The 106,298-nt window shown below is 34.1% G+C and overlaps 3 protein-coding genes and 2 long non-coding RNA genes across 7 annotated transcripts; 3 read left to right on the top strand and 2 right to left on the bottom strand.

Moving 5' to 3' along the window:
- Positions 1-2,623: 2,623 nt before the first annotated feature.
- Positions 2,624-7,759, top strand: LOC148600643 (uncharacterized). Of its 2 annotated transcripts, none has more exons than XM_088557706.1 (3): positions 2,624-3,116; positions 4,171-5,017; positions 6,145-7,759. In XM_088557706.1, the coding sequence occupies exons 2-3, from the start codon at positions 4,234-4,236 to the stop codon at positions 6,147-6,149; spliced, it is 789 nt and encodes a 262-aa protein (XP_088413832.1). In that variant the 5' UTR covers positions 2,624-3,116; positions 4,171-4,233; the 3' UTR covers positions 6,150-7,759. The 2 variants fall into 2 exon arrangements, with proteins under 2 accessions (XP_088413832.1, XP_088413833.1); XM_088557707.1 differs by lacking the exon at positions 2,624-3,116 and adding an exon at positions 3,846-3,944.
- A 17,542-nt stretch (positions 7,760-25,301) lies between these two features.
- Positions 25,302-37,410, bottom strand: LOC148600642 (uncharacterized). 2 transcript variants are annotated; one of them, XM_088558675.1, is made up of 2 exons: positions 37,267-37,410; positions 25,302-32,623 (listed from the first exon to the last, which is right to left on the bottom strand). In XM_088558675.1, exon 2 carries the CDS (start codon positions 32,617-32,619, stop codon positions 31,111-31,113), a length of 1,509 nt encoding a protein of 502 aa, XP_088414801.1. In that variant the 5' UTR covers positions 32,620-32,623; positions 37,267-37,410; the 3' UTR covers positions 25,302-31,110. The 2 variants fall into 2 exon arrangements, with proteins under 2 accessions (XP_088414801.1, XP_088414802.1); XM_088558676.1 differs by lacking the exon at positions 37,267-37,410 and adding an exon at positions 33,751-33,857.
- Positions 37,411-37,492: 82 nt separating this feature from the next.
- LOC148600641 (uncharacterized) lies at positions 37,493-41,355 on the top strand. The gene is made up of 2 exons (XR_015918011.1): positions 37,493-38,173; positions 41,097-41,355. It is a non-coding gene; the product is annotated as an uncharacterized LOC148600641 (long non-coding RNA).
- A 12,594-nt stretch (positions 41,356-53,949) lies between these two features.
- On the top strand, positions 53,950-74,101 carry LOC148600640 (uncharacterized). The gene is made up of 12 exons (XR_015917614.1): positions 53,950-54,022; positions 54,868-56,485; positions 57,578-57,917; positions 58,822-58,992; positions 60,303-60,438; positions 61,544-61,883; positions 62,788-64,404; positions 65,459-65,593; positions 70,244-70,375; positions 70,693-70,743; positions 71,692-71,776; positions 73,872-74,101. It is a non-coding gene; the product is annotated as an uncharacterized LOC148600640 (long non-coding RNA).
- Positions 74,102-93,584: 19,483 nt separating this feature from the next.
- Positions 93,585-99,573, bottom strand: LOC148600639 (uncharacterized). The gene is made up of 2 exons (XM_088558959.1): positions 99,418-99,573; positions 93,585-97,400 (listed from the first exon to the last, which is right to left on the bottom strand). The coding sequence occupies exon 2, from the start codon at positions 97,219-97,221 to the stop codon at positions 96,760-96,762; it is 462 nt and encodes a 153-aa protein (XP_088415085.1). The 5' UTR covers positions 97,222-97,400; positions 99,418-99,573; the 3' UTR covers positions 93,585-96,759.
- Positions 99,574-106,298: the final 6,725 nt, after the last annotated feature.

Here is a 106,298-nt window from a genome sequence, read left to right as displayed (position 1 = left end):
GGTAGAGGGTCAGATAGTTTTTGGAGGTTTTTGCCCCACCATTTTTTTTAATCAAGGGCTGAAAGGCAGATATTTTAATCCCTTGATGCGATAAATTATCCCTTCTGCTGCGATATTTTAACCCCCTGCTGCAATAAAGTAACCCCCTGCTGCTATATATGAGCCCCCTGCTGTGATATTTTAACCCCCCTGCTGCGATAAATCAACCCCATGTTATGACATTTTAACCCCCTGATGCGATTAATTAACCCCCTGTTATGATAACTTACCCTCCTGCTGCGATATTTTAACCCCCTTTCTGTGATAGATTAACCTCCCTCTATGGGTGTAAAAATATCATAAGGGGTATGTTAAAATAACCCAGAGAGTCAGTATTTTATACGATATATTGACACCGGGGTTAAAATATCAGATGATATTTTATCCCAGGGGTCAATATTTTGTGGGGGTCAAAATATCATATGACACCGGTTATTACCAATATTGTATTTTGATAGTAACTGTTCATTGATAGAATTAATTGCCTGTGACTTGGAGCAAGTTAGGAAGACCATGTTAGTTTTCAACAAATTTAAACATATGGATTTGCAGTTCCATTGATACATCTGGGTTAGAAACAATATCCGCACAAAGAATTTCTGCTTTTAGGGTGTTTTTCAATACCTTAATCTTGGAACCTTATGACTCCGATTCTACTTTTTTTTGGGTGTGACCCTGATATTGGGGTGGGGGGATAGTTTCCATTTCAAACATAGCTCTAACTACGTAGGAAACAAATCAAGGTCCCTTTTTTCCATAAAATGATGAAGTTTTAACCCCTTTTTTGATCTTATAATTGACAAAAGCTTGTAATGATCCCTTCAAAAGGCAGAAAACAGCTTCCCCTAAATAAACTTATCTTAATTTTTTGGAGACCCATTCTGTGGTAACCGAGAATTTTAAGACGGCCTTCTTTTCCTGTCTCCCTTTACCCTCATAAATGGCCGACCCCTTATAACTTGGAAACAATAAGAGATATATGTTTCAGAAAACTGATTGTAAAAATGCAGATTGGCTTTATCATGAGGAATCCTTTGCAAAACTTTTTAAATCATAAAATACTTTAAAATCAATTAGTTTTTTTTTTTTTTGTTTTTTTTTTCAGGCATGGCCTACTTTAGCCCCAGTACTACATTCTGCAGTTCGCCATACCCCCCACCCACCAATTTTAAGAAATAGGTTTGAGATTGGAGATTTTTATGATTTTATTATGCAAATAAAAATAATTAGGGAACCATTAGCTGTATAATAGGATTGAACCGGCTTCACTTAAAAATGTGTCAGCTGTGTATTTCAGGAAACTGAGTTCAAAAAGGGCACAATTCCCACACAATTTCATATTAGTATTTATTCACAACTACAAATTTTCTCTTTAATACAAACAACATTTCTTTTAACTCTGGTCAGTAGTATGACAGGAGTTGTTATGAAAAAGAAAAGAATATATAAGGTACTTCTGTAAACCAAGTTCAAAGTATCATTTCATGTTTGAGAGAACAAATGTTCCTTGTATAAAATGAATTGTGTCCTAACTAGTACCTCTCTTTGAAATATATTTAGTAATTTGCCTGGAATTTCAAAAACAACCTAACTGGGATGAGGAGCTCTAAGAGTGGGACGAGGGGCGCAGTGCTGGACTAGCGCTGTTTATTATTTAGATGATATTGAGCCTATTTTGTTACATTGGTTCATCCTAATCTTGGGTCAGATTGTCCTTTAATGTATTGAGAGGGCATATAGCTCATGACACACAAAGTGAAATAAGTTTCTGTATGTCAGATTTCAATCCTTATAAGTAGAACTATTTCTCGTCATTGTAGGTTGGTTTTTTGTGTACCTTACTTAAGTAAATACTTCTGGACACTGTGATTGTGCTAATGTACGAAATCTTTTAGTTATTCCTGCCAATCCCGGCTTTGACATTAGAATACTACTTTTAAAAAAATGTATTATGTATTAGAAAGCCATAATATTATATTTTTCTTTAAATTTGTGTGCCATTAGTAGAAGGACAGGGAGAGACACTTTACAATATTGGTTAATTTCAATATTTCCCTAAATTAATGGAGTAATATGCAACGAACGTCTTCAAAAACAAAAGCAGACAATTTTTATACATCATTTTCTAATGATGAAAAAAAATCAACTTTTAATATTAAAAATACAATTTCTAATATTGAAAATGCGTACAAGTGACACAGTGATAATGAAATTTAGATTTTTAGTATTAAAAATTTATATTCTAATATTGGAAAATGGTTTTCGAATATTAGAAATTTTTTTTTTTCAAATTAGAAATCGGATTTCTAATATTAGAAAATGATTTTATATATTAAAAGATCATTTTTGAATATTAGAAAATGGATTTTTAATATTAAAAATGATTGTAGAATTTTTTTATATTAAAGATCATATTCTGAAATTAGAAATCGATTTTTTGATATTAGAAATTGATTTTTTAATTTTAGAAATTGGATTTTTAATATTAAAAATTCATTTTCTTCAGTTAAAAAATTAATTTCTCTTGTTAAAAAAAGTTTTTATTTTTGATAATAGTAATTTCATGTTTAATAGAAAATCAGTTTCGACATATACATATCAGATTTTATTTTGATGTCTAAATGTGTCGATAAAATATGCAAACTTATAAAATGTTGTATGACAATTGAAAAAAAAGTGCCAAAAGATAATGATTTGGAAAACAATATTCAGAGGTAAGAGTAAAGGAAAAGGGTTTTGTTCTCTATTGATAGATCAATGGATACGGCAATATTCGTTTTTTTAGAAGAACTAAATTATTTTTTTTTATAATCAAACAAAATACTATCAGTATCTGATGAAAAAATATGAAAAATTGAATAAGTTGAAAATATTCTGTATTATTTAGAAAAAAAGTTATATAGTGAATATATGACAGTGTGTGTTCCATTTTTTGCCAGGTCATTGATACAAGAAAGGTGTGTAACTCGACCACTCCACGTGAATGAACACAGATTGTACTTGCCAGGTCATTGATATAAGGAAGGTGTATAACTCGACCACTCAAGGTGAATGAACACAGATTGTACTTACATAAGGTAATATATCATCTGTATTGATGTGGCACGTGGATGGAATTAGGGTAATACATTTTTTGTAAATAGTTGGTTGTCACGCAACAATCTTTGGATCATCTTGTAAATAGCAATGAAATTTAATTGTTCATACAAACAGGTTTGTTATTTATTATTCTCATGTTGATAACAAGCTTGCATTTAGTTTAATACAAATAATATCCTGCCATTTTTTTCAATTATGCCTGTTTGAAATAACTTTTAACTCTTAAACTATGTTTACTTCAGTCATTATATAAAAAAATATCGTTTGGTTGACAGAAATTTAGGAAGTTTTTGACTAAAGAGAAAAAGGCCAAATTTTGGGTCAGTTGTCGATGAGACAGACATTTTGGAAGTTGTTGATTTATGTAGGAGTAAGTGTCAAATTTAGGTTTCTGTCAGATATGTTGGAAATCTATATGGTAAAGACTGTTGCCTTATTCAATTTATCATTTTTTTTTCTATTATTTTTTTTAATTAAAAAAAATGTCCCTGGTACTTTTATCTATTGAAAAAAAAAATTCAAACAACCTATTTACCATTCCATTTTTTTTTGTTGAAATATTTTATTCAACTGTCATACTTTTATCGATATTGATGTTTTTTTTTCTCTCTCCTTTTAATGAAAAAAAAATGAACTTCTATTTCACTGCTTCTTGTCGCGTTTCCTATTTTTTTTTATACTTTTCTTGTCACCTCTTGTCTCTAATTAGTGAGACCTGAGAGCACCCATCGTTGACAGACCGATTGCGTCAATCTGACAGGTCTGGGACCCCCGCTAACTTGTATCCCTGACTACGGTTCATGTCTGTAAGTTAATATTAATACAATGATTTGTCACACACAGACTGTTAATTTCAAAACTTTTTTTAAGACCTACGATTTTTATATATAATTTAGGGCCATCATTAAGAATTAGTTTTATAAGGTCTAAACTCGTTCGAAAGTTATTAAAACTCAAATCTGTGAAACTGACGTTTTAGAGTTTTCTCCTTGAGTATTAATCTAAATATCTAATTCTCTGTTTATATTACAGAATTATGACATCTGAAAGCTGCAGCTTCTGTCTGTTACTAGAAAAGACCAGCACTCCTGAAGTATGGGTCCACAATGTGAGGAATCCCTCTGTTCAACATGTAGTGAGCACCACAGAGTACGAAAAGCAATCAGGGACCACAGCACCATACCTTATGAAGATTACCTAAAATTACCATCTTTTATCCACAAAATTCAACTCGACTGCAAAGAACACAAACAAAAATATCAATTTTACTGTAGGTCTCATGATTGTGCTATCTGTCATAAATGTTTGCTGGAATCTCATAAAAAATGTGAAGAAACTTTACACATAGATGATGTGATCCACAATGTAAAATCATCAGCAGTTTTTGAAGATTTATGGACAAATATAATGACAACTCATCAAGCTGTCTTGAATGCAATCATTGATAGGGAAGAAAATGTGAAAAAACTACAGAAAAAGAAGGAAAAACTATCAACAGAGGTGAAAAAAAGAACACAAAGTCTTATTGATCAAATTAAGAAACTAGAAAACAAAACACTATCAGAGTTAGAGTCAGTTGTAAATGAAAATATAAATGAAATCAAAGCCACCAGAAAAATCCTGGAATCAAATAAAAGAAAACTTGGTGAATTATTGGAACAGGAAGAACTCATTAAGAACCATGCATCAAATTTCGAAACATTCATTGCAACAAAACAAATAGAGAGAGAAGTTCAAGAATCAGAAGAAATCTTACACAAATTATCTGAAAAAGGAGCCATGGATAATACAGACATAGAAATGAATAAAAACATCACAGCAGACGACACAATTTTTGGAATAAAAACTCTGTGTGACATAAACAAATTCAGATTTAAAGGTAAATAAAATATGTTTAATTTATAATGATTTAATTTATCAGAAATCTTTAATAACAATATCAGAAATTTTTCTTTTTTTTTTGTAAGAAGTTTTTGTCACAAACATGTTTTAATTTACTGACTTAGTTAATAATCTTTAATAACAGAACTTTTTACTTTTTTATTCACATAAATGTAATAATTAACTTGATTAAAATCTTTTAAAAATTATACAAAATTTGTTTATTTAGTATAATGAATGATTGTTTGGAAATTATTATATATTATTATATTATATTATATTATATTATATTATATATTATGTACATGTAAATTACTTCAATACATACATGTACATGTCATGTTCACGTGGAATTATTTACATTATTTGTTTATCTTTTTTGTCACTTGTAAATATAAGTATGTGTGTATTGTTTTCTGTTATGTCATGTTCATGTACTTGCAAAATGGGATAGATAAATTATGAAATGGGGGAAAGGGGGGTGGGGGGGGGGTTCCCATTGTGATTTTGGCTAGTATTTGCTCATTGAAGCCCAAATATAGAAATTAGAAATTTCAATCAAATGAGGGGAGGGGCGGGGCCCAATCCCCTGAATCTGCCACTGTGCTTAGGCCAAAATGAAAGTATGTGTGTTTACTGTCACATGTTTATTTTGTTTTGTTTTTGTTTTTGTTTTTGTTTTTTTTTTTTTTGGGGGGGGGGGGTGTACAATTGCTGACAGTGCTGGCACTGGAGGCCACCATTGTTGTTTAACACGATAAATACCAGTACCAGTGACGGAAAAGAATTTCCAGAATTTCAGAAAATTGCCAATAAAAAAGTTAGGGTCACAGCAATAAAATGATGGTCGATTGGATGACTGTAAACATACATTTTTTGGCCTTAGGTTAACACTTAAATTTTATAATTATCTTAAATTAGTTCAGATCTAATGAAGGTTAATTTAATAGGAAAACTCAAGTGAAATGATGAACAAGGCCGGTGAAGCTTTTTACTGTGATGAATACACCTAGTTAGTATTTTTCTACCGGTAGTAACACTTTTTAAGGCCTTGCCATTTCAAATTACATTGTACATGTACATGTATTTTAATGGTTGAATGATTTGGAATTTTTCTCATGATAGACTAAGACAATGTTAATTTATCAAGAAGAACAAGGCTCAGTGGAAGTGGATTTTAAACACTTGGTGAATTTGGATTTTTCAATGTGGACGAGGCCATCATGATTGATCATGATCGATGTGGATATTAACATGATCAACGACAAACCTTCTATTTAGAAGTTGTGACACATTTCAATATAGCCTGTGGAATATGAATGCATCATAAGGACGCAGTCAACATGGACATTTTAAACATTGGATATTTTCTAGAGACTTTAACAATTCATGGAGTCTTCTATTATGTGCTCAGCCAATATTTTTTTTTTTGATGAACAATGTCTAGTGAGAATTTATTTATATATATGTTGAACTTACATGTAGCTATCTAAGGTTTTTTCATATGTACATGTATAATCCATTGTGTCTTCAGCTGTCCACATATCTTGAAAAGCTGTAGATACAAGTACAGTACAGGTGTTTAGTGATCATGGTGTTTGTTCGTCCTTCAACTCCCCTGAAACCCCTGAATGGAATTTAATGGAACTTTCACATATTCTTTATACATGTATTATGATGCCATTGTGCATTTCCTATTTTTTTTCCTAACTGAATGACGTTTGGGGTTACCTGATGCGAAATTTATCTGGATAAGTGGTGGGGGAGAAGGGCTTTCCTAATCTGCAACTTCTATGATATCGCTGAATTGAATTTGATGTTACTTCCGCAGATTATTCATTACTTGATATTATTTTGAATCTCATATTTAGTTTTTGCATCTGAATTGTTTAATCATTGAAGGGGTATCCTAGATGTATATGGTTTTTTGGGTAGGAAAGCGGCAGGAGGATATCACCAAGTGAGGTTTGCTTACAGGTTTTTTTTTAGTACATGTAAAGAATTGTTATTTTTATTATTGAGATATCTCTCTTAGAATTATGCAATGTATGTAATGAGTGTCAGTCTCTGTAAGAATTTGGCAGTTGTTGAACCATGGTATGAAAAAACCAACAGTTTTGCTAGTGTAATTTGACTACATGTATTTGCTCTAAATTCAAAGAAAAAAAGTAAAAATTTTTCATATCATTTTGATAACACGAGGTATAATCACATTGAAATGCACATAAAATGAAGAATTCAAGGGCAGCAAATTCTGTCAAAAATTTCATTTTTCTAACATTCTCTTGAAAAAATTTCTGGACAAATCCAGAGATGCAAAGATCAAATTATGGTATGATATAGAGAAAGTATCCTAGCATAAATTAAATTGTCAGATTGGTGGGGTTTTTACAACCATTTTGCCTGATTCTTACAAAAACTTACACTTATATATTAAGTTCAAAAAGAGATACAATCCATTAATTTAAATTCTACATGTAAGTAATTTTTAAGTACATTGTAATGGACATTGTAGTTCTAAGGGAGACAATCCATTTTGCCTCCAAACCATGTCAATGCTATCCATCAGTCATCATTAGTAGGAGTTGATGATTGTAACAAACAAAACTTTTAATCAAGATTTTATCATTTTGGGGACTTACATGTAGTTGTTTTATTTTTTATTGTTTTTTTTTATTTGATTTTTTTGTTTTGTTTTTGTAGACTTTATTACAATATTATAACAACATTTACCACTTAATTTTTTGTAAGTAATTTTAGTGCAAAAGAAATTTAAGTTTTAAAGTCGATATGACAATTACTTAATTATACCTCTATTTTGGTATGATGCCACATTATCTCTGCTTGGCTTTCACACAGATAATTAACTGTTATCAATCAGTAAATAAATCAATCAGTCAATCTCTTCCCACTGACACCATAAATAAAGCATTCACAAAATTTATACAAATTACAGAAATGAACAAACAAAAAACATATTAAGATTCTAACAGGTGTGGATCCAGATAGGTTAAAACAAATCTGCAGTCCTATAATGGTGTCACTCTGTCGTCAGTTTCGTCACTGTCGTCGTAGATATTTCATGTTGATGACTTGAGTATAAGTATATAGACCTTAAGGAAATTAAATCACAAATGAAAGTCCAGTATTGATTTTGGGGTTTTTAACTTGAACTGATTGTGAATGAGGGGCCAGAAACAAATCTTTTCCTGTTTTGCAGATAATAGCTTGAGTAAAGATGAATGGATCTTACAAATTGTACATCAAGGTGGCATACCCCATCTCAAAAGAAAGGCTTGGATTGCCCACATGCAAAAATAATTTATTTTTTCAGCAACAGCCGGAGTTAAAAGTCTTATTTGAATTATAACTCACATTGTTTAGGGATGGTGGCAATATTGAATCATATTTTTTAATCGTATGACGGAGAACAAAATTTTGGCATAAATTTGGAATAAACTTATTTTTTTGATAACAAACCAAGCCAGACTCCCCCAACTTTCTCATTTTGCAGTCCCCTGATTGTAACCTTATTCCTGCATGCACGTTTATATATAATGCCTTACTTTCCTATGAAGTTTTATCAAAATCAGTCAGGCGGTTTAGGAGGAGTTGCCCTTCTGAGATTTTATTATTGCAGCACTTGAGTTCAATTATCTCCCCTTGGCAGTAATTATATTACTTCATGCACATCTAAACATGTTGCAAACCTTTCTATAAAGGTTGCAAACCTTTCTATAAAGTTTCATCAAAATCCCTTTCATTGTTAGAGAAGATGCACTTATGATTTATAAACATGAAACATACTCGATTTGGATTATCTCCCTTTGTAGTCTCCCTGACAGTAACCATATTTCTTCATGTACATCTTCATATGATGCCAGCTTCCTACAAAGTAGGGTGGTTTGATTTTATAACGAGTTAAAAATAAAAAATAATTCCAGAGTTGTAGTCATATACGACTATCCACCGGGAGGCGCTGAAAATTTTGGTTATATATCACCAGAAATTAATACACAATAACTCTCAATAATTTTGGGGTGAAGCGAGGAGCTAGTGCCTCTGAGGTTTGTAAGTAGAAAAGCTGAGGACCTCTGATTGCCCTTGCGATCAACCCTTGATTGAAATGGTACCTTATAACTCACCGATACCAATATCTCAGGCTGATAACAAAGGCAATATTAAAAATTGGGGTGCATTAGTAAAAACATTTTTTGTGGTGGATTTTGATTTTCATTCTCCAAATTATTAATTTCAGCCCCCCATCCCCTCCTTCCTCCTTTCAGTAAAATATGGTCAGTGCTGCCTCAACTGGATATTGTGTGGGACTTCACTTTACATTGGCTTGTAATGTAAAGCCTCAAATAACAATCTGATAAAAAATAAAATTAAAGAGAAGCTAAAAAATATTGGTCTGAGGGAGATAATCAAAAAAATAATTAAAAACTTGATTTGAAACAAAAAGCGCAGCTCAAAATTTAGATATTTGATAAAGTGAATTCTGTCTAAATCAGACACTTTGTTGAAGATTTTTATATCAGTGTAAATGTAGATTTTGGAACCTTAGAAAACCAACAACCTATACAAGTCTTAGAGGAGCCAATTTAAATTTGAAGGATGTAGGTTTAGACAAGTTTCACAGTATGTAATTCATACAAAAAAACATACATAGATAAATAAATATAGTGACTTTCCTTTGTTAGTTCAGTCTGTGCTTTTCCTCATTTGCCCAAAACCTGAGGCTAGTAAAAATTGATTCGGGTTAGTGAAAAGTCTGAGAATTTAAGTTGCATTCTTATAAAACAATTACTGCAATTGACTGTTTGGACCAACAGCTGAAAGTTTTGATGATACAGACAGTAACAGTTAGTAAATAACACAGTTTTTGTGTAAAACGTGGATTAAAATGTCAATTTTCATATCAAATAGCATAAACCCTACAAATCTGGAGAGCATAAATCACCTTCAATTTACTCTGATAAAAAAGATAGTTGAACATCAGAAGTTTATCATGATGATCCCAACTGGTTATACTCCACCCAAAAAGAGGGTCAGGGTAGTTAGTAGAAAGGAAGGGTCTAGATACATTCTGGAGCACTCAAGAAGTCAGGCTGGTTTGTACAAATGAGAGTCTAAATCCATTCTCCAAGATGAAGGCAAAAAATATTTGTGGTAGGTCCTCAGTTGCTGAATCCATAGATGATGATGAAATGCCATCATCTCAAACAGCCCCAAGTACATAGTACTGGAAGATGATATTTACTCAGTCAAGATGAACATGGAACAATTGAGATGAAAGCAGACAATTTCTTCCGACACATACTTCTATGCCACTGGAGAGACACCAGACCTGAAAATAGAACCGAAAAAAATGTTGTACTTACAAGCACAAAATATGCAACTATTTATCTCATGGATTTTATTTTTAAACCAAACCTGTCCTAACAGACAGAAAGACTGATACCCAGACCACTTTATACACTTGACTAATTAACCTGAGGTTAATAAACTACCTCCAACCTAACACGTAACAGACAGACATGAAACCACAATATACATGTAAACTTTAGGCTTGACTAATCAAACAGTTAGACTGGCACCTTGACAACGTTATACACTTGACTAATTAATCAGAGGTATATAAAAACTACATCCCAAGCAAACATGATACAGACAGACAGACAGACAGACAGACATGAAATCACTATATACACTTCAGGCTATACTAATCAGACAGTTAGACTGACACCTTGACCACTTTATACACTTGACTAAGTAACCAGAGGTATAAAAACTACCTACAAGCCTAACATACTACAGACAGACCAACAGACAAGAGATCACTTTATACACTTGACTAATTTACCACATATATATAGAAAATACCCAAAAACCTAACAGACAAACAGACTGACATGACATCACTTTATACACCTGACTAATTTACCAGAGGTAGAACAAAAAACTACCTCCAAACCAATAAAGCTACAGACAGACTGACATGACATCAATATATACACCTGGCTAATTTACAAGAGGTAAAAAAAAACTACCTCCAAATCAACATGCTACAGACAGACAGACACGAGATCACTTAATACACTTGACTAATTTACCAGAAGTATAAAAAACTAGCTCCAAACCCAATATGCTCCAGACAGCCAGACAAAAGGTTACTTTATACACTTGACTAATTTACCACAGGTATATAAAATACCTAAAAACCTAACAGACTGACAGACAGACAGACAGACAGACAGACATGAGATCACTTAATACACTTGACTAATTTACCAGAAGTATAAAATACCTACCACCAAACCTAACATGCTACAGACAGACAGACAGAGAGACAGAAAGGAGATCACTTAATACACTTGACTTATTTACCAGAAGTATAAAAAAACTACCTCCAAACCTAACATGCTACAGACAGACACGAGATCACTTAATACACTTAACTAATTTACCAGAGGTATAAAATAACTAGCTCCAAACATAACATGCTACAGACAGACAGATACAAGATCACTTTATACACTTGACTAATTTACCACAGGTATATAAAATACCTAAAATAAAAACCTAACTGACAGACAGACAGACAGACTGACACTTTATACACCTGGCTAATTTACCAGAGGTATAAGAAAACTACCTTCAAATCAACATGCTACAGACAGACAGACACAAGATCACTTAATACACTTGACTAATTTACCAGAGGTATAAAAAACTAGCTCAAAACCTAATATGCTACAGACAGCCAGACAAGAGATCACTTTATACACTTGACTAATTTACCACAGGTATATAAAATACCTAAAAACCTAACAGACAGACAGACAGACTGACATGACATCACTTTATTTACTTAACTAAGTTACTAGAGGTATGAAAAACTACCTCAAAACCTATCAAGGTACAGACAGACAGACACGAGATCACTTTAAACACTTGACTAATTTACCAGAGGTATAAAAAAACTAGTTTCAAACCTAACATGCTAAAGACAGACTGACATGAAATCATTTTATACACTTGACTAATTTACCACAAGTATACAAAATATCTAAAAACCTAACAGACAGACAAGACTAACATGACATCACTACATTCACTTGACTATCAAGTAGAGGTAAACAAACACTGCCAAAACTAATGTGTGACAGACAGACAGACATGAGATCACTATATACACTTTACTAATCAACCCAAGATATAACAGCTACCTCCAAACCTAACGTGTGACAAACAGACTGAATCACTAATCTGTTCAGTATTGAAATTATTGCCATATTCAACTCAGGGGATACCAATCCATAAAAAATAAACACATTTTTCTGAAATTTGCACCAAAAATAGATCTTATTTACTGAACATTTTCACCAGAAGTTTCACTCCATAATTTGTTTTGCCTAGCTTTGCACGACATTAAATTCAATTAATGCCCACCCCCTTAAACTCAAATCCTGGATCCGCCCCTGATTAATGACATTTTCAGAGGCATAAATCCAAGGAGAGTCAAAAATCCCTTCTAAATACAATTTTCTTACAGCAAAAGGTAATAAAATACATAGAAAACTGATTTCAACAAAAATAAGTTAAGATATTATAGCAAATACCTCAAAAATCAGAAAATTAAATTTATACTGTAAAGGGAGGTAATTCTGCAGTACATGTACAGTTTATTCAAGATGACTCTTTATGATTGCATGTTTTATTGATTTTTTCATAAAATAAAAAAGAAATTCATGTATTTTCTTAATTTCAGAGCTGACCAAACAACATAAAGGCTTGTGTACTTTAAAAAATCCTCCAAAAAGTTGAATCAGAATAGAGGTTTTTTTTTAGTGTGTTTCTTCCAATGTTTTTTGCTGTCCTGAACTTTACATCTTTAATAGTATTTGCAACAGATATGTGGGGCAAGGATCAAATATACATGTACAAGGGATTTTTTTTTCATTCTGTAATTTCATGTGAAAATTTTTATTTGGTCCTGTGGAACAAAGTCAAAATTTAGGACATATGTTTTGGGGGGTTATTTCTGAGAATTAACGGAATAAAATTGAAATGTGGCTAAAAACAAAAAAAAAAATATTTTCATTTTGTCCATATCTAAATGGGTTTCTATGGAATTTTCAATGTAAATCTCTTAATTGCTTATGGCATCATGGTAAAATTGGGCAAATGAGCTAATTATTGTCTCATTATGAGTTTCTGCACACACAGTGTCATAATAACAGCAAATAAACACCATTCATAATCAGTGGAAAGGGTATAGGTAACAATTTGAACATTTAGAACTTGTTTTTGATGGGAAAGGTCATTTGGTAAAATAACAGTTTTTGTCAGTTGTTGCAACCTCTTGTAATACATGCACAACTCTGTACTGCATTGGTCTGCAATTCTGAAAACAAATTTGATAGAGAAATGTCTTGAAAATGTAAAAAAAGCATGATTTCCCATTCTTTTACATATATTTTGGATAAATATGCCACTTAAGCCCCTACCAAGTTGACAAAAAAACAGTTATTTTGGAGCCGGTCTTACAATAAAGAGCCTCAAAGTAGAACAAAACCTGACCTGATATGAAAAAGAAAAATCCAGTTGAGTTCACATGTACCACATAAGCATCAAAAAATGCATTTTAAAATATCTGTTCACTATTTTTTTTGGCTGTAGGGATGAAATCTGAGTATAAATATCATATTTGCCAAAACTCGCAATTTAACAGCCCTGGTCTTGGATTGATTTAAATTACATCATCTGATAGTTTAACCTAAAAGACAGCCTCTGTTATTTTTAAAGTACATTTAATGTGTCTGGAGCACTTCAGAAGCAAGTTTGGGTTCATTCATTTACTTTTAGCTTCTAACAATGAGTTTTTATATATGTACACCTGTACTAAGTGAAAATGCTCTAATACTGCAGTATCATGTATTAAAACACATATTTTTGTCTTAAATCAGATGGAAACCTGACTAGCTGGTGTTTTGTACTTCAGAAACATGCGATGCAATGGAAATAAAGAAAAAAAAAACGACAGAGTAAATCTTCAAATATTTGAATTGAGGCCATTTAGAGGACACTTCTTTATCCAATCTGCACAAAGTTGAAGTCACAACATACATGTACACCATGGATATAAAATTTGCATAAATCTTTTTTTTTTTAAACAAATTTCCGTAAAACTTTGCAGTTAGACTAAAAAATTGATGAGCTTTACACAAATGAAGTATTTATTTGAGTTTCTGAACAAGCCGATCTAAAAGGTAAGGGATCACACTTAATTCCCCCAAGACTTTTCGTTGTATACGAATATAGTGTGTTTCTTCCTAATTTTGTCATAAATGCACTACGAATAAACTGTGTTATCATACCTGTACTGGCAAACTTTATCGCTCACCTAGTCAAACTTGGTCATTTAGTTTCTAGAGCTGGACTCTTGACCTTACTGTACTATTTTCACAAGAATCATTTAATTAATAGAGTAAAAGTATCGAAAATGGTCATACGTGCGAACTTACACGATTTAATCATATTTATTTGTCCCGCAAACCACAGATACGTGAGGACAGGTCCCTATATGAGTGCCCCAGAGGCTCTGATATACAAAAAAAAATGTACATGTAGGGACCTGCCGATACATCGGTAACTAGATGTGCATTGTATTGACCCATATTGTATAGAAAAAGGGAAAAAGCCAAAAAATATGTGAAAAGTCTGTCAGAAAAAAAAGGGGATACACACCAAGAGGGACATGTCCTCAAATACCTGTGTCATCAACACGATTAAGCAGGTCAAATTTCTCCCAAAACCCAAACTTAAGAAACTTCGAATTTAAACCCATAAATTTGTGTTTCAATCTCATTTCTTTGATAAGATGCATCATGAATCTGACAAAGAGCCCAAAAAGTGTGACTTACGGTGAGTTTTGTGAGACTATTTAAAACTGGACCAAAGCGTTTTAGTATATTTAGCTGATCCTGAGATGCCTTCTTACACAACTTACCAATATTATGAATATCAAAATTATGCTTTAATATAATCAACTTCTATAATATTTTTTTTACAAAATAGCGGAAGTCAAATGTCTCAATTAAAGCCCGCTCTGGTTACGGGAACAACAAACATATCATGGAACCGGAGTATTCTGGTTTTTGACTTAAACTGGAGTGAACCAGCCCATTTATTGGTATAAATAAATTATCACATTATTCAATATTTCAATATTCTGTCTTCAGTGTAGACACGTCTTGAAAAAAAATGGACTTAGAACAGACACTCCTTGCCTGGAGAGTTTAGCCAATCTCCAGATGCAATAATCCCTTTAAGATTCAGTGCTGGAGATACTTTTTTTTTTATTTTAACCACAATTGGTGGTGGTTAAAACAAAAACATATCTTCAGCACTGAATCCCTAAAGGGATAACAGATGCAAGAATTACAGGACAAAAATCATGTTAGGAAACTTATTCAATTTGGCAGATACATGTAAGTCATTTTTAATATTATGTTATGTTATTTGAAATACAATTTAAAGTAACAATGGTTTCCGCAATAGACAACTATTTCTCGAAATATTTGGAACTTGATTAAACCCAAGTGGGTCCAGTATTGTATTAAGATTAAACAAGTACACAGGAAAAAATTGTTCTTTTTACTTATAACTTTCATCAGGAAATAACGCATGGCACGCAATTTCAATTTTCTTTTCGAACCCCACTAAGTTAACAGTATTTGGCCAATTTGGGAAAAAGAACTGCGATCAGGTGACTTGCGTTTCCATAGAAGAGCGTCCTTAAGCTCAAAGGGTAAAAAGCACAGCAACACCGACTGCGTTGGAAAATCCCCCCCAAACAAAACAAAACAAAACAAACCAAACCGAAAAATAGTTAAGAACAAGGAGTGGCATGTATACATATGGACCATCCATTGTTTACAAAAGGACCGTTCATTGTATACACAGGGACTGTTCAATGACACACTGCCTACAAAAATGATGATACTATATAATTTTCAATCTGCCCACTGACTGTCTTAGAATTTGAACTCCCAATGCCCTGCCTTATTTCAGCATTTTACCCCCACCTCCACACACACAAACCCAGATTTCGGCTTTAAAGGAGAGATGTTTATACATGTATGTACATTGTAAATATGCATGGGTGGTACACACATTCACTACCTGTAATATTGGTAATACCATTTCACTATTAATGTAAAAGAAAACTTCTGAACGCTATTAGTGGATTCAGTGGGAGAACATGTATATTACGTCCCAGAAGTTTATCCTGGGGGTGGGGGGATATTCCAATACCATATACTTGAATGAGTTGATCGTGTTAGATTTAGTGGATATTTATTTAAATTATTATTTATTTCATTAATCCTTATACAAGTACATGGAAATAATATACTAGTAATAATTTATTCCTTTAACTGTCTCTTCCTTAACTGTAACCCCCAAAAACACTCAATGGGTGTGCTTAGTTGTACTTAGACAGGCTTTTCAGGTTACACACAGGGCGTGTTTGTGCTACTGTTTTAAAGAATTACACTCAGCAATTATCGAAATATTAGTTGCTCTCACTCATGCAGAATAAGGATATGATTATTTATCAAAGAATCAGCTTTGGCCTTTGTCAAACAAACAAAAAAAAATATTGTATGATTTCATGAGCGGATCCAGAGATTTCGAAAAACTGGTTCCAGAATAATGGGTACAAGGCTAAGAATTGCTGATCTGAGGTACAAAACATAATAAAAAATGTCATTAACAACTGTCTATACAATATTATATAATTAGTCGTGAAGGACAGTATCCAATTCCAAAATGAGATATATATATAGTTGACTCGCTGATTAATCTTTATTCTTTTTTTTTATTTTTGCAAAAAAAAATTTAAAAATCTTCCAACAAAAATGGGATTTAAACTTCTGACCCCTACATTCCAAATCTGCCAGAGGTTCAAATATGTACTAATAGTGGTTTTAATAATCATCAAAACAAGTGCTGTCCCTTTGGCAGTTACTGTGCTATGAGTTTGTCCGCTGTATAAATAATGACTGGTAATTATCTTAATGCTATAAAAGGATATGTTAATTAATCAGCGTACATTCTAATTGACACACTGTTCAAGTCTTGGTTGGTTGACATTTTTTGGGCGTGTAAATTTCGGGCAGACAAGGAGAGCAATTGGAACTAATTTGCCATTTCCGCTACACTAAAAAATAACCTCAGATGCAAAACGGATAATTTCTTCTTGAAAAAAAAAATGCCGGAATTGTAGTCATACACGAAAATAATGCTACCCACCAGGTGGTGCTAACAAATTTGGCTAGATATTACAAGAAATAAAGAACAATAACTAAGTGAAGAATGTTGGTCTCAGTATCGTATTAATTTTCCCATAGACTTCTATAGTGAAGTGCATATTTTTAGGATTTTTTAAAAAATATGTAAATTGATTCAATAAAACTTTCACTTATGTAGCATTTCTAAGGACATGTGAAAAAATAATTTCCCGCAAAGAAAATAGGGTGAGTCCACGAAGATTGGACAGAAAAGTGGTCTTGAACTATAAATAGCCATTTTCCCTACTTTCACTTTCGTTTTGCACTCACCAAACCAACCTTTTCAGTGGAACATTTTTATGATATTATGTTAGATTTTCTTTTAAAAAAGTTCTTCATCTTACAGTGTGATGTTTGCTCTAGTTTTTAAGTCATTGTTCATGTCTTTTGACAAAACATTAGTTTGTAGAGAGGCAAAAAGAAAATGCACTATATTTTTATGGCATCCATGTTTTGACGCACACCCGCTCAGGGATATGCAATACGATACTGGTACCTGTTGGGGCGAAGCGAGGAGCTAGGCAAAAACAGTAATGGTAAAAAATATTTTCAGATGTCATATTAATCAAATATAATACACTATAACACCATAAATCATTTGCTTTAAATCTATAAATGGATCCTACTAGACATTAGCATCAAAATTAACTTTTGGCGTCTCAAGTGGAGACAACTCTTCAACTAAATTAAAATAAATATAAGTTCCTATGAAAGGTAGCAAAGAAGGTCAAAAGTAACGAAATTGAACCCGTGAACAAAACATTATTTACAAAATACAGTAAATTATGCGTAGTAATAATATGAAATGGGGAAAAGTTAGAATATAACATTTGGAGATTTAGGAAAACAACAAATTATCTGTTGGTGCTTTGTTACTTAGCAAACATGAAAACTGTGCGTTAAAGGCTTTCAATAATAAAGTTCTAACACTTACCTTCCTAATAAATTGTCTAAACTTAGGAAAGCGTTGCAAACAAAACTATAAGTTCATGTTGCGTTATGAGTAAATATGAGTTATCTCCCTTGCTAACCATTTTAAAAGACGCTAATCTATTGTAAAGGTACTCAACAAATGACTCGAATTAAATAACAAAACTTAAAGATTACAAATGAATTCTACATTACCAAAATTCATCACTTTAAACAAAAATAAAATACTTCACAAAAAAGTTGAGGGGCAACTGCCTTTACGACCCTTTTAATTTGCTTCCGAGAATAAGTTACCCAATTGCAAACAAAATAACAAAAATATAATTGAGTTGCACGCATTGCAAAAATGCAACCGAGAAGCCTCTTTAATTAAGTCTTGCACTTAAAAAGGAAAATAAAATTTACTAACCTGAAAATATGCAAAGGTCTGTGAATGAAAATACTTTATTACAACTGGCTGGTTAAACTCCAAATCAGGAATGAAGGGTAACTACACCAAAAGGGGCATTCACAGATTTACCATAGTTGATTATGGTATATGGAAGATAATCCTCGAGGCGCAGCTGAGAGCATTTCTTTTTCATATGCAACTATCGTATAACCAATTTAGCTCATACTTTATTTGCCGAGATATCAATGAAGTTCAATCATAAACATCATCATTAGACCAATTGAAGACTAATTAGAACTCGTGGAAGAAACTGCAAACGGAACTTAGGACAAACCCTATAATTGGTATTCACATGAATGTCAACTCACCAACAATATACAAGACACCAAAAAAAAAAAATATCTGTCATATGAAAGATGTCAGACAACGTACATGTAAGCTTCGGAAACATTCCTCTGCTTGAACCAGATAGTGACGAATCTACGAATTTTCGTTATATGATATTCCAACCCAAGACTTGTACTTTCAACAGGAAAATTGAAGGAAAAAAATCAAGTTACATATACAAATGTACTTTCAACCGACATAAACCATTTTTGACGGTAGGCCCGGTTCAGCACCACATTATAAAAAAAATTATACAAGGATTTTATAGTTACGTGATACATACACTTAATGTGCAATGCTATTAAAAACAAGTACTTTTTTTCAAACTAGAGGCTCTAGAATGCCTGAATCGCTCACCTGGTCAAAACTAGTCTTTATAACTTTCTAAAGCTGGACGCATGACCTAACCGTACTAATTTCACAAGAATCATTTAATCAACACAGAGCAACTTAGTTAACCGCCCGGTTTTCATATTACAACATAAATCTCTAATTGTCATTTGTTTTCTAGGGCAATAACTCATAAATTGAGCAACAGATCTTTATGACAATTTCAGAAGAGGTCGGTTTTACCATGCTGATCAATTTCCCCCCTAGAAAATTAGACTAAACCCTTTGGTTTTCAAGTTATTTCAACATGTCCTCATTTTTGTTAGTGGCGGCATTTATTTCGGCAGATATTGTTAAGGATATCCTAACAAAGATTCATGCAATGTTTGGTTACAATCTATCCTATGGCTTGAAGTTGTCTAAGAGAAGATTTTTAAAAAATCCATTTCAGTACCCATAACTGATTCATTTTTCAACGGATCTTGCTGAAAATTTCGGCATTCACGTACATGTAGGTAATTCCATCATGCTGAACAATTTTAATCACTGCCAGATTTTAAAATTGAAATGTAAAATTCAGGGAAAAAATCCATTTCAGGACCCATTACTCATTCATTTGTCAACGGATCTTTCTGAATATTTCGGCATAGGTCCACCCCATCATGCTGAACAAGTTATTCCCTACCAGATTTAGCTAAACAAAACTGTTTTTGCGTTTTGGCGTAATTCTACAATATGACCCCTATAGTGTATTTTTAGTAACGATGGCCATATTTTCGCAAAATCAAAAATCCCCACATACAGATTGTTAAACATGTTCTACATAATATTCATGCAGAGTTTTAGTTTAATACATCCAATAGTTAAGAGGAGAAAATTTTCAAAATTGGAAATGTGTAATTCGGAAACAAGATCTATCTCAGGACCCATAACTCATTCATTCGTCAACGAATCTTTCTAACAAAGTCGGCATAGATCAATCGTGATTAACAATGTTACCCCTATATCAGATTTTAGCTAAACACATCTGTTTTTTAGTTATTTGCATAAGTCTACAATTTGACCCCTGTGGTCAATTTTTAGTAACGGCGGCCATTTGTCTGACTTGGGGATATGGAGGAACGGAATTCCAACCTCTCACGTTGTAGGAGTAACTCAATACTTACCCCAGCAATGCTAGAAATGTCTGCCAAGCTATTTTCTGACTTGGGGATATGGAGTAACGGAATTCCAACCTCTTACGTTGTAGGAGTAACTCAATACCTACTCCAGCAATGCCAGATGTTGTCTACCAAGCTATTTTCTGACTTAGGGATATGGAGGAACGGAATTTCAACCTCTCACGTTGTAGGAGTAACTCAATACCTACTCCAGCAATGCTAGAGTTTGTCTGCCAAGCTATTTTCTGACTTGGGGATATGGAGGAAGAGAATTCGGACCTCTTACACTGAAGGAGCAATTCAATACCTACTTCAGCAATGCTAGAGGTTGTCCGCCAAGCTATATTCTGACATGGGGATATGGAGGAACGGAATTCGGACCTCTTACATTGTAGAGGTAACTAAATACTTACTCCAGCAATGATAGATTTTGTCTGCCAAGCTATTTTTGACATTGGGATATGGAGGAACGGAGTTCGAACCTCTTACGTTGTAGGAGTAACTCAATACCAACTGCGTCGGAACTAGAATTAGTAATTATTCAGCAAAATTACCTTACGTAATGTTCTGAAATATGAGTTATTTTACTGAGGCTTATAGAATTGTCGCACTTTAATTCTTGCTGCAAAATCCTGACATTCTGTTACGCTTATTATAGTATTTGTATGCTGTTTTCTTTTATAACTGCAAGATGCTTGGCTTTAGAGGCATGGACGAACACCGTGATCTATGTACATAACCATTGCTGGAATTCTTTGGACGGGCATCTAAAATCTTTCAGGGTGGTTATAATCAACACAAGGTACAGCCAAAGCATATTACATAATGGGAAGACATGGTCAACCTAACCGTCAATACCAGCCCACATGGAAGGTAGCCGTCAATAATATTCATGAGAGGGTCGCTTTAAATTTGAATTTGAATTAAGTGATTCGTATAATAAAAATATTAATTAGGTATAAGAATAAGTAGATCTTTTTAAATATTGTCATATTTTTTTTTCAAAAGTACAATCAAGGGCGGGAACTTTTGAAAAAGGGAATTCTGGATAGTTCCCGAAAAAAATGGAGTTCCAGGCTATTTGCTAATTTTTGCCAAATTTACAAAATTCTCCAACAACTACATGTACGCAGACTTTTTGTATCGCGCAAGAATTCTTACAAGTAGGCTTCTGGAACATGGTTATGTTGCTACAAGATTGAAGTCATCAATGCAGAAGTTTTGTGGTCGTCATCATGAACTCGTGGATCATTACGGTGTATCCATCTGCGCCATGAAAACTTATTTGTTCAACGTGTCATAGTGTTCCTTTCCTCTTTCGTCTACCCCGAACTTTTTATGAGCAACTCGGTGGGTGTTTCTAGAAAAGTTCTACCCTACCGGTCCATCTGGTCCATGCCCAAGTTTTCAGTGGAGTCCGAGTTTCCCATTTGCTTTAGTTACTTTGTGTGTATGGTTTTAGCTGCTTTATATTCTTTGTTGTGTACGTCTGTTTTCCATGTCTGGTCTTTGTACCTGGATTACATTCTTTTGATTTCCGCTATAACCTTGGTTCCCTCTTCCTGTAGGTACATTATTTCAGCCACGAATTAATTAAAAGTTTGACCCATGGCGGATTCAGAGATTTATTCCTAGAAGGGGTTTCCACATGAGAAGAAGGGGGATTCGAGGCCAATATTTGATCATTTTGTCCTTAACAAAACCTCTTCCTCCCTCCACTGGATCCGTCACTGATCATTACTCTTCCGCAAGGCTGTGAAATTGTCGCTTTTGTAAATTTGCAGGATCGAGGACATCTATTACTGACTGCTCATGGCAATATGTCATAACAAGCGCATCTTACAATGTTACAAATATTCCCAATAAACATACGAAAATCAAGTAAGGAAAAGAGATGAGAAGTGAAGACTAACTTGAAGTGTTAAAACACCGTTGATATCCTGACCTCTGTCCAATGAGCATTCCATTATGTACTGAGCGCTTCGTGAACAAGATCTATGAAGTTGGCTGTTAACGTCTGATCAAGTGGAACTGTACAGTAGTCTTTGGGACTGACCATTTATCTTTTAGGGGCAGATGCTTTGCGTTTTTAAGCAGTTATGATTCCAATTTTGGATAAAAAAAAAACATTGTGACCAAACACACAAATAAATAAACAAACAAAAAATAAAAACTTTAAGGTGAATGCTTTTTAAAATTGCACTCTTCTAAAACTTGATCCTTCCCGCAAGATGTTTAATGGACAGGTCTCTTTAAGATTTCTCAGAGGGAACTATGATTGCCGGATATCTCGACGGAAGAAGGATCTGGATTTATAGTGTTATGAATTGTCTTGTACAATATTTTGGTGGAGTTGTTTATAATTTTGTTTAATAATCCAAGCAACAAGCATTTACGGATGCAGCCCCCCCCCCCTTTAAAAAAAAAAAAAAAAAAAAAACTATGGTAATCTGCTAAATATTGTATTGAATATGGCAATTTTTATCATATTCTTTAGTAAACCTGTCATAATCTGGTTTCCTTTATACTGATTTTGGCAATTATGTCCCATTCATGAAATCCTGGATCCGCCCCTGAGAAGATACAGTAAATCTAATTTACATTCAAAGTCGATCTTGGCGAAAAGTGAACATGTCTAGACAATGTCGCCCAATGGAAAGAAAAATGGAGTATTGTTGGTACAAATGAGCAGCCAGAGTAATTACTGGAAACTATAACTGCAACTAACAAATATTCTACCCTAAAGTGCATGCAATTTTTACCGTGTTATTGACAATGCGTGCATTCTCCGCTACTAGCAAAAGTTCGTTCTGCAATGCGCATGATCAAAAGATATTTGCGAGCTACATTGGGAGACAAGAGACTGTCAAACATTGCAATAATTAATGCATATTCATAGAGACATATCTGTGTGCATATCAGATGTTATTCACAATTTTGCCACCAAAAAAAAAAAAAAACAAAAAAACAAAAAAATAATAATTAAAAAATAAAAGATTTTTCTTTCCTATGATAATTCATTACATTGTGAATGATTCTTTCCCATGCTTTCTTTAGTGGTTTAATTTCATGAAAATCGATACACTCAATGTATACTAACATGAAATGTCTAAAGACAACAATAACAAAACTGACGACAGCATGATACCATTATTCCACCGCAGTCAACAATGATGAAACTGACTATAGCATGATACCATTATTCAACCGCAGACAACAATGACGAAACTAACCACAGCATGATACCATTATTCAACCGCAGACAACAATGACGAAACTAACCACAGCATGATACCATTATTCCACTGCCGACAGCAATGATGAAACTAAGACAGCATGATACCATTAATCCACTACAGACGACAATGATGAACTGACGACAAGATGATACCATAATTCAACCGCAGACGACAATGACGACACTGATGAGAGCGTAGTACCATTATTCCACCACAGACAACAATAACGAAACTGACTGTAGCATGATACCATTATTTCACTGGCTGTACTTGTGTAATTGATACAAAAGCTGGTGTCCGCGATTGTTTAATGGTGAATTAATAGGATGTTACACCATAAAAAACCAATCAATTAATAAAACAACAAATAAAGCCTTTAGATAAGAAACCAGTACAGTAAATACAAAATCCGAAAATGACAGAGTACATCGAAAAGGAAATTGTCGTAGACGACAATGACGAAACTGAAGACATCATGATCCCATTAATCGACGACAGACGACAAGGATGAACTGATGACAAGCATGATACCATTACTCCACCGCAGACGACATTGACGACACTGACCATAGCTTAAACCATTATTCCACCACAGACAACAATGATGAAACTGACGACATCATACCATTATTCCCCCACTGACGACAGCGTAATACCGTTATTCCACCTCAGACAACAGTGACGATACTGACTATAGCATATCATTATTTCACCGCAGACGACAATGACGATAGCATGATACCATTATTCCACTGCAGACGACAAGACAATGACAACAGCATGATACCATTAGTCCATCGTAGGCAACAATGACGAAACTGACGACAGCATGATACCATTATTCCACTGCAGACGACAATGACGACAGCATGATACCATTAGTCCACCGCAGTCAACAATGAAGAAACTGACGATAGCATGATACCATTATTCCACCGCAGACAACAATGACAAAACTGACAAAAGCGAGATACAATTATTTCATCGCAGTCAACAATGATGAAACTGACTGTAGCATGATACCATTATTCCACCACAGACGAAAATAAAGAAACTGACGACATCATGATACTATTATTCGACGGCAGACGACAATGACGAACTGACGACAGCGTGATACCATTATTCCACCACAGTTAATTATCTGTTTCAAACGTTTCCTGTTTAAAATGTTAATTAATACTAGTGAAATCGAAAGGAACCCTCTTAAATAAGGCCTCCAGCATGGAAGGCATGACCTCTTTAGCAGATACAATCAGGAAGACATGAAACATATCATTATCAGATGGTAGCGATAAATTGGACACATCTTGACAAAACATCAACAAGACCACACTTTAACAGCCCTTCCATGGACACTAGAGTTACAGCCAAGCAGAGATAACATGGCGTCATACCATTGTGTTTGAAATGCGCAAAATTAACCCCATCATGGGAATATCTTCTGAAAATGGCCAGAGACAGGCCAGTACAAACAAAAAAGAGATTTTAGTAATATATGTTTTATTTTTTTTACACCAGCAATCTGAATACTATTACAAGACAATTTACACAAAAAATCTCAAATGTGCTTGGATTAGAAGTAAAATTCTGGATACTTGAAACAATTCAGGAACAATAACTCTTCTCTTCTAAAGTTGAATAAAATCAGACTAATTATGGAGGACTGCAATGGCTTGATAATGTTTCACAGTAATTTTGAATTGAAAGCATATTTAATTTACACACGATCAAAATTGACATACATGTATTATTAAGTTATTGCAATAGTAACTTTAGAACTTAAACTTCTATAGCATTAAAAAAATTACCAAAAAGTTAAGTGGTAAATGTTGTTAAAATAGTGTAATAAAGTATACAAAAAAGATCAAAGAAAAAAATAACGAAAAAAAAAAAAAAACAAAAAAAAAAAAAAAAAACATAAGTTCCCACTATGAAAAAAAACTTGATGATTCAAACTCGTTTGTTCTCAGAAACAAAATTTAATTACTGATGACTGATCGACAGGATTGACATGGAAGCAAAATGGATTACAATGTACTTTAGAATTAATATTATTGGACTGGATCTGTATTGAAACTAAATAATTAAATAAGTTTTAAATCAGGTAAAATGCATGTCCATTGCCCACAAATATGAAAAAAACAATTTTACTCAAGGATACTTTCTTTATCTGAAAAGATTATACTTTGATCTCTACATCAATAGATTTGTTTAGAATAATTTTTTAAGAGAATGTAAGAAACAATAAATTTTTGACAGAATTAGCTGCCCTTGAAATGTTAATTTTGTGTGCATTTCATTAAGATTATAAATCACCTTACCAAAATGCTTTGCTTTTCAAGTGCACTGTGGTGTGGTGTTAAAATAAAAAAAAAAACAAGTAATATTGACATATATTTGTTTTGCCTCATAACAATTTTTCCAATTTAGCCAATTACCAATAATGTTTTTAAATTTGGAATTATCTACAACTGAATGAATAATTACAAATGAACACTATATGTACATGTATTTTATACATGTTATTAACTTCACTCTTCAACATGCTGAAGTGCAAGTTCAAACAAATAATCAAGACACAATGTATAATACATGAAAAACCTTTCATAGCTTAGTTCTACATAAATAAAAGTTCTCACTAGAGAAAAAAATTCCATCTTAAAAAAAAAGAATCCAAATAGTCTGCCTTTCATGCGATAATCCATATTGGCAGAGCACATCATTAAAGACTCCGTGAATCGGCAAAGCCTCTTGAACGAGTCCATGTTGACAGCATCCTAAAGATGAATATATATTCCACAGAATGTATTGGAATGTGTCACTTCTTTGATGGACATTAAATATTAGGTTTGTCATTAATATCCATATTGATCATGACATATGTTGGATTCGCCCATTATCGGAAAATCCAAATTCACGAAATGTTTAAAACCAACTTCACCATGCCTTGGCCATCTACATGTAGATACACGAATATTGTCCTTAGTGTTTCAGAAGATAAATTTTAAATCATTCTACCATTCAATGTACATGTACATGTAATTCCATATGGTTAGGCCTCATTAGTTCTAAAATAAAAACTGGGTTTATTCATCTCAGGGAAAATCCTAACTGACCTTTTTAACAAGTCACTTGATATTTCCTATTCAATTGTCAGACTTTGGTTTGGTGGAATTGAACTGTGAATAATTGATGTAAACAAACTTACAGTGGGTATCCAGGGGGTTCATGGGGTGATGGAAAATTTGTGTTACATATATCTTCATTAAAAATATCCAATGAGCAAATAATGACCTGAGTGCCCTTTGGGGACCCCCCTTTTTTAAATTTCTCAATCCAACTCTGTAAGTACATACACACGGAAATGAAACATATATATATATATATATATATACAAAAAAAATAAACAAATATTGTAAATGAATAAATGTGCATTCTACTCATGCCATGTACATTTATATATTGATAAAAATTACATTTAAACATAGATGATGTACTGTACACACGGTAAGTATTGAAGAAATCTCCATGCATTTACAATTAGTGAAAATACATGTGATTTCCAGTTTATTTACTTTAAGTCAAAAATATTTCAAATTTCAAGAAAAAAAAAATGAATATACGTGTAACTTCAGAAGAATTTATAAATGTACAGTACATGAAGAAATGTATTTATTTTTTTTTAAATGAAATTTGAGGTGAATATACATGTACAAGGATATCACAAGTTGTCAAAGCTGAAGGTGAAATGTCTTGTATAACAATTCAAATCCTGTATAAAAATAAAAATAAAGTATAATACATGTTTTTACATACTACTTCTTTTACAGTTTCATTTTAATATTTGAAAGTATTGTTTTTTAAGAGTCATTAAAAGGATGCATACATGTACATGCATTCATAATATTTATAACTACAATAAGTTATATTTGTTTACAGTGCCTAACATGTTCATTGTTTTAAAGAGTCTTTTAAAAGAATATACATGTATATACATATATGATATTCATGACAAATAACAAATAAATATTTTTTAAATCATTTGAGTAGGACTAAATCAAAGATAGAAACATGAAAATGATAAATACAACTATATACATGTACAAAAACAATGAAGTGAACAGATTTTCACTGATGACACATCTAGATACATGTACAGGTATTTGAAAAAAAACAACTTGATGAAGACCAAGACTTATTAATAAAGAAATATAAAATAATTTCCAAAAAATCAATTATTTTACTAAATAAACTGTTCAGGGTTTGACATTAAAGGTTGCCCGATTGCCCGGGGCAAGTAAAAACGACATCAAAGTTGCCCGACTGGGCAAGTGAAAAAAACATGTGCCCAAATTACATTATTTCTGATCATCGCAGCTCTAAAACATCGAAAATTACTTCTGTATAGTTCGCCATTCTTCCCGACCTTGCTGACCTAGATTATCATTGGATAGTTCTCTGATTTTCCCTTTGCCAAAAATAGATTGTATGATATTAATGTCGACCAATCAGATGCGTCCAATTGTACATCTATTTTTGTTATCCAATTGAACATCGCGATTTATTTATGGAATTTCTTACTTTGGAAAACTGTAAGAAATCTGTATCGAAAACTTCGAAAATATGAGAGAAAAAGAGAAATAAAATTCTATAGAAGATAGTTATTGTTGTCCATTTGTTAAACTAAAGATGTGAAATAAAAACTCCTCACATGAATACTTGTAATTTCTTTGCTTCTTGTTTTACCCCTTATTCCCGCAAAAAATATGACGGCTTTTCGATTTATTTGGCTTGCAATTAATCAGTTCTCCCCAAGTGTCGAGGGAGTAAGCATGGCCAAGCAGGGGACACTTGACTGTTTTGGGGTAACTGGGGTCCCCGAAATTCCACAGAAAAAATACAAAAGCTGACTATGAATTAAAACGAAAACGTGGGTTTAATGATGGATGGCTGAAATTTATGTTAAACCACTGTCATCTGCATTATAGTTGAACAGTTTCTTGCCATCCACGTCTTATTAAACAAGGGTTTCTGGTTTAAACACTATATAGTGACACAAAATTCTGGGCAAGTGAATCACATATGTCACTTGCCCGACTGGACAAGTGAATATAAAAGCTAACGTCAAACCCTGAAACTAATTTAGTATCATTTCTTTTAAAGATTTTTTATTATGTTAATTACAAAATGTATTACATTTATGTAAATAAAAAAGTAAAAATGTATTAAAGATAATTAAGTCAGTAAATTAAAACATGTTTCTTAGAAAAAAATTCTGATATTGTTATGAAGATTTCTGATAAATTAAATCATTATAGATTAAACATATTTTATTTATCTTTAGATCTGAATTTGTTTAATAAATTAATATTGTTTTAGTCCATCAAGAGAAGAAAAAAACACTAAATCATAATAAATGCACCATTCAACAAAATATACATGTACATGTTATAATCTTATTAGTCATAAAAATACAAACTGGCATTGTTCCTCACATGAATCATACATTAGATTTGAACCAATTATAAAATACAGGTATAGGTGTTAACATAATTACAGTGGTGGGTTCAGGGTGTAGTCCCCCTTTGAATAATTTTTAATTTTTGCAATCTATGGACCTTAATGAGCAAATAATAACCTGGCACCCCTCCCCTTTTTCATAATTTCTCCATACACCCCTGTTAGTGCTAAATATATAAAATCAAATACACATACATGTACATATATATTTACACAACAACTGACTTAAAAATCAACATTTTATACATGTAGCTGTACATGTACCTAATGTGAATCTATAAATTGAAGATATTTCTATTTATCATTGCATTTGCAAGTACATGTAATCACTGTTGTGGTTAATTTAATGTCCTTAGTAGTATCTTTCAATAATATACATGTAATTAATATTTCAAGAAAAAAACACAATAAAATTTATGAAATAAATAAAACTTTTAACAAAAATATGTTGATTTTAGTTGAAGCAATGAAGACTTATAAGGATATCACATGTTGCCAAAAAAATTCTATGATATTAATTCAAATCATGACTAAAAAAATGCTACATGTACATTACATGACTGTACTTTTTTAATTATTGTTTTAAAGAAATTTATTTTTAAAGGCCTACATGTAAATACTGGGTATGAATAAATCACTAATACATGTACATGTACTTATCTTTTACCACATTCATATCTTGATGTGGTACATGTATGGTGTTAGATATTTACACAAAGTAATACTAGTATTAAAATTTTTGATTTTAATTATTTTCAGTTTTCAAATGAGAAAATTTCATTTATTTAGAAACATGAAAATGCAAATATATACAACAAAAGGCAAACATTATTTTCAATGATGACACATCTACATGTAGATACATGTACATGTATTTGACAATCTTGATGAAGGCCAACTCTGATTGATAAAAAATGTAAATTAAATTTATTTTACACTGTACTCAATATGAATTTTCTGTACTATTTGAAACTTTTAATAAGTTAATAATTATCATATTTTTGTAAATCTTATGCCAAAAATTAAATCATGTATCTTTTCTTTTTATCAAGTTAATTATCATATGAACAAATTTATGTTTATTTATGTCTGACAATTAAGAAAAAGGTGGAAATGTCTGATATTATTAAAATTACTTTAGAAAAACAAACCCTACATGTAAACAAATATTTAATAATTTATTTTTTATGAGAATTTTGCACTGAAGGTATTGTTTATCTGCCATCCATATTATCTCACAATTGCAGAGCTGAAATACCATGATTTCCCGTCATATTTCTGCTATTTACATTTAATGAAAGAAAAACCGAAGTTCCGAATGAAAATGTTACAACTGGTACCTAATATGAAACTCACCACATATAGTATTCAATTGGCAGGGAACCAGAAATATGGCGGGAAATCATGGTATTTCAGCTCTTCAATTGTGAGATTATAGGGAACATTTCAAAACATCCATAGAAAAAAGATGGCGGATAGACAATACGCTGAGTGCAAAATTCTCATAAAAAATAAATATGGAAATATTTCGATCTCGGAGGTAAGAACGAGAAATAATTGTATGAAAGTTGTAGTACAGAACGACATGAATTAAATGCCAACTTTTTTAAAGGAACTTATGAGTAATTTAAAAGATAATTAAAAAACTGCAAACAGACTGAGGTGAATTCGAGTATACATGTAAAACAATAAAACATGTTTTCTTACCTTGAAGTTGAAATTGAATTAATCTCAATAATTTGTTTATCTCAGTGATGGTTCTCCATCAAAAGTCAATATACAGTAAATATCCTGACCACCTTATTGTAATCAACAACAGTGAGGAGATGGTTCACTTTATCATAATGTACACACAGAGGGCCACACAACTTATCATCTCTACTGACTACAACTTCATGTTTATCTCCATCCCTTGAAATCAGTAATAAATTATTTTTCCAATGATTACACACAAAAATATTCTGGTGTTCATCCATTGATATTCCAACAGGAAATGACATTGTATTGTGATCCTTGAATGTGAAGATAACTCTGAGGTCAGAATCTAAGACAGTAACTGTGTGGTTGTTAGGACAGGTATAACATATTCTGTTGCCATCTGTGTCTATATATGAATAAACACTAACAGTCTGGTCATCATGGAGTTTGTCTATTTTTTCTGTATCTATATTAATTTTTCGGATTCCTACCCAAGGTACACAGAAGTATAAATGTCCATCACTATGTGTAATTCCACTGACATCACTCTTTATCTGAAGTGTTTTAATGATTTTACTCCTGTCTACATCTATGATGTAGATTGTTTTATGGAGAGGATTAGAAACAGCAACATGGTTCTCATTGATGACTGTTACATCGTATACTGCTCCTCTTCCTCCATTAAATCTGACTGATGATTTGTGTTGACCATTACTGTGTAGTATGTTTACTACACCATTGTCATAATCAGTCAACACCAGGAGTCCATTAGGCAGCCTACAACAACCATCACACAAACCTTGATCTACTGTAAACTGTTGTTTAAGTGTCAGTTGTCTGGGGAATCTTGTCTTCACCTCTGCCTGACCCATGTTTGGTTTGTTTATGTCTATGGATGTTGTATTTTTTTCTTTTGATACTTTAATGTCACACAGAGTTTTTATTCCAAAAATTGTGTCGTCTGCTGTGATGTTTTCATTCATTTCTATGTCTGTATTATCCATGGCTCCTTTTTCAGATAATTTATGTAAGATTTCTTCTGATTCTTGGACTTCTCTCTCCATTTGTTTTGTTGCAATGAATGTTTCGAAATTTGATACATGGTTCTTAATGAGTTCTTCCTGTTCCAATAATTCACCAAGTTTTCTTTTATTTGATTCCAGGATTTTTGTGGTGGCTTTGATTTCATTTATATTTTCATTTACAACTGACTCTAACTCTGATAGTGTTTTGTTTTCTAGTTTCTTAATTTGATCAATAAGATTTTGTGTTTTTTCTTTTACCTCAGTTGATAGTTTTTCCTTCTTTTTCTGTAGTTTTTTCACATTTTCTTCCCTGTCAATGATTGCATTCAAGACAGCTTCATGATTTGTTTTTATATTGGTCCATAAATCCTCGAAAACTGCAGATGATTTTACTTCACGGATGACATCTTCTATATCTAAAGTGTCTTTACACTTTTTATGGGACTCCAGTCGACATTTTTGACAAATAACAGAGTCATGAGACCTACAGTAATATTGATATCTTTGCTTGTGTTCTTCACAGTCAAGTTGAATTTTTTTGTCGATGAATGATGCCATTTTTCTGCAATATAAAGACAAAACTATGAATTTTAATTTTAGTCCAGGAGACAATTCTCTTAAAATCAATTATATATAGCTTAGTATAATCACTTTTTGGGATTTGGCATTGGTTCTATTTTTTTGTTTTGACGGTGGTGGTCAAAGCAAAAAAATTTCTCCAGGGTCGAATCCAAAAATGGATAAGGCTTGTTACAAAATGTATTTTTATTGACTTTTGAATGAGTTTACACATTTCATACAGGTTAAAATCAGTTACATACAGCTGTGCTGCGAAACGTAGCTTGAACTATTATTTTGTGATTTGGCACTGAGGATATTTTTTTCTTTTGACATTGGTGGATTCAGCTTATTACCATTTTTTTTTTATTGACTTTAGAATAAGTTTATATAAACCTTTCAACTTTCAACTACCCTGGACTTTTTATGAGCAACTCGGTCTGTGTTTCTAGAAAAGCAGAGGACACTTAACCTACTTTGTATGTATTATTTTAGTGACATGTACTTCATGTTCTTTTTTATGTCTGTTTTCTATGTTTTATCTTTCTCACTGGATTACTTTCTTTTGATTTCTGCTAGAACCTTGGTTTCCTTGATTACTATTCATACAGTGGGTTAACCCTCATGGAGCGCAGTGGTCAAAATACTAAGCCTCTTGACCTAACTTAGCAGATACGCTCATCAGTCGTTTGAATTGTAGCGACAAATAGCAATATTTGACTCTTTTTTGCTATTTGTCACTTATATTCAAACGACTGTGCGTACATGTATATTAAGCCCTTGTTTTCCGTTAAAAAAATCCAAAGTTGTAATTTCAAAGGTTAAACCTACTCCAGCAATGCTGGAGTTGGCAAGCTATTTTCTGACTTGGTGCCATCCTAAGAGTTGGGGTATGGGGGAACGGAATTCCAACTTCTAACGTTGTAGGAGTAAGGTTAAACCTCTCTGGAATCTCGAATTTAAGTACTTGCATGTGTCATCCCTTTCGGGATCGGTGGTGGTCAAAACAAAAATATATCTCCTGCACCGAATCACAACAGGAATTACTGTCATGTCTTAACTTGGCACAACCGTATATATCGTTTGAAAATCAACACAGTTATTGAGGGACAATATGTTTGTATGACTTACAGACATGCAACACCGTCAGGGATTTAAATTACCGGTGGTCCTACACCTTTCAGACAGACGCGGAGTTTCTGTTTCAATGATGACGTAAGTCTGCGGGTCTCACTAATTGGCGACAAGAGGTGACAAAAAGCGACAAGAAACAACAAGTGGAATAGCGCAAAGAAATTTTTGTTTTTATTTAAACAGAGACATACAATTGTTTATTTATGTGTTTGATTTAAAGCAAAAAAAATAAATAAATAAATAAATAAATAAATAAATAAAAGAATAAAAAAAATAGGAAAATATTGTCTTTAAAAACCAGGAAAAGAATATTTTTCAGGTAAAAATGTGAAGATAAAAAAGGTTGTTAGAAATATTTCCAAAATGATAGTAGTATAAGGAGGATTTTTTTCATTAAAGAAAAATAATAAAAAAGAAAGAGATAAATCAATAAAGTAACAGGAAAACTGACTTCAAAATATGTTATAAAGATTCAATTGTCTCATTTTTTAGAATAAAACATATTGCTCAACTTGGTATTATTTTTGCAGTTTTCATATCTCTCTAGAGAATAACCCATTTTATCATATATTTTGAACTAGTTTCTTTTATAACAATGCATTTTGCTATGTTTTTCTTCGGTTAAAGAAAAAAATAACCTTTTCTTTTAATCATACCATTGAATATTGTTTCCAAATAATTTCCTGTTTGTTATTTCACATAAAACATGTTTCCATACTTTTATCAATTTGAAAATACATCAAATCAAATCTAACATATAAAGATATAGTTTCTTTATGAATTGTAGTATCTAATTTATTCAAACTGTTCATTGGTCAAATTGAGAAAAGATTTTTTTTATTTTAAATTTGTATCAGTTGACTTCCGTTTTTTTCTAAATTTTCCTAAAAATAATTAACTCATTTTTTTCAATAATTATCTCATTTTTGTCCTATGTTACTTTATTTGGCCTTTAAATGAAAAAAAAACGTCGCTTTAATTTCTCGAATTCTTGACCTTTCTTGTCCCCACTTGACACCTCTTGTCACTAATTAACTATAAATTTCTATAGGAAACATTTTGTTATAGTTTGCTAAACAATGTGACATTGAGTCACGGTAAGATAGCTACTTGTTGCAGTTTGTGTTCAAGCTTCCTGGTTCAATCATAATACAGAGTATCAGAAGTACTTGTAAAGTCCGAAACAAACTCAATATAACATCAAACGAAACGAAGAACGAAATCGAAAGAAATGAAATATAACAGAACTAATCAAAGCAGATCCATTAATTTAATATAGAAATTGAAACATGTCCCAATAATCATTATAATTGATAGGATTTTAGGCTATGCCAATGATGGACGGAGCACTTGTGTAATCGTCTACTTCCGTCAGAATATTTTAGCCAGTCATAGTTCTGGTCTTACATTCTACATACATGTATATAGGTCGCTGACTCTTCGTTAAAACAATTAATTGTGTTTTGGGTTGGAAGGAAAAACTATTTGAAAATAATATACGTTGTGAAGTGGCTCAGTTAAACGTACATAAGAATAATGAATAAGTTAACAATAGCCACATTTAAAGGTAAAAAGGGAACTACATACGAATATATTCAAGTTACCTATTCATTTTTAAACGCATAATAAACCATTTGATGTTTAACTAGAAATGAAAACCCAGCGAGATTGTAAATAGTCTTCAATCATAGAAAAAAGAATAATAAAAAGAATGCCGAGTACTAATTGGGAAAACTGTCTTATGCAGGCCTTGAGGCAGTGGTTCCAGTCAAAAAACATTATAAAGAAAGGAATGCTATGCTTTTATTTGTCGCTCATCGTTTGACCATTTTTGTTACAAAAAGGTACCATAACCCCCAAAACCATCCTGACGTATCATTCACTGTATCATAAATATATTTTTATTACGGTTACCGCCTCATGACAACGGAAGCTACGAGATGGCAAATAAAAATGAAACTTTGCATAGACGATGGCATATGAATTTCGATAATGCACTTCTTGGAAATTGTGCCATATTTTGGTCTAATATTATTGCTTTTTGCAATATTAATCATTCTGTTTTGCTATTTTGGCCATGATTGGTGAAATTATATCACAGGGGCTTGCTCACACTATGAAATATGCAGCCCGACTCTATATATTAAGAAGTATTTGGTGGTGATTTATTAGGTTGTTTGCAGGGCAGTAATAAGTTATAAATATATTTGATTTTATTCGGGGTGGGGGGTGGTTGAGTTGAAGCGAGTTACCCCAAAATCTGGGATTCCCGTTTTCTTGTTATATACTATTCGGACTGCATATTTGGGAGTAGGACCAATCCCCTGTGATAGTATTATAATACTTTATCGTTTATGTTAATGTACGTGTCTCTGTACTAGGTGCCCAGAAACTAAGCGCTTTCACATGACACATAGGTGTCTATGAAACAACTTGTAGCACTTGAGCTATGAACCTTATCAACTGAGAAATGAAGATAGTTGAGTGTAACACGTTTCTAAGGATATGATTTATTTCAATGATTTGTGGCTTAAGGAGGTAGAGCTGGGGTAGGGGACGCCTCTTGAAATCAGTGATATGGTTACATCATATTCGATTTCACCAAAGCATATAACGCTTTCATTTGAAACATAATGAAATCAGTCCAAGTTACTTGATGCTTACATGATATTGATGTCAAATGCTGAATACAAACGTTATAATGATTTGTAAGAGTTATGTCCTTTACCCTATGTCTACCTCCTTAAATTTGAATTATTTAACAGACAGTTTTGACCTGGAGGTCGATAAACTGAATTTCGACCTGAAAATTTAAAATTGGGAATGGTCAACTAGTAGTTTGTAGTTCAATTATGGGCTATATCGGAGTGTTCCATGTAAACATATATCGAACCCGAACATTACGCAAACTGGCACGCTACTATGATGCATTATAATGTATTTTGGTGTGTGTGTTTTTAAATGTCCCTCATAATCAGAATGGTGAATTTAAGAAAAATAAAACGATGAGTTTAATATTAACCATTTATAATAATAAGCTTATAATAAGCTTATGTTAAGATACGTTTGAATTCGATTCCCGTACTTTCCTTTTATTCCATATTTTTGGAATACGACGAATATTTGAGGCGCTAAAACGATTGATATAAATTGATTCAGTACATGAGTACTTTGATTCTACAGCATGAATCACCTCTACCATTGGCAGTGTCTGAATTCTACGTGGATTGGTACTTGAATATACATGTATTAATACTTGTTATATATGGATTTGTGTACATTGTATTGAGGCAGACCTCATTCTGTTTCGATATTTCAAAAAAAAAAAAAAACCAAACAAACAAAACAAACAAAACAAACAAAAAAACAAACAAAAAAAAAACAGACTAGTCTTAGTCTTAAAGTTTGACCCTTGACATATTTATCAACCATTATGAAATAATAAAGCACGGAAAATACAAGAAGATGGTACAATGAACTGAAGTAAAAGCTGAATGGAAAAGTAAATCTTACTCTTTACTGGTCAGTATTCCCAATTAGCACGAAGTTAACTTATTTGAACGTCAGAGAGGAAAACGCCCTGTTGGTTTAGTACGGAATGTTATCTTTTTACTTCCTGGTATAACCACAGATTACACACGATTAGTTATGGAAGCTCATAGGGTACACCCGAGTTGTTTTTTTTTCAAAATAAGTCAGAATAATTGGTTAAAACTTGTCTTGTCGACATTTCAAAGGTCAGAATGTTGTTTTATAAACAAACATGTCGACTTTTATCATCATATATTTCTCGACTTTTTTCCCCTAGTTCGAATGATCGAAGTGTGTGCATTATACATGTATCATGGCGGCTTGTTTTTGTCAACTTTGTAAACCACATGTCCACATATTTTATTTCAATACACAATTACACATGCGCAATCACGAATGTCGAACGCCTGTCAGATTGTTATTTACATCGGCTAGTTCTACATCCCATCAACAAATAATTTGCCGAAAGATAATTTATTTGAACAAAATACATCTTACCAAGCCAATATAATATTATTTCCACAGAAAACACAATGTTAATGCTACAGACGTATGCTGTTCTCCCACAGGCGTATTTTAACCTGACAGGCGTATGCAGTCGTATTTAAGTAGAACCGGGAATATCTGCCAATCAAAATCGAGCTACATAAAGGACTTCGTCGACAATAAAATGACCTCTTTTTTTTTTAATTTTATACTTCACTTGAGAAATAATTTCTTAAAATCACGTTTTTTAATTAAATCATTCAAATACTCTTTTCAAACTATTTAAATTCAGTTTCATTTTAAATTTACGATTTTCGTCGTATCTTGAAACTGCCCGTATGTAAATACGATCAACAGCGGAATGCTTGAAATCGAAGTGCAACGAGAAAACAATGATATCTTGGTAGGTATCCGTCGAAGAAGAAGCGAAGTTATATACTAAGAAGAGAAATATACAATATTACCATGATGCTTGAAGCGGAGTTTTGACGGAGGTGTCAACAAATTAAAACCACACACGGTTACTGTACTGTGATTGTCTGTGTACAGAGTCACAGGTTAATTTATAGCACGCCCGAACTTCGTCAAGTTCATGAAGTTTTTCACAAAATCAAATTCAAATTCTAATATTCGGTAGGCATTGCCTAAACCAGCGAGCATCATGAGCTTTACCATATATGTACCGTCTGTGCGAGATTCGTAAAAAATATTAAAGGACATTACAATGATGGGGGGGGGGGTCGACCCGGATGAATTTTTTTTCTGCAAGTTCAGTATTTTTCTTAACATTTAAGCAGCGAGCAAAATCAATATTTCTATTTAAAAAAAACTGCCTTGTGAATATATGGGGAATTTTTTTCAATAAATGAATAACTTGAACATTCCCCCCCAAAAAAAAAAAATCAAACCCCATAACCCCCTTTCCTCTCACTCTCAAAATGGTCAATAACTGTACAGCACTTTGCAATACTTTACATTTTTTATCCCTTAAGGGCATCTCTAGCAACATCAATTTTAGTTTCAATCTGTACAGATGCCGGAAATATTACAGTTCTCCACCGATAGTGGGAATATTTTACATTTGACATAAACAAAGTTCAGATGACAGCTGCAAATTCCAAACAGAAAATTATTGCCTTTCCTATCTTGGAAAAGCTATGCTGCGATTTTGATAATATAATCGGAATTATAGTTTTTCCGAGGCGGTTAGGTTCTTGACAACAACAACAGTGGAAATACACATACGTACATCCATGTGTTTCCAGAAGTTTTTATAAACATACCATTCACTTCTTTAAATAATTAAAACAAATTAAAAAAAAACTTGAAAACTATCAGAAAAGATGAATTTATTTCTACTGAAACATAATCTTAACCCATTTGTTTGATTGAAGGATATGACATATTTTCGGCGTAAGGACAGTCACCTTTTATTACTTCTGGGACATGACTTTTTTTGTTAGTGTATTGGGGAACCTTTAGGTTACAGACCACCAATTCAACCAATGAGCATTTGGAACGTACGCAAAAATAGTCCTACGCAGAAATTACCCCTGTTCCTCAAAGTGCTGTGAAAAAAGTTCTCATCTCATTTAAAAAATTTAAACAGTTTCTGAAAGGAAAAACATTTCTGTACATTTTATAGGTGCACTTTGCTTCTTGTAATGTGAAGCATAATCTCCATAATGATTTCTAAATATACACCTATCTTGTGAAAACACTGGGATTTCCCATGCTATTTATAGACACTTCACTTCCAGTGACCAGTACTGCACTGCAAGTCTGCTAACCCCACATGCCATTCTGAGGATTGTGAGCTGACATATGTAGAATCATGCTGATATATAGTCCTCTGCAGGTTAAAGTTAAGGTAAAGTCCAGAGAAGCCTTTGAATATTGTGAAATTAGCATAGAAGCCTATGGGAAGTGGAATTAGTGGTTTCTAGCCTTAAGCTTAGGCCATGGCAAAATGAAAAGTTTCTTGGAATAGCTTTAAACTACTTGAAGATCTTGTAAACTTTGCTATGAGAGGAATACACTACAAAAATCCTTCAAAATATGCATTTTCTTAAGTTATAGGTCCAAATTATGGAAAATTGGTCTTTTTGGCTGCATTTTATGTCCTATCTTGTGAAAAGTGTAGAAAATTTAGTAAAAATATCAAATATTTAACTTTGAGGGCTATATTTACCTAAATATGGTGGTAATCAGCACTTGAAATCAAGTTTTGTGTAAATTTGAGCAAAAATTCGATTAGAAATGAGGAAAAACTCACTTTCATTACTGCGGTTAAGGACATATAAGCATTTCCCTATGTCAACATGGAAAATCCATTTTTGAGTACTTTTTTTGCTTTAGGTGCCCTTTACTTGTCATGTTTTATTGTGAAAACACTGTATTTACAAATTTAAAGCCAAATATATCACCTTTTGTGAAAATTTAAAGATTTAGGGTTTTTGACATGTGATCAAGAAAAAGGGGGAGGCATGTCAGACATGAATTTTTAAAAATAGACCAATTTTTTAGAAAATGACTACTTTTAAAGGCTATCTCTTTATTAATATTGTTAAAAAACAAGTTGTGATTGATTTTTTTTATTTGAAAAGTCATAAAAAGTTCTTTGCAAATATTTGATGCACTTAAGTATGGTAGAATATTGTCACTTTTTTGCTCACGCAACTTGGTTACCTTATATTTAAAAATCAAATAAAAAAAAGTGTAATTGTACTAAAAAAGATAATCAATGGTGAGTTGCAGACTGTTATTGTCCAGTGTGCTAAATTAATTTGATTACTTAAATAATACTGGTCATTATCAAAACAGGTTAACTAATTATGGAAGTGGTAAGGTACACATGTGTGGTATATATTTCATGCATTCTAAAGAAAGATGTTGGCATTTTCCCATGTAAATTCTGGAGCGTGATGGGTATACAATACTGAATATTTCTTTAATTACCCTTAAGGTAAAGTGTGTAAATTTAAATAAAATGGTAGTAATTCAGGAATGCCTGTCTGTGCAGTAATATCCTCAATTATGTGATGCACACAACTGGTTTTGAGGTTGTGTAAACTAAAAGAGTATTACATCCTTATAACTTCAAAATACAATAAGTTAGCATTTAATAAGTTTGTGATGTCACTGTCATACACATGTAGAAAAAAAAGATGAAAAATAACTTTCTTTATGTAATCAGTCAATATATTAAACTTCAAATGATTTTTATAATACTACCTATGTACATGTACATTATCATTCATGTATCACTGGGCAATCAGGACTTAAACAAGGGTACATTGTATATCTGGTCTAATTTTTGATTTCAGATGAGTTGTTTACAGTTTTGTCAGAAGAATTGAAACCAGATTAATGTCCTTGTATAATGTGGATGCTACTCCATGTGTTTTAAGCTTAATACTGTGATCTAAAACACAAATGTAGATACATGTACTGTAGTATTGATTGAGAACCTTTGAAATTGTATTAGTTGAGACCCTTGAGCATAAATGTAGAATTTTTTTCAAACCATTATACATGCTATGTTTCTATTGCAATAAACTTTACAAATTATACTGTACAATTTGATATATGGAGTCTTGTTTAAACCATTTTAGAGGAAACATTCTAAATCCAGCTTTTCTATTATACTTTAATTGGAAAAAAAGATTCTTAAGTCCAACTTTCCGATTGTTTTCCTTGTGAAAAAAATTCCAAGTCCCTATTTTCCAAACATTTTCCGAGTGAAAAAAATTCCAAGTCCATATTTTCCAAACACTTTCTGAGTGAAAAAATGCCTAAATCCTCACTTTCCAAACTATTTCTGAAATTAAGTACAGATTTTCGAATAATACATTCGGAATTCCAAAATTAAAGCTCGGAATTCTGAGTAAAGTCGAAATCTCCTGCTACGGATTAACAAAGTAACAAAAGCAAATGAGCAACTCGGACTCCACTAAAAACTTGGAGCATGGACTTGGTGCACCGGTAGAGTAAGCATCCTCTGCTTTTCTCGAAACGTAAAAAAAAAAAAATAATAAAAAGTCCGGAGTAGACAAAAGAGGAAATGAAAACTTTGACTTTTTTATCTGCATTGCAATACTTATTTTCACTGTAAAAATTTGTTTGGTTATCCAATTTATTTATTTTAAGCTAAAGAAGCGACATTTTTACTTAAAAGAGGTTAGAATAGCACATATCACATGAAGATACAAGAATATCTTCTAAGACGTTGCATTTGAAATGATGAAACTTAAGAAAATTTGTTTGTTAAGGACTTATTTGCACTATACAATTAAATTTCTTGACACAAACTACATTGTCTTACTCAGTGAACCTTAACCTACACAAGAATAAGAAATTTTTGGTTAATATGGTGAAAATCCTATTTTTTCAAATGTAGGGTTTTCCAAAAACTTGCCATAATCATTAAGGAAAAGGGGACTTTTAAATGGTGTATGTCTTGTGATCTTTTGAAAGCTTTATTTGTATGGCATCAAACAATACAAGATTTATTAAAATTGAACATGGGATATTGATTTTAGAGCAAATTTAATACTTGGTTTGTTTCCCCAGATTGGAGATAATTCTGCCTTGTGTTCTACTACATGCATTCATATAATGAAAAATGCTATATATATGGCAAAAAGGAGAAAACACATAAAGACGCAGATATTTTTTCACAATCTGGGCACTGACAAAAGTATTTATTTGATGTTTTTTATCTAATCATTGGTTTTCAAACCCCACAAAGACCATATGAGGATGAAAGTATAGAAAATCATGGAGTTTTCCCAGAACTTAATACTGGGTACTAATAGGCTTGTTTTCACTTTCTTTTCTACATTGCAATACTTATTTGCACAGAAAAAGTTTGTTCGGTTGTCCATTTTATTTGTTATAAGCTAAAGAAGTAACATTTTTTTGCTTAAAAGTGGTTAGAATAGCACATATCACAAGAAGATACAAGAATATCTTCTATGACGTCGCATCTGAAATGATGAAACTAAAGAAAATGTGTAGCCACGTGCACATGGCCATAATTGTGTTTACTTTTGACCACATGATGAGGGTTTTGATTGGCTATATTTTTATATATATATTTGATTGACACCTCCCGTTAGGATGTATTGTTAACATGAAAAATAGACAAAAAGTGGCGAAAGTTAAATCTGGTGGTATATTGTTGGGATATAATATAGAATATGAAGATTGTATTGAATGCTTTGACACTGCTTGTAAATATGTTTTAAGGTTTAGAGTAAAGGGTGCACTATACAATTACATTAAGGCGCACTGTTTCGCACACCAAGTTACCCCGGTCTAATTTTGTAAAACTTAAAAATTAAAAGTTGAAATTTGGTGGATATATTGTTTAAATGTAGTTAAGCATTTATACATAGACAGATGTAATATATGTTATGGTAAACAGGTGTAATTTAAAGGAAGAATGGTATCCGGAACGTTTCAGTCCCCTGCCGTATTAGGTTCTCTCCTCAGGATTAGGGTGCAGGCACGAGACTGGAATTAATTTTCAAGTGAATTTCAATATACACATTTGAGCAGATTAGAAAAGTTTACCATCATTTTCTGAAATTAGTACATATAATTCGGAGATGGGGTAAACATGACAAATGAACTGAGTTAAAAGTCCTAAATTTTAACCTTCTTCCACTGAACCAAATCACAACTTTTAGTCAGAATTGATTAATGAAAAAAAATCCCATGTAATTTTAACCAATTTTCTACCAATTAGAGGCAAAACTTTAGCAAATAAGTTTCCAGTAAAAATATGAAAAAATGTGGAAGGTACTTACTACCAAAGTTGGAACTATATTCGTTGTGTTCTCGTACCTATTAGATCAATAAATGTGCTCATCATGATTAGTTGAAAAAATATATAAGTTATAGCAAATTTATTATCAGTGGTACATTGCATGTCCAATAATCGAAGGGAATAAGGCCCCTCTAAAATGTACATTTTTTTTTAATGCAATATTTTTGTGATTTTTTACATTGGTTGCATCATATTATGTGTATTTGATGCAATGAAGTTCAGTTTACTCAAGTTCCAGCTGCTTTAAGGCCAAAAATAGGGTTTTTATACATGTGGCCATGGTCAATGCACTTTTTAACCATGTATAGGGATACACATATGAAAACTCATTTTATGATGCTGACAATGACTTAAATTGATGAACTTCAAACGTAAAGTGGTCTACACATATCAAATGTACATTGAAAACAATAAGAAGTGGTTTCAAAGCTAAAACTGTCACTTCAGATCAATTTAAACCAGACCTGTACAGAGCTTGTTCAAGTGCGATTGTGTCCGATATTAAAAGTTAGCCTTTATTTGGGTTTTGAATGATGAAAGATCTGAAACAAATGCAAAATGATGTAAGGTTCTAAGCTTATCAGGTACGTAAGCAGACAGTCAGCTGTATTTTTCCAGTTTTTCTACAAAAAAAATTCGTTTTTGAAACCTTATATTGTATGCGGAACTCTAAAATTAGGTGTTTTTCAGACATCACAAGGTATATACATGTAGTGACTTACATTAGATGCATGAATATCAATGGAATGAATATATTTGTTTTTTTCACATTATTTATATTATTTACCAGCAAATACAAAAGATTCAGACTAATAAAACACATATCTGTGATTTTATAGATCCTAAGACAAGGCTGTGAAAACCCCTGATTTTGCCATATTTCATTGACTGGGTTCATAAAAATTACACTAAACTGTCAGAAATTTGCGAAATTTGTGTGGATGAGTGGTAAAGAGGAAAGTGCAGGGGGATATTACCAAGTGTGGATTGCTTACAGTTTTTTTCAAGTACATGTAAAGAAGTGGCATTTTCTTATTGAGATTGCTTAAAGTATTTCTAGTTATATCTCTCTCAGAATTATGTAATGTAAATGTATGTATTAAGTGTCAGTCTCTGTAAGAGTTAGGCAGTTGTTGAACCATGGTATGACAAAACCCAACCGTTTTGCAAGTGTAATTTGACTACATGGATTTGCTCTCAGATTTAAAGTTAAAAGTTAAGATTTTTTCGTATCATTTTGGTAACTTTACTTATAATCACATTGAAATGCACATAAAAAGAAGATTACAAGGGCAGCGAATTCTGTCAAAAATTTCATTTCTATAACATTCTCTTGAAAAATTTTTTGAACAAATCCAGTGATGCAGAGATCAAATTATGGTATTTTCATATAGTGATTGTATCCAAGGGTGAAATTATATTGTCAGATTGGTGGGGTTTTGACATCCATTTTGCCTGATTCTTACAAAAACTTACACTTATATATTAAGTTCAAAAAACAGATACAAACCATTAATTTAAATTCTACATGTAAGTAATTTTAATTACATTGTAATGTACATTGTAGTTCTAAGGGAGACAATCCATTTTGCTTCCAAACCATGTCAATGCTGTCCATCAGTCATCATTAGTAGGAGTCTGTCGATAGGAACTAACAAAACTTTTAATCAAGATTTTATCACTTTGGGGACTTACATGTATGTTGTTGTTTCATTTTTTTTAAGTTTTGTTTTGTTTTTGTAGACTTCATTACAATATTATAACAACATTTACCACTTGTTTTTTTGTAAGTAATTTTAGTGCAAAAGAAATTTAAGTTTTAAAGTCCATATGACAATAACTTAATTATATGTCTATTTTGATGTATCAATTAAGTTTTCTTCCAGTTCAAAAATTACTGTGAAACATTTTAAATCAAGCCATTGCACATTTTCAAAAATTAGACTGATTTTAAGAGAAGAGTTATTGCTCCTGAGTTTTCCAGTGTCCAGAAAGTTACTTACAATTGTTGAAATCAAGAAAATCTGATATTTTTTTGTGTAATTTGTCTTTTAATTTTGTACAAACATAAAATGTAAAAAAATACATGTATATATATATATATATATATATATATATATATAAGCACAATAAGCCCGTAAACTGGCCTTGCTTACAAATGTCCATTAACTGGCCTTTTACGAAAATCGGTATTTTATTGTTATTTTACGCTATATATTGCCTAAATTAACTAGTTTAACATTATTTTGTGTTACTTAACGGTTAAGTATTTGACTGTATTAAATTTGCAATTTTTGAAAGACATAACTATTTTTGGCCAGTAAACTGGCTTCCTCGAGGCCAGCTTACTGCTAAAACCTATAGACGATGCCAGCTTACGGCACCTATTTTTTGTTCATGCACAACAAGCCCGTAAGCTGGACTATGTACCCCATGACCTCAGAAAGTTAGTGGGATAAACTGGACTGAGATATAACATTCATTGACGTCATATATAAGGAATGTACGGATTAGCTAGACTTAATTTAAGTTGTTTATTTTAAATTAATCGTGTTGTTGGATCTTATCTCCATGCGCACGTGGTATGTACAGAAGAGAAAGGGGTAAATCCCAAACCATGTGTTTGCAGTTTAAGATGTTATTATAATTGTGATAAGTCTTTTTCGAAGGAAATATCCTGCAGTCTGTTTACTATCATAAAGTGTGCCGATCACGTTGGTGCCGATGTGGACTTGTGTAGTTGTGATATGACAATTGACATACATGTATCCGTATGAACCCAGCGACGGGATCTTGAATTCAGTTTTATTGAGGAAGATATATCATTTCACCAATATGGTGAAACAAAATGTGAATAGCAGAATGAAAGTTTATTGAAAATCATGCCTCAAGGTAAGCAAAACTGATATATGTGCAAGGTCAAGATCTAGGACATACATTGTATACACAAAAAGTCAGTTAAAATGAGATTGAACAAAATCAGATACTGTTTACAATACTTAAACAATGTTGTTCTCATCTTCTGGGATAGTGGGATTTGCAAACAGAAGGGGTGCATTGTACACAGGGCTATCACTTTAACTAGTAACATACATTGTAATTGATCTAAGAAGAAATTGACAATATAGAAATTATAGAAATAAAAGTATCAGGTATGAGACCACAATTATCTGCCCTTAGCTTTTTCGTTGTATGCGAATATAGTTCCTATAGTAATAGGGGATTTTTCAAAAATTTTTTAGAAACACTTCCTTTCAGAATTTCTCATACTTTTTGTGCTCAATTGGAAGAGGAATAATGAAATTATTTTAGTAGATGTGTTGAAATGAGAAATTTGACATTTAGGTTGTGATTTGGTGAGGTAAAAAAAGGTCAAGTTTGTGACATCCAGAAGCCATTTTGGGTCATTTTTTAGGGTATCTCTGTGTTTATGCATAAATTTTGAAAAAATAATGGTAATTTGTTTTATATTTTTTTATATAAGTTGTTGGAAGGTTCAAATTAACATCCCTGAAAATCTTAATTGAATTGCGCTGGTGGAATTTTTTTAAATTACAGAAAGACTATAAAGAAGACAGTGGGAAAATTAATTGTGGTTATATGTGTAGTAGAGGTACAGTACTATTGAAATATATCAAATTTACTATATTTTGAGGAAATTTTGCATAATTTAGCCATTTTTCAAAAGATAGGGGTTGGATATCTCAAATTTGGATTTTTTTTTTGTGGTTTTGAGGAGTACCAAATCCTCTTTTTGAGAAATATTCCTACTCAATCTTGCTTGAAAAAGTAACTTTACAAGATGGATGCCTTTTTTCAGAAGTACCATCAAAAGCTAGAGGAAAAATGTGCCCTTGGGCTAAATGGAGAGTGTTTTATTTGGACAGGGTCATGTACACCAAATGGCAAATATGGGGTCATAAATTGTAGATTTCCTGGTGCCATTGGGTGGAAATTATTATATGTGCACAGGCTTGCATACATGATACAGCATAGGGCTGCACAGTTAGCAGCTGTTGGTGTATCACACCTGTGCCACAATACCAAATGCATAAATGCAGCCCATCTGGTGTTGGAACCACATGGTTTCAACAACAGTAGGCAAACTTGTGTCGAAAGGGGAATGTATAGGTCACATTGCCCCTTTTCCGCCCTGTTTAGTGCACCTTAAGATGCCAGATAATAATTTAGGTATTTCAATGGATTTAAAAGAAAATGGGCAGGGGAAAGTGTTCATTTATTCATTAAATTTCATTTTATTCGTATCAATATAAGAAATCTTTTTGAAAGATTTGGGTGGTCCTTAAAAGGACCTTTGATTTTTTTAAGCTGTCTGTCTTTTACTTAGGCATCTTCTTCTTGCAGTATGCATCATGCATCAGCTCATCTGGTACAGGATCTAGTTGCCCTTTTACATAGTCTGGTCTCTTTTTGTGGAGCTCTTTATGAATCTTGTGTTCCTCCAGTCTGACAGCTGCCTGTTGTAACCTTCTTATCTTTACTTCAGGTTTCTGCTCATAAGTCCTTTTGTAAATATACTCTCTGTCCATTTTATCAAAGAAGGTCTCACAGTCCTCGGACACTTTAATGTTCAACTCTTTGCTTTTCATCTTGGCTGATGTACCAGGTCTGTTGTTGGTCCTGTGTATTGCAGAATGAAGTCTGCCTTCCATGTTTTTTCCATGAGTTACATTTTTTGGTAAACTCACACTCAATGCACGATGAACTCCTTCATTTTTATTTGTTGTGTGGAACATTCTCATGCCATTGACTGCTTCCTCACTAAGTATCATTTTCAGTAGTTTTAGCAGTATAATTTCATCAATTTCATCTATTTTCAGCACAGTGATGTTGTAAGTGCTTAGGTAAAAGGATCTGGTCCACCAGTTATCACTGACTGTACCTTTGCATACCACAGACTCCTTAAGGCAAGATGAACAGTCTCCACCATAACACTGGACTGTAGTTGAAAGGATGGTAGGTAATTTTTTACATACTTTTTCTGTGTCCTTGTTATATTCATTCATTAACTGGTTCAATATCATGGAACTGCGACACTTCAAGTCCAGGCTAAACATTTTCTTCAAGTCTTTGTTCTCTTCTTTAGTTTGTCCATGAAACATGGTCTCACTAAACTTAGCTCGCATTCTCGCTCGGAATTGATGTTGGCTTAGATGTACTGGGTCAGCCAGTCTCTGCACTTCCCACATAGGATACAGTACATGTATGGCATCTTCTACTCCTTTAGCGGAACGTGCATCTCCATCTGTTGTGGCATAACGGATAAGCATACCTTGCAGTGCAAGCTGATTTCCAATTTCTTTTCCCATGGCATATTCTGATATTGGTATAGTTCTATGAAGGGTAGCAGTACAGCCTTCATGGCCTGGGCACTCTGCATCAAATCCCTTTCCTCTGAGCCAAGCTCCCTTCCAACATAGCTGGTTTAGTGAAGATGCTGTGACTACAAACTTCCATGGAGTATTTTGTTCAATCGCAAGCATCTGTGCCTGTGATGCATTTAACCCTGGTTTCTTCCTGCTGACCTTGTTGCAGTTGGGTACCTGCCATCTAAGGTCACATCTATCACATTTTCTGGTTGTCCATTCTTTTTGTTGTATGACCTTATCTTTCATGTCGTCCTTGTTCTGCTTTACCATAACTTTAGGAATTCGGTCGGTGTTTCTCTGCATACCACTCTTGCATGGAGGTGGAACACTTACACGCGCTAAAATCTCCTGGGTCTTGGTGCTTCCTATTGGACTATCTAGTCCTGCTGAAACTAGCACAATGTTGGTACCGGCTGGATTTGGCCCTGGCTTCTTGTTTTCAACTTCTGAGTACAACTTTGCTAGTGTAGGAGTCGCAAACCAACAGTTTGCACACCGAACTCTGTACATGATACAGGCACCCCATTTTCTGTCACTATGTGGCTCCATCCATGGCCTCTTGCAAGTTTTTGGTGTTTCCCTGTGCTGTTGGTACGCCAAGTTGAACATGTCAAACATCTTTTCACTCTCAATAATATGAGAATTGTTTGATGTCACCTTTTCTTTATCTGCTTTCAGGAACCGTGGCCGCAGGATCATACTGGATTTAATCACACCACTTCCATCTTCTTTTACCACTTGTGAGCTGTCAGTCCTGGATACGGAATCAGCTTCGATGTCGTCTTGTTGGTGATCTTGCAGATTCATTCGGATGTAAGCTTTTGACTCTTCTTCATCTGATTAAACTGCATTCTCAAAAACGAGACCTTTCGACCATGGAGTATGACCTTTCTTGAACCGCCCAGCATTACTGACCTTGTGGCTTCCTGCTAGACCAGTTTTGCCTTTGTTGTGTGGAGTATTACCATCAGTAAACATATTTGAATCTTCTTCTTGTATGGTTCCGCAACAAAATTTGGTATGATTTTAGTCTCAAAAGGGCTACTATTTGTACTTTTTGGTTCTTTTGATAGTTTAGGTGAGAATTTCTAGATGCTGACAATGTTTACTTAGTTCTAATAAGGCTCAGGGTGCAGTCTTTTACTCATTAGATTAGATAATTTGATCCTAATAGGATACTAGACCGCCCCCTGAGTGATGGGGGTTTTCAAAGAATCATCAAAAGAAAGCCAATATGGTGGTTCAATTCCGTATTATTGATAACAAATATTTGATTTGGGATTGTTTTTGTACTTTTTAAGTAGATACTAGTAAAAAAAATAAAATGCCTTTAGAAAAAAAAAAAAAATTAAATTGACCATTTTTGCACCATTATATTATAATTTTCGTTCTTTGAGACCCAAATGTGATAAATCAATTTTGTTTTCTTTAAAATGTGAAGAAAAAAACTTGCTGTGATGAAAATTTCCTAAAATACCTGTGTAATTATTCAAAAATTTTCTTATCTGAGGAACTTTATGTATGAGTATGCAACCCTGAGCCTTTAGATTATTGGTCATATCGGCACCTGTAGAAAATAATTATTTACACAAATACTTTTCAACTTATCAAGAATCTGTAAATTGGGGCTGTTTTCTGAATCATTAAAGTAATTTATAATATTTTTTTCTATTTTTTTTATGAAGTAGAAGTATTTTTAATTTTAGTTTCATTTGATTCAATTCTATTTTTTTCCATATTTGGAATTTGAAAAAAAAATTAAACCACTTTAAAACTATTTTGATAAAAGAAAATTTGTAATTCAAATACTATAATTATCCAAGAGAAAAAAACACTTTAGTTTGTGAAAATATCTCAAAAAGTAAAAAAGTTATTGCAATATTGATAAAAGTGGTCATATCTAACTTTTTGAATTTTTCAGATAAGAAAGAAGAGCTGAAAACAGTTTTGGGTAGCTGTTTTTGAAGCTGGTTTGTGGACATGATGATGGACCGATTTGATTGAAACTTTGCAGAATAATTGGAAATATGATGAAATAACAGAAGATGGTTTTTTATTACAATATTTTAACTTTAGCGCATCTAATAGAGAGGTATGTTTGCATACAAAAACAGCTGATATGGCTACATTTTCATGTTGGTGAGTACTTTTATGTTTCATATGTGTAGTAGAGGTACAGTACTATTGAAATATATCAAATTTACTATATTTTGAGGAAATTTTGCATAATTTAGCCATTTTTAAAAAGATAGGGGTTGGATATCTCAAATTTGGATTTTTTTTTGTGGTTTTGAGGAGTACCAAATCCTCTTTTTGAGAAATATTCCTACTCAATCTTGCTTGAAAAAGTAACTTTACAAAATGGATGCCTTTTTTCAGAAGTACCATCAAAAGCTAGAGGAAAAATGTGCCCTTGGGCTAAATGGAGAGTGTTTTATTTGGACAGGGTCATGTACACCAAATGGCAAATATGGGGTCATAAATTGTAGATTTCCTGGTGCCATTGGGTGGAAATTATTATATGTGCACAGGCTTGCATACATGATACAGCATAGGGCTGCACAGTTAGCAGCTGTTGATGTATCACACCTGTGCCACAATACCAAATGCATAAATGCAGCCCATCTGGTGTTGGAACCACATGGTTTCAACAACAGTAGGCAAACATGTGTGTCGAAAGGGGAATGTATAGGTCACATTGCCCCTTTTCCGCCCTGTTTAGTGCACCTTAAGATGCCAGATAATAATTTAGGTATTTCAATGGATTTAAAAGAAAATGGGCAGGGGAAAGTGTTCATTTATTCATTAAATTTCATTTTATTCGTATCAATATAAGAAATCTTTTTGAAAGATTTGGGTGGTCCTTAAAAGGACCTTTGATTTTTTTAAGCTGTCTGTCTTTTACTTAGGCATCTTCTTCTTGCAGTATGCATCATGCATCAGCTCATCTGGTACAGGATCTAGTTGCCCTTTTACATAGTCTGGTCTCTTTTTGTGGAGCTCTTTATGAATCTTGTGTTCCTCCAGTCTGACAGCTGCCTGTTGTAACCTTCTTATCTTTACTTCAGGTTTCTGCTCATAAGTCCTTTTGTAAGTATACTCTCTGTCCATTTTATCAAAGAAGGTCTCACAGTCTTCGGACACTTTAATGTTCAACTCTTTGCTTTTCATCTTGGCTGATGTACCAGGTCTGTTGTTGGTCCTGTGTATTGCAGAATGAAGTCTGCCTTCCATGTTTTTTCCATGAGTTACATTTTTTGGTAAACTCACACTCAATGCACGATGAACTCCTTCATTTTTATTTGTTGTGTGGAACATTCTCATGCTATTGACTGCTTCCTCACTAAGTATCATTTTCAGTAGTTTTAGCAGTATAATTTCATCAATTTCATCTATTTTCAGCACAGTGATGTTGTAAGTGCTTAGGTAAAAGGATCTGGTCCACCAGTTATCACTGACTGTACCTTTGCATACCACAGACTCCTTAAGGCAAGATGAACAGTCTCCACCATAACACTGGACTGTAGTTGAAAGGATGGTAGGTAATTTTTTACATACTTTTTCTGTGTCCTAGTTATATTCATTCATTAACTGGTTCAATATCATGGAACTGCGACACTTCAAGTCCAGGCTAAACATTTTCTTCAAGTCCTTGTTCTCTTCTTTAGTTTGTCCATGAAACATTGTCTCACTAAACTCAGCTCGCATTCCCGCTCGGAATTGATGTTGGCTTAGATGTACTGGGTCAGCCAGTCTCTGCACTTCCCACATAGGATACAGTACATGTATGGCATCTTCTACTCCTTTAGCGGAACGCGCATCTCCATCTGTTGTGGCATAACAGATAAGCATACCTTGCAGTGCAAGCTGATTTCCAATTTCTTTTCCCATGGCATATTCTGATATTGGTATAGTTCTATGAAGGGTAGCAATACAGCCTTCATGGCCTGGGCACTCTGCATCAAATCCCTTTCCTCTGAGCCAAGCTCCCTTCCAACATAGCTGGTTTAGTGAAGATACTGTGACTACAAACTTCCATGGAGTATTTTGTTCAATCGCAAGCATCTGTGCCTGTGATGCATTTAACCCTGGTTTCTTCCTGCTGGCCTTGTTGCAGTTGGGTACCTGCCATCTAAGGTCACATCTATCACATTTTCTGGTTGTCCATTCTTTTTGTTGTATGACCTTATCTTTCATGTCGTCCTTGTTCTGCTTTACCATAACTTTAGGAATTCGGTCGGTGTTTCTCTGCATACCACTCTTGCATGGAGGTGGAACACTTACACGTGCTAAAATCTCCTGGGTCTTGGTGCTTCCTATTGGACTATCTAGTCCTGCTGAAACTAGCACAATGTTAGTACCGGCTGGATTTGGCCCTGGCTTGTTGTTTTCAACTTCTGAGTACAACTTTGCTAGTGTAGGAGTCGCAAACCAACAGTTTGCACACCGAACTCTGTACATGATACAGGCACCCCATTTTCTGTCACTATGTGGCTCCATCCATGGCCTCTTGCAAGTTTTTGGTGTTTCCCTGTGCTGTTGGTACGCCAAGTTGAACATGTCAAACATCTTTTCACTCTCAATAATATGAGAATTGTTTGATGTCACCTTTTCTTTGTCTGCTTTCAGGAACTGTGGCCGCAGGATCATACTGGATTTAATCACACCACTTCCATCTTCTTTTACCACTTGTGAGCTGTCAGTCCTGGATACGGAATCAGCTTCGATGTCGTCTTGTTGGTGATCTTGCAGATTCATTCGGATGTAAGCTTTTGACTCTTCTTCATCTGATTAAACTGCATTCTCAAAAACGAGACCTTTCGACCATGGAGTATGACCTTTCTTGAACCGTCCAGCATTACTGACCTTGTGGCTTCCTGCTAAACCAGTTTTGCCTTTGTTGTGTGGAGTATTACCATCAGTAAACATATTTGAATCTTCTTCTTGTATGGTTCCGCAACAAAATTTGGTATGATTTTAGTCTCAAAAGGGCTACTATTTGTACTTTTTGGTTCTTTTGATAGTTTAGGTGAGAATTTCTAGATGCTGACAATGTTTACTTAGTTCTAATAAGGCTCAGGGTGCAGTCTTTTACTCATTAGATCAGATAATTTGATCCTAATAGGATACTAGACCGCCCCCTGAGTGATGGGGGTTTTCAAAGAATCATCAAAAGAAAGCCAATATGGTGGTTCAATTCCGTATTATTGATAACAAATATTTGATTTGGGATTGTTTTTGTACTTTTTAAGTAGATACTAGTAAAAAAAATAAAATGCCTTTAGAAAAAAAAAAAAAATTAAATTGACCATTTTTGCACCATTATATTATAATTTTCGTTCTTTGAGACCCAAATGTGATAAATCAATTTTGTTTTCTTTAAAATGTGAAGAAAAAAACTTGCTGTGATGAAAATTTCCTAAAATACCTGTGTAATTATTCAAAAATTTTCTTATCTAAAGACCTTTATGTATGAGTATGCAACCCTGAGCCTTTAGATTATTGGTCATATCGGCACCTGTAGAAAATAATTATTTACACAAATACTTTTCAACTTATCAAGAATCTGTAAATTGGGGCTGTTTTCTGAATCATTAAAGTAATTTATAATATTTTTTTCTATTTTTTTTTATGAAGTAGAAGTATTTTTAATTTTAGTTTCATTTGATTCAATTCTATTTTTTTCCATATTTGGAATTGGAAAAAAAAAATTAAACCACTTTAAAACTATTTTGATAAAAGAAAATTTGTAATTCAAATACTATAATTATCCAAGAGAAAAAAACACTTTAGTTTGTGAAAATATCTCAAAAAGTAAAAAAGTTATTGCAATATTGATAAAAGTGGTCATATCTAACTTTTTGAATTTTTCAGATAAGAAAGAAGAGCTGAAAACAGTTTTGGGTAGCTGTCTTTGAAGCTGGTTTGTGGACATGATGATGGACCGATTTGATCGAAACTTTGCTGAATAATTGGAAATATGATGAAATAACAGAAGATGGCTTTTTATTACAATATTTTAACTTTAGCGCATCTAATAGAGAGGTATGTTTGCATACAAAAACAGCTGATATGGCTACATTTTCATATTGGTGAGTATTTTTATGTTTCATATGTGTAGTAGAGGTACAGTACTATTGAAATATATCAAATTTACTATATTTTGAGGAAATTTTGCATAATTTAGCCATTTTTCAAAAGATAGGGGTTGGATATCTCAAATTTGGATTTTTTTTTGTGGTTTTGAGGAGTACCAAATCCTCTTTTTGAGAAATATTCCTACTCAATCTTGCTTGAAAAAGTAACTTTACAAAATGGATGCCTTTTTTTCAGAAGTACCATCAAAAGCTAGAGGAAAAATGTGCCCTTGGGCTAAATGGAGAGTGTTTTATTTGGACAGGGTCATGTACACCAAATGGCAAATATGGGGTCATAAATTGTAGATTTCCTGGTGCCATTGGGTGGAAATTATTATATGTGCACAGGCTTGCATACATGATACAGCATAGGGCTGCACAGTTAGCAGCTGTTGATGTATCACACCTGTGCCACAATACCAAATGCATAAATGCAGCCCATCTGGTGTTGGAACCACATGGTTTCAACAACAGTAGGCAAACATGTGTGTCGAAAGGGGAATGTATAGGTCACATTGCCCCTTTTCCGCCCTGTTTAGTGCACCTTAAGATGCCAGATAATAATTTAGGTATTTCAATGGATTTAAAAGAAAATGGGCAGGGGAAAGTGTTCATTTATTCATTAAATTTCATTTTATTCGTATCAATATAAGAAATCTTTTTGAAAGATTTGGGTGGTCCTTAAAAGGACCTTTGATTTTTTTAAGCTGTCTGTCTTTTACTTAGGCATCTTCTTCTTGCAGTATGCATCATGCATCAGCTCATCTGGTACAGGATCTAGTTGCCCTTTTACATAGTCTGGTCTCTTTTTGTGGAGCTCTTTATGAATCTTGTGTTCCTCCAGTCTGACAGCTGCCTGTTGTAACCTTCTTATCTTTACTTCAGGTTTCTGCTCATAAGTCCTTTTGTAAGTATACTCTCTGTCCATTTTATCAAAGAAGGTCTCACAGTCTTCGGACACTTTAATGTTCAACTCTTTGCTTTTCATCTTGGCTGATGTACCAGGTCTGTTGTTGGTCCTGCGTATTGCAGAATGAAGTCTGCCTTCCATGTTTTTTCCATGAGTTACATTTTTTGGTAAACTCACACTCAATGCACGATGAACTCCTTCATTTTTATTTGTTGTGTGGAACATTCTCATGCTATTGACTGCTTCCTCACTAAGTATCATTTTCAGTAGTTTTAGCAGTATAATTTCATCAATTTCATCTATTTTCAGCACAGTGATGTTGTAAGTGCTTAGGTAAAAGGATCTGGTCCACCAGTTATCACTGACTGTACCTTTGCATACCACAGACTCCTTAAGGCAAGATGAACAGTCTCCACCATAACACTGGACTGTAGTTGAAAGGATGGTAGGTAATTTTTTACATACTTTTTCTGTGTCCTAGTTATATTCATTCATTAACTGGTTCAATATCATGGAACTGCAACACTTCAAGTCCAGGCTAAACATTTTCTTCAAGTCCTTGTTCTCTTCTTTAGTTTGTCCATGAAACATGGTCTCACTAAACTCAGCTCGCATTCCCGCTCGGAATTGATGTTGGCTTAGATGTACTGGGTCAGCCAGTCTCTGCACTTCCCACATAGGATACAGTACATGTATGGCATCTTCTACTCCTTTAGCGGAACGTGCATCTCCATCTGTTGTGGCATAACAGATAAGCATACCTTGCAGTGCAAGCTGATTTCCAATTTCTTTTCCCATGGCATATTCTGATATTGGTATAGTTCAATGAAGGGTAGCAGTACAGCCTTCATGGCCTGGGCACTCTGCATCAAATCCCTTTCCTCTGAGCCAAGCTCCCTTCCAACATAGCTGGTTTAGTGAAGATACTGTGACTACAAACTTCCATGGAGTATTTTGTTCAATCGCAAGCATCTGTGCCTGTGATGCATTTAACCCTGGTTTCTTCCTGCTGGACCTTGTTGCAGTTGGGTACCTGCCATCTAAGGTCACATCTATCACATTTTCTGGTTGTCCATTCTTTTTGTTATATGACCTTATCTTTCATGTCGTCCTTGTTCTGCTTTACCATAACTTTAGGAATTCGGTCGGTGTTTCTCTGCATACCACTCTTGCATGGAGGTGGAACACTTACACGTGCTAAAATCTCCTGGGTCTTGGTGCTTCCTATTGGACTATCTAGTCCTGCTGAAACTAGCACAATGTTAGTACCGGCTGGATTTGGCCCTGGCTTGTTGTTTTCAACTTCTGAGTACAACTTTGCTAGTGTTGGAGTCGCAAACCAACAGTTTGCACACCGAACTCTGTACATGATACAGGCACCCCATTTTCTGTCACTATGTGGCTCCATCCATGGCCTCTTGCAAGTTTTTGGTGTTTCCCTGTGCTGTTGGTACGCCAAGTTGAACATGTCAAACATCTTTTCACTCTCAATAATATGAGAATTGTTTGATGTCACCTTTTCTTTGTCTGCTTTCAGGAACTGTGGCCGCAGGATCATACTGGATTTAATCACACCACTTCCATCTTCTTTTACCACTTGTGAGCTGTCAGTCCTGGATACGGAATCAGCTTCGATGTCGTCTTGTTGGTGATCTTGCAGATTCATTCGGATGTAAGCTTTTGACTCTTCTTCATCTGATTAAACTGCATTCTCAAAAACGAGACCTTTCGACCATGGAGTATGACCTTTCTTGAACCGTCCAGCATTACTGACCTTGTGGCTTCCTGCTAAACCAGTTTTGCCTTTGTTGTGTGGAGTATTACCATCAGTAAACATATTTGAATCTTCTTCTTGTATGGTTCCGCAACAAAATTTGGTATGATTTTAGTCTCAAAAGGGCTACTATTTGTACTTTTTGATTCTTTTGATAGTTTAGGTGAGAATTTCTAGATGCTGACAATGTTTACTTAGTTCTAATAAGGCTCAGGGTGCAGTCTTTTACTCATTAGATCAGATAATTTGATCCTAATAGGATACTAGACCGCCCCCTGAGTGATGGGGGTTTTCAAAGAATCATCAAAAGAAAGCCAATATGGTGGTTTAATTCCGTATTATTGATAACAAATATTTGATTTGGGATTGTTTTTGTACTTTTTAAGTAGATACTAGTAAAAAAAATAAAATGCCTTTAGAAAAAAAAAAAAAATTAAATTGACCATTTTTGCACTATTATATTATAATTTTCGTTCTTTGAGACCCAAATGTGATAAATCAATTTTGTTTTCTTTAAAATGTGAAGAAAAAAACTTGCTGTGATGAAAATTTCCTAAAATACCTGTGTAATTATTCAAAAATTTTCTTATCTAAAGACCTTTATGTATGAGTATGCAACCCTGAGCCTTTAGATTATTGGTCATATCGGCACCTGTAGAAAATAATTATTTACACAAATACTTTTCAACTTATCAAGAATCTGTAAATTGGGGCTGTTTTCTGAATCATTAAAGTAATTTATAATATTTTTTTCTATTTTTTTTATGAAGTAGAAGTATTTTTAATTTTAGTTTCATTTGATTCAATTCTATTTTTTTCCATATTTGGAATTGGAAAAAAAAAATTAAACCACTTTAAAACTATTTTGATAAAAGAAAATTTGTAATTCAAATACTATAATTATCCAAGAGAAAAAAACACTTTAGTTTGTGAAAATATCTCAAAAAGTAAAAAAGTTATTGCAATATTGATAAAAGTGGTCATATCTAACTTTTTGAATTTTTCAGATAAGAAAGAAGAGCTGAAAACAGTTTTGGGTAGCTGTCTTTGAAGCTGGTTTGTGGACATGATGATGGACCGATTTGATCGAAACTTTGCTGAATAATTGGAAATATGATGAAATAACAGAAGATGGCTTTTTATTACAATATTTTAACTTTAGCGCATCTAATAGAGAGGTATGTTTGCATACAAAAACAGCTGATATGGCTACATTTTCATATTGGTGAGTATTTTTATGTTTCATATGTGTAGTAGAGGTACAGTACTATTGAAATATATCAAATTTACTATATTTTGAGGAAATTTTGCATAATTTAGCCATTTTTCAAAAGATAGGGGTTGGATATCTCAAATTTGGATTTTTTTTTGTGGTTTTGAGGAGTACCAAATCCTCTTTTTGAGAAATATTCCTACTCAATCTTGCTTGAAAAAGTAACTTTACAAAATGGATGCCTTTTTTCAGAAGTACCATCAAAAGCTAGAGGAAAAATGTGCCCTTGGGCTAAATGGAGAGTGTTTTATTTGGACAGGGTCATGTACACCAAATGGCAAATATGGGGTCATAAATTGTAGATTTCTTGGTGCCATTGGGTGGAAATTATTATATGTGCACAGGCTTGCATACATGATACAGCATAGGGCTGCACAGTTAGCAGCTGTTGATGTATCACACCTGTGCCACAATACCAAATGCATAAATGCAGCCCATCTGGTGTTGGAACCACATGGTTTCAACAACAGTAGGCAAACATGTGTGTCGAAAGGGGAATGTATAGGTCACATTGCCCCTTTTCCGCCCTGTTTAGTGCACCTTAAGATGCCAGATAATAATTTAGGTATTTCAATGGATTTAAAAGAAAATGGGCAGGGGAAAGTGTTCATTTATTCATTAAATTTCATTTTATTCGTATCAATATAAGAAATCTTTTTGAAAGATTTGGGTGGTCCTTAAAAGGACCTTTGATTTTTTTAAGCTGTCTGTCTTTTACTTAGGCATCTTCTTCTTGCAGTATGCATCATGCATCAGCTCATCTGGTACAGGATCTAGTTGCCCTTTTACATAGTCTGGTCTCTTTTTGTGGAGCTCTTTATGAATCTTGTGTTCCTCCAGTCTGACAGCTGCCTGTTGTAACCTTCTTATCTTTACTTCAGGTTTCTGCTCATAAGTCCTTTTGTAAATATACTCTCTGTCCATTTTATCAAAGAAGGTCTCACAGTCCTCGGACACTTTAATGTTCAACTCTTTGCTTTTCATCTTGGCTGATGTACCAGGTCTGTTGTTGGTCCTGTGTATTGCAGAATGAAGTCTGCCTTCCATGTTTTTTCCATGAGTTACATTTTTTGGTAAACTCACACTCAATGCACGATGAACTCCTTCATTTTTATTTGTTGTGTGGAACATTCTCATGCCATTGACTGCTTCCTCACTAAGTATCATTTTCAGTAGTTTTAGCAGTATAATTTCATCAATTTCATCTATTTTCAGCACAGTGATGTTGTAAGTGCTTAGGTAAAAGGATCTGGTCCACCAGTTATCACTGACTGTACCTTTGCATACCACAGACTCCTTAAGGCAAGATGAACAGTCTCCACCATAACACTGGACTGTAGTTGAAAGGATGGTAGGTAATTTTTTACATACTTTTTCTGTGTCCTAGTTATATTCATTCATTAACTGGTTCAATATCATGGAACTGCGACACTTCAAGTCCAGGCTAAACATTTTCTTCAAGTCTTTGTTCTCTTCTTTAGTTTGTCCATGAAACATGGTCTCACTAAACTCAGCTCGCATTCCCGCTCGGAATTGATGTTGGCTTAGATGTACTGGGTCAGCCAGTCTCTGCACTTCCCACATAGGATACAGTACATGTATGGCATCTTCTACTCCTTTAGCGGAACGTGCATCTCCATCTGTTGTGGCATAACGGATAAGCATACCTTGCAGTGCAAGCTGATTTCCAATTTCTTTTCCCATGGCATATTCTGATATTGGTATAGTTCTATGAAGGGTAGCAATACAGCCTTCATGGCCTGGGCACTCTGCATCAAATCCCTTTCCTCTGAGCCAAGCTCCCTTCCAACATAGCTGGTTTAGTGAAGATACTGTGACTACAAACTTCCATGGAGTATTTTGTTCAATCGCAAGCATCTGTGCCTGTGATGCATTTAACCCTGGTTTCTTCCTGCTGGCCTTGTTGCAGTTGGGTACCTGCCATCTAAGGTCACATCTATCACATTTTCTGGTTGTCCCTTCTTTTAATTGTATGCCTTCACTTGTTCAACCTTATCTTTCATGTCGTCCTTGTTCTGCTTTACCATAACTTTAGAAATTCGGTCGGTGTTTCTCTGCATACCACTCTTGCATGGAGGTGGAACACTTACACACGCTAAAATCTCCTGGGTCTTGGTGCTTCCTATTGGACTATCTAGTCCTGCTGAAACTAGCGGCTAGTTAGTACCGGCTGGATTTGGCCCTGGCTTGTTGTTTTCAACTTCTGAGTACAACTTTGCTAGTGTTGGAGTCGCAAACCAACAGTTTGCACACCGAACTCTGTACATGATACAGGCACCCCATTTTCTGTCACTATGTGGCTCCATCCATGGCCTCTTGCAAGTTTTTGGTGTTTCCCTGTGCTGTTGGTACGCCAAGTTGAACATGTCAAACATCTTTTCACTCTCAATAATATGAGAATTGTTTGATGTCACCTTTTCTTTGTCTGCTTTCAGGAACCGTGGCCGCAGGATCATACTGGATTTAATCACACCACTTCCATCTTCTTTTACCACTTGTGAGCTGTCAGTCCTGGATACGGAATCAGCTTCGATGTCGTCTTGTTGGTGATCTTGCAGATTCATTCGGATGTAAGCTTTTGACTCTTCTTCATCTGATTAAACTGCATTCTCAAAAACGAGACCTTTCGACCATGGAGTATGACCTTTCTTGAACCGTCCAGCATTACTGACCTTGTGGCTTCCTGCTAGACCAGTTTTGCCTTTGTTGTGTGGAGTATTACCATCAGTAAACATATTTGAATCTTCTTCTTGTATGGTTCCGCAACAAAATTTGGTATGATTTTAGTCTCAAAAGGGCTACTATTTGTACTTTTTGGTTCTTTTGATAGTTTAGGTGAGAATTTCTAGATGCTGACAATGTTTACTTAGTTCTAATAAGGCTCAGGGTGCAGTCTTTTACTCATTAGATCAGATAATTTGATCCTAATAGGATACTAGACCGCCCCCTGAGTGATGGGGGTTTTCAAAGAATCATCAAAAGAAAGCCAATATGGTGGTTTAATTCCGTATTATTGATAACAAATATTTGATTTGGGATTGTTTTTGTACTTTTTAAGTAGATACTAGTAAAAAAAATAAAATGCCTTTAGAAAAAAAAAAAAAATTAAATTGACCATTTTTGCACCATTATATTATAATTTTCGTTCTTTGAGACCCAAATGTGATAAATCAATTTTGTTTTCTTTAAAATGTGAAGAAAAAAACTTGCTGTGATGAAAATTTCCTAAAATACCTGTGTAATTATTCAAAAATTTTCTTATCTAAAGACCTTTATGTATGAGTATGCAACCCTGAGCCTTTAGATTATTGGTCATATCGGCACCTGTAGAAAATAATTATTTACACAAATACTTTTCAACTTATCAAGAATCTGTAAATTGGGGCTGTTTTCTGAATCATTAAAGTAATTTATAATATTTTTTTCTATTTTTTTTATGAAGTAGAAGTATTTTTAATTTTAGTTTCATTTGATTCAATTCTATTTTTTTCCATATTTGGAATTGGAAAGAAAAAATTAAACCACTTTAAAACTATTTTGATAAAAGAAAATTTGTAATTCAAATACTATAATTATCCAAGAGAAAAAAACACTTTAGTTTGTGAAAATATCTCAAAAAGTAAAAAAGTTATTGCAATATTGATAAAAGTGGTCATATCTAACTTTTTGAATTTTTCAGATAAGAAAGAAGAGCTGAAAACAGTTTTGGGTAGCTGTCTTTGAAGCTGGTTTGTGGACATGATGATGGACCGATTTGATCGAAACTTTGCTGAATAATTGGAAATATGATGAAATAACAGAAGATGGCTTTTTATTACAATATTTTAACTTTAGCGCATCTAATAGAGAGGTATGTTTGCATACAAAAACAGCTGATATGGCTACATTTTCATATTGGTGAGTATTTTTATGTTTCATATGTGTAGTAGAGGTACAGTACTATTGAAATATATCAAATTTACTATATTTTGAGGAAATTTTGCATAATTTAGCCATTTTTCAAAAGATAGGGGTTGGATATCTCAAATTTGGATTTTTTTTTGTGGTTTTGAGGAGTACCAAATCCTCTTTTTGAGAAATATTCCTACTCAATCTTGCTTGAAAAAGTAACTTTACAAAATGGATGCCTTTTTTCAGAAGTACCATCAAAAGCTAGAGGAAAAATGTGCCCTTGGGCTAAATGGAGAGTGTTTTATTTGGACAGGGTCATGTACACCAAATGGCAAATATGGGGTCATAAATTGTAGATTTCCTGGTGCCATTGGGTGGAAATTATTATATGTGCACAGGCTTGCATACATGATACAGCATAGGGCTGCACAGTTAGCAGCTGTTGATGTATCACACCTGTGCCACAATACCAAATGCATAAATGCAGCCCATCTGGTGTTGGAACCACATGGTTTCAACAACAGTAGGCAAACATGTGTGTCGAAAGGGGAATGTATAGGTCACATTGCCCCTTTTCCGCCCTGTTTAGTGCACCTTAAGATGCCAGATAATAATTTAGGTATTTCAATGGATTTAAAAGAAAATGGGCAGGGGAAAGTGTTCATTTATTCATTAAATTTCATTTTATTCGTATCAATATAAGAAATCTTTTTGAAAGATTTGGGTGGTCCTTAAAAGGACCTTTGATTTTTTTAAGCTGTCTGTCTTTTACTTAGGCATCTTCTTCTTGCAGTATGCATCATGCATCAGCTCATCTGGTACAGGATCTAGTTGCCCTTTTACATAGTCTGGTCTCTTTTTGTGGAGCTCTTTATGAATCTTGTGTTCCTCCAGTCTGACAGCTGCCTGTTGTAACCTTCTTATCTTTACTTCAGGTTTCTGCTCATAAGTCCTTTTGTAAGTATACTCTCTGTCCATTTTATCAAAGAAGGTCTCACAGTCTTCGGACACTTTAATGTTCAACTCTTTGCTTTTCATCTTGGCTGATGTACCAGGTCTGTTGTTGGTCCTGCGTATTGCAGAATGAAGTCTGCCTTCCATGTTTTTTCCATGAGTTACATTTTTTGGTAAACTCACACTCAATGCACGATGAACTCCTTCATTTTTATTTGTTGTGTGGAACATTCTCATGCTATTGACTGCTTCCTCACTAAGTATCATTTTCAGTAGTTTTAGCAGTATAATTTCATCAATTTCATCTATTTTCAGCACAGTGATGTTGTAAGTGCTTAGGTAAAAGGATCTGGTCCACCAGTTATCACTGACTGTACCTTTGCATACCACAGACTCCTTAAGGCAAGATGAACAGTCTCCACCATAACACTGGACTGTAGTTGAAAGGATGGTAGGTAATTTTTTACATACTTTTTCTGTGTCCTAGTTATATTCATTCATTAACTGGTTCAATATCATGGAACTGCGACACTTCAAGTCCAGGCTAAACATTTTCTTCAAGTCCTTGTTCTCTTCTTTAGTTTGTCCATGAAACATGGTCTCACTAAACTCAGCTCGCATTCCCGCTCGGAATTGATGTTGGCTTAGATGTACTGGGTCAGCCAGTCTCTGCACTTCCCACATAGGATACAGTACATGTATGGCATCTTCTACTCCTTTAGCGGAACGCGCATCTCCATCTGTTGTGGCATAACGGATAAGCATACCTTGCAGTGCAAGCTGATTTCCAATTTCTTTTCCCATGGCATATTCTGATATTGGTATAGTTCTATGAAGGGTAGCAGTACAGCCTTCATGGCCTGGGCACTCTGCATCAAATCCCTTTCCTCTGAGCCAAGCTCCCTTCCAACATAGCTGGTTTAGTGAAGATACTGTGACTACAAACTTCCATGGAGTATTTTGTTCAATCGCAAGCATCTGTGCCTGTGATGCATTTAACCCTGGTTTCTTCCTGCTGGACCTTGTTGCAGTTGAGTACCTGCCATCTAAGGTCACATCTATCACACTTTCATGTCGTCCTTGTTCTGCTTTACCATAACTTTAGAAATTCGGTCGGTGTTTCTCTGCATACCACTCTTGCATGGAGGTGGAACACTTACACACGCTAAAATCTCCTGGGTCTTGGTGCTTCCTATTGGACTATCTAGTCCTGCTGAAACTAGCGCAATGTTAGTACCGGCTGGATTTGGCCCTGGCTTGTTGTTTTCAACTTCTGAGTACAACTTTGCTAGTGTTGGAGTCGCAAACCAACAGTTTGCACACCGAACTCTGTACATGATACAGGCACCCCATTTTCTGTCACTATGTGGCTCCATCCATGGCCTCTTGCAAGTTTTTGGTGTTTCCCTGTGCTGTTGGTACGCCAAGTTGAACATGTCAAACATCTTTTCACTCTCAATAATATGAGAATTGTTTGATATAACCTTTTCTTTGTCTGCTTTCAGGAACCGTGGCCGCAGGATCATACTGGATTTAATCACACCACTTCCATCTTCTTTTACCACTTGTGAGCTGTCAGTCCTGGATACGGAATCAGCTTCGATGTCGTCTTGTTGGTGATCTTGCAGATTCATTCGGATGTAAGCTTTTGACTCTTCTTCATCTGATTAAACTGCATTCTCAAAAACGAGACCTTTTGTTATTTCAAATCTTGTATAGGAGGTGCACAATTGGAATATATATGTAATTAAGATTCTGTGAAAATTCATACAATTCTGTTAAGTGGTGTATGATGATTAATGGATAATAGATGGGTCCCACCTTTTGTAACGGAAGGAAGGAAGTATGAACATAAGGACAGACACCCCTATTATTATGTACATAAACATTTACCCCCTCCCCCACTTTGCAGTACAGGACTTGTAATCACTAGAACATGTTTAAAATTGGTCCAAGAACCTGGGACTTAAAAATAACATTTTAAGTAGCACTCCAGATAAGAATCATGCAAATTGTGAATCATTTGTTGGAAAGCCTACATATTTTTATTTTTGATACATGGACATGCACTGTATTTATTTTAAAATGTTTGAAGTAAACAGAAATTAATATGTGGCTCTCCATATAAACCTTGTTCTTAGGAAATAATAATCATAAAGAGTGTACTGTAGAATTCAAAATTAAGGGAACTTACTCTGTGAGATACTAAAATACAATAAAAACTGTTGGATTTTCAATGTGGATTATCTCTAAGAGCTGACAATTTTGGAATGAATGCTTACAGATTTTATCATATAGACCTATTAAGTAATATAATAACAAAAAAATGTGTAGCCTTTTTTAGGATGTATCATGTATTACAGAATTTGCATGATTCTTACAAAGACTACTTCTTAAGTCTTTTCTCTTTAAAAGGTAACAATTAATTTTGACTGATAGTACTGCCTACAAGGGGGAGGGAAGTAGGTAAATATCCACACCTATTGACTTGTTTCATTATACATGTATTCAGTTCCATAGTTTTCATTGGATATGCACTTTAAAGATATGTGACAGAAAAAAAAAACAACATGTCTCATCTTTTTATGCCCTTAACACACCAACTTTCCTTATTGTGGTTATATGTCCCTGTAGACTTGAGATATACATGTACATGGATGAATCATTTCTTTTACTTTTTAATAACATTTCTTAGAGCTGTCAGACCATCAACCTGTTGGACATAAGAACTGTCAGAGCATTGGTATAGCCCATATTATTTAAGTGTACTGGTTATTATTAACTAAAGATGTGAATTCAAGAAGAATTTTTATAGATAAGCATCTATAATCAAAAGATGTAAACATAGGGTTTTAATCTTGTTTCTTTTTTATTTACAGCTGCAATGTACATGTATTGCTGAAGCTACATGTACAAAAAACAGTTAAATTCAGTATCATCATATATGACAATTAACATTGTGAATTCCAAAAGAACATTTCCCTGTCACAACTGTCACCGCACCGCTAATTTTCCTTTACTTTGTTGAATGTTGCGCAAATTGTGCTTATTTTATATGTATGTGTTACACCATAATAGTAGAAGTTTTTAGTGTTTTGGTTTTTCAACCACTTCCATACCTGGACTTGAAATATTTTAGCAACTCAACAGTTGTTTCTAACATAATAGTGTATGGATTCTGGGTTACTCATTTTTTTTTTTCATTTCTATACATGTACATTTCATGTTCTTTCTTTTTATGTGTGTATTTTTCTTGGTCTTATAAACATGTCATTATTCTTAGATTATATTGCAACAAAATGGTTAAAATAAAAGGGAGTTCAAACATACAATTACATGTATATAAGTTCCGTGTTAAATATTCATGATTATATATGACATGATCTTTAAAAGATCATGTCACATTTTAGAAGTGTGCCAGTTTGTGTAACATTCAGGTATGTTTTCAATTTACTGTAAATTACATGAAACACTTAGATTAATGGACTCAAACTGTTCAACATCCTGAATAATTAAATTTAAAGGTATAAAAACTTGACTATTTTAGTTTCTACATTTTCAATTCAAAATGCACTAAATAGTGCTCAGAACCTTAGCCCGGGGCTGGGGCACTCTGCCCACAGAGCAACTGGGATGTGTGCCCCAGGTGGTAGAATGGGGTACCTCTGGCGTGTTGCATGCTGGGGTTGTCAGGCTATAATACGGAAAACCTGACCGCAAACCATAGTGGTTCACCGTGTTGGGAAAGATGCCACGTTCCTCGCACCTCTCCCTATTTCCAGTGGCAATCATTTTATCATCCATTTCATATTCATCATCTGAATATAGCTGAAATATTGCTGCTCGGACGTTAAACACCAACAAACAAACAAACAAACAAAATCAATTCAAAATTCAACTTACACATGTACATGTACATGTATCGACCCTCCAGTCAAATCTGTCAGTCAAATTTGTACATGTACGTGTACAGTGTACATGTATGAGCCACAGTCATTGAAATCAATTCTGCACAAAACAACTAACCACAATCAATTCTCAGTGTTCTCCCCATAATTTTTAAATAGCGTAGTGCTTACTGGCATAGCTCTTTCCCCTTTCCTCCAAAATTATAGCACAGTGCCCATAGTGCATTCTAACCAAAATTAATTACTGATAGCACAATGCTAAGAAACCATAGTGCTGCAAAGTACAGTGCTATAATGGCCTGGGGAGAACGCTGTTTCTTTAATAAGCTGTAGATTATGGCATAGTCCTGTGGAAGTCCATATTTCTGGTGACCTACATTATATACTTACAGAGACACCTACCAGACAAGACAAGTTTATTTTGCGAACTCAGACACAATTAAGTGCTACAAGAGCAATATGCATGTATGAACAAGTATATAACAATGTGGCAAAAGTAAGAATGAAAACAGATTAAATGAAAATCAACACACACACATATGTCAAAATCATTAAAACATTTTTTCGAATTTCGCAAAAAATATACATAACCTTATAATAACTTGGATTGTACATGTATTTACTGATCAGACACACTAACTCATTGTTCCTACAAGTAAAAAGATAATGGGATTCTGACATTTCCAACTTCTTTAGAATAACACAAATGGCATTGCCTATCCTGATATAGTACATTATGCCAGCACAGAATACAACTGTGCATCGACCTTTGAAATGCCAGTCTTAGAATATAATATCAGCAATAAAGCCTATTGAAGGAAATACTCAAACGACATGCACAAGTTTTAAATTCTTTGACAACAGAGTATGAAAGCAACATTTGAACATACACACATATGTTGTAGCATAATGATGGGGGATAACTTAAGTCTTACAAGCAGTAGACAAGTGCATGTACAAATACAATTAAACACAAACAAATTTTTTTGTATAGGTAAACATTTTGCCTGAACCCATACAGAATTATTGTACATACATGTACATGCATGAATGTACATGCCTAATACTTTAATACTCCTTTGTGTACACATATGTCTGGTTTTCATTCTTTGTTTGTTTGTTTGTTTGTTGGGGTTTAAAGCCCGAGCAGCAATATTTCAGCTATATTCAGGCAATGAACATGAAGTGGATGATAAAATGAACATGAAATGATGATGAAATGAAAAATGGGATGGGACACAAGGACAATAGGGTCGACAAATTTTGATTGCCACTGGAAATAGGGACAGGTAGGTAGAGTTGGGTAATTTTGACACCCAGACCTCCACGGGTCAGTTTTCATTCTTAGCACTGGAAAAAAAAATTCACAGGAAAAAAAAATATAGTGTTGATCATTCTTAGACTAGTAAGGGCAATATACAAGGTACAAAGAAATTGTAGTATTTTCATTGATAATTTAAATAGGGGGGAAAAATAATATTCAGTTTTTTATGCAGAAATTTCATACTAGTAAGAAACACATGTATGTGGCTATGTTTGCTGGCTGCAGGCTTTAATTTAAGACATGGAATTGTACATGTATACAGTGTATCAGTACATGTACTGGTATGTAATTTTAAGTTATCAATTGAATTACATGCATGTATGGAATGCACATTGTACATTAGAAATTACTGAAAAACTTCAAAAAGGTAAGTATTGATGGCCATGGAAAAATAAATACTACCATTTCTCTTATACCTGAATGGTCTTTTTTCAATTTTTCAACACATGCAATGCAACATCTTGATACTTGTAACATGTTTTTGCATAGTATCACTAAGTTAAAACTTGAGACACAAAAATGACAGAAATAAGTGTGTTACTGTTGAAAAAAATAACCGGATAACTTTCTGTGGACACCGCTCCATGGCATACACACACACTTACACCTGCATGACTTGATATAGAAGTTTTCAATGCAGGTGCACGCTTATTATGTATATTTGAAGGGATCACTTACTTGTATTTTTGCTCCATTCAATTGATATTTTTCTAGAAATAATGTCTTTATGCAGTACTTGAAGACTATTTTGAACAGTTATTTCCCCTTACCATATGTAACATTTGGTCACTTAATATCAGATTCATTCATGTTGACTATGTTTTTGAAAAGTTTTGGTGCTAATTACTGTTACGATAAATATTGTAATTTATAACAAGTCTGGAATAACAATTTTTATCATACTTTAGTCATATTTCTTCCTGTAAACCTTGAATTGTCAGTGACTCAGTCTGAGGCCTAATTGTCATAGCATAAAGCATGTGAATTTCATGTATTTTGGTAATATGGTGCAAATTGTGATTTTTCATGTAATAAATACAATGTTCTGTCTTATATAGGTATAAGCAATCAAGAATAGATGTCAATTGCCAGGTTTTAGAGGTTTGGCTGAACAACTGTGCCCTGCCGTAGCACCACAGCCTTATGTATTTGGATACTTGATTTGAAAATAACCTTCTTAAAAGATTCATGTAAGCATTTTTATTTTGTAACATACACCGCACTATCATATTGTGTACATTATTTAGTTAGAATGCTGATTTTATGCTTCACCAGAAAAAAAAAACAACTGCATTTTAGTTAGAAATATGTGTTTTTCATTACCTAATTTCCTTTGGCCTATAGCAGGAAGTGAATAATATAAGCAAATTTTACAGTTTTTTATGTATTGGGGCTATGTTTCTATAGGAAATACGCTACTTTATCAAATTAATGATGAAACAAGGGTGTCTTTTGTTCAGCTTTCATTATTTATGGAATGAACAGCATTGAATTTATTTTTTTGCAGGAGGGAAAAAGCTGTCTTTCATGATGTGCACAGTGATTCTAATATGCCCTGGTAAGGATCAAACCAAAGTATGAGAGCTCTGTAACTTCTTATTTGTGTCATAAAATGGATGTACTTAGTGAAAGAGTAAGCAAGGGAACCAAGGTTATAGCAGTAATCAAAAGAATGTAATCCAGGGACAAAGATTTGACATGGAAAACAGACATACACAACATAAAATAACTAAAATCATACATACAAAGTAACAAAAGCAAATGAGCAAGTCGGACTCCACTATAAACTGGGAGCATGGACCAGGTGCACCGGTAAAGTAAGCGTTCTCTGCTTTTCTAGAAACACCACCAGAGTTGCTCATAAAAAGTCAAGTCCGGGGTAGCGAACGAGGAAAGCACCTTTTCTGTTTGTTCATTCAGATGAGTGTAGGTAAAGACGCTGTGTTTTTTTAATTCCACAAAAAAATATGATATATTTGTTTGTTAGTTGGGGAAATGTGAGGCAAACATTTGGTTTAAAATGTAATATGTGTACCTTATTTTTTTGTGCTGTAATTCTATACCTACTTATATTGCCCAACTATACAGTGTTGTTGGTGCACCTACATTGTAATATACATGCACATCTCCTCGAAAAAAAAAAAAACTAATTATAAGAAGACAAATGGAAGTGTACCGGTTATCATTTCATAATTTTTACTGAAAGTACACGTATGTATTGCTGCATACATTGTACATATTTGTATTACCTTGTCTGTATTTCTGTGAGAATATTGTAACTTAAAATTATTTCACTCCCAGGGGATGGATTTCAAAATTTGTATGAGGATTTATATATGTAAATGTAAAATGTAAGTAAGAAGCACGTTTGGTTGCTCTCCGAGGTCAGCTTCCTGTACGAGTAGGGGTATACCTAGCACAACACTAGATACAGCTTCATATTTCATGATGATATCTAAAATTCACATATGTACATGGCACATTTATATGTTAATTTTATTTACAGACATCAAAGTTGGATTGAATGGAACTCTACTGCAGCTTGTAAAGATTAAATATTAGATTATGTCCTTAATGTACTAAGGATCCAGGTATTTAAAAACATGTTGTTATACTCCCTGCAAACGAAGTTTGGGAATATATTGGAATCTCCCTGTCTGTCTGTCTGTCTGTCATTCTGTCTGTCTGTCCATCCAACTGGCCACAATTCTTGTAAGCACAATTCGTAAACCGCTGAAGGGATTTTGATAAAACTTTAAAGGAAAGTTTGCATCATATGTAGATGAACATGAAGGAATATAGTTACTGTTGGGGACTTCAAAGGGAGGTAATCCAACTTGAGGGATTTTATACTGAGCATTGCATGCAAGGCTAACAATAGACCTTCAGTCAAACTCAAATAGGTATCAGATAGGCCCAAAGAAATGGGTCAAGGAAATGAAGTCAAAGAGAAAGTAGTCTTTAAATTGGGTAAAAATTAAAATATATAGATATATATAGGGCGCTGGACTTTGTGCAGGCGGTGTTGCCATAGATGTCACGGCAGTACGAGTTTGAGTCCCGCGGAGGGAAGGATAAAAAATTTGCTGTCAAATTTGCGATGCAAATTTTTGGACGTTCCCTCCGCAGGACTCAAACTCATACCGCTGTGACGTCTATGGCAACACCACCTGCACAAAGTCCAGCGCCCTAGACCGCTCGGCCAGCTAGGCTATATAAAAATATAGCTTTTGCTGGCCGGGTCATTCCTCCTCGTAGGATTAATCTAGGGCTGTAACTCAGTACATGATGTATGGTAGTATGGGACAGTTCAGTTAGATGTTATTATGTAGGATAGAGGATCAAATTAATGATGCATGTCACAACAAATCGAGTGGTCTAGGGCGCTGGACTTTGTGCAGGCGGTGTTGCCATAGATGTCACAGCGGTACGAGTTCGAGTCCCACGGAGGGAACGACCAAATATTTGCATCACAAATTTGACAGTTCTAACATCGTTGGGAATTTTTCAGACCTTTCTATACGTTTACATATGTTCCCTGTATCAATATGATCCGATGGAGCAGTGTAGCGAATAGAATCGTCACATTCTGAGACATTTTTCTTGTTTTGTGCATAGTCTCATTCCACCTTTTTACTAGGTGTATGTTGTGTTGATCTAAATATTCTAAAAATAGTTCACTAATTTGCAGTGTGTAACTGTGAGAAGTTATATTTAGATACAAAACAAATTCTAGTTAGTTAATTCATAATTAGAAGTTAAATGTACCTGCACATGTTTATAAACAAGACTCTGAGAATAGTAAAACAGACATAAACATCATCCCTTTTCGTAAACAGAGTCAAGGTGAAATGATGGCTGTTGTACTTAGGCATTTTTTACCCCCCCCCCCCCTTTCGTAAACAGAGTCAAGGGGAAATGATGGCTGTTGAACTCGGGCATTTTTCAGCAAAGCTTAGTCCCATCCATTGTCTGCAACTCCTTTTCAACAACTTGCAGGATTGTTATGAAACTTAACAGGATGTTGGATTACCAAATTTGGATATCCATGTTGTCATATGAATTTATGTTTAAAGTAAATTTACAGTTATGTTCTGTTATTGTGTTGTCAACAAAAACAATATTATTGAGTGGGGTGTTTTAGAAATGGCATCAAAACAGTGTGTTAAAAAATACTTCATTTATCCTCCATAATTGTGTCCAATATGAATCCTGGGTCATCATACAGGATTCAATAGGTGTTGGGTATCAGTCCCATTAAGGGCAATGTCTAGTTATATTCTGTCGTCAATCATTTTGCAATTTTGAAAGTCAGAAAAATTAAAATATTAATTAGAAATTCCTTCAAATATCTTGTTGTGGCATAAGTACATGACATTCCTTTAACTACTTATGTTTTAAAATGAAATGTGCCTTATATTTATTCCTCTAGCACTTTAAATGCGCTCAGTAAAGTGCAAAAAACATTTCCAGAAGTATTGAAACAATTATAATTAACAATTCATTATATCATTTTGAAGAAAATACAAATCTGTTGTTTGGTTAAATTATTCTCATCATGATAATTCAATGACAAATATATGTGCATGTATACATTTACATATACTACACTGTAGCACTTGCATGTTTGAAATAATATCTATTATCCTATTTCTGTATAACAGAATCTTTTTTTTTCTTTTTCAGATTCCATCATATTTCCTACAAAGACTTCTTGGATTAATTGTGGTTTATTTTGTGCAAATATAGACAGAAAAGAATATGAGACTGAACTGATTTGATAGTTTCAAATTAGCTGAAGTGTGTTTCATGCATGACTGTTTTATTGTGACAAAGAATTTTGTACACAAAATCTATTGTTTATACTACATATTTTGATGTCTTATATGGAGTAATAAAGAAAAATCCACACATGATTGTACATGTTGAGTTGTACATTTATGTTGTTACATTTTGTTGATACAAACTATGGTGCTATTCTAAATTGTATATGTGCTGTTTATGGTAGTTATTTCAAAATTTAAAGAGAGATTGTGGGAAATATGTCATTTAAAAGGAACAAGAGGAAAAACAATGCTAAATTAAACCAAAGAAATTCAATGAAAAACATTTTGTTTCTATAGATAGGGCAAAAAATGAAGTTCAATCTTACACAAAGTAACACTGTTTACCTCCAAAAAGCTGTTTCACAGGAAAGTTTCCCACCTAGTCAAAAAATGAATAGCCAGTTATACCTCACTAGACTATCATTTTTTTTTTTCTGTAAGAATCAGTAGATTAAAAATCAATGATATGAAATAAGCCACTTCTTTGTCAGTGTGATTTTACTGCTTGTTTTTGTACCAAGGAATAAAGACAAGGCTGTCCATGTTATTTTGATAAATTCAGTTGAATGAACAAATCTTGCCCCCCCCCCCCCCTTACCTAAAACTCTGGATCCGCCACTGTTGACTGAAAGTACATGTGTAAATTGTTAAGTTTTTGGTTTTTTTTGGCATCCATGTTTGGGATTCTTCGAGTTTTATCTGATTCTTACAAATACAATATACATAAAAGTTTTTACTTCCAAAAACCTTCCAGTGTGTTATTTACTATATCTTAGTGCCCTAAGGTTACCCATTAGTTTAAACATATTTTATTTGCGTAATTATGCAAAAGGGATTAGACACAAGTTAGACAAACTTATTAAGTCTTCTCCCATATACAGTGTGTAACAATACATATTGAAAGCATACAAAAACAATACAATAAATATATAAACATAATATTGACATGATATAACTAGCAAATATTGTGATGATGTGATGATGTATGTGGTTGTTATAAATATACTTACAGTATCAATGATACTGATTATACAATATGGAACCTCTTAGATCCTTTTATATAATTATATACATGAATAAAAATTATTGTATTTTGCTCATCGGTAAGAGCCGGGTGACCACACGTTAAGGTACTTAAATTTACTCGACAATTTTCCGGTAACCAATTTAGATTAATAAGGAGTCTGTTTCTAATATCAGAATAGTGAGGACATTCAAAGAAAAAATGATTTGAATCTTCAATGCTAGCACCACATCGGCAGGATGGATCAGTTATAATATTAACTCTCGAGAGATCATAATTTAAAAAGGAGGCCGAACATCGTATTTGTGTTAAAATAATGTTTAATTTACGATTTCCAAACTCGAAATATTTAGGAACCCTGTTTGCTGGATTTGATTTACTCCTCTTTAATTCATTTTTAAATTTACCTATAGATTCAATGTTACGAGTAGACAAATTGAGTTTATTCCATAACCGTATAGTTGATCGATAAAAAGGATGTATCAAGTCATTTCCATTACGTAAGGGGTAAACCGTTGTACTCTGAATTGATGGTGGGATCAAATATTATAAATATTCTGGAGCATTATTATGTTGAATACTACAGAACAACTGTAGTTTTCTTCTTTCACGTCTTTCTGCTAGAGTTTTCCAACCGATTTCACTATAAATGATTCGTGCACTAGTAAAGATTGGAAGTCCAGTTACTATTCGATCAGCCTCTAGCTGCAATTATTCAAGTTTATTGCAATAACCCACGCCATATTGTCCCAAACTTCACATGCATATTCAAATAACGGTCAAATAAAAGTCAGATGTAGTGATTCAAGATTCTTTCGTCCTAAACTATACTTAAGTTTCCGTAATACATTCAAATGTTTCGATACATTTTTGATTATACATTCAACATGATTATTCCACTTTGCATCGTTACTAAATGTTTATGCATATCTGTAACTTTCATATTTTTATCATTAAATACAAAGTTCATTTCGGGAGTAGGTTACCCATTTAGAGGATGGGGTAGTTTTGAAAAAGTCAAATACATGTATAACATTAATACTGCGTTACATGAACAATGTTATTGCTTCGAACAACCTTAATTTCCTAAGCTTTTTAATCTTAGAAATTACACGACTCAAGCTCCAGGAGAAAACAAAACATTCAATACAGTGGTTGCATTCCATATCAGGCGCGTAGCTAGGCGAAAGCTCCGAAGCATGAGCTTCTATATTATTTAAAAAGGAATAAAATAAAATAAAATTAAATTAAAGAGCGACAGAGAAGAAAAGAAGACGAGGATGTAATTTAGTAGTGGAAGCGATCATGTAAGAGAGTTTCTCTGTTTTTTCTTGATTTACTATGTCCTCATTGAACAAAGATATGCACGAGTTTATCATGTTAAACTCTGAATCACATTCTCAAAAGTTGAAGACAAATCGAGATTGTCTGGAAAAAAAGGACATAGAAGGTATACTGTGCGTAGACCATAAGACAGTTAATGTAAAGCCAACATTACTCATTTGCTAATACTTTATATCATACATGAAACACAGATTCAAGGTCGTTATATGATCTTGAAAAAAAAAAAAAAAACAATAACAGATAAAAACAACCAGGTCTCACGGAAGGAACACGTATAGACTCGGGTGTACTATTGTAGAACGAGCAGCACTTACCTATTCAAAAGTTCATTAATCTCAAACATGAATGGGTTGTTCATAATGATTTGCCAAATTGATGAAGGTTGCAGTGATGATTTAAAAACGTAAAAGACTAATCTTTTTTTATTTTGTAAATCAGACTTTTCGAAAATAGTTGAAGGAATTGTTTGCATAAATAGGTTTTTTTTTCAAAAGCTTAAAAATCAGGTAACCCATGGAACCCGAGTCGAGATACAACTATTTCCGAGACCACTGTAAGGTACAAGGAGTAATCAAGGGAACCAAGACTCTAGTGCGAATCAAAAGAATGTTATCCAATAAAAAAGACGACACACACAAAAAATACCAGAATAATACTTACAAAGCAACAAAAGTAAAATGAGCAATCTGGACAAAAAAAAAAAAAAAAAACAAACTGGGAACATGGACCAGTTGCACCGGTAGGGTAACTGCTTTTCTAGAAACATTCGTAGAATTGCTCATAAATAGTCAAGTCCAGGGTAGACGAAAGAGGAAAGAAAAACTATTACACGCTGAACAAATTGGTCGACGCTCATGTTGCAAACTAATACACCGTTTTGATCCACGAGTTCATGATGACAACCATAAAACTTCTATAGTGATGACCTCATTCTTGTAGCAACATTACACTGTTCCAGAAGCCTTATTGTAAGAAGTCTATCGTGGTACAAAAATTTTGTGTAGTTACAGCAAGCTCTAGCATAACGTATGCGCTGTGGTATGAAAACAGGTGCTGAAGGGATCAACAGTTTAAAACAATACAAAATACAACATATCAGTGGGGAGGACAATTTCTTTATTTTAGTTTTATCCTCGATCATCACTGTCACTGCTGCTATTAAAAAAATTAAAACAAAACATTTTCCACAAAATTATCTCACAGCATAAATTTTGACTAACCTTTATAGGTGTAAATCGCTCAAACACCGGAAGCTTTGCGGTGCTTCGCTCCCTGCCCCCTCCCCACTTGGGGCCTTTAGCAGTCCCGTATACCTCTTGACGAATATGAGCATCAACTTCAAAGAAAGTCTAGCTACGCCCCTGCATATACAAAACCAATAAAATGCAAACAGGGGCGGTTCCAGGATTTTATATTAGGGGGCGCAGTGTTAAATGTTTTTTGGTTAAATTTTTGAAGTATTCTTCTAGAATGAGTGTAATGTAGATATCTTTTGTGGTAAAATTAGAGAGAAATTAAAGTTCCAACTTAAAGCCGATTAAATCTACCAATGACAACCCATGCTTTGCAAATTTTAAGGGGGCGCACGCCCGCCACGCCCCGCCTAAATCCGCCCCTGGCAAAACATAACCTTTGCAAAACTATATTCTAAGAATGGTTCCCGACCGAGTCATACCAAAGACTTAAAAACGGTACTCACTCTTGCAACAAGCATTCAGTGTTTAAGGAAATTAAGTGACGACTGATTGGCTCAGAGTCAGAGTAACATGTCAGAGTGGCAATACCTACCTGATGACTGTTGTTTATGTGAGCTGACAAGATAATGCTTAAGATCCAGCACAGCCTGTCGAACTAGTACAAAGCTAGGTCTGTTCGATTAGTAAATGATTGTACCATGCATGTAAAATATACACCATAGGACGTTAAACCATAACCGATCAATCATTTTAAGAATGGTGAGGATTTCACATTAAGGGGGCGAATAGTTAAAATTTCACCACTTTTTTGGTTAAATTTTTGAAATATTCTTCTGGAGTGGGTGAAATGTCGATTCATTTGTTGGTAAAATGGGCGAAAAATTAAGTTTATAACCTAAAAATCTGTATCCAGTGTTTGGTATAGTGTCTGTGTCCAGTGTTTGGTTTGGTATAATGTTTGTATCCAGTGTTTGGTATATTGCCTGTATTCAGTGTTTGGTTTCGTATATTGTCTGTATCCAGTGTTTGGATTGGTATAGTGCCGGTATCCAGTGTTTGAAATAGTGTGTGTATCCAGGCTTTGGTTCGGTATAGTGTCTGTATCCTGTGTTTGGTATAATCCAGTGTTTGGTTTTATATAGTGTCTGTATCCAGTGTCTGAATCCAGTGTTTCGTTTGGTATAGTGTCTTTATCCAGTGTTTTGTATAGTGCCTTTGTCCAGTGTTTGGATTGGTATAATGTCTGTATCCAGTCTTAGGTATAGTGTCTGTATCCAGTGTTTGGTATAGTGCCTGTATCCAGTGTTCAGTGTAGTGTCTGTATCCAGTGTTTTGCATATTATCTGTATCCAGTGTGTGGTTTGTTATAGTGTCTGTATATTGTGTTTGTTTGGTATAGTGTTTCTATCCAGTATTTGGTATAGTGTTTGTATCCAGTGTTTTGTATAGTGTTTGTATCCAGTGTTTGGTATAGTGTTTGTATCCAGTATTTGGTATAGTGTTTGTATCCAGTGTTTGGTATAGTGTTTGTATAATGTGTTTGGTATAGTGTCTGTATACTGTGTTTGTTTGGTATAGTGTCTGTATACTGTGTTTGGTATAGTGTTTGTATCCAGTGTTTGGTATAGTGTTTGTATACTGTGTTTGTTTGGTATAGTGGCTGTATCCAGTGTTTGGTATAGTGTTTGTATCCAGTGTTTGGTATAGTGTTTGTATCCAGTGTTTGGTATAGTGTCTGTATCCAGTGTTTGGTATAGTGTCTGTATACTGTGTTTGTTTGGTATAGTGTCTGTATCCAGTGTTTGGTATAGTGTCTGTATCCAGTGTTTGGTATGGTATAGTGTTTGTATCCAGTGTTTGGTATAGTGTTTGTATCCAGTGTTTGGTATAGTGTCTGTATACTGTGTTTGTTTGGTATAGTGTTTGTATCCAGTGTTTGGTATAGTGTCTGTATACTGTGTTTGTTTGGTATATTGTTTGTATCCAGTGTTTGGTATGGTGTCTGTATACTGTGTTTGTTTGGTATAGTGTTTGTATCCAGTGTTTGGTATAGTGTCTGTATACTGTGTTTGTTTGGTATGGTGTCTGTATCCAATGTTTGGTATATTGCCTGTATCCAGTGTTTTGTGCAGTGCCTGTATGCCTTGTTTTGTGAGGTATAGTGTCTTTATCCAGTGTTTGGTGTGGTGTATTGTCATCATCAATTGTTCGGCATAGTGTATGTATCCAGTGTTTGGTTTTCTATAGTATCCAATCAATTTTAGGTGAAGTGTCTTTATCCAGTGTTTTGCATAGTGTCTTTATCAAGTGTTTAATATAGTGCCTATATCCAGTGTTTTGTTTGGTACAATGTCTGTATCCAGTGTGTGGTTTGGTATAGTGTCTGTATCCAGTGTTTGGTATAGTGTCTGTATGCAGTGTTTGATATTGTGTCCTTATCCAGTGTTTGATATAGTGTGTGCATCCAGTGTGTGGTTGGGTAAAGTGTCTCTGTCTAGTGTGTGGTTTGGTATAGTGTCTGTTTCCAGTGTTTCGCATATTGTCTGTATCCAGTGTCAGGTATAGTGCCTGTATCTAGTGTTTGGTTTGGTATGGTATCTGTATCCACTGTTAGGTGAACTGTCTGAATCCAGTGTTTGGTATTGTGTCTATATCCAATGTTTTGTATAGGCACTGTATCCAGTGTTTGATATAGTGTCTCTATCCAGTGTTTGATATAGTGTCTCTATCCAGTGTTTGATATAGTGTCTCTATCCAGTGTTTAATATAGTGTCTCTATCCAGTGTTTGATATAGTGTCTAAATGCAGTGTGTGGTGTGGTATAGTGTCTATATCCAGTGTTTGGTATAGTGTCTGTATCCAGAGTTTGGTATAGTGTGTGTATTCAGTGTTTGGTATTGTGTCTTTATCCAGTGTTTTGTATAGTGTCCGTATCCAGTGTTAGGTACAGTGTCTATATCCAGTATTTGGTATAGTGCCTGTATCTAGTGATCGGTATAATGTCTGTCTACAGTGTTTTGTTTATTGTCTGTATCCAGTGTGTTGTTTGGAATAGTGTCTGTAACCAGTGTTTGATATAGTGCCTGTTTCCAATGTTTAGTTCTTTATAGTGTCTGTGTCCTGTGTTTGATGTAGAGTCTGTATCCAGTGTCTTGTACAGTGACTGTATCGCATGTTTGGTACAGTGGCTGTCTTCAGTGTTTTGTTTGGTATGGTATCTGTATCCAGTGTTAGGTACAAAATCTGTATCCAGTGTTTTGTTTGGTATAGTGTCTGTATCCAATGTTTAGTTCTGTATAGTGTCTGTGTCCTGTGTTTGGTGTAGAGTCTGTATCCAGTGTCTTGTACAGTTGCTGTATCGCATGTTTGGTACAGTGGCTGTTTTCAGTGTTTTGTTTGGTATGTTATCAGTATCCAGTGTTAGGTACATTATCTGTATCCAGTGTTTTGTTTGGTATAGTGTCTGTATCCAATGTTTAGTTCTGTATAGTGTCTGTGTCCCGTGTTTGGCATTGTATTTGTCACCAGTGTTTTGTACAGTACCTGTATCCCGTGTTTGGTACAGTTCCTGTATCCATGGTTTGGTTTGGCATATTGTCTGTTTCCAGTGTTTGGTTTGGTATGGTGTCTGTATCCGCTGTTAGGTGTACTGTCTGCATCCAGTGTTTGGTATTGTGTCTATATCCAGTGTTTTGTATAGTCACTGTATCCAGTGTTTGGTATTGTGTCTGTATCCAGTGTTTTGTATAGTCACTGTATCCAGTGTTTGGTATAGTATCTGTATCCAATGTTTGGTACATTGTCTGTATCTGGTGTTAGGTATAGTGTCAGTATACACTATTGTCTTTGGTATAGTATCTCTATCCACTGTTTTCTATAGTGCCTGTATCGAGTATTGTTTTGGTGTAGTGTCATTATCCATTGTTTATTATAGTATCTTTATCCAGTGTTTGGTTTTGTATAGTGTCTATATCCAGTGTTTGGTTTTCTACAGTGCCTGTATCCGGTGCTTAATTCTTTATATTGTCTGTGTGCAGTGTTTAGTAGAATGTCTGCATCAACTGTTTGGTACAGTGCCTGTGTCCAGTGTTTGCTACAGTGGCTGCATTCATTCTCTGGTACAGTGCCTATATCCAGTGTTTTGTTTGGTATAATGTCTGTATCCAGTGTTTGTTATAGTGTCTTTATGCAGTGTTTGGTATTATGTCTGTATCCAGTGTTTGGTATAGTGCCTGTATCCACTGTTGGGCATAGTGTTTGTCTCCAGCGTCTGTATCCAAGTTTTGGTTTGGTATAGTATCTGTATCCAGTGTTTGACAGTGTCTGTATCCAATGTTTGGTCTGGTATAATGTCTGTGTCAAGTGCTAGGTACGTTTTCTGTATCCAGTGTTTGGTTTGTTATAGTGCTTTATCCAGTGTTTAGTATAGTGTCTGTATGCCGTGTTTGGCATAGTGTCTATGTTCAGTGTTTGGTATAATGTCTCTATCCAGTGTTTGGTATAGTGCCTGTATCTAGTGATCGGTATAATGTCTGTTTTCAGTGTTTTGTATATTGTCTGTATCCAGTGTGTTTGGTATAGTGTCTGTAACCAGTGTTTGATATAGCGGTTGTGTCCAATGTTTAGTTCTGTATAGTGTCTGTGTCTTGTTTTTGGTATAGTGTCTGTATCCAGTGTTTTGTACAGTGACTGTATCCCGATTTTGGTACAATGTTGGTATCCAGTGTTTGGTTTGGTATGGTGTCTGTATCCAGTGTATGATATAGTGTCTCTATCTAGTGTTTGGTTTGGTATGGTGTCTGTATCCAGTGTATGATATAGTGTCTCTATCTAGTGTTTGGTTTGGTATGGTGTCTGTATCCAGTGTCTGGATTTGAATAGTGTCTATATCCAATGTTTGGTATAGTGTCTGTATCAAGTGTTTGGTATGGTGCATGTATCCACTGTTCTGTAAAGTCTCTGTCTCCAGTGTTTTGTGTAATGTCTGTATCCAGTTTTTGGTTTAGCAAAGTGTCTGTTACCAGTATTAAGTAAAGTGTCTATATCTAGTGTCTGTATTCAGTATTTGTTTGGTGTAGTGCCTGTATCCAGTATTTGGTTTAGTGTAGTGTCTGTATATAGTATTTGGTAGACTGTTTTTATCTAGTGGTTTGTATAGTGTCTGTTCCCAGTGTTTAGTGTGGTATAGTTTCTACATCCAGTGTCTGGTACAGTGCCTATATCCAGTGTTTTTTTGGGTTTTTTTTTTGGAATATTGTCAGCATACAGTGTTTTGATTTGTATAGTGTCTGTATCCAGTGTTTGTTATAGTGCCTGTATCCAGTGTTTGGTTTGGTATGGTGTCTGTATCTAGTGTTTGGTTTTGTATAGCGTCTGTATCCAGTGTTTGGTATAGTGCCTATATCCTGTGTTTGGTTTCGTATATTGCCTGTATCCAGTGTTTGGTATAGTGTCTGTATCCAATGTTTGGTAAAATGTCTGTATCCAATGTTTTGTATAGTATCTGTATCCAGTATATGGTTTGTTGTAGTGTCATTATAAATTGTTTGGTATAGTGACTACATCTAGTTTTTTGGTTTTGTATATTGTCTCTATCAAGTGTTTTTTATAGTGTTTGTATCCAATGTTTGGTAGAGTGTCTGTATCTCGTTTTTCGCTTGGTATATTGGGTGTGTCCAGTGTTTGCTATAGTCCCTGTATCAGGTGTTAGGTACAGTTTCTATATCCAGTATTTGGTATAGTGCCTGTACCTAGTGATCGGTATACTGTCTGTCTATAGTGTTTTGTATATTGTCTGTATCCAGTGTGTTGTTTGGTATAGTGCTGTATCCAATGTTTGGTATAGTGTCTGTATGCAGTGTTTGGCATTGTGTCTATGTTCAGTGTTTGGTATAGTGTCTCTATCCAGTATTTGGTATAGTGCCTGTATCTAGTGATCGGTAAACTGTCTGTCTACAGTGTTTTGTATATTGTCTGTATCCCGTGTGTTGTTTGGGATAGTGTCTGTAACCAGTGTTTGATATAGCGGTTGTATCCAATGTTTAGTTCTGTATAGTGTGTGTGTCCTGTGTTTGGTATGGTTTTTGTCCCCAGTGTTTTGTACAGTACCTGTATCCCGTGTTTGGTACAGTTCCTGTATCCAGGGTTTGGTTTGGCATATTGTTTTTTTCCTGTGTTTGGTTCGGTATGGTGTCTGTATCCACTGTTAGGTGTACTGTCTGCATCCAGTGTTTGGTATTGTGTCTGTATCTAGTGTTTTGTATAGTCACTGTATCCAGTGTTTGAAATAGTGTCTGTATCCAATGTTTGGTACATTGCTGTATCCGGTGTTAGGTATAGTGTCTGTATACAGTATTTTCTTTGGTATAGTATCTCTATCCACTGTTTTCTATAGTGTCTGTATCGAGTATTGTTTTGGTGTAGGGTCATTATCTATTGTTTGTTATAGTGTCTTTATCCAGTGTTTGGTTTTGTACAGTGTCTATATCCAGTGTTTGGTTTTCTACAGTGCCTGTATCCGGTGCTTAATTCTGTATATTGTCTGTGTGTAGTGTTTAGTAGAATGTCTGTATCAACTGTTTGGTATAGTATCTGTATCCAGTGTTTGACAGTGTCTGTATCCGATGTTTGGTCTGGTATAATGTCTGTATCAAGTGCTAGGTACGTTTTCTGTATCCAGTATTTGGTTTGGTATAGTGTCTGTATCCAGTGTTTGGTATAGTGTCTGTATCCAGTGTTTGGTATAGTGTGTGTATGCAGTGTTTGATATTGTGTCTGTATCCAGTGTTTTTTTATAGTGTCTGTATCCAATGTTTGGTCTGGTATAGTGTATCTATCAAGTGTGTGGTTTGGAATAGTGTCTGTATCCAGTGTTTCGTATAGTGTCTCTATCCAATATTTGGTTTGACATATTGTCTGTTTCCAGTGTGTGTTTTCTATAGTGTCGGTATGCAGTGTTTGGTATAATATCTGTATCCTGAGTTTAGTATAGTGCCTCCATCCAGTGATCGGTATACTGTCTGTCTCCAGTGTTTTGTATATTGTCTGTATTCAGTGTTTTGTTTGGCAAAGTGTCTGTATCCAGTGTTAAGTAAAATGTCTGTATCCAGTGTTTGGTATAGTGCCTGTATCCACTGTTCGGTATAGTGTTTGTCTCAAGTGTTTTGTATAGCGTCTGTAACAAGTGGTTTGCTTTGTATAGCGTCTGTATCCAGTGTTTTGTTTGGCAAAGTGTCTGTATCCAGTGTTAAGTAAAATGTCTGCATCCAGTTTTTGTTTTGGTATAGTGTCTGTACCTGTGTATGATATAGTGTCTGTATCCAGTGTTTTCTACAGTGTCTCTATCCACTCTTTGGTTTGGTGTAGTGTCTGTGTACAGTATTTGGTTTGCTTTCTTTATCTAGTGTTTTGTATAGTGCCTCTATCCATTTTTTTGGTTTGGTACAGTGTCTGTATCCAGGGTTTTGTACAGTGTCTGTATCCAGTGTTTCGTTTGGTGTAGTGTCGTTATCCGTTGTTTGGTATAGTGACTGTACCCAGTTTTTGGTTTTGTATAGTGACATTATCCAGTGTTTGGTATAGTGACTGTATCCAGAGTTCCGCCTAGCGTCTCTATCCAGTGTTTTGTATTTTGTCTGTATCCATTGTATGGTTGTGGTATAGTGTCTGTGTCCAGTGTTCCTTATAGTGTCTGTATCCAGTATTTGGTTTGGTGCAGTGTCTAAATGCGGTGTTTGGTATAATGTCTGTATCAACTGTGTGGTACAGTGCCTGCATCCATTCTTTGGTATATTGTCTGTATCCAGTGTTTAGTGTGGTATTGTGTCTGTATCCAATGTTTAGTTTTGTATAGTGCCCGTGTCCGGTGTTTGGTATAATGTCTGTATCCAGTGTTTTGTTTAGTGCCTGTATCCAGTGTTTGGTGCAATGTCTGTATCCAGCGTTTCATTTGGTATGGTTTCTGTATCCAGTGTAAGGTACATTGTCTGTATCCAGTGTTTTGTATAGCGTCTGCATCCAATGTTTTGTTTGATAGAGTATCTGTATCCAGTGTTTGGTAGTGTCTGTATCCAATGTTTGGTTTGGTATAGTATCGGTATCAATTTTTTGGCTAAGTTACTGTATTCTTTGTTTGGTATAGTATCTCTATGCAGTGCTTGGTATAGTGTCTGTACCCAATGTTTGGTTTGGTATAGTGCCTGTATCCAGTGTTAGGTTCGTTGTCTGTTTCCAGTGTTTGGTTTGGTATAGTGTCTACATCCAGTGTTAGGTACGTTGTCTGTATCAGTGTTTGTTTTGCTATGGTGTCGGTATGCAGTGTTTGGTATTGTGTCTGTATCCAGTGTTTTATATAGTATATGTATCCAATGTTTGGTTTGGTATAGTGTCTGTATCCAGTGCTAGGTACAGCGTCTGTATCAAGTGTTTGGTATATTGTCTGTATCCAGTGTTTGGTATAGTGCTTGAATCCAGTGATCGGTATAATGTTTGTCTCCAGGATTTTTGTATATTGTCTGTATCCAGTGTTTAGTTTGGTATTGTGTCTGTTTTTAATGTTCAGTTTTGTATAGTGTCCGTGTCCGGTGTTTGGTATAATGTCTGTATCCAGTGTTTTGTACAGTACCTGTATCCAGTGTTTGGTGCAATGTCTGTATGGTATGGTTTCTATATCCAGTGTTATATACATTGTCTGTATCCAGTGTTTTGTTTAGTATAGTGTCTGTATCCAATTTTTGGTATAGTGTCTCTATCCAGTGCTTGGTATTGTTTTATGTATCCAGTGTTTTTTTTATAGTGTCTGTATCCCTTGTTTAATTTGGTATAGTGTCTGTATCCAGTGTTTGGTATAGTGTCTACATGCAGTGTATGTTGTGGTATAGTGTCAACATGCAGTGTGTGTTGTGGTATAGTGTCTGTATCTAGTGTATGGTTTTGTATAGTGTCTGTTTCCAGCGTTTCGCATAGTGTCTGTTTCTGTTATTAGGTATAGTGCCTGAATCCAGTGTTTCGTTTGGTATGGTGTCTGTATTCACTGCTAGGTGTACTGTCTGTATCCTGTGTTTGGTATTATGTCTGTATCCAGTGTTTGTTTTGGTTTATTGTCTGTATCCAGTGTCTGGATTTGTATAGTGTTTGTAACCAGTGTTTGGTATAGTGGATATGTCCACTGTTCGGTATAGTCTCTGTCTCCAGTGTTTTGTGTATTGTCTGTATCTAATTGTGTTTTGGTATAGTGTCTGTAATCTGTGTTTGATATAGTATCTGTCTCCAGTCTTTGATAAAGAGTCTGTATCCAATGTTTGTATAGTGTCTATATCCAGTGTTTTGTTTTTTATAGGGTCTTTATCCAGTATCTGGTTTGGCAAAGTGTCTGTATCCAGTATTAGGTAATGTGTCTGTATCCAGTGTTTTCTATAGTATCTGTATCCAGTATTTGGTTTGGTATAGTGTCTGTAAATAGTTTTTGGTATACTGTTTTATCTAGTGTTTTCCATATTGTCTTTCTACACTCTTTGGTTTGGAACATTGTCTATCTCCAGTGTTTGGTATAGTGTCTATATCCAGCGTTTGGTTTGGAATGTTGTCTACATACAGTATTTGGTTTGTATAGTGTATAGATTAGTATAGTGTCCAGTGTTTGGTACAGTGCCTATATCTCGTGTTTGGTTTGGTATATTGTCTGTTTAGAATGTTTGGTTTTGTATAGTGTCTGTATCCATTGTTTGGTATAGTGTCTGTATCTAGTGTTTAGTTTGGTATAGTGTCTGTTACCAGTGTTTGCCACAGTTCCTGTATCCAGTGTTTGGTATAGTGTCTGTATTCAGTGTTTGGCACAGTTCTGGTACCCAGTGTTTGGTTTGGTATGGTGTCTGTATCTAGTTTTCGGATTGGTATAATGTCTGCATCCAGTGTTTTGTATAGTGTCTCTATCCAGTGTTTGGAATGGTGTCTATATCGAGTGCTTTTTTTCGTATAGTGCCTGTATCCAGTGTTTGGTTTGGTATATTGTCTGTATCCAGTGTGTTGTTTTGTATAGTGTCTGTATCCAGTGTTTGGTAGTTTGGTAAAGTGTCTGTTTGCAATATTTCGTATAATGTCTATATCCAGCGTTTAGTACAGTGCCTATGTCCAGTCTTCCGTTTGGTATGGTGTCTTTATCTAGTGTTTTGTGTAGTATGTATCCAGTGTTTGGTTTGGTATAGTACCTATTTCAATTGTTGGGTTTCATATAGCGTCTATATTCAGTGTTTCGTTTGGTATAGTGTCTATAACTAGTGTTTGGTATAGTGTCTGTGTCCAGTGCTTTGTATGGTATAGTGACTGTACCCAGTGTTTGGTATAGTCCCTGTATCCCGTGTTTGGTTTGGTATATTCTCTGTATCCAGTGTGTGATTCTGTATATTGTCTGTATCCAGTGTTTGGTATAGTGTCTGTATCCAGTGTGTCCTTTGGTATAGTGTCTGTTGCAATGTTTCGTATAGTGTCTATATCCAGTGCTTGATACAATACCTGTGTCCAGTGTTTCGTTTAGTATGGTGTCTGTATCCAGTGTTATGCATAGTGTCTGTATCCAGTGTGTGGTGTGGTATAGTGTCTGTATCCAGTGTTTCTTTTCGTGTCTGTATCAAGTGTTTAGTTTGGTATAATGTCTGTATTCAGTGTTTGATCCAGTGCAATCCAGTGTTTGGTATAGTGTTTGTCTCCAATGTTTTGTAAAGCATCTGTATCCAATGTTTTGTATGGTAGAGCATCTGTATCCAGTATTTGGTAGTGTCTGTATCCAATGTTTGGTTTGATATAGTATCTGCATCAAGTGTTTGGCAAAGTTACTGGAGTCTTTGTTTGGTATAGTATCCCTATGCAGTTCTTGGTATAGTGTCTCTACCCAGCGCTTGGTATTGCTTTATGTATCTAATGTTTTTTTTTATAGTTCCTGTATCCATTGTTTAATTTGGTATAGTGTCTGTATCCAGTGTTAGCTATATTGTCTGTATCCAGTGTTTTTTTATAGTGTACGTATCCAATGTTTAGTTTTGTATAATGTCCGTGTCCTGTGTTTGGTATAATGTCTGTATCCAGTGTTTTGTACAGTGCCTGTGTCCCGTGTTTGGTGGAATGTCTGTATCCAGCGTTTCATTTTGTATGGTTTCTGTATCCAGTGTTAGGTACATTTTCTGTATCCAGTGTTTTTTTTTTGTATAGTGTCTGTATCCAATGTTTGGTTTGGTATAGTGCCTATACCAACAGTTTTGTTTGATAGAGTGTCTATATCAGGTGTTTGGTTTGGTATAGTGCCTATATCAGTTGTTTTGTTTGATACAATGTCTGTATCCAGTGTTCGGTAAAGTGTCGGTATCCAGTGTTTTGTATAGTGTCTGTATCCAGTGTTTGGTATAGTGCATATATCCAATGTTTGGTTTGGCATATTGTCTGTATCCTGTGTTCTGTTTTCTATAATGTCTGTACAGTGTTTTGTATAGTGTTTGTATTCAATGTTTGGTTTGGTATAGTGTCTGTATCCGGTGGATGGTATAACCTCTGTATCAAATGTTTGATTGGGTATGGTGTGTGTATCGAGTGTTCAGTAAAGTGTCTGTATCCAGTGTTTGGCTTGGTGCAGTGTCAATATCCAGTGTTTGGCTTGGTGCAGTGTCAATATCCAGTGTGTGGTTTAGTGTCTGTATGCAGTGTTTGGTTTCGTATACTTCCTGTATCCAGTGTTTCGTTTTGCCTAGTGTCTGTATCCAGTGTTTGGTTTGGTATAGTGTCTGTATCCAGTCTTTGGTATTGTGCCTGTATCCAGTCTTTGGTATTGTGCCTGTATCCAGTGTTGCTTTGGTATGGTTTCTTTATCCAGTGTTAGGTATAGTGTTTGTATCCAGTGTTTGGTGTCGTATATAGCCTGTATCAAGTGTTTCGTTTTGCATAGTGTCTGTATCTAGTGTTTTGGTTTGTATAATGTCTGTATCAAGTGCGTGGTGTAGTATCTATATTCAGTGTTTTGTTTGATATACTTTATGAATCCAGTGTTTGGTTCTGGTGTAGTCCCTATTTCAATACTTTGGCTTGATAAAGTTATTATATTCAGTGTTTGGTTTGGTATAATATCTGTATTGTTGGGTAAAGTGTCTCTATCCAGTGTATGGTTTGGTATGGTGTCTGCATCCAGTGTTAAGTATAGTGTGTGCATCCACCAGTGATAAGTAAAGTGACTGTATCCAGTGTTTGGTTTGGTATAGTGTCTGCATCCCGTGTTTGGTTTCGTATATTGTATATATCCAGTGTTTGGTTCGGTATATTGGCTGTATCCAGTGTTTGGTTTTGTATAGTGTCTGTATCCAGTGTTTGGTATAGTGTCTGTATCCAGTGTTTGGTATAGTGTTTGTATCCAGTGTTTGGTATAGTGTCTGTATACTGTGTTTGTTTGGTATAGAGTCTGTATCCAGTGTTTGGTATAGTGTTTGTATCCAGTGTTTGGTATAGTGTCTGTATCCAGTGTTTGGTATAGTGTTTGTATCCAGTGTTTGGTATAGTGTCTGTATACTGTGTTTGTTTGGTATAGTGTCTGTATCCAGTGTTTGGTATAGTGTCTGTATCCAGTGTTTGGTATAGTGTCTGTATCCAGTGTTTGGTATAGTGTCTGTATCCAGTGTTTGGTATAGTGTTTGTATCCAGTGTTTGGTATAGTGTCTGTATACTGTGTTTGGTATAGTGTTTGTATCCAGTGTTTGGTATAGTGTTTGTTTCCAGTGTTTGGTATAGTGTTTGTATCCAGTGTTTGGTATAGTGTCTGTATCCAGTGTTTGGTATAGTGTCTGTATCCAGTGTTTGGTATAGTGTCTGTATCCAGTGTTTGGTATAGTGTTTGTATCCAGTGTTTGGTATAGTGTCTGTATACTGTGTTTGGTATAGTGTTTGTATCCAGTGTTTGGTATAGTGTTTGTTTCCAGTGTTTGGTATAGTGTTTGTATCCAGTGTTTGGTATAGTGTCTGTATCCAGTGTTTGGTATAGTGTTTGTATCCAGTTTTTGGTATAGTGTTTGGTATAGTGCTTATATCCAGTGTTTGGTATAGTGTCTGTATCCAGTGTTTGGTATAGTGTTTGTATCCAGTGTTTGGTGTAGTGTTTGTATCCAGTGTTTGGTATAGTGTCTTTATCCAGTGTTTGGTTTGGTATAGTGTCGGTGTCCAGTGCTTTGTGTATTTTCTATACCCATTAATTGGTATAGTGTCTTTGTCTAGTGTTTTGTATAGTGTCTGTATCCAGTGTTTGGTTTGGTATAGTCAGGGTATTCAATGTTTGGTTTGGTATAATGTCTGTATCCAGTGTTTGGTATAGTGTCTGTATCCAGTGTTTTGCATAGCGTCTGTATCCAGTGTTTGGTATAGTGTCTGTATCCAGTGTTTTGCATAGCGTCTGTATCCAGTGTTTGGTTTGGTATAATGTCTGTATCCAGTGTTTGGTATAGTATCTGTATCCAGTGTTTTGTATAGCGTCTGTATCCAGTGTTTGGTTGGGTATGGTGTCTGTATCCAGTGTTAGGTGTAATGTCTGTATCCAGTGCTTGGTTTGGTGTAGTGTCTGTATCCAGTGTTTGGTATAATATCTGTATCCAGTGTTTTGTATAGTGTCTGCATCCAGTGTTTGGTTGGGTATGGTGTCTGTATCCAGTGTTAGGTATAGTGTCGGTATCCAGTGTTTGGTTTGGTATAATGTCTGTATCCAGTGTTTGGTATAGTATCTGTATCCAGTGTTTTGTATAATGTCTGTCCAGTGTTAAGTACGCTGTCTGTTTCCAATGTTTGGTATAGTGTCTGTATCCAGTGTTTGGATAGTATCTGTATCCAGTGTTTGGTAAAGTGGCTGTATCCAATGTTTGGTATAATGTCTGTATTGAGTGTTTTGTATTGTGTCTGTATCCAATGTTTGGTTTGGTATAGTGTCTGTTTCCAGTGTTTTGTTTTGTATTGTGTCTGTATCCAGTATTTGGTTTGGTATGGTGTCTGTATCTAGTGTTAGGTATAGTGTTTGTATCCATTGTTTGGTTTCGTATATTGTCTGTATCCAATGTTTGGTTTGGTATAATGTCTGTATCCAGTGTTTTGTATAGTGTCTGTATCCAGTGTTTGATATAGTGTCTGTTTCCTCTGTTTGGTTTGGTATAGTCAGGATATTCAGTGTTTGGTTTGGTATAATGTCTGTATCCAGTGTTTGGTATAGTATCTGTATCCAGTGTTTTGTATAGCGTCCGTATCCAGTGTTTGGTTGGGTATGGTGTCTGTTTCCAGTGTTTCGTTTTGTATAATGTCTGTATCCAGTGTTTGGTAAAGTATCTTTATCCAGTGTTTTGTATAGTGTCTGTATCCAGTGTTTGGTTTGGTGTAGTGTCATTATCCAGTGTTTGGTATAGTATCTTTATCCAGTGTCTTGTATAGTGTGTTTGTCCAGTGTTTGGATTGGTATAGTGTCTGTATCCAGTGTTTGGTTTGGTGTAGTGTCTGTATCCAGTGTTTGGTATAGTATCTGTATCCAGTGTTTTGTATAGTGTCTGCATCCAGTGTTTGGTTGGGTATGGTGTCTGTATCCAGTGTTAGGTATAGTGTCGGTATCCAGTGTTCGGTTTGGTATAATGTCTGAATCCAGTGTTTGGTATAGTATCTGTATCCAGTGTTTTGTATAATGTCTGTCTCCAGTGTTAAGTACGCTGTCTGTTTCCAATGTTTGGTATAGTGTCTGTATCCAGTGTTTGGATAGTATCTGTATCCAGTGTTTGGTAAAGTGGCTGTATCCAATGTTTGGTATAATGTCTGTATTGAGTGTTTTGTATTGTGCCTGTATCCAGTGTTTGGTTTGGTATGGTGTCTATATCCAGTATTTGGTATAGTGTCTGTATCCTGTGTTTTGTAAAGCGTCTGTATCTAGTGTTTGGTTTGGTATAATGTCTGTATCCAGTGTTTGGTAAAGTATCTGTATCCAGTGTTTTGTATAGCGTCTGTATCCAGTGTTTGGTTGGGTATGGTGTCTGTTTCCAGTGTTTCGTTTTGTATAATGTCTGTATCCAGTGTTTGGTATAGTTTCTTTATCCAGTGTTTTGTATAGTGTCTGTATCCAGTGTTTGGTATAGTGTCTTTATCCAGTGTCTTGTATAGTGTGTTTGTCCAGTGTTTGGATTGGTATGGTGTCTGTATCCAGTATTTGGTATAGTGTCTTCGTCTAGTGTTTTGTATAGTGTCTGTATCCAGTGTTTGGAATAGTGTCTGTATCCAGTGTTTGGTTTGGTATAGTCAGTGTATTCAGTGTTTAGTTTGGTATAATGTCTGTATCCAGTGTTTGGTATAGTATCTGTATCCAATGTTTTGTATAGCGTCTGTATCCAGTGTTTGGTTGGGTATGGTGTCTGTTTCCGGTGTTTCGTTTTGTATAATGTCTGTATCCAGTGTTTGGTATAGTATCTTTATCCAGTGTTTTGTATAATGTCTGTATCCAGTGTTTGGTATAGTATCTTTATCCAGTGTTTTGTATAGCGTCTGTATCCAGTATTTGGTTTGGTATGGTGTCTGTATCCAGTATTTGGTTTGGTATGGTGTCTGTATCCAGTTTTAGGTATAGTGTTTGTATCCAGTGTTTGGTTTCGTATAGTGTCTGTAACCAGTGTTTTGTTTTGTATAGTGTCTGTATCCAGTGTTTGGATTGGTATGGTGTCTGTATCCAGTGCTAAGTATAGTGTCTGTATCCAGTGTTTGGTTTGGTATGGTGTCTGTATCCAGTGTTAAGTATAGTGTCTGTATCTGAAACTACATTGGCTACCTAATGTTTTCTTTTTTTTATCTCTGTATTTCACAATGATATATGCATAGGGCTTGAAATTAGCAGGGGCTCACTCGCCAATGGCCTCTAAAATTTGGAATGGGCAGGGTCAACAGTGATGACAACAAAGATGTTTGATGTAATGAGATACATGCATAAATATAAGAAGATTTATTTACCACTTTCTTTATACAATCTATGGATAAAAGATACATAAGTACAGTGTCACTAGCAAGAAATTACATTATTTGTACAGTAGATTTTTTTTAAAATGTAAATACATGGAAGTTAATATAAAGAGGTTAAAACCATACATATACAAACATTAAACATATCTAAGTGAATAACTTAACGAAAGGAAAAGATTGTGTTGTACTGTAAAGATAGTACATGTATATACATTTGATTCATAATATAAATAAAGATTTAAATAAAATAAAGTCATGATATAGCTAATTTTATAATTCATTCAGCATCATTTAAAAAAATAACTATATTTTTAACAATTTGTAACCTGTACAAAAAAATCAATGCTTAAGTTACAACAGTTCTGATACTTTAAGTTGCCAACCATTAAGTTGGCTGGAGACTTATTCTTTTTACCCTGTCTCTTCTTCTTATTATTATTTATATTATTATTTTGTAACTTGGTATACATTTTCAGCTCAAGGGTCAAAACAAAATCAAAACAAAATTGCATGCATTTAGGCGACCGTTTTTAAAGTGGCCACCAATACATAAAAAATTAACAGTTGCCCAATTTCAATGAAAATTGATATTAAGGATATTTTTGCCATCCAAATTAATAATATGCAGCTTATTAAATAGATTAAATTGTATATCAGCTGCCAATATTTTAAAAATGACTGCAAACACCATTTAAATTGAAAGGCATAAGATTTCTATGAAAATTGATATCTAGGAAAATTAGGCTATCCAGAATAATGATATTAGCTAGATGGACAATATAGAGATTGTGCCAACAACCAATTTTTAAATGGTTGCCAATACAATAAAAAATTTCTAATTTTATATCGATCAAAAGCTCACCAGAGTTGATGTTGTCTTATTATGTGTTACATGTACATGTATATGCCAACTCTAAATAAAACTAATTTATTTATTTATAAACTTGTATGATTTCAATAACTAGAGGCTCCCAGGAGCCTGAATCACTCACCTGGTTAAAGGTTGTCTTTCAAGAGCAATAAATTTAACAAGGAGTTATCCAACAATTTTGACTCAACAAGACTTTAGTGGACCATCTTAAGGATCATTGCAGCAAGTGAAAGTTTCTTTCTATCTACATGTATTATAGTTTATTGGCAGAAAACTGTAAAAAAAAAAAGGCATTTTACATATTTCAAGGGCAATAACTCTTACAAGGAGTTGCCTGACAACTTTGATCCCTGAAGAGCTTTGAAGGCCTTATAATAACAATTGAAATAATTATGCTAAACCTAATGGTTTTGTACATATATGCTAAAAACACACAGTCTGACCCCTATGTTCTATTTTTAGTGATGGTGGCAATGTTCTTTAATGGATTAAAAATCCCCATATCAGTTCTATGTAGGATACCTCAACAAAAATTCTTACTAAGTTTGATTCCAATTAGTCAAGTGGTGTCAGAGGAGGAGATTTTTGACAAATAACATTCCAAATAGCAAAAAAGAAAAAGCGGCGAAAAAGGGCAATAACTCCAACATGGCTTAACAGATTACAATAAATATTTGACCACAAATAGATCTCATCATGCTGAACACTTTCACCTCACTTCACAATTTGGCTAAACCTAAGGGTTTAGGAGATATATGCAAAAAAAAACTACTGTTTGACTACGTACATGTAAGTTCTATTTTTAGTAATGGCGGCCATGTTTTTTAACGGATCAAAAATCCCCATACCAGTTCCATGTAGGATACCCCAAGGAACATTCAAAGTAAATTTAGTTCCAATTGGTCAAGTGGTGTCAGAGGAGAAGATTTTTGAAAGAAATAACATTAAAAATAGCAATAAACGTTGATACCAAGTTTGATTCTTATTGGTCCAGTAGTTCACAGGAGAAGAGTTTAGAAAAACTGTTCAGGATAACAACAGATGAAGACGACGGATGCATGTGATGGCAGTACCTCAAATGGCTTTTGCCCAGAAGAGCTAAAAAGGACAGTTACTCCAATATGGGTCAACAGATTTTCATCAAAATTTGACCACTGACAGATCTCATCATGATAAACACTTTCATCCCATGTCAGAATTTGGCTAAACCTAACGGTTTTAGAGATATATGCAAAAACTGCTTCTGACCCCAGTGTAGTATTTTTAGCAGTGGCCATGGTTTTTTACCAGATCAAAAGTCAAAACAGTCATTTGTGCAGGATACTTTAAGGAACAATTTCATTCAAGTCCCATCAGTAGTTTCAAGAGATGTTTGAAGAATTGTTAATGACAACAGACGCCAAGTGATGGCAATAGCTCACATGGCCCATGGCCAAGTGAGCTAAAAATAGATCTGGAAAGGGGAGGCAACTTCTACATGTTTTGCAGAAACATAAATTTAAACTTTTTTCATACATTTAATAATTTTGATTTATTATTAAGTTTCATGTACTTACATGATTTTCCTGTCTAAATTCCAGCTCATTTAATGATTCATCATATGTTCTGCATGAATTAAAGTCATTAAGGAATATGAAGAGCACTGGTCAATGCATTTGTATTTTAATTTCAATTCTAGTTCTTCAGATTATATCAACCCACTTTTTCATAAAAAAACTGATCCCACCTTGAAATGATGTTGAAAAATACATTGAAGATTAATGACTGTATTCCACTAAATATCAAATGTTAAATATAAGTAGAGACCTAGTCAGTACTTTGAGCCATTTACACTTTAGCTGACCCTGTCTGAAGACATAATTTCCTTTCCCTAAGTGATGCACAGGGACTTGGGGTCATGAGTTAAGATCCATTAAATGGACAAAAATGTATTAACATGCTGTTTAACTATTTTATACATTGTACAGCCATGGATAATAAAATGTGAAAAATAATTACCGGTAAAACAGCATTTTAGTACATTGTTTGTCCATTTAATGGATCCAACTTATGATCCAAAGTCCATGTGCATGACACTATTATAAAACTAATATATTTTGTAGTTATGTAAAAAGTTAACGGCATTGGATGGCAACCTCACAGGCAAAATGATAACAATAATAGCAATCTAAAGCAATCATCAGGTTGATGGATCAATGATATGTGTAGGATATATCACTGATCAATAATTGTAGTTGTTAAGTACATGTAAGTACTGTTTTCTAATTGTTTCAATACAAAATATGAGAGACTTTGCAAAGTGAACTATACTTTAAACTTAACCATGGCATACCTTTAATTCTTCATATTTGATTTTAAGGTTCTCTCGACGATATTGATCAACAGGTTCATCAATGAACCAGTTGTCCTTCTTTTTAGGACAATATGGTTTGTGCACTTCAAATGCAGTTTCATTTCGATAAAAATCTATATGGTCACCAACCCTTTCAAAAAATTGGGCATTATACTTCTTCATTTTATCACTTATTCCTGAACAAAAGATTTGATAATTTATTGTAAGCCAAAGCAAAACTACAGCAGTTTGGGATATTTTAGGTACTGTAAGGTCTATTTTCAAATCCATTTCTGCTGTTTCAAGAAGAACATCTTCCTCAGAGTCATAGAAAAAACACTTCACTTTACCATTTGAGATTCCTATTCCAGGGACTAAACAACTGTGCATTCGCTCCCTATTCAACTTGCATTGAAGAAATGAAAATACCACTGTTTCACTTATCATCTTTGCGAGATCCTTCTGGTCAAAACCTTCTTTACCATCTTTGAATTTTACTTCAGTGGACGAAAATGATGACACACTTTCGTTGTCTCCTTGTCCTTGTTTTGAGATAGCAGTACAACCAACTGGTACAACATCATTGATCAAAATATCACTTCTACCATGCCATCCTTTTATGCAACCTTAAACAAATAAATTACTATAAGTCTATTATCATATATTAAAAAAGTATATTCAAAGTTGGATTTACATGTACCTATATAATAAGATTATCCACACACTGTCCAGCTAAGCACTGGGTTTCTTTCTTCATATTCGTTCCTTTTCAAAAATCTTGGGAGTTTCAATAACTCCATTCACAGATGTAGAAGGAGTAATGGAAAAGATAAAGATACCCCCTCTGTCTCCATATTAAAACTAGACAAGCAATTCCTAGCCATATGTTCCCCATTGTCGCCAAAAAAAAGAAGTGCAAAAGTCCCATAACTCCTGCAAAACTTGTTAAACAAAATGGTGGCACAAAATGGTTACTACATGTAACAATCCTACGAACTTTGAACAAATCCGTCCAGTGGTTTCCAAGATGCTGCATCCACAAATTTGACTGGATGAACATACAAGCACATACATACATGCAAACACACACACACTAGTATTTCTAACCCCCCCCTTTTGCATTGCAGCCGGGAACAAAACTGTAATCAATGCTCATTATCTTGACATCAACCACGCCCATATTTGATAATATGCACCTTTTGTCCTCCAAATTGATTAAGATCCAAATCCAATTGAAGGTGCACAATAGGAATATAGAGTAAAGTTTCTGCAAAAGTTTCATTAAATTCTTTTCCGTGTTGTAAGAGGAGATACAGATAAGATATTGGCACACTATATTCATAAAAAGTAAAGTTAATGTGTTGCTTTGGAAACACCTAAAACATTCAGTTCAAAGTCTAAAATAGAAAGTACGCGTCTTTAATATGTACATGTACAGGTATATGTGCTAAGTTTTGTGCATACCACAGGGCAGGCTGCAACTGGCCCTAAGCATCATTATACACAGGTACAGCAAAAAAATAACATAAAACATAAACTGAAGGTGAAAATGAAACAGGCATACAGAGGCCAGAAATTCTTGATTTTGGACAAGCACAAAAACTGTGGCAGGGTTAAAGTACTTTAAAGTCTGGCCATGTCAAACAAATATTACAAAATTAAACACACCTAAAATCAGTTCAAAAAGGTCTGAGCTCCTTGTTACAATAGAAATAAAGAACCTGAATATAAACTACACAACTATACAAACTAAGGACTACTAGCAGCTGACTGACATGCCAGCTCCAGACCAATTTAAACCTACTGTACAAAAAGTTATGTCCCCATCATATGTAAAATACATCCCAATTCTTCTAATATGTATGAAATGACATTACTTTAAATCAGAGTTAAATATTAAGTGTAAAGCCCTTATATGTAGATCAAATCAATTATAATTAAGGTAATTCTTTTTTGCACATCTTCACATTATACCCTGAACTTTATATAAAAGTTCATCATACTCTATTGAGCAGTTAACTATGTGCTTACAAGCTTTGAACATGTAAAACTTTATAGTATAATTATCTTCCATTGGTCCTCCCACAACAGGCACTTCTATCATTTTGAAAAATCAAAAGAAAATTGTATTCTTTATTTCTGTAAGCTATTTATCAAAAGTTTTGTCCATGTTAAAAGAATCTTTTACCACAAGAAGTAGAATATTTACTTCATCATATTCATCTAAATTGGAATTCTTGAACTTTGTTATCTCGAGAGAAAAAAATTGACACATGGTTTTCTATTTTGTTTCTAAATCTAAGTTGTTTTGGTAAAGATTATATATGGAACTCCTTTAAAATTGCAGATGATCCTCTAATCTATGCTTAATGTATAAATATAACCACATTGTTTTCATCAGATAAACCATAATTATGATTTTGTACTATTATTTCAGCCTTTTAGACAGAGTTGTTTCCCCTTTGCAATGGTTGAAATGCTAAATTTGAGGTTTCTGCACTATAGACTTTTTCTGAACTTATTTTGGTCATAATGCTATAGCTTAGAACTTAAATATCTTCTGTTGCAATTTGTTAAGACTAAGGGCAAAAATTAGTTAGACTGACTGGACTATCACAAGAATTGCCATTACAGGCTACTTACCAAACGAAGTATCTCCCTTTTGTCCAAATAATTCATCATGTTGTGAACAAGGACATATATTTCCACATGTATATGATTGATGATGATCAAATTTGTAGTTTTTCCCAATTGAAAGAGGAAATAACAAATGCTGGCCTAATCTCACTGACCATTCAGACTAATCCTTACAATCTTCATACTCAAGTATGGCAGAATGATCTGTAAAACAAAAAATTTTTCGTGTAACAATAGTAAGGCCTACAACAAGAGGGCAAATATACAGGTCAAAAAGTTTGTTTCCATGGGTTTTAATTGCAATTTTGAGTGGCTGCACTGATCCACACAAAAATGTTTCATTTGTAGAAGGAATTGAGGATAATTCAAAACATTCTCTGGCGGCCAAAAAAGATATCACTGCATGTGTGTGTATTTGTAATAGCAATAGACGTAGATGTAAACATAAAAAGGCCAGACGAAACTGTGGTGGTATTATACACATACTGCCTGCAATTGAGGGCGGTATACTGGATTACCACATGAAGGAAAAATATCACCCGAGATGTAGTCAAGGGCGATATTCTTTCCTGAGTGTGGTGATCCAGTATATCACCCTCAACTTCAGGCAGTATTTGTTATATTATACTGAATATCTTTTTAACCAGTATACCACCTTTCTATTGATAAACAAATATCAAAAGATCCATTGACTTAATATTTCTTATTGTGAAGTGTTTTTTTCCCTCTGCAAAACCATCCTTTAGCGTCCTTGTTAGCTCTAAGTTCATTAATTGCATCTTCATTAACCTCGGCAAAAGCCATTGTAATTGCCATCTGGTGATTTTGGTTTGGGCAGAAATTAGAAAATGTACAGTAATACCGAACTGCACAACGGTAAGGACAAGATACATTTCCGGTCGCAGCGGGTGGTATATTCGAAGGAAGGGTGATATACTCAAAGGAAGAGTGGTATACTGGAATACCTTTTATCCAATCAAAATTCAAGAATTTAATATAAAGTATATATAATATATCCATATATGTTGATCATAAATTGTGTAAAGGTGTAACAGCATTGCAGAATGATCATAAAGATATTGTATAAGCCAAGTTAGACAAAATGTTCTTTAATCTGAAGAAAAGCATATATCTTGAAATAGCTTATTTTTCTCCAGAAAACTCTCTTAATAACATAGATGACTTGAATGAAAGATATTCTCATTTACTTAGAAATATTGAATATTATAGCCTAGAAGATATTCTTATCCAAGGGGACTTAAATGCATACACCAATGATATTCATATTTTGTTTTAACTGATGATACACAATTCCCAAAAATGAATGATCCAAAATATGTTTGTGAATCTCAGCTTTATAGAAACAATCTCGATAAAAAAAAACAAATAAAAGCAGTAAACTCTTGTTAGATTTATGTAGAGAAGGAGGTATAAGAATATTAAATGGAAGAAAACCAGGTGATTTACTTGGTAATTACACTTGTATAACATATAAGGGATGTAGTGTTGTTGATTATTCAATAGCATCTCATGACCTCTTCAATGATATTGGAACTTTTAATGTTCATGATTTTACAACTATTTCAGATCATAGTGCAACTAGCTGCTCACTGTTCACTTGCCTTAATAATTTGAAAATTTCACAAAAAGCTAACCTTGAACCCCTTATGGGCAAGTTCATATGGAATGAAGAAACACTGCTTAAATACTCAAATAATATTCAAAGCCCTCATGTAAAACAAAAGTTAAATGATTACATAAATACAATTTTATATGATACAGCCTTAAACTCTACTAAACTTATTAAAAGCTTCCTAAAAAATAAAAATAAAAAATTCCCCCAAACCACAGTTCACAGAATCTTGCCATGACTTCCCTGTAACTGTCACTTGTAAATAAAAATCCAATAATGGTGAGTACAGAAAAACCTTTTACTCTTTCTGTTCTAAATATAGAAGGCAGTGTAAAGAAGAAGAGAAAAAATACAAAGCACAGATCTATGATAAGATCAAACAACTTCAATAAGGATCCTAAATCCTTTGGAATCTTATAAATAAACAAAACAGGTTATCAAAAAGCAATAAAGATGAAAAGTTTAATGAAGAAGAAGAATTTATAAATTTTTTTAAGGACATGAAATCTGGTCATTCAAAAATCAACAAATTTCATAAAATGATAATTTCAAACCTTAAGAATAATATTGCAGAAAATAATCTCAATAATGAAAACACTCTCAACAACAGAATAGACTCAAATGAAATATTAAAAGCAATTATGACACTAAAAAATGACAAATCAGCAGGAGCTGATTTAATTTCAAATGAGATTATCAAGTGTGGTACACAAGTCTCACTGAAACTATGTACGGTAAACTCTTTAACCTAATATTCAATACAGGATCATTCCCTAAAATATGGAACAAGAGTTACAATTCTTTAATATTTAAAAAAAGAGTTAAATTAGACCCATCAAACTATAGAGGGATATCAATTATCTCTAATCTAGGTAAACTTTTTAATAAAATTATTCATGAAAGATTGCATCAATTTATTGAATCCAATAAACTGATCGATAAAATCAAATTGGATTCAAACCAAAATAAAGAACTACTGATCATATTTTTACCTTACAAATCAATAATAGATAACTACAAAAGAAAGAAAAAGGAAGTCTGTGTCGCCTTTATAGACTTTAAAAAGGCGTTTGATATGGTTTGGCGATATGGCCTCTTCTATATATTATCAAAACATGAAGTCCCGCATAAAATTTTTAATATTTATTCTATGTACAATGTATCAAAACACAAAATGCCGAATTAAATTCCCTAACAGTTTAAGTCAATATTTTCCCTCCAGTTGTGGAATAAATCAAGGTAATGTCCTCAGTCCGACCCTTTTTAATCTGTTTATAAATGATATTTTTGACCAGCTTAAAAATGGGAACACTGAACCAATATTAATTCATAATTTAAAAATAACACCACTGATGTATGCAGATGATATTATTCTGCTGTTAGAAACAGAAAAAGGCCTGAAAAATGTACTTAACATTTTTAATGATTTTTGCATTTCATGTAAACTCGAAGTAAACACAAAAAAAATCAAAAATAATAATATTCAATTCAAATGGTAAACGTTTTCTCAACCACTTCAGTATTGATAAAAATATGCTAGAAACAGTAAAATCTTACTGCTACCTGGGCATTACATTTAACTACAATGGTAATTTGAATCTATCAAAAAATAAGCTAATGGAGAAGGGAAGAAAGGCCTGGTTTAAAATAAAAAAAAGTCGTATCTATAGATGTTCCTTGTAATTTACTTGAAAAGTTATTTGACACTTTGGTAATATATGTAAATGTTATTCATTATGGGAGTGAGGTCTGGGGAGCTGGAAAAACTTTCAGTGACTCTGACCCATATGAACATTTACATTTGAAATTCATAAAAGAAATCATTGGAGTATATAGTAAAACCATAAACACTGCATGCTTAGCAGAACTGAACAGAACATCTCTACATCTAAAAGTTCAATTGAATACGATTAAATTTTTTAACCATATCCTTAATTCCCCAGATACACTAGTGTACAAAATATTCAGAGAAGTTAAAAACAACAAATTGTGGATGTCCCATGTAAAAAATATACTAAATAAATTTGGGTTCTGTCATCTCAACTTACAACTTAATAACCTTCAATTTTATATCAGAAGAATCGAACAAAGACTACACGATCAGTTTATGCAAAATTTAGTAAGCTCACTAGCTATGAGTGAAAAACTCATTTTTCCGTAAAATATTTATTCCGTCTAAAAGACCCCCATATATTGATTTATGTAAATCTAAAATAGAAAGATCTATCATCAGTAAATTTCGTTTGAGTGCACATGCACTAGAAATAGAAAGGGGACAGTATAAAAACATAATTAGAGAGAAAAAAATGTATTTGTAAATAATATGATAGTGGAAACATAGAGGATGAATATCATTTCTTCTCAGGGGCACCCACTACACACTGCAAAGAAATCAATTTAGTCTTGCCAATGGGCAGAACATACCCTGGTAAAAGAATTCAAGCAATTTCGTTCAAGCCATCCGCTGGTCTTCCTCTACAGCAATTTTAGGTGTAGCCTTATCTGTGAACTTCTCTAAAATATCTAAGCCATAAGAGAAAATGTCACCCACTGCAAAGGTGCCAGCTTCTTCGTATGCAGATATTGTGCAAGAAGCACGGCTGAAGGACTCCGAAATTCGCGCATTACATTCTACTATCTTCAACAAACGCATGTTCATCATTGAAGTTCCTTTGCATATCTTTTCACATATGGCTGCTAGCTGCTAGCTGCTTCATTTTTTGCGTGTCTGCGAGGAATTTTTCAAAAATTTCATACGTGTCGCGGGTCTTTTGTCTTTTCGCATTTGGTTCTACTTCCGAAGCCATTTTTGGTGGTCACAGCAATCGGAACTACTCGCCCACAAGAAGAAAGTCAGAGGAGTTCCGATGGTATATCGGGATGAATCGATCCAAATCGAATTAGTAGATGCAACGACATATTCTAAATATACATTAATAATACCTTTTGATGTGTTTATCAAATGAACTTGTCCAAATCTGGATTTTATCCAAGCCTGGATGGTATAAGCTTGTGACAACTAACTACCACTATTATAGATATACTTTGTTTGTTTGTTGTTTTTTAAGATATATTCTTACTTCTTATCAAATATGATATTGTACGTGTATCTACAATACGCCAATTTATACAATTTATATTACCAGTTTCTTCGATGAAGTTACACTAAATCTCAGCCTAGACTTCAAAGGCTAAAATAAAACAAAAGAAACATGAAGATGGGCTTGGGGGTGTGAAATTATTATGAAATGTACAGTTAAGATCGTAAAGAATAGCATTCAGTAAAGGGTCATTTAGAATACTATATGCATCGAGATATTTACACAACTTTTTATTCTATTACAAACATAGTAACCAGTGTCTGTGACCAATAGACTTCTTTGATTTATTCTTTCCTTTATCATACAGAACTTTTGAGTATTTAAAACATGCTTAAACTAACATAAATCCAAACTAAACTAAACTTTTGATTTTAAAAAGTTTGGTGGAAGTGGTGTCAATAAGATTCTTTTTTATATAAATGAATAAAAGAGCCACATGCAGGTGTACATGACATACCAGCTAAGATTGTAAAAAAAAGGTAAAACTGAAATTGTACCTCAGTACAACAAATTTAATAAATATTGCTCTATATGGAGTGGAGTTTTTCAGAAAGACCAAAACGGGCACAAGTACATGTAACAACTTTATACAAGAAAAATAGTCCTTTAGGTAATTAATTATAGGCATGTCGGTGTGTTAGCTATTTTTTTCAAAAGTTTCTGAAATTTTAGAATCTCAATTGAGCAAATATTTTGATACAATTTTCACCCTTATTTATCTGCTTTTACGTAGGGCCATGAGTGTCAAACTACACTACGGAGACTGCTAAAAGATTGGCGATTAGCTTTAGATAAAAAAAAAAGCTACTATTATTGTTTCAGTTGCAATTTATTCTGTGAAAATCATGTGAAACTATTGAGTATTAAAATTGATTATAAACATAAATTTGATATTCATATTAGTAATTTGTGCAGAAAGACATCGACATCTCAGCAGCTAAGTATACTTTTACTAAACAGACTTACAATTTTCCAATTCTTAGCAATTTTAATTTTTGGCCTTTGGCATGGCATTTCTGTGAAATCGTATAAATATACTTTCCGGTACAAAAATATACTAGATATTCAAAGATCAAAACCAGTGCTTATGGTTACTCCTACAACGAAAGAGGTTGGAATTCTGTTCCTCCTCCATACCCCACTACCAAGTCAGAAAAAAGCTTGCCAGACAACCTCTAGCACTGCTGGTGTATACTTATGGTAAGAAAAGTCATCGTTTTGCTGTAGCTACTTTATAGAAAAGTCTTACAAACCATTGTAGGAGTGAGAATAGTTTCTCACGTTTCAAGAGTTTAGTTTGGTCCTAGAATGAATTCCGCTCCTCCATACTCCAACCAAGTCAGAAAATAGTTTGCCAGACAACCTCTAGCATTGCTGGAGTATTCTCATATATGAAGAACGTCTACATGTACTAAAATTAGCCTTTGATGCCAGCTTACGTACTGCAGTAATTAGCTGGCCTTGATGAGAGGCAGATTAAATTATCTTTGTTGTATAGAAATAGCAGGTTACTTGGGATTATATGACAAAAGTGTTGCAAACACATATTTTAAACGACGAAGAAAACATTAAGCAACTTTGATAATGGAGATCAGTATTGTTATATATATTTCACATTTAGTTTGCGAATGAGCATGCAAAATGACGTAATATATCAACCAGTTACCTGCATACCGTCTGCATATAAATACAAATTAAATTAATTCTCCCAAATGACAATTATTGAAGTCAAGCAAAGCTGCATGACACATTATTTATTCTTTCCAGACCTGTTTCTAATATAAAATATATCAGGAACTTTTCTTAGATAAACTGGTCTCCGCTGCCAGCTTACGGACGATTATCCGTAAACTGTTGTAAGCTGGCCTTGGTGGAAAACCACTTATATATCCTTTAAGTCGATGAGTTAAATAATTTTTTGATATATTATTTCCCCCTTTATTTATAATGACATCTAGTCCAAATAATATAACCATCCCTTTTAGTTTCGCATTCCGATGCCTGTATTGTGTTCCGTTTCCGGCTTTCGATAACATTCCATTGCTGCATTCAGCACGTCTGGTTATTCAAACTACCATAATAATGGCCAATAGATTGTACAGCGGAGAATTCGAACACGCAGCTGGAATTGTGTTAATTCCAAGCCGAGAGGA

This window comes from Perna viridis, chromosome 13 (genome assembly GCF_037379345.1).
Source record: "Perna viridis isolate PV_CMFRI_1.1 ecotype Kerala chromosome 13, ASM3737934v1, whole genome shotgun sequence".
Lineage (NCBI taxonomy): Eukaryota > Metazoa > Mollusca > Bivalvia > Mytilida > Mytilidae > Perna > Perna viridis.
Note: the sequence above shows the minus strand (reverse complement) of the source record. Positions and strands in the feature narration are given on the sequence as shown.

Bases quoted from the DNA above. Each gene is read 5' to 3' on its own strand.
- LOC148600639 (XM_088558959.1), bottom strand. From the start codon at position 97,221: ATGATAAGTGAAACAGTGGTATTTTCATTTCTTCAATGCAAGTTGAAT.
- LOC148600642 (XM_088558675.1), bottom strand. From the start codon at position 32,619: ATGGCATCATTCATCGACAAAAAAATTCAACTTGACTGTGAAGAACAC.
- LOC148600643 (XM_088557706.1), top strand. From the start codon at position 4,234: ATGGGTCCACAATGTGAGGAATCCCTCTGTTCAACATGTAGTGAGCAC.